The 125974-nt window shown below is 45.5% G+C and overlaps 1 protein-coding gene and 4 long non-coding RNA genes across 11 annotated transcripts; 2 read left to right on the forward strand and 3 right to left on the reverse strand.

The window, feature by feature from the left end:
• The first annotated feature begins 21111 nt into the window (after nucleotides 1-21111).
• On the forward strand, nucleotides 21112-65472 carry LOC104914032 (uncharacterized). 4 transcript variants are annotated; one of them, XR_014887716.1, is made up of 6 exons: nucleotides 21112-21241; nucleotides 21575-21733; nucleotides 55675-55848; nucleotides 56466-59969; nucleotides 62832-62881; nucleotides 64472-65472. It is a non-coding gene; the product is annotated as an uncharacterized LOC104914032 (long non-coding RNA). The 4 variants fall into 4 exon arrangements; XR_795782.4 differs by having other exon boundaries at nucleotides 62832-65472; XR_014887715.1 differs by having other exon boundaries at nucleotides 58803-59969; nucleotides 62832-65472.
• On the reverse strand, nucleotides 57376-64245 carry LOC146542967 (uncharacterized). Of its 2 annotated transcripts, XR_014887718.1 has the most exons (3): nucleotides 64106-64245; nucleotides 61346-61427; nucleotides 57376-61123 (listed from the first exon to the last, which is right to left on the reverse strand). It is a non-coding gene; the product is annotated as an uncharacterized LOC146542967 (long non-coding RNA). The 2 variants fall into 2 exon arrangements; XR_014887717.1 differs by having other exon boundaries at nucleotides 57376-61427.
• Nucleotides 65473-75695: 10223 nt separating the features above from the next.
• Nucleotides 75696-80041, reverse strand: LOC146542968 (uncharacterized). Its single transcript, XR_014887713.1, has 3 exons — nucleotides 79122-80041; nucleotides 75978-76114; nucleotides 75696-75834 (listed from the first exon to the last, which is right to left on the reverse strand). It is a non-coding gene; the product is annotated as an uncharacterized LOC146542968 (long non-coding RNA).
• Nucleotides 80042-80171: 130 nt separating this feature from the next.
• Nucleotides 80172-105729, forward strand: SLCO4A1 (solute carrier organic anion transporter family member 4A1). Of its 3 annotated transcripts, XM_085241614.1 has the most exons (14): nucleotides 80270-80287; nucleotides 88323-88401; nucleotides 88677-88762; nucleotides 92285-93185; nucleotides 93991-94081; nucleotides 94848-94969; nucleotides 95193-95304; nucleotides 99455-99609; nucleotides 100248-100443; nucleotides 100983-101148; nucleotides 101806-101978; nucleotides 102295-102359; nucleotides 102882-103030; nucleotides 103835-105729. In XM_085241614.1, exons 4-14 carry the CDS (start codon nucleotides 92423-92425, stop codon nucleotides 103982-103984), a joined length of 2142 nt encoding a protein of 713 aa, XP_085097740.1. In that variant the 5' UTR covers nucleotides 80270-80287; nucleotides 88323-88401; nucleotides 88677-88762; nucleotides 92285-92422; the 3' UTR covers nucleotides 103985-105729. The 3 variants fall into 3 exon arrangements, with proteins under 3 accessions (XP_010720724.2, XP_010720723.2, XP_085097740.1); XM_010722421.4 differs by lacking the exon at nucleotides 88323-88401 and having other exon boundaries at nucleotides 80195-80287; XM_010722422.4 differs by lacking the exons at nucleotides 88323-88401; nucleotides 88677-88762 and having other exon boundaries at nucleotides 80172-80287.
• Nucleotides 105296-108030, reverse strand: LOC146542969 (uncharacterized). The gene is made up of 2 exons (XR_014887745.1): nucleotides 107615-108030; nucleotides 105296-106299 (listed from the first exon to the last, which is right to left on the reverse strand). It is a non-coding gene; the product is annotated as an uncharacterized LOC146542969 (long non-coding RNA).
• Nucleotides 108031-125974: the final 17944 nt, after the last annotated feature.

Consider the following 125974-nt stretch of genomic DNA (forward strand, 5'->3'; position numbering starts at 1 on the left):
ACGGTTTGACAAGGATTGGCCTCACACTGTGGCTTGGGCTCCTTTCACCCTTTTCTATTTCGAAGATGTGTGCCCCCACGTTTAAAAGAAAGACACAAGAAGCAAGCTCACATACAGGTTGTGCAAAGCACGCCTGTGAGCTGCTGTCGGCATCAGGTGCAGGATGCTGACACTGTGCCAGCAGGGGATTTTCATGGGAAATGTGAACAGATCGATAAGCCCCAGATGGAAAGACAGGCAAGGGCAGACAGCCAGCAGCTGTGATAGCATTGAAACAGTTAAAAAATTATAATTCTGGGTTTGCCTTGAAGGTGAAGGGAGTGCTGTAAGGATTTTTCATGTATTCTCTTGGTGGGAGGGTGAATTTTTTGCAGTAAACTTGGCGACTTCCTGTTCTGTGGCCTGGAGCAAAACCTTTAGCCTCTTCTATGCTTGTGTCCTCCAACATAAAGGGAGAACAGCAGTCTGGCCCTGCCCTGGTACACTGCTACCATGGTGGAAGCACATTAAACAATGTCTCGCAGCCCTGTGAGATGAGCAGGGCAGGACAGAAGGTCTCCTGTGCACCATGGGGAGCTCCTCTGACTTCTGTGGAGCATCATCAGATTGTGTCTTCGGAGATTTTATCCCCCTTGGAAAGGACAGAAAATGGGTCACCTACAGCTGGACTGGGACCAGGACTAGGAATACTCCAGCGGTTCCAATATTAATCCCCTGGGGTCATCATCAGTCCTTAGAAAAGGCACAGAGCAGATACCAGCTTTTTAAGTCATCAAAAGGCAGCAAAACTAACCTGCAGTCCTTTCAAATTCCAAAAAGAAAAAAAAAAAGAGAAAAAAGAGAGAAAATATTTGAAGCCCAGTAAATAAAGAGAAGGCACTGTTGCTGTGACCTGTCCCAGCCCCTCCTGGTCTGAGTTCCCCACTGTGCAGTAAATAAAGAGCTATCTGTTCCACAGCTATTTTTTAAAATAAAAACACCTTGAAGTGTTTTAATTTTCCTTAATTAAAAACACACAAGCCATGGATAAAGCACGGCAGAAGGTCTTGTTGTGGTGTTGCATTTTACAGCTGGCAAGCAGATTTCTAATAAAATGTTTTTGAAAGGAATATTGCTTTCATTCAAATCTCCTATAAAAACTACCCATCCATTAATTCCAATTAATGACACAACACCATTTTCTACTAACACTGGTAGTAATTCTTGGCTAATGGATGATTTTCAACAAAATCAGAATCAATGTAAGTTTGGACAGGACCTTTGCAGAATTAATTTACTATCATGATGCTAGCTGAACCAGGGCACAGTGGTCTTCTCAAGCATATAAATCACAGTGGTTTGGAGTGACTGCTCAGCACCATTGTACGCAGCCTGTGCTGAGTTTCCTGTGGGCTTTGCAAAGTGAACTGCATCCTGCACAGGTGGTTGGTCTTGTGGGTCTGCAGGCACAGGAATAGGGGCTGTTAGTGAGAGGACTCTGTGTGTAGGGAATCAGAGTTAGAACAAAACCTTCCTCGTCCAAGAGCCCCATATCTTCTTCAGTGTCCCTCAGCTTGCCTGCTTTTGTTCCGTCCACCCCCTGAGCTCCTGTGCCCTCTCTTTTGGGCCAAGGATCTCAGGGGGTTCCCAAGCCTCCACTGGTAGATCAAATGAAGAATGGGATCTTCTGTGAGTTGTGTCTGATTTTACAAGAGCCAACCCCATCCATGAACATGCTGGTAAGAAAGGGAATGTAGAAGCTCAGGCTGTTCCTTCTGAGTGAAACCATTTTGCAGCATTCTCAGAAGGACATGCCTGGGTCAGAAAGCAGAGCACTGAGAAAAAGGACAAACTTTAACATCCAGGTGAGTGATGCTGCAACCAATGGAAGTCTATGGCCAAGCTGAAGCTTCCAGCTGAGCCAAATGCAGCTACAGCAGTGAGGATCAGCTACTGAGAGGGCTCTTCTTGTGCTGATGGGGTTTTCTTACTCTACCAAGGTGATAATTCAGTATAACAAGGTGGTGGGCATGGTGATGATGGTTTGATGGTTGGGCTAGATGATCTTAGTGGTCTTTTCCGACCTTTATGATTCCATGATTCCATGATTCCATGATTCCTCGTAGTAGACTCAAGCAACATTTTAGCAGCAAGGTTAAAAAACACAGACCTGCACAGAAAAATCTCATTTGTGGGGACTTTTTTGTAGGTTCCAGGCACCCATCTGTCAGACATCACTAACCATGAAATGACAGAGGTGTAGCTGCTGTGAGAGTTGCAGAAGAACAATGGGAAAGCTGAAGAAACAGGATTGCTGTGCGAAGATTCAGGCTCTTGCACTGATAATTTCATGTCCACCTCTTGGATGTAGAAACCCAAAGTATTGTGCCACACAATAATGACAGAGCCTCCAAAATGTCGAATGCATCTTATGAGGGCTCATCTCTGGATACAAATATCCCCCCATTGGAAGATGACCAGAGAAAGATCAGACAGGGTGACAGCACATCTCCATACTGGGACAGGGCAAGTGCCCAGACCTTCTACTAAGCACACTGACCATCGATAGCCAGTGGAACCTCAAAGTGGTCTCACTGGCAAGAGGCTTGGAATGACTGGGGCTGAAGACTTAAGAATAGTTATTTATTTTTTATTTCATTTATCAGTACTGCCAGAAAAACGCAGAGAGGAGCAACACAAGAGATTCTTAAAGAAAAAAACACACCAGGGCAAGCTGAGAGATCAAAAATGTAATTCTTTTCTTCTTTTCTTTTCCCCCAAAGTATTCATTTTCTAACAATTCAGCTGTGCAGTTCAAGTCAACTTCCCTTTTGTATTGTGAATTTAAGTAGAAAACCCAAAGGACATTCATCCTACAATGTATTACATCAAATGGCACAAGCACAGCCAGGAGTCCTGGGATGGAGAGGACAGAGGTCCCGCAGCAGCATCCTGTAAGGCCAGCTGGGTCCCGGCAGGGTGCAGGGGATCCCCATCAGCATCCCTCTTGCTGCCTACTACACGAGGAGACAGTTTAATGGAAACCTTTTCCAAATCACACAGCCCTGTAACCTGTCATTTTCTGGATGGCTTTATTATAGCTTTCCTTTAGTCTCCACCACTTGAGAAAACAGGTTCATCCTTCGTCAGGTTAGAGGGATTGTGGGGTTTCCCTGCTGACTGCATCATCGTGCTGTGCAAATGCTGGCAGGAGGGGGAAGAGTTATTTCAGCTGACAATAAGGAGCATTTGGCAAAAGGAGCCTCATGTGCTTTGAAGTGCTTCTGCTGTCAGAAATGCTTGTGGTGGCCCTGGGGAGGCTCGGGTACATATTTGAGAGTTGCAGGGTGTGTGCATGGGGCAGAGCAGTGCCCACCATGATTTGGGTGCATGATTTTTCACAAGCCTGGAACTATGCAAGTGCTTAAGTGTTCACCTGGTTAAGTGTTTCCTGAACTGGGAATGAGTTACAGTGTTTTTTAAACTGATTGATATATTTGGAGTAAGTCAGTATTAATGATCACGTAAATTAAAATCTGGAAGACCTCCAACTTTTTAAAAGCTGCTTCTGACACTGCAGCTCCTTGCAAATTGACTTCGTGTTCCAAAGATACCTACATGGAATTATGCTTTCACTCACAAATATTTTTGGGTCCAGGCTGCCTTTTAAAGAAGCTCCAGTAATTACTATGATGAAGTGGCCATGAAGGTCACCTGGTGTTAAGGCTGATTTGGAATGCTTATCATTCAAAATAACCTGAGCATGCCTGCCATTAATAAACTGTGTCCAAAATGGCAATAATAAGGTGTACGCATGTTCTTTGCCATTGGGATGACCCAGACTACACGGCTCTCAAAAAGAGGGGATCTGCCTATGGGTGCGTTGCAGGAAAATACTCCTGATGTAGAAAACATTTAATTCTGTATTATGCATTAATTCTCAGAGTAAAATAAAGCCACTAGGTTTCCCCTCACTGATTTCCATTTATTACTCATCCAGGGAAGCTTGGCATGCCAAAAACAAATCTGTTGCATTAGTCAGGGTTAATTATCAGCCGTACAGAATGACACAGAGCTGCCCTTACATCTCACAGCATATGCAAGAGAATTCACTTTAACAGCATCCAAACAGTGAGAAGATGGGCTGACCCAACCTCAGCATCCTGGTCTCGGGCTCCTGGGTCAGCTGCAGCCATGTTGGTTGGGGTTGCTTTTGCCAGACCCCACAGCATATTTTGTCCTTCGATGTGCCTTGGGAGGGGATGCTGCCAGGGGTTACCCAGCTCCCTCATCCTGCTTGCTAGTGACTGAGTGTGTTCCAGGATTCACCCTTTGTGCAATCAACATGTTGTTTGCATGGCTGGAGGCAGTTAATGGCACAATGCTTGGAATGGGTTTTCTTTTCCTAAAGAGGGAAGGAGAAGTGGCTAATGCAGCTCGGTGGCTTGGATAGACAGACAGACAGACAGATAGACAGATAGATAGCATGCATTGCCTCAGACAAGGGGGTGGGACCTGCTCAGAATGGGAGCATCAAGTTGTGTCAAGGTCAGGTTGGATATTAGAAACAATTTCTTCTCTGAAAGAGCGGTGATGCAGTGGCACAGCTGCCCAGGGAGTGGTGGGGTCATTGTGCCTGGAGTGCTCCAAAGCCATGGACCTGTGGCACTGAGGGATCTGGTCATCAGGCATGGTGGGGTGGGCTGGGGTTGGACTTGAGGATCATAGCGTTCTTTTCCAACCTCAATGATTCCATGATTCTATGATTCTGCCAACTCCTGGAGCTCCGGACTCTCCACTTGACTCCACTTGAATCACAGCAGCAATAGCCAACAGATGTGCAATAGCCAGCAGATGCTTTCCCATCCCTAGGCAGCATCAGACCCACATGCCGGCATCACGCAGAGAGGCGAGGGCAAGCCCCAAACACACACTGTAACTTCTTGCATCATCTCTGTCCTTCAGTGATGTCCCCTTTGCTTCAGGCAGAGCTGTTCCAAGGGACAGATTCCGGGCCACTGCCTATACTAATCTTGTAAACGCTACTCATTTTTGCCCAGGCTATCAAAGTAAAATGTCTCTACAGTGCAGTACATTTATTAAAGTCCTAATGGAATTAGAGTCCTCCCACCAAAAAGCCAGATGGTTGGTGTTTTTATGTTATTAGTTAATGCAATTTAGTATTAAAGTTTTGAGTTAAAAATAGTGTGCGTTGTTTTCTTTATGGCATCTACTTATATTCTGCCAGAAAGATGAATTTATGTTTAAACAGGGCTTTTCCTTTATTAATGAAGTCAATTAAAAGAATGACCCAAATGAAGGCGATTTTGGGTTTGGGAAACAATCACCTATTATTACTGCAGGCAGTTCTAGCTCTGGGAGCTGCAGTGCTGAGCAGGCACTGGAAAAATGCCTTTGTTGTCCATGATGTTCAGCATCCACCGAGAAATGGGGGGGAGGGGAGAATCAAAACAGAATACTGCAAGAAACCTCATATTGTTTTCACTGCATAATGCCTTCTTGGCAGTGAGTGGCAGCTGCCAGCAGCATGTGTGGGAGGCAGCAGGGCTGTGTCCTTGGGCTGCTATGGCCCATGGATTGCTTGGTCCTCATCTTCCCTTTCAGAATCTATCATATGAGGTGCAAAGGTGGCTCTGAGGACTTTCTCAGGTGTGCAAAAAGTTTGAATTTCACACAATGCCACTTCCTCGTTTTATTCCATTCTCTATTTTTCCTTCTCTCTTTTATAGGCGTGTTTTATGATATGACCACAAGGAGAGGTCCCTCTCAGCTTTAGTGCAGTACTGGGAATAGGGAGGCATTTCTGAGCATCCCAATCTCATCAAGGAGCTGCTCCGGGGGAAGCAGGAGCCTCCATCCCATTAGAGTCTGTCTGTCTGTCTGTCTGTCTTACCTTTCTTTCTTCCTTTTATTATTCTTCCTTTGGAAATGCACACATCTCCAATAGCCATCCGAGCACCAGCAATGCAGTCAAGCTTGCGTGTCTGCAAATGCTCTCAGTAGTCATCACAGTTGTCCTGCGATGTGAAATTGTGAAATTCCCACTGCATGACACTGAAAATATTACTATAGTTTTTATAGATAGACACTTCCAAGGGAGCTGGGCCAGATTTTGGCTGGGTTAATTTCTAACCTGACAGAAGCCAGTGCAGAAATGTCAAATTTAACCAGTTCGGATCTCAGTTGTAATTCACCTGCTGTTTCCTGCATATCAGGCTACCACTGCTTATAAGTGATTAAATATCTAACAATTACGGAACTAAGAAAGGGCCTCAGATCTGTCTCAGATAAGTAAAGTGAATCATCAGAATAAAATGAAGTCACTTTTTTCAGTTGCTTAAACATCATCCTTTCTTTGGAACACCCAGAATGGAATTTATTGCTGCAGTTCCTAGAAAAGGAAGAAGGGTGTCTTAGAAATGGACACCTGGAAGATGTATTTTTAAAGCCGTTAACCTGCAAAATACAGGCTGATACATAGCTATATATAATATGTTCTATTCCACCCCATCCCACCCCACCCCACCCCACCCCACCCCATCCCATCCCATCCCACCCCATCCCATCCCATCCCATCCCATCCCATCCCATCCCATCCCATCCCATCCCACCCTATAATTTTACTCATCACTCTTACTCGTCACTAAATGCATCTTAGCAGGTGTGCACCAAACAGTGGTGTGCATGGCAATTTCCTCCCTTATACCCTCTCCCCTGGCCTAGGGCTGGGTTTTTTGCATGGCGCTTTGCATGGCTGATGCTCAGCTTCCCAGGTTGCTGGATGCCTGTGCTACTCTGGGCTTACAGGAGAAAACAATGTAACAGTGGGCTGTGCTGCCAAGCCTTGAGCACTGGGGGTCTCAGAGAGGATCCTTCTTGACCACAGTGCTTGTAGAAGCACAAAATAGTTGGACTATGGAAGGTGGAATGGCTACCTGCAGAGGTCATCCATATACAGAGCTCTCTGCATCTGGGAATCTCACACAGCGTGATGCAATTAAGACAAGATTTGCGCAGAAAAAAAATATTAGAACTCAACTGATCATTTGCATGCCAGCAACCATCTTGGTTTCCATGTCTCTTCCCATCCACTGGCAGTTTGCCGGCCCTCAGCAAGGGCTGCATCGTGCCAAAGCAGAGGCAGATACAGTTCTTTGCATTCCCCAAAATTCCCAGCACAGCGTGTCCCAGGGTTTGCTCCTTGAACCCTCTCTGGTGGGAGACAGCATCTTTCCCCAGGGGAGGGGATGTTTCCTTGCAGTGCTTCTCGGGCAGAGCATGGAGCCCAGCCAGACCCTGGGCTGCAGCTGAAGCTGCCTCCTCCTTTCTGCTCTGCTGCAAGAGAGAAGTGCTCTGCGGAAATCATCCCTTTTTTTCTTCACTTGAGGCAGTTCCTGTAAACCAGAAGACATATGACTGTTTCAAAGAGTTTTAATACTTTTACCAGTAACTCCGTGGTGCAGTTACGAAGATGTGAGGCATTGCGGGTGAAGAAGTGCACGGCAATTTAGAAGATTTAATACAAGTCGATTTTACACTTACACACATTAACATTCACATGGACTTGACGAGCAAAAAAAAAAAAGGCACCACCCGGTGTTCTTGCTGCTACACGATGCTGTTTGCCAGAGCCTTTAGTTATAATTAGTCAGATTAAACTCTGTCCATAGACAGATTCAACTCCATCCAGAAAAGCTACCTCACTTTCTATTTTTACAAACAGTGCTGACAATAAGTACTCTCACATCTGACAGGATATATTGTCTTTGCCCATTGCCTCTTATAACCTGACAGTGAAAAATGTACACTTCAGCATCCAGGGAGTCATTTGTTACCTCTCCACTTCCTTCTAATTAATGAAAACATAAGGGAAGAAACGGTAACCGGGTCTTACCGTTTGGGCAGAAAATGATCACTGCTCTCATGAAATAAAAAAAAAACAACTTTTGGCACCTGATTGCCTCAGCAATGACATAATCAGAGGGGATTTTACTGACTCTGCAATAAAACTACATATAACAATAAATGCAAAATGCTTAAAGGTTTCCCCCCACTCCTTTCTTTGCATGCAGTTACACCTCCCATAAAGGCAATCTTGAAGATGATAAAGAAGAAGTGTGCTTTAACTAAGGCTAATGGTCTTTTTGCAGAAAAGTGGAAGGCTGTACCCAAAAAGCAGGCCAGCTTGGCTTCCCTCACCGAGAGGCACTGTTTGGCATAGAGCACTTTGATTGCTGTATTTGGGCCAGGTAGCATATTTTTGTGCTAGTACATGGAGAAATGATTGATACAGATGAAATTTGGAGCACGGCAGAGCACGTTCCAGGCTTTTCTTTTTTTTTTTTCCCCTGCAAGTATAAAAGGGGCTGCAGGGGCTGGGAAAGTCATACTCACTGATACAAAAAGGGTTCCTTAGCAGCTTTCTGTTGCAAAAGGTAGACCCCAAAGCCTTTTTTTTTTTTTAGTTTTTTTTTGCTTCCCTCAAGCACCACACATAGCCAGGGCATTTCTGCTTGAGAAGTTCTTATCCATCTGTAACACATCTCTAGGGTATCTGAACTCATTTCAGAATTCAGATTTTCCCATTCATCGTCCATTCCTTGGGTCTTTCTATAGAAGTGTCCTGGATATAATGACTTCGCTGACCTCCATAAAAACAGGACAGTATTTTCTCAGTTGATCAAAATTGCTGAAAAAGTGCAGTTCCATTTCTCACAAAGCAAGTTGCAGAGAGCTGTTGGGCTGGGAAAAGATGTCTTCATTAGCTGCCAGAAGTAAATGGAAAACCAGTGTAATCCAGGGGAGAAAAAAAAGGAGAACAGCAGTGATACGTTGATATTCTACTTCATGTTGAGTGGTACTTTATTGCACGGTCTTGAATAAGATTATGTTCTGAGCAAGGTGCTTTAGTACACCCAGATGCTAAAAATCAAGCTTCATGTAATCTGGCTGCGGCTCGTCTTCACTGTAAATCCAATGGTTTGGGAATAAACAACACGTACAGATGGGAAAGCACCATTATTGACCAGACATTGGGGATGGCGAGAGTGAATGCACTCAGAAGCAGTTCAGCATCTTTTATCTTGTTAGAAAAAGGGTGAATACTCAAGTTAATAATTGTGATGCACAGCCAGAAATAATTAGAGACTGCAAGACTGGCAATCATAAATTACTTTTCTTTTAATAACATAACGAAGGCAGAGGCACAGAGGCAATAGAAAAATGCAGCTTAAGCAGAGAAGTTCAAATGAATAAATCAAGGCCAAATCCATTTCTTTAATTTCTTTCTTGCACAAAGAACAATATAATATTCATGGTTTCCGACGGACTAACTTTAACTGTAGGTGATTTTGTCCATGGCTAACTTGTCTAAGGGAGAGAAAGAAATCAAATCTTAAAGGAGTGCTCCACGGACTATTTAAAGCTATGAAATATAATGCTGCAAAAGTTTCCTTCCCATCTGCAGAGGATGCCCTGACCAGGTAATGGTGGCTGCAGACAGGAGTGGCTCTGCTCTAACAAGCTGTTTGCAGCTTGAAATTCCAGGAGAAATTCTGGATATCAGCCAGGCATGCTAATGGGAGCTCCAAAAACACCATGCTCCCATGGGATATTCTTGGGATACATCAAAGTGATAGCTCTTCCTTTGCTGGAGACGTGTTGTTGGACTCCTGCCCAGTTTGCATCCAGAGCTGGTGCAGAGGAAATTAATAGGCTTAACACAGGTGGCTAAGTTGCATGGGACGAATTACCCTACAGTGAGATTCTGAATGATTGACTTAGCGTTTGTCTTCAGAAGCTGAAGTTGGGGGTGCTGAATCCTCCCGAGAGCAGCAGCCTGGAGAGTGGCTTTATTTCAGTTTGCTATACAAGGGGCAGGGGAGTTTGGAGCAGTGGAAGCAAGACTGTGAATGCTGCCGAGTTGATGTTATCCATTGCAAAGATTTTCTTTAATTATGGTAGGAGTTGAAAATCCTTTTTGTCTGTGCAGTATGACAGACTTATTAAAATACAGTGTAAAACCTGAAATGTAACAAAGGGAAGTGAATGGATTCCTAAGTTACTGTGATTCTTTTGGAAAAGAGGAAAGGCTTTTCTCCCATGCCCAGACCTATCTTGCAGAGATAGTATCAGTGTTTCCATTACAGCAGCATCTGAAAGTCCTGAGCTCAAGGCTCAGTTGTCTTGGGTGACGTCTTGCAAAAAAGATGTACAACCTTTTACATGAATATAATTAAATACTGTTTAGTATATTTTCCAATAAGAATGTAAACATGTCAGAGCCAAAAAAGGCCTCTGTTTGAATTGAGTAAGCAGATAATGTGGGCTGGAGGTTCCAGTGTGACTTTTTAGTACTAGCCTACAATTTGTTCTATTTTAATTTGGCCCATCCATTTTGATGGGTACTCTCATTAATACAGCGCAGTTTCACATCAGAAATATCTCCACTGAATGCTATGAAGCCTAATGCATTCCTCCCACACCGAAATAAGCATAATAGGTGGCAAGCATACTGCACCTGGTGATCCTCACTGTAACTGATCGATCATCAGTTTTCAAAAAGGAAAACCATCGTTGGATAGAAAATGGACCAGCTGTTGAGCCAGACAATTATCTTCTCTCCGGAATGAGATGCTGTGTGCCAAACCAGAACGAATCAGCTATTTGGCAGAACAGTAACACATATAACTAATATCTTTAAGACACGTTGGACAAAATTATTTACTAATAATGCTCCAAGGACTAGAAAAAGGCTCTGGGACCAAGGTAGCTGTCCCATTAGCTGCAGAAAACCACTTGACAGTGGTAGGAAGGCTCCTCACCAGCCTGCTGCTGTCCCTGCTTCCTGCTGGAGGTCTCAGCCTTAAGCTAGAGTAAAGTGGTGGAAGTCCTTCAGCAAAATGAGATTACCAGCTGTCGCAATCCGGTTTGCTCTTTTAAAAGATGGATGTCAGCTTGCATCAAGCCCCTGGTTGGCTAATGGAATATATCAAAAGCACACTGTCAAGGGTTTTTGGGCCACAGGTCTACTTATCTTAAAATAGTTGATATAAAACAGAACGGTTATTTGAAACTCAAATGTCTATTTTTTATTTTTTAAAGAGGAAAATGACACCCTGCTCTTGTAAGTTTCATGCCTGCAATCACATACAAATGAAAACAAAGGATCCAGACTGCCAGAAAAAGAACAGTGTTCTTTATTTAGTTGGGGTCTACAGAAACACAGTGATTTCTCCCTTCCTGTCTTCCAAGCCTGGCTGGCTGAGCAGCCTGTTGCTGGAGCTGTGCTGTCACTGCTGCTGAGGCTAATGCACACGCAGAGAGATTCTGGCATGATGCTCCCTGGCATTAGCATATATTTTCTGCGAGTGACACTGTTTGTCCTGCAGAGTGGAAATTCCCTCTGCCTGAAAGAATGGTCTCGAGGGATTAGCTCTAAAGGGAAGAAAGAAATTTATCCTCCAAGGCTCACGCGGTCTTGGTCCCTCTGCTGAGAATGACAACCAGTGTGACTCTATGTGTCAGCAGAGGTCCTGGCTCAGGAACTGGACTGAGAAATATGGGGTAATTTGATGTTGACATTAAAACCTGTCACCATCTGAAACAGCAGGGGAAAAATAACAATATTTGCTAAAAGGCAGAAGATAAAATCACTAGATGAAATTACTGCTTCAGAATGACCTTCTAAAAATACCTGCGGTGATCAGACTGGATGGCTGGAGAGCTCCAGACGGAGATGGCAGAGCCTCTGCTCCAAAGCCAGGTCTTCCCCAGAGAGAGATAATTTGCACCTTGCAAAACACTGTCCCCAAATAAATTATGGTCATAATGAGCCACAAAGACAACAGACAAAAAGAGCCTTTTCCTTGTAAACAAAAGAGCGGGAGGCAAGGCTCCTGCTGCAGCCAAGAGCCTGCTTGTTTATCTCTCATTAACACAAAGGTTAACCCAGGAGGCACACGGGGCTGTGACATGGGCAGCCCCAGCAGCTTGTCCTGGTGCGTGCTGCCAGCACGTCTCACAACCACCGTGCTCTCAAAACAGGCTGTGAGTGCTTTCCTGCTCTTCTTTTCCTCTGTCTGATGACACACGCTTGAGTTTTCCGGGGAACTCGTGCAGTGGGAGCATTTCCCACTTGCCCTGTTGTAGGGCTGCATTTCCCATTCCTTCCCAAATTCCCTTTTGATTCCACAATCTCTTTGCTATAGGCAGGAGCAGAACATGCAGTTGGATACAAACACCCCGTGAGCGAGTGTGCACTCTTAAATTCCAATACATTAGCAGCATGCTCCAAATCTCCATTCCAAGACATAGCCAATAAAAATGAGTTAACTGAATAGTCATTAGGATATAATGTGGTAGCGTTAAGATGAGCCACAATATAATTACCGTTATTTCTAATGGAGTTACCATGCTGTTATTGCAGCACAACACACCTCACCTCTGCCTTCAAATGGGCACACACCTCATTGCACACCCACTTTGGGGCATGCTCGATTCAGGCACAAAAATCAAGAAGTGATCCAGAGAACACTTGGAAAAAATGCAGCTATAAGCCAAATGTGTGAAAAAATGCACAAGTACTGCTTCTTGGCTGGACTGGAACAGGTTGCCCAAAGAGGCTGTAAATGCCCCATCCCTGGAGGAGTCAAGGCCAGGCTGGATGTGGCTCTGGGCAGCCTGGTCTGGTGGCTGGCAACCCTGCACGTAGCAGGGGGATTGAAACTAGGATTTCATTATGATCCTTTTCAATCCAGTCCATTCTATGATTCTATGATTCATTAGAAAATCCAGGTCTGTGTATGTGGCATCAAAAGGAGTTTTCATTGAGCATGGTGGGTTTTGGATCAGGAACCTCAGATTTCTTTACTTGGTTATTAAAGAAAAAGAGATTAAGAATTCCTGATCTATGAGCTTCTCAGTAATTTTGATCCCGAAAGCCAAATTTAGCCATGTTCCTTGGAGGAGGAGCAGGCAGCAGGTTGTTTCTCCTGCTGCAGGTTCAAGACAAACACAAACACAGACACCCAGTGACCCAATGGGGAAGAAGGCTGCAATGTTTGCTCCTCACTTCAACTCCCAAGGAGACCTTTAGCTTGATCAGCATCTCACACAAGTATTAGGTTCACCCCCAGCAGGGCTCCTGCTTTACAGCATGGTCCTTGGACTTCTCACCAGGTTCATTGCACTGCCAGGTTTGAGTATATTGGCTGGTTTCTGAGAGATTCTCCATAAGAAGCCTGCAAAGGAGCAGGAATATGGGATGTGACATAAACGTATTCTGCTAACGCTGTAAATTAGTCATATCAAATATGTATTTAATATAATAAATTTGGAAGACACCTACTGTAGGTTTAGTGGCAACTGACAGCACTTATAATGAGGATTAATATACATATTGGTCCTCCAGATTTGTTAAATTTCAATAAATATTTATTATAATTCACCAGTTCTTAACTTACACTTGAATAAATTGGCTAATGTTAAATAAATAGAGAAGCATGACCGAAAGGAATGGGCAGAAGTCTGTCGGTACTGGGGTGAGCTCCAGGCTCATGAGGGCTGTGCTTCAGCAAGGAGCAGCCTGCTTGGGTTTGGCTCCAATGACTGCTGGTTTCACAAGTTTCATGACAGAGCCTGTATTTCCTGCAGGGCTCCTGATGAGATGATCCTTTTAGGTCAAACATGGCCAACTCAGGTTGAATATTAGGAAAAATTTCTTCTCGGAAGGACTCGTCAGGCACTGGCACAGATGCCCATGGAGGTGGTGGGGTCACAGTCCCTGGAGGTGTTCAGGAAAAAGGCACTGTGACACAGAGGAACATGACTAGTGACATGGTGGGATGGGTTGAAGGTTGGATTTGATGATCTTAGCAATCTTTTCCAACCTCAGTGATTCAATGGTCCTATCATTCTATGATTCTATGAACTTGTGTCCTTCAAGGAGAGCAGCCTTTGCTGCGGCTTCTCTGAAAAAGCTCTGCCAGAACTGGCTTGGTTGCAACTAGCTCAAGGTTCATGGTGCTGAGCTGGAGGCAGCTGTGTGCCTGGAAGGAGCAGGTTTGCAAAGCACAAAGATATTTGGGTGTCTTTAGGTGAAGAAGGAAGTTCTGTCAAATTTCAGAAGCATTTTGCTGTAAGCAAGCGGCTAATTCACTTCTTGCCTTTTTGGAACTGTTGCCAAGCAGCTCTCTGTCTGCATGGGTTGGTGCCTAATTGCTGTTAAAGGTCTGGCAGGGGAGGCCCAAAGGGAAGTTGCAGCAGCAGCAAACGTGCAGCCACAGCCACCAGCATTGGGACCAGTCCTGGGGGGTGAGAAAGCAGGAGCTGCTGTCTGCAGCACACTGTGAGACCGGCCCTCTGGGGATTCCCATGCACAGAGCAACTTCTGCTTGAAGCACAGACCTTATTGCATGGGGACAGCAGCAGTGAGATCAGAATCTCGCTGCAGGAAACCTCAGTGTCTTCAGAAAAAAAAAAAAAAAAAAGCCAAAAAAAAACCAGTCCACATTGCCTGCAGACACAGGGCTGCATTAAAGGATCCTCAGACATTTCAGAGCAGGGTGGAAGGCTTTGCACAAGTCGTAGATGAAGAGGAATAGAATTTTTTTGAACTGATCAGCTGGATGAGTATGGAGTGCGTTTTGAAAATTATTTTTACCCGTTGCTTTAACTTTTTTTTCTTCCTGGCTTATCAAAGGATTCCTGAGTCTTTCAGAAGAACTTTTACCAATATCTGATGATAAATTATCTTCTCTTGTAAATGCAAGATGGTGTACACTCTGCTGACTGCTCATAATCATCTTTCATGGATCATCTTGTTGGCTTCCTCTCCCATCATTATGCTTTTGCCTACGATAACCTCCCTGACATTGTCTTACTGATATTTTTGTAGCCAGCCTGGACCTTTTCCTACCTCTTCCATACACACAGGCTTGCAATGAATAGTTCTGCAATCTCATGTGACAGATAATAATGTTTTTCTTAATTGCTAATCACATGTATTAGTGAGTTACGTGCAGGAGAATTGTTAATTCCAGGCTGCTTAGGAATTCTGCAGAGGGGCTGAGGGGACAAGCCCAGCTGATCTCTTCACCATCAGCATCAAACCTGGAAGTGACATTGCTTTGTTTCCACTGTGGCAAAAAAGAGTGAGAGGTATGGCATGAGGCTGATGGCCACCTGGAAGCACAAGCCCCGTGCAATGCAGTCTGAGAGGGGAAAACAGACTCCAAAAGAAAAGTGGGGCTACAAAAGGAGGGGATCTGGTATTGACCCAACACAGCACTGGGAAGTGGGATGGGGGCTGCAGGTGAGACTTATGCCTGCATTGAGCTGCTGGTTTTTAACACTCTTGACACAGCTCTGCAGGATTTCCTTGGCTCCAACACTGTCAGAAACTCAGAAATTTTATCTAATCCTCAGGGATTAGATAAAGGTGGGGGTGACCCTCAAGCTCAGAGACTCCTGTCTGCTTCAGAGAACGTAAAGCCACACAGCATGGGGAGATAGCACGGGGAGAGGAGAGAAAGGCAGGGGGGGAAATAAGCAGAGAGTGTTGGTAAATGGGAGTCCTGAGGAAGTGAACATCTCCCATTCTTCCTCCAGACAACTGCTAAATAAATAGTACTTCTTGTCCCCCCACTGGTTTCCCTTCCGCAGCCATCACCCCCCAGGGATGCTCTTCTTGCTCCTTGAAATGCAGTAGGAGGCAGCACCCTGCAGCAGGCTGCATTCAGGGTGCAAAGGGCAGAGCTGCACTTTGGGAGGGATTTATTGGAAGCAGCAGCTCCTTGCAGAGGAACGCTGCAGTGCTCCATTAACTCTGGGAGATATTTCTGCAGCGCACCACGCCGCGAGCATCCTTTTTGCTGTTAAGCACCAACAATGTTGAGCTGGGAGAGAGCAGGAGACTTTCTTGCTCGAGGAAGATGTGGAAAACCAATTACAAGTCCTCATACAAATCCAAGTGTGTCTTCCTATACACACCGCCTCGCCAAATGAGCCTGAGATTTAGCTCTCACAATAAGCCTGAACTGTGAACTTTTTAATTTGCGCATGGTTTCAGGAAATCTAACTCATCCTATCAGGAAAAAAAAAAAAAGCAACTTTAAAAAATGTTCTTTTGCCTGTTTCTTTATTCCAGGAGCAGAGTAATTTATGTACTCATTTAATTTTGTTCTGCCACAAAGAAAACCACAGTATATAATGCGATCTCCATTGCTGGAATGCTCATTGTTGGAAGGACATAGGAGAAGACATAAATGTCCCTGACACAAAAGAAGATCCCAGGTTTCAGAAAGATCACACAGATTGGAAAACACGTTTTTCACTTAAATTTATGAGCGGCCCTTTGTTCTTTCCTTTATGGTATGATAGCATAATAATCTTTTAAAACCACAGTAAGAGCGAGGCACCTGAGAGATTGGTGCTTTATAAATACTTAAACAGATAGACTGCTATGAAAATCTTTTGTTCTGCTGCATTTCTGCCCATTGTTAATACTGCTCCAACAATGCAAGGAAAAGCCTCTAATAATTGGAAAACATTTGTGTTGGGAGGTGAGGCGGTTAGTGTCTTCAGAGAAATATCTTCCAAAGCAAAGAGCATTCCATTACGCACACAAACTGCAGAAACTACACGCTGGTTTTGCGTAGATGTGCATACAGAGATGCTGGAAACCACCCAGGCAGCGAGTGAAGCACTCATATTTCATCGTTATGATAGCATCGGACAGCTGCATCTCACAACTTCTGAAAAGTGCTGGAAAAACCCAAAGCAGCCCCTATGATGTGGCTGAACAAAAAGCCTGTGCCATGTGAACGAACCCAAGTCGGCCGTTTGGTAAATGGCTGAGTTATCTGGAATGTCACTGCTTTGACTGCCAACAGTGCAGTGCTGATAAGCCCCAAAGGTTCTGAGCTCCCCAGAGGACACAGCACAGCAGCACTTTCTCCTGCCTCAGTTTCCCAATGGAAAACAAGGAGAGCAACGTGCAGCTGTCCCCTATGCTGTCCCTTTGTGGTTGGGAGCAAAGGTTGTCCACGAACAACCCTTCTGATTATTGTCAGTTTGGAGAACAATTTTGTTTTCTTTGTCTTGCCAGAAATGTGAAATGAATAAAAAAGATTGCATAGTATCTACAAAAATTGTGTGTCGTACAACCTTGTTATATCCATGTGTATTGGGAAAGGTTGGAGAAATCAGGAGAAAGGTGGTTTTGAGCATGGGATATTCTCCAGTGATGTGAAACTTGGAGTCCAGTAAGTGGAGAGATGGGTTCCTATACACATGCACACACAAGAGTACTTTTTATTAAAAAGAAAAAAAGCTTAACTTACTTGTGTTCATTTTGAACACAATTACCTTAAGGAAGTTGAAACTGAAATGAACAGCCTTCTTTTAGGTCAAAGTATACAGCAGGTGCTGCAGCCATGTGATTTAACTTGTGCTGACCGAGCGCTCTTGGTGTGGCTCAGCTGGACCCAGCACCATCTGAAGGAGCTGTACATGCAGACCATGGGCACACAGCTTGGGGTATGCTTTGTGGAGACTTTGCACTCAGTCCCAAAGCCTGGATTTGGTGTTTCTCAGTCACTAATAAAGGGCAAAAAAAAAAGATTTGCTTTTATAAATCATAGAATCATAGAATATCCAAAGTTGGAAGGGACTCATAAGAATCATTTCCCAGTGGTGAGGTTGGTGGCTCGACCCTGGGGACAACCAACCTCAGGCTTGAGAGGTTCTGAGCACCTGATGGAGCTGTAGGTATCTCTGTCCATTGCAGGGGAGTCGGGCCAATTGGCTTTTAAAGATCGCTTCCAGCTCAAATGATTCTATGATTCTGTGATTCTATGCTTCCATGACCATCGAGTCCAATTCTTGGCTCCACCTTTCACCGCTATTTGAAAATACACAGACACCATTTTTCTGTGTCATGTAACTCACCACACCAGTATTTAAAAAAATACCACTGATGTACAGATGTGCCAGTTTGTCAAAACCTGAACTTTTAGTAAGAATTTACCTATGTTGAGACAACTTCTATTATCAAACGCTAATTCCACCTAGTAACAGAATTGTAAACTGCAGCCAGTGATGGAATTTTGGGTCAAAATAAGAAAAAGAGACAGAAAGAGAGAAGGCACAACCCCAGTAACCTTATCAGCCTGGAACAGGGTAGAGCCACAGGACCAATTGGCTTCTGTACCAATAAAAAATAATAACTCTGGGTCAGTTGAAGAAGACCAAACCCTAGGTGGCTTCTGCAGGATGTGGACACTGGAGAAACCTGATTTGATCACAGTACACTGCCCAGTCTTCTGGATCAAGAGAAGATTTTGGGTTATAGAAAACGAGAAATCAATATCAAACAAAATGGTCCAATTGGGTCAATAATCATCAATTTTAGGTTTTTTTTTTTTTTTAATTATTAGAAATATTTATATTTCTTGGTATAGCTTGGTATTTTAGAAGGCGATAAATGCGTTTTTATATAATCAGCATTTTTAAAAGTCTATAAACATCCGCTATGTTTTCCTAATGTACTATAAAAGCCTCCAAAGGAGCTGTTATTATCCAACTTGTCACCTCACACATGCTCCAAGGAGGATTTTTTTCTTGTCTGCTGTTAATAAAATGAAGCAACCCATTAACAGCTTTGGAGCTGCAAGGAGAAGTAAAGGGGCTTGTAATCTTGGACTCCAAAGGAAATGTCTGCAGCTTTGCTCCTCGCCTCTTTGAGATTCCCAACACGCAACAACAATTTCAAAGAGACAAAATCAGTTTAGGTTACATAAATTCAAAAGCCCAAGCCTGCTTCTTTTAAAGTAACATCTTGCATTTTGTTTGTAGTGTTGCAATCTCTCACATAACATTTTGAACTGGTTTAGTTTTCTATTCCGCAGTGCACCTTCCACAGGTTTCACTGGTTACGGGAGCTTTAATGCAGAATTATTACATACACGCACGCATGCATTATTACCACACGCATATCTGTGCATATATGTATGCGTGTATGCAAATATATGCATATATTAAAAGTCTGGCTTGCTGTGGTGGTTGCACACTGAAGACCCATCTCTCCTGGCACCCTCTACACAACAAACTCCCATCTGTATCTTCGCGTGGAGCAATCCAAAATGCCATGCATTTTGGAGAGGAACGTGGATATTTTTGTCCCTGCAAGCTCAGGCTAAGTGTGGTGCAAATCAATTAGTGCAGGGAAGAAATCTGTGTGCAAAAAGCAGAGTCGGCACGAACATGGTGTTTTAAACAATCCCTTAATTCACATCTAGGAGATCAGTTTTCGGTTCATCGCCATTTATAGTTTGCTCCTGTTCCCAACATATCTCGGTGTCGGGATAGATTCTCAGCCCTGGGGAACCTGTCAGGGACGTGATAACAACTCACTCAGCCCAAAGCAGGGCATGATTGCGCCTGCGACAGCGAGCGGTGTTAGCAGCTCCCTGCTGCCGGCGTGGGGTCCTGGCTGGTGCAGGAAAGCACAGGCAGCCCCACTATTTTCTGTTCTCAGATAGGGCTGAAAATAGTGTGAGAACCTCTTGTTTTTCACATGTGGGTTCTTGTGAGCATAGCATGCCCCAAAGTGGGGATCAGGCAATGAGCAACTCTGGTGTTTTAGGTAAAGGATTTTCTGGATGACTGTAGAGTGGCTTTCACCACTTCTGTTATTGAAATGCCATGAGGTGGAAAAACATGAAAAGTCCTCGTTGGTCCCTGAGAGAAGCAGCTTGGGTACCCCAGTGATGATGGAAGAGGATTAAAAAACAGTGGATGTGATTTATGCCACTGCAGGAAATTTCCATCTGTTTTGCAGGACAATGGGCTGAACCTGCTGTATGGGGTGACCACCACAAAGGTGGCTCTGGCACTTCTGGGATGCCAGCATTTGCGTGTTCTGTGGTTTTGTGCCATACACCCAGATGGTGATGACACAGAGCTGCCTCTGCTCAGGACTGGTGGGGATGGGGAAATCCCAAATTTCAGTTTCCAATTTGGGTTCAGAAGAGCTGTGACAAAGAGGACAAGCCACAGGGGATGGAGAGCAGGTGTACCAACTGAGAAAGTGACTCTAAGAATATCCTGACTTGCCTTGGGGTGCCTTGGAATCTCTTAAGAGCCTTTCACAGCTCGTGGCACTGTGTAGTGGTTCCTTCAGGCATTTCCCACCCCTAGATGACATGCTACGAGCTCCCAACAAATTCAACCTCCCTTAAATGTTGCCTGACAGTCCCATGTGGATGCTCTACATGGAAGTATCCATTATGATCGCCTTCCAAACTCAGGAATCAGGGACTTCTAGAATTGCCCCTTCTTGGGGAAGATTTGGAGGGCTCCCATGGCCAAAAGGCCCAAGAGGTGTCTCCATGTTGGCGTCCCCCATCAACATGCTATGGCAGGAGGGTTTCTCTGGCCTGTGGTGGAGCTCTCCAGCCCTCCCTGCTAAAGGTAGGAGGTCAACGCTTCACTGGGCCCTGGCTGCTTTGGAGACATTGGAAGGGAGATGTGGCTGGACGATGGGGTGCCTGGAACAACACAGTGAAGGACTCAGTCCCAGTGTGCAGTGTTTCTGTCTTGAAGGTGAAAATTAGGATCCCTTGACCTTCTTCCCCACTTTCTCTTCCGGTTACCTTTTGACAGTGGAGGAAAAAATACAAAAGAAAGAAGTCAAAAGAGGGGAAAAAGATAAATAGAGAAAGGAGACAAAGGTCTTCCAGCACGGACAAAGTCTCTGCTCTGTGTCTCCCAGCGCTGGTGCTTACCAAACATAGCCAGGGCCCCCGTGAACCCTCAGCCCAGCAGAGTAGTAAGATGAGCTCCCTCTTCATTTGGCCTCGCTAAAAATAGCGGAGGGTAAAAAAAGGCAGAGTCAGGACCCTGCAGGACCAGTAGTCAATGGGCTGAGAGGAGCGACTGAACTCCAAATACTGCTCAGCAGCCTCCAGCTGACAGGCTATTTTTTGCCATGGTTGACTAAATATGGTCAGGGAGGGAAGAGCACGAGCAGGGGCCGCTCGCCCAGCGGTGCATGTTTCGGATGCTTCGCTGGGTATATAAGCACTGGAAAGGTGGACCCACTTCCTGACCAGCGCTTGCCCCCCTCGGTTTCCCCCCCGGGTGCGTGTGTGCGTACCCCTCCCGGTGGCTGACCCCAAGCCAGGGCTGACCCTTGGGAAGGAGGGGATCTAGAGAGGGGACAGCCCCATTTCGCACCCAGGTGTGCTGCAATCCGGGCGGGTTGGGTCCCTTCTCCTTAACCCCCGCCTCGCCCGCCGCCGCCGGCGCTCCCCGGAGCCCCGCTCCCCCCGCTCAGCCTCCGCTGCTCAGCCTCCGCTGTACCGCGCTGCCTGCCGCCTTCCTCCCCCCACCGCCCAGCCGCGATGCAGCAGCGGGGATGGAGTTGTAGTGGTGCTGGGCGGAGGGGGTGAGGTAAGGGTGGGGGGGGGGAGGTTTGCCTGATGATTTTTTTTTTTTTAATTTTTTTTTTTTTTCTCCAAGTGAGGACTAATACCATCACTGGGCCTGCTCTCTTTTTCCCTTCCTGCATTAGAGATTGGCTATAAGGAGAAGGCTGACGGCTGCAGCATGAAGCGCATTATTACCTTGTGATTCCATGACCCTCCTCTATGCATCCCTAACTCTCGAAAGCTGATTCAGCTTTCAGCTAGTGCTCTGGTGAGTCCTCTGCTGCAACAGAAGCTCCTAACTGGTATGTCTCTTTTTTTCCTTCCCCTCTTCTGCTCCCTTTCTTCCCTCTAACTGCACCAGCTCAGCTCGTTTTTAAACACTTTTCTGACCGATGCAGGACTGAGTGCCCATCCAACTTATCCGGGGACTTACATGTCTGATTTTGCATCCGGCAAATGTGTGTGTGCTGCGTGTGTGTGTATCTGTGTGGGGATGTGCCGGCTGCCTCTAATCCATGGATGAGTTGGGAGACCTTCCCCCCACCTTTATTCTTTTTATTTTTGTTGTTGTTGTTGTTGTTCTGCTGTGGCATACTCTGCATTTAAAAGGGGGGGAAAAAAAAAAAAAGCAACAAACTGCAGAGCAAGCAGTGCACTATAATAATCTGAACTGAAATGTTAGAACTTTGACATGCAGCCGTTCTACAAGGTTAAACTGGCCTTTAAATGCCTAATTCAGATCCAGGCTGGCTAATGACACCTAGGGGGATTGGGGCTTCATTTATTTATTTGCACCAAACTAGTGGCTTGGAGCTAATACCAGACAGAGCAAAAGGGTGAAATGTGGTTAAACTTAGCCTAACTTGCAGTGATCTCAATGCTGCGGTGATTAACTGTTCCAATGCCGAAAACTGAGCGTTAATTGCGGACGCATGGCTTGTGGGCAATCAGAAAGGAGATGCAAGGAGAAGTTAGGTTTTCCCTGCAAGGGCTTTGAATTCAGGTTACACTTCATCCATCAATCGGCTGTTATTGCTTTTGCAGCTGAGAGTTAGCTGTGGTCATTATATTTTATATGATAGTGGTGATACCTGATCACATAAATGTATATGCATTGCTATTGTGTGAGGGGTACTGTGTTACATACATGCATGCACACAAATTGGGATATATTTTATAGCATGCATATGTATATTTTACATGGCTGTATACAGGGATATTAAATGCTATATATAAACAGGTGTAGCACATGATCCCAATACAATGCACCTTCAGTCTGTGCTTGGAGTATGGCTATTTGCATATGTCTGTGCTGGAGAGAGTGTGCACTCAGCAGCCGTGTGTAATTGTGGAGGCAGAGCCCTGTGATCTGGCTGGCAGTTTAATTGCTGGTTCCCTGGCGCGGGTGGCCATGCTGCCACCCCAAAGGACCGAGCCTGGTCCATTCACTGCATCTCGGTCCTGCTGGGTTCCTTTGGCCATGCCCAGCCCCAAACCAGGCTGCCTCCAAGTCCCTGAAGTTTTGTGCTGCACAGCCGCAGCCTGACTTTGCCACTGGGACTCAAGGAGCTCCCCCAGAATGGGACAGAGGGAGCAGGTGTGCAGCACCATGCTTCCATCCTTCACACCCCCTCCATCCCTCCAACTCCATCCTTCCTTTTTATTTGCTTCTTGCACTCTGCACTATCCACATTCCCATGCATTTTCCCCCCACAGCAACCACAATTTCAATGTGCAGCTTTTTCTGCTCTGAGTGAGCCAAGGTGGGTGGAGGATGCTGGGCGATGCTCACCCACCACCATTACTCCTGGTGCTCACTGCAGGATGTGGACCACAAAGTGCCTCTGGCGTCACCATTAAATCACCGCCACGCCGCATGTCTGCTTCTCCACCAGCAGGGCCAACCCTACAACTCACAGGCAGTTTGAAACCTAGATCCACCACCTTCCTGGGAGCAACCAACAGATAAACCTGGCTGCCGCTGTTGTTCCATTGTCTCCAACATTTGTAAGGATTTTATGTGCCATCTTCTAGCTCCCTGCAGTGGCTGGCATCCCGTTCTCCTGCACATCTGCAGAAGTTTGGGACAGTTCAGGACAGTCCATGGAAGGGACATTACAGGAAAGCAAATTGGGAATGAGTTGAAATGTGCGATGGTCCAAGATGTCAAGTAGCTGTCCTGTTCCGTTGCATGGCCTCTTGGTGTTTATCTAAGGGGAATTCAGCATGGCCAATTGCCTTGGTCATGCGAAACCCAACTGAACTCAGTTCTTTGTGGGCTTTTGAGGAATTCTTTTTAGAATCTGAGCACCAAGACTTTTCCTCGCACTCCTCACCTCTCCCTTCACTTTAATTTCACTGCAGTCACGCATTACCACGGTGCCACAGCTCCATCTCTCTTCCCCTTACTCCAAACCGACAGTGGAAATTTACCTCAAAATGAGACAAATAATGGCATTTAGTGGGGCCAGAAGCCCTGTGACTGTGGGGAAGGGCACAGTGCCGAGCCAGCACCGGGCTCGCGCCCATTCTGCTGTGTGGTGCACGGCACTGAGGGACTGGGGCGAGCCCATGGGTTTGCATCCCGGCTCTGCGGGGCTTTGCAGCCTGGTGGTGTGGAAGTCAATCAGCGCAGGGAAATATTTACTCCCACTCTCCAGCGATATTTCACAAAGCAGCGGGGGGGGGAAAAAAAAAACAAACAAAAAACATCGATACAATTAAGTATTCCAAAGTGCTTACTTTGCCACTTGCTAAGTTTACTTAAACCCTCTTTAAAGGCTTCATTAGAAACTGGTGAGAAACGGCCAAATTCATTAGCGTCGAGGCAGGCGTTGTGCATTTCGCCTGCAAATTGCAATCGAGCGGCGGCGGGGCGAGGGGCGCAGGTGAGCGCACACCCGCTGTGCTGAGCGAGCGGCAGCGCCCGCCGTGACCTCCGGAATGCCGCCCTGCATTCAACCCAGCCACATTGTTCCAGAGCTTTAAAGCTCAGCGTGGCGGCTGGCGGAGAGCAGAGGCAGCGGGAACTGATGGCTGCGTGTGGGGATGAGCCCCATGGGGAGAACTCCGAAAGACTTTTTTGGCCTAAGCCACCAGCACAGGGCTGGGGCTGCTTTTTAGCTTGCATCGCTGCAGGTGTCTATCCCAGGTGTGGGGCTCCGCTGGATGACTTGTGAAAAGCATATTGTTTTTTATATATATATTTTTAAATACCCCGAACTCCCCCGCCCTCCTCCCAAGGTATATTGGGGATTGTTTGCTGCAAGGTAGTGTCACACTCACGGTGACCAGCAGAGGAAAAATCACTGGATTCTCTAGGTAAGATGCTTTCTTCTTCCTATGTCTTAATCTCTACTTAGTGCTGGAAGTGATGGCATGCCTGTAGCTGGTGAGTTCTCTTGCTCTGCCAGATGGAGCACTTCTTGCTGGTGTTGCTTTGTAAATCAGTGCTATGCTGGATTTTGGCTTTCTAAAAGCAAATTGGCTTCTTGTTTCTAAATTGCAGGATGGAAGCAATTGGGAATTGATATCTACTTAACCTCTACCCACATGGCTTTGTCTAAACCTGTATACACATATATATACGCATATTTGTCTATATATATATATATTTACACAGAAATCAAATTCCTTCTACTAAAGCCTTTTTAATCGCTGAAAGTTTACAATTTCAATGAAAGCATCCTTTTTGTAGGTGGGCTGGGAGTGTGGCTTTTCCTCTGTGCCATTCCATGACAAAGTGCTGCAGGCACTCTGGACATTGCACTCTACTTCTTCCCAACCGTAAACCCCAGCAACCTGCAGGGGCAGAGCTGGAATGACCAGCAAGGGGAGTGAGGGTGTGTGTGTGTGTGTGTTTTGCACATGGGCTGCCTCAAACTGTGCTGCAACTCACTCCTGGGAAGTAAATGGCACACCAGCCCTATTTCCTCCCGTGTACATATAAATGCGCATATTGAACCTACCTGCTTGAGAGACATACTTCTTTATATGCCCATATGAACCTGGCAATCTATGGAATGTAAAGAAGTATGTATTTCAGGTGGGAACTCTTCTCGGAGAAGCAGTGTGTGACCCCGTGTGAAGGGGGGAGAAAGACAGACAGATTTTTGTCTTTTTTTTTTTTTTCTTTTCTTTTTTTTGAGATGCCTGACATGGCAGACTGGCTGGGGAGTCAATTGATGATCTTGTTCCAGTGCGTGTATTGTTCTGTCACTTTGCCTGTGTCAGCAGGTGGAAATGCTCATCAGGACATTAAATATTCAATATGCTGACTGCGGCATGGGCTTTGAAAGGCGATGCCAGAGGAAAGCTGGCTGTCCACTCCTGGTTTTCAGCAGGGATGCAGACCAGTCCCTCCAGATTGCTGCTTCCCCCTTGGCCTTTTTTCCTGAAAATGAGGCTGGTCCTTAATCCTAGGGAAAAGGAAAGGACTTGGAGGCAGGGAGAAGAAGGGAAGGAGTTGTGATTTGGAGATGCAGTGTTTTGGCTTCATGTGAATATGCAAAGGGCTTTGGGGATGTTTCCTGTGTTAAAACTTTTTGTGCTTATTAGTGGAGAGGAAGCGACGTTCAGTGTGTGTGTGCCGGCCCTCGGACACGGCCATTGAGTGCTGAGGTCACAGCCAGAGGCAGCAAGCATCCCTGATGTGTGCTGGTTATTAGAGGGAAATAAGAAAATTAGCTCCTTGAATTTGAGAAGCTTTCCTGGCGTTTCGGTTTTCCTTTATAACCTTTCTCATCATAAAACACCTGGTTATTCTCCCAGCATCCCACAAGAATGAGACGCGGTGATAGAGATGGGTTTAACGTTCCGTGTGAACAAGCAGAACTTTCTGTCTGGGGAGGGGTAGGTGAAGCTTTCAGCCCCCATTTTCCTCAACCTTACAAAATGCACATATCTAGGCAGATAAATGCCTGCCATTTGGCACCTCATTTCTCCATCCCACCTACCTACTCCCAAACTTATCCCCATCACCCCACCGTGCAGCCAAGGGCACAGAGCAATGTTCTGCTCTAAGCAAATTCCCTGTGCTTTCAGCACATCTCTGTGCTTGGCAGGAGTGCTCTGAAGGCCTTTGAGCCTCAGTTTGATGTGATTCATGGCAAGCACTCCTGCCACTTGTTACACGTACACCAAACAGAGTTTAATGGAGAGCAGGCACTTCTCAATTGCAGTTTAGGGAAAGTGGGGTGGGCTCTTAAGGAGATTTCCCATGTACAGTATTCCATAGGTTTTATAAATCTTTCTTTTCTTAAAAAAAAAAAAAAAAAAGAATGATACAAGTGATGGGTACACATGGAGTACTCAACATCTGCCTGGGAGAGGAGGGACCTCTGCTTTGCCAGGTGCTTCGGGAAGAGGCATTGTCCCCTGGACAAGGATGGATCCCAGCCACTGATGGTGTCCTGCCCCAATTTGGGGCCACAATTACGTACAAAGGGTGAGGTGCTGGGAAACAAATAGAGACTGAGCAGCAGAGTTCCCATGGCCAAATGTGGCTGCAGTTTCTCTCTCTTTGTACATCACTGCTGGGAGCTTGAATTACTGGGTGAAAAATGAGGATGATTCTCACCATTCTGGCCACAATAATAATTTCCCTCCTTTCCCAAACAACCTTTTTTACTACCTCTTCTCCCTTCCCTTTTCCTCTCTGCTTTCCTCCCCTTCTTTCTTTCCTTGTCTTCTGCTTATTTGCGTGCTTCTCATTTTCTCATTATTTCTAAGTTGCTTTCTTGCTTTCAACATTTCTCTTATTTTTCTCTTTTTCTTTTCTTTATTTCTTTTTTCTTCCCCTCTTTTCTTTCATTTTCTCATTGTCTTGCTCTTTCTTCCTTTTTTCTCTGCATTCTCAGTGTGGGTGTCACTGAGCCTTCCACACCACTATGCGTATCTCTAGCGAAGGTGCCCGCGGTCTGATTTACAGCAGATACCTGCATCTGTAGCGCAATTTTTATCCCTTTCCCCCCTCTCTGAATTAATATGCTTGTTAATCACATGGAATTGCTAACTTTAGGAAGTCACTAAGTGCTCAGATTTATTTTTATGTAAATATTTTCAAAACCGTAAGTCAACTCTGTCTCACCATGCAGGAGCCACGTGGTGGAGGTGTGTGGGTGCAGGACATGTCCTGAGACCCTATCCAGTCTCTGGTGCAGTGGGGCAATGCCAAAAATTAAATAAGAATGCTGCGTATAGATCACAAAACCATGGCTGCCCTTTAGCCATTAGCATCGTCTACCAGTTTGCGCCATTCTTACTCTTTGCTTCAGCTCCTTCTCGCTTTTCCTCTTCTTTGGATTAAAACTGTGACCGTTCCTCCACACTGAGTCCTCTCTATTTCTCAGCTCGAAGTAAGCCTCTTCTCCTTCGCTCTCCATAGAGCGGAGCCGCAGGTTCTGTGCCGAAGCGAGGTGCAATGCTTGGCTGCGCCCATCCGTCCAGCAAAGCGCGCACCGAGCGGTCCCACCAGCAAAAACGGGAGCTCTGAGGACTGTAAAAGCCATAAATCCAGTGGACCAAATTAGTTACATTTTCCTATTCTATGCCTCACAAAACCCAGCCGTTCTTGAGATGAATTTTCCGCATATAAACGGAACTACGGGCAGATACAGAACGGGAATTTTGCGCACACGCATGGGAGCACAGGGATGAATTTGTGCCGTGAGATTTTCCCCTGGATTTTTTTTTTTTTTTTAACTTTCATATGTTTATGTTGATGAGCTATTATTACTTTTGTTGCTATTACTTAATACTGGAAGACAGGTGGTCCAGTAAATCCCAGCACTCTTTTTTGTAAAAAAATAAAAATAAAAAGGGGGGGCTATATTTGCAATTCAAGTTTAATAGTGCATTCATGAAGAGCAATAAAGCATTCATTTTATTGCACGAGTATTTCAAGGGATGTGCTGGCCCTGGTGAAAGCATTAGTAAAGGGGTGCATCAGCAATCTCATTTAAAACTGTCGACCCAATGTGAAAAATGTTGCGTTGAAGAATAAACTGCTATTAAGCATGATTAGATTGACCTGCAGGACAGATATTTTAGCTGCTGCAGCACAAGTCGATCAAAGTGAGCATCGCTTAGATTGCAAATTTTTTTTTTTTAATGCCCTAAATTAAAAATGAAAGAGCCTCAGAATATTTAGGACCAGAGAGTGACTTTGGGGGTGAGATTTGTGTGTTTGATTTGAGGAGGTTTGGAGAGGTGGAGAACGGGGGAAAACATATTAATTGCTGCCCCTTTAGCATACATTGAAAGTATGTTACTCGGATCAACCAATCAAAAAAGAAATTGTGCTGACTCAGCATTCGGGCTAGTCTGCACGTCCGATTGCAGAAGAGATCAGCACTGCACTGCAGTATCTTTCCCTGCCTTTGACACCAGCCTAGCTGGGCAGGGCTTCCCTTGTGCTTCTCAGGACTGGGTTAGGCCAAGAACAAGAGCGGGCTCTGAAGAAACGAGGAGAGAGCCAAGGTTTCAGGTGCCTTGAACTGCTCCGAGGCTTTTTAGTCTGTAAGCAAGAGCTTCCATGCTAGGTTTGCCTTGCCAGATGCGAGCGGCATGTATTGCTTGGGAATATATCTATTTTTAAAGAGTTTCACCACATCTTGCACTTCACAGTGGCTGTGGGCGAGGGGGTGGTGTGTTCCTTGCAAGAGAAATATCCTCACTCCGGAGCTCACATCCCTCCCCTGAAAGCCGCGCGCTGATTTCAGCTATTCCCTCCCAGTGAAGATGCTCAGTTTAGCGCTTTCTGCTGAAGTTGCTCTTGACCTGAAGCCATCATGCAGCAAGATGCTTCCCTGTTGGGATGCAGGGTCATGGCAAGTGCAGCTCATTGCATCGCCTGCTCGCTGCCTGCTGCAGGCAGACATACTGCTCCCCTGCCTTTCTTTCCCCCAGAGGGAGGGGGGCTGCTCATGCTGAAGCCATTGCAGTGATAAGACTGGAGAAAGTCTTGGTGCAATTACCCAAGGAGAAGCTCATTCTGAGTGCGTAATGGCCAAAATGCAGAGTCTTGTGCAGCCTCTTCAACAGGTAGAGCTCCAAGCTGGCTGCTTCCTCTAACACCCTGTAATGCTCCAAAGGAGGTTCTGCTCAGACTGTGTAAGCACTGTCAGCATGCACCCTTGCTTTGAGCTGGCATAGAGGTCTGTATGAAGGAACAGAGGTCAATAGCTATGTGTACAGGTGGAAGGTTGTTACAGGACAGACAGACTTTGAATAAGAGGCACATTTATAGTGAAGCTTTTAGCAGTTGGAGCAGTTAGTGGTGGTGCTGCTTTAATGGAAGGCAGGTCGCCTGACACCTCAAACAGATGCAGCTTTTCCTTTTTTTCCCCTTTTTTTCTTTCCTCTTTTCTCAAAACACAGCACTCTGTTTGTATGTGCCTTGCCATGCCCAGATATGGCCTGTGCTGGGATGGGAGCTGCTAGCTAAAAAAGCCACAAGCAGCCCAGTGGGGCCGGCAGCAGCTGGTATAAATAGTGCTCATTCTCAGCTGCCCCTCTGCTGGGCCGGATTAGGTGGCATCTGGGCAGCCAGGGGCTCGTGACCACCAGCCGCAGAAGTCCTCAAGCAGCTGTGAGGGCAGGAGCCGTGCCTGCAAAGCCCTTACATAGGCACGTTGACCCTGGCATTTGGGGAGTTGGGTAAAGCTACCGGAGCAGGAATCCGGTGACCTAAGAATGATCAGAAATAAAGTTCATCGCGGCACCCAGGCAGAGCTTCCAATCTGGGATGTGGCCCAAGGTTGGAGGCAGGATCTGGCCTTCTGCTTTTTACCCCGTGGCGTGCATGTGGAATCTGCAGAGATGGTAAAGGGGAGGCAAAGTGTTGCTCAGAGCGGCTGAGATGCGGTTGTGTCCCTCTCTAGGACACAAGGAGTTAATTTACTGTCAGTGAGATTATTAGAATCTGATTTAATACTTGTGTTTACTTCAGGTCAACAAATTAAAAAAAAAAAAAAAAGAAAAGAAAACAACACCACAACAAAGATTAATAATTTAAGGCACCGGCTTGATGGAGGCTAATAGAAAATAACACATCTCATGCAGAGATTTCCATCCCAAGCATGCAGTATGTGCCCCTCCTGCCATGCCTGCAGTCAGTGCATGAGAAGGGACAATGTGGTGCCTGGAGGCAGTTCATGATGTATGGAAGAGAAAAAATTGAGCAGGGAATGGGATTGGTTTGATTCAGTGGAGATGAACATGCAAGTAATAGCTGAAATGTGGTGTGTATAGTGGGGGGTGTGGTATAAAAAACTGTTGGCACCACAGGTCAGAGTGGAGAGGGTCTGCTGATGGGCAGGGGATGCATGGGTGGACACAGGTGATGCTCAACACATGAGTAAAGGTTGTTGCGGAGTGTGTTGGGGTTGGTCCCAAAGTGACCACAGGCTGGGTAGGGGATGCCCGGAGCCTTTGGGTGCACCGGGAGATGAGGAACTACTCACAGGGTGAGATGGCAATTCTTTAGTGGGGAATGGCTTCGCCGCTACATCAGTGCAGGGGCTTTGTCCCTTCCCTTTCTTGCCGTGTCAGGACTCTGAGCCACACCAGGTTGTGTTCTTTAATTTAAGCTTTGTCCTAAAGCCTTGTCTCAGAGATAATAAGATGCACACACATACGTACCCGCTAAAATCCATTGTGCCATTTTTGCAAAGAACAGCAGAAGCTGCCCGTGTGCCTTCCCCTCTCTGTCCTCCACGCTCATTTGGCCTATTTGAAGTGGAATTTATTCCTGGGAAGGTCCCCATCAATTTGCCTTGCTCTTTTGTTGACAAGTTTATTAAAAACCTGGGCAACTCCATATTAAACTTTTATCAGTGTCGAGGAAGAATACGTCCTTTGAGCGGCCACAAAAGTTATGGATTGGATCTGAACATTTCTTGTTCCACTGTCCAGCTGAGTCAGCTTAACAAATAAAAGCTGCCACCTCCATTTTTTTCCCTTCCTCAAGAGACAGTTCCCTTTCCAGTGTAAGTAACAGCAGCAATAACACAAGAAGGTTTCAGGGCGGGCAAACGAGCTTTTCTTTGCACCCATCAGTCCTTACTGTTGATTAGAACAATTATATTAACAGGAAATGGGAATAAAATAAGAGCCCTGAGGGTAGTTATAGTTTCTTATCTCTCAGCTAATTGCTTGTGTAAAGTAACCGATGCTTTATAGGTAAATATATGAAAAAAATACCCCCCAAAGTTAATACTGGTTGTACCAAGAGCGATGTGAGTAGTTTCACATTTCCACACCCTGCAAGGGCACGGAGGGTTGGCAGCGCGGCCGGCGGTGATGCTCGGTTGGGGATGTGCAGAACCGTCGCTTTTTCCTTTAGTTGTAAGATTAAACTGAGAGGAGGCCAACGTGTTGCAGGAGAGATGTTAAAAATAAAGCGCTGGCATCGCATAACCTAGTTCCTGTTTTGCCTTGCAACGGAGTTTTTATGAGTTGAAAGAAACCTGCAAAACAATTGGTGAGACGGGTTTTGAGCTGCCAGAACAGAGACAGGCAGGGAAGAAGTGAACCGAGCGGCGGTTCTTAACCTCTGCCAGATAAATAAATAAATATCTGTCTCCAAACAACATATTTCTTGGCCTGTCACCGTGTCCAAGGATTTTTTAGTTCTTAAACAGGTTTGCTGGCATAATTTGTCAAGTACAACAGGGAGGTTTCCGTGTGACAGAGGATCATTTTTCACCACGCACGCACGGTGGGGCACGGAAGCAGTCCTGCAGACTCAGAGCAGCTCCATAATTAGATAACGGTTAACATACGTGTATTAGAGGGATCATCCTTCATGCTATGGGCTACAGCAGAGCCTACCACTGCCAATACCGTGCTGTGCTGAAAGCAGGCAGGGAGCGGGCCGGACAAATGCATCTTTCTCCAGGAGTTTATCTGCATCACCATTTGCTCCAATTATAACTAATTGGACACATATTGCATTTTCATAGCATCTAATTTTCTATTGATTTGAACGGGACTGATGGTGTTTTGTACTGTTAAGTGGTATCTCGTACCCGTTGTTGTTTAAAAATGCTGAGTACACTCCCCTGTATGGAATTATGCAGTCAGCAGATGTTTTAAAACCTCTTTAATTGTTCGGTCCATAAAATGCACAAAGTGTATTAGGGAACAGCTTTGTTCTCTTTGAGTATGTGAATTTAAAAATCCAAACTCCAAACTATTTCTGCTGCTGGTTCCAGGAGCTGCAGCTCTCAGCAGGCAGCCCAGTCCCAGGGTTGGACTCCCTGCTGCAATGGATGCTCCGCAGTTCTTAGGATGTGTATAAAGCAGGACCTTCAGCTCCAGGGTGAAATTTAGATTAAGACAGAGATGTTCATATTGAGAGCTAAGATTATGATAAGGTCACTTGTGGTCTCCTGTACAACTAAGGAATAAGCTAGCAATTGGTAGGGTTTGGGGTTATGTTCTCTGTTATAGATCTTGCTCTCTGTCTCGACAATACATCCAAATAAAACCTGACTATCAAATTAGCCATTGCATTTCAGCAAATACTCAGTGAAGCAGGATGAAGGCAATAGTCCTCTGTTCAACATCATATAAAGAAGAAAAGATTTAAATGAGATATTTAGTGGAGGAGCAGAGAGGCAGCCGGGAAAAAGCTTTCCTAGCATTGATTATTATAAGCATGGTGGAAATTTGAATGCTTCAGATATTGGCATATAAGGAAGAAGTTTTTTATGCTGAGGGTGGTGAAGCTCTGACACCGTTTGCCTAGAGAGATGGTGGTGCCCCATCACTGGAGACACCCAAGGTCAGGCTGAAGGGGCTCTGAGCAATGATGGAGCTGTGGGTGTCCCTGCTCACTGCAGGGGGTTGGACCAGATGGGCTTTAAGGGTCTCTTCCAACTCAAGCCATTCTATGATCCTATGACTAAAGGTAGGTAGGGCAGGCAATAGGAGATGAGAATTGTTCTGCCTGGGGTGCCTGTTGCCTTCACTGGCCATTAGCAGGAACCGCATCGTGTTGGTGGGAGACAGGTGGGATCATGGAGGTGTATAAACTAAATAGACACTTTATTAAGTTCAGGTAATAGTTTTGAAAGACTGAGTGGCTACTGCACTGTCAGCAGCTCCTTTAGTGCCCATAGGAGCTGAGTGCTTTTTAATTAAGTCAAATAAAATTCAAGCGGAAGACTTCCCAGCCTTGGCTGAAGCATATTTTTTGGGTTGAACACCTATAATTTTAGAAATGTTAATAAAACACAGTCCACTTTTTCCCCTGTAATAATATAAATTAAATTAATATTTTATGTCTGTAAGAAAAAAGGATAAAAGCAGCGAGGTTGTATTTTCTGGCTTACAAATGGCACATTGTGCAGAATACAGCAACTGTGGCATTGATTTAAACATCCTTGCAAAGACACCATGCAATAAAGTTGAATCATCTGCAGTACAAGTATGGTGTTTGGGGGAAAAATAGCCAAATGAGAGAGCAGACGTTTTCCTGTATTATCAAAAGCCACTTCATTTTGGGAAAAATTCCTCAGATTTAGTGACATTTGGATGGAAATCAAATAACACATTAACTTGAGGAAAGGGAAAAAAGCCTTCCAAAGCTAATTACAAAGGGAATGTGCACTTCATTAAGATAAAGCTGTAGGAAATCAATGTTCTGTATTGTTGTTTTTTCCTTTTGATTGGATTTTAGCATGATAAATTGTTAATACATTTGATCTAAAAATGATTTGTTTATTCAGATGAAGAGCAACAGTACTTTGTCTCATTTGGCCTTTTAACTTATAATGATAATGATTTCAAGAGATGTTCATTTCTCAAAAGGGTATTGGACTGGAATAAGCAGGAGATTTCTGGACTCAGAAGGATGGGCCCTACACAAGGGTTCCTTGTAGGCTAATTCTATTGCATGTTGAATCTTCTGCTTCATTAGGAATATCGACAAATGTTGATAAATTCTTCGGCTATTCTGTGCTGTCTACATAAAACGTCTTTATTAGAATGCTGAGGCTAAAGCACAAAGGTCTTCACTGCGCCAGGCTCTCTTATGTTGCCCACTTTTGGCCCCACTTGCCATGACAGTGCTTTGATAAAAGCAGGGATCTGGCTGCTCTCAGAACTGAAATCATGAACAGCAAAGCTGACATTTGGACCAAAAACAAAACCGAGGCACTACACAGTGATCGGCAGAGAGGGGAATGAGATGCACTGTTTTATTTTGCTATTTTGCTATGGATTTGCTTCAGAGATGTGTTCCTATATCTCCCCAATGCCATTCCACTATGTGACCGTTCCTGGCTGGGGCTGTCGGTCCCATGGGCAGAGTCCTAAGGGCAGAGCAACCAGAAAGGACCTTCCCAGTGAGACCCAATTCCAAGCACGGCTGGGAGGAAACAACTGGATGAGGACGACCTTCAGACAGCAAACCTACATTTGGTGGTGCAGGATTGCCCAGTGCTTGAACCTGGGAGGGCAGTAGGAAGTGTAAGTGCCACCAAAGCCTGACCTGGCTGGGTTTCAGCACAGCTCACATCTTTGAACACATCCAGCAAAGCCTCTGTAGCTCCTCTTGCTGCACTGCTGGCCGGGCCCAGGTATGTGAGGCTGTGAACCCTATGTGCTGCAGCCCTGCAGCGGAGATGTGGGGATGCTCTTCCTCAGTTCTGGGAAAGCCTCACCGCCAGAACCATCGTTAGTTGAGATTAATGGCATCTAGAAGAGAAAACCTAATTTTCTAAAAAGGAAAACCTCACTCATAACTCACTGCAGAGAATTCAAACAAAACGTTATGGAATGTCAGTGCGTGCCGGCATTGATTTTGGATGTGCTGTGGGGCACCCCCTGAAGCAAAGCGAGGGGAGCAGAACAGCACTCAGCTCCAGCAGAAGATGCTTGTTTTAACACCCTTGCTGCCAAAACCAATGGGATGGGGACAGAACAAGGGCACCTGAAGCACGCCATGCTGATGTTCAGGTAGTTCACTCTCTTAAAATCCAGGTGCCCGTCAGGGTTCAGCTTGCAGTCTTAGTGCAGCATCGGTCACCTCTGGCACTTCCACCTCCTCCTGATCTCTGGTAAATAATTACTTCCCTCCCTCCTATAACTCACCAAAGGATGAGTTTAATACTTCTAGGTCCTCACTGTCTAAGTTTCCATTTAGCTCCTTGGCTTGATTGTCTCTTGAAAAGGTACCTGGAGATAACTCGATTAAATTAATTGTAGAGCTCTTTTAAAAAAGATGTTCTCTCTCTCTTTCGCTCTCTCTGCATTTATTTATAGGCAGCTTACTGGGGCTGGGCAGTTAAGTGATCTGCACTACTTACTGTTACAATACAAAGCCTAGATTTCTTGGGGAGCAGCGATGCTGGCCCACCTGCAATATCTCTGCATGCAATGCCTTACAGCACAGGTGCTTTTTTCTCAGTGTCATCCTGTGGTGTCTGCGGTGGGCGAGGGAGGGGAGGGAGAGGGGGAAAAAGTCACCTTTGCCTCATGATGCATATAAGTTCTTTAAATAGGTTACACACATGGCGATGTGCAATATCTGCACGTGGCGCTGGGTTAAGAAGGAAAGGTCTGGCTTTATTGGCTCCTGCTGCTGCGATTAAAAATCTGATTTACTGAGTTATTGGGAGCGGTGGGTGCTCACAGTGTGGGGCTCTCCAGGAGCTGCAGGCTGAGCCCTTGCAGAGGATGGGGCTGAGAGAATGAGGGACTCTTCCATTCAGCGCCCTCCCGATGGTGGTAAAATACAATCCTTGCTTGTCTTCAACAGATCTGAAAGGCATGGAAAGCACTGGTTTTAAAGGTAGATGAGAAAACTTGAGTTACCAAAATGCAGGGCACGGATGGGGATAGCAGACAATAGATCTGAAAGGAAGAAAGCAGGAGGTGGCAATTAAATGACCCGGATTAAGACAGTACTCAGTCGCACTGTGGTAGCAACGCAGCTTCAAAACAGAACCAAATACCGGGTTTAAAAACGCTACAGGCAGGCACTGAGTGCTACAGACTGTTCCACTGCTTTTAAAACTGCCTCTTTAATTCAGACTCGCTCTTCAGCCAGAGCTGCTAAGAAGCTTAAATAAATCCTGAATGCCTGAAAGCGAAGCCATGTGAACCAGTGCAACGTCAGGCAGCAAGTTCAGAAGAGGTCCTGGCGACTGTGAAGGAAAAGACCCTGAGGAGTTCCCCTCTGTGCTTTGCAGAGTGTGAGGCCAAATGCTTTGCTAAAGCTGGTAAAATGGAACCAAATCAACTGTTCAATGGATTTGGTCCCCTTCAACCAGCTGTAGCTGTGCATTGATCTCTCAGACGCACCTCGGAGGTTGACCCGGACAGCAGAAGAAATGGGCACGTGAGAGTGGCCAAGGAGGGATGCTGATGGCTGGCGTCTGCAGATCTGTCACCCGGGCTCTAAACTGGTGGGCTGAGCCCGAGCCATTATGTGGCTGCCAGTCAATTCTGTGTAACGGAGACCACTCAAGATTGATAATCTCCATCGTCCTCCTGTATTGATCCCGACTGTGATTCAGGTCTGTGTATTTCAAGTGCAAATGCTGTACGTTTTACGTGTGATTGCTCACGCCCCCACCCCCCGGGAGCCTCGTGCTTGTGTTTCATCTGCTGCAATGAAGAATAAACATTTTGATCTGAAGTTCCCTCCTTGTGTTTTGTTCCATGCGCTGAGCTGCTCCCGAAATGGGAATTCTGAGGCTGCCAAGGCAGGGAATGGAGTGGGAGCACCTGCTGCTTCCCAGCTGCCCCAAACTGGCCAGCAGTGTTGGGTGATTTGAGAGATAATAGCTTTGTTCCAAATAAGGTCTCCATTTGAATGTGTTGGGCTTATGCTCCTAAAGACCTGTGAAGTGTCTGCTGGTCTCATCCTTATAAGCACAAATATTATGCTAATGGTCTTAAAGAAAATCACTGGTTTTCCCCATGTCATAATAATTGGTGGGAAAGGAAGTTGGGCATCATCTCTTCCTAACTACTGTAAATCTATAGGACTATCACATGCTATTGCTGCTGGTATAATGAACCATTTGGATGCAAAAGTCTGATATGAGATTGTCCGTATCTTTTCTTCTTAAAGATACCTGGCCCAGGATAAGCCCTGGCATTAGAGGAGACAGAGATTTCTCTCTTTTCATGTGTAGGAAACTGGGTCGACTGACTCCAGGTCCCTGGTCTTTCAGGTGTGGATTAAAAGTTCTTACTAGTATCAGGAGTGTTCACATGGTTTAAGAGATGGAGCTATTTGCTAGATTTCAGGTTTAACATGCATCTAATTTTTATGTCATTGGGTGTTTTAAAGACAAAGACGTGAGGAGCAGTGGAACTGCAGGAGCATCCCTCCTAGCTAAAACAAAACCCATGCTTTCATCTGTAGCTCATTTTTCTGCATCTTAACAGTGTTAAAACATCTATGCTGAAGTCCTACTGAAATCCTAATAGTGCTTTATGTTTGTTTGTTTTTCTTTTTTTCCATGTATTCCATTAGATCAGGCAAATACCTGTATTTTTTCCCGAGAACAGTTTGGGGTTGAAGAGCACATGCAGGGCTGAGGGCTCAGGTCTCCATCTCTCCCCTTTGGGAAGCAGCGATCATTTCTCACACTGAAAAGAATGCTTGGATGTCAAAAGTTCCCTGAAAGTGAACAGCATCCAGTGAGAATACCTTCCATGCTGAAATCCCCTCTTGCTGCAGCCCGGGCAGTGATGACAGATAAGTTTCTAGGGAGCTTCTGGGAAGATAAGTTGTTTGTTCTGTTATTTTCTTTTTCTGTGGTTCATCAATCTCTTACTGTAAATATGTCGGGGAGGAGAAGCACTCATATCAGAACTGATCAGGTATATTTGCTGTGTTTGTTCTGAAAAATACAAAAGCTGGAAGAAGTGCATGAGCTTTTGGAGAAGGATATTTTCCTTCACACCATCCTGGAAATATATGAAAGAAAGAATTATGCTTAATTTTTTTTTCGCAAACGCAACATCTCTACAAATACCCACCGATGCATCCAAAAGGGCTTTATCCTGGTCTAATAGATGCCCAAGCCCTTGCAACATGAAGTTGCAAATATTTTAGCCTGTAAATAGAGGAAAGTGATGAGCTCCCATAAACCCCTGCAACATCATGGAGCAGGGTGAAATCCTTGCGAAGGAAGGATACTCGTGGATTTACAGCCACAGCACTTTGCAAAATAGCCAGTGGTCACCACCTCTGCAGCTGCAAGCTGCAGGCACACATTTTTGCACACTCTTTTCCCTGCCAATTGTTTGCTTTGCAATCAACAGTGCTAGTTTCTGGGCATTATCCAATCCCACCCCCTAATTTTGCATCAAGTGGAAGCATCAGTGAAGACAGGAATGAGTGTGAGTGCAGAATCACTGTGCAAATGCCACCCTAAAACTTTTGCTGCCAAACTCAAGATTCATAAGCAAAGGAAGGATGGGGATGAAAGCACTAGGGAAAAGGAATCTCCAGCACAAGCTGTCAGTTTGGGCTGTGGGTGATATTGGGACAGGTTGAGTAGAACCAGATGCTTCCAGCAGGCTGTGGCTTGGTTTTCCAAAATAGCATGCTCCCCACTCCTGCAGTCTGGGTTATTCTCCCTCACTCCCCAAGGCTGCCTCCGGTGTAAACAACACCTTTATTAAAATTCTTCCTTCCGAATGTTAATTAAGTTACTAAAAAATGTTGAGTGGGGAAGCTGAAGGCATCACAACCAGAACAAAACCATGGAATGCAAATGAAAAGGTTTCCTCCTGAAGAAGCATGGGTGGACAAGGGCTCACCTGTTGCAGCAGCTCAGGGTGATTTCTGTTAATGGGTCTCCTAAGCTTTGGCTGTCGGCATCTACATAGATCCCAGGTTCCTCTGTAGGCAATACTGAAAGCATGTGTAGTCCAAAAAATCCTCCCAGAAGAGTTCTGGATATATGTGGGAACAGTGGTTCTCACAGTGTCCATACAACATGTTATATGGCAGCACATGGTATTTTATCATCTGATGCAGTTGTTGTGCAATGATATCACACTACCCTGGTCACTCTGCAAACTTGTGTGACAAAACTTCACCTTGGTCCGTGTTTTGGTACTGAATAGTAGGAAGCTTCCAGTTCTCTTGAAGCAAGAAGAGAGATGTGGGGATTTTAAAGTCGGGCCATGTATTTAGGAGCTTAGATATGGATCTCACCTTCAGACACCCGTGTTTGGAAATTTCTGCAGATATATTTATTGCTTAATTATATCTTAATGAGTGGGAAATTCAGTCCACTCAACAAGGAATTTCTAGAATGATACAGGCTAGTATGGACTAAACAAAGAAATGTGAGGGCAGCTGTTAGACTTTGGGGGAACTTTCCAAGGACTGCTAATATCTAGGGACAAACCTAAGACCAGGGCCAAAAAATAATTGCAAATATTCCTCCCAGCAGTTTGTCTCTCAAACCTGTTCACTCTCAAATCCCTTCTGATGCTCTGCTTAGGAGCAAATGGAGCTTCCATTTCAACCAGGACATGGATCTATCCAGGGCCTGAAAACTGGATCCTCTCCAGTTGGTTTTTCATAAAGCACAGCTCTGAGTGGAAGTTTTGCCACTGACTGAATGCCCCGGAATCAGGCCCTGGCTCAGGGACTGCCATCCTTTAGCCAACCACCCTGTAGCTCCATCAAGCCTAATTGTCCTTCATAGCTGCTAAGAGGCTGATCTGATGGCCCTCCAGACCCTGCTGGTTTCCTAGAAACCCTATTAGCTTCTCAAACAAAGCAATGCTGAGGACTCTGTCCTGCAAACCTTTTGTGCAAATATTAAATAGCAGTGGATAATTAGCAGGAATAATCTTTTTTTCTTGACCTCTTCTGTAATAAAGACCTTTGTCAGCAAATGCAAACGTTATTTTGAGCAGTAATTCATAATCTAAATCTGCTAAACACACCAGACTAAATACACCTGCACTCTAATATCCATAGTGTTTGTACAGGACTTTTTGAAGGGATAAAAACAGACACATTATCTGTCCCAAAGACCTGAAAGCATTTACCTGTCAAGTGAGGCAGAGAAGGTGGCAAAAGAGGTGGTACAGAAGGGAAGAAGGAAAATAAAACAGTAAAAAAAAGTGCACAAATTTATCCACTAATTTAGATTACACTTCTTAAGGCTCTACACATGCTTTGTGGGTGTTCTCCATCCGAATGCATAGTCCCATTAACACCAAGCTGGCTAACAAAAAATCAGGTTGGCTCTCTTCCCTAGACATCATCCCCATCCTTTCTTACCAGGAGAGAAAAATCAAATGGTTCCTTCAGCTTGCTGAGCAGGACACAAGCTTTGTACTCTTCCAGCCTGTTTTGGTTTCTCCCTCAAGACAAGCAGAGAGGTCCAATGAACCTTTCCTCTTCTTCCCTGATCTCCTATTTAGCAATATCCTCTCTGGAAATTCCCCCTAAAAAGCGGCTAGAAATTGTGCCTCTCCTTTAGCATAAGACCAACTTTTATCTTTGATTGTCCACCAGTGCATCTCTGGGTGCAGCAATCAGATTAGCTCGATTTTGCCCATGGAGTTATACTGTGCAGGTCCTTTTCCTTTGTATGTTTGTTTTCTGTTGTTTTTTTTTTTTGTTTGTTTGTTTTTTTTTCCTGAGAGGAGAAAAAAGAAAAGACAAGCAAACTAACAGGCAGATAATTGTTCTGTGCTGACAGTTTGTCAAGTGAAGGAAGTGCAATTTTAGTCAAAAGATCTACATTACAGCGGCACTTGAGCAGAAGTCTTTTCTTTTACTCCCAGATGGCATTGACATATAGCCTGGAGGGGCTATCAGGGTACAAAGCTAAAGATGGTTAAAGACATTAAAAACTGTACAATGTGAGCACCATCTACACTGGGACCATCACCTAGGAGGAAGATTCACCCTGACGTATTGGACAGAAAGCAAACTGAGCTGAAGATATTTTCAAGATACATGAAAAAAAATATATATATTCCTGCTCCTAACTGTGTCTTTTCTAGTGGGTCTTTATTGACTTTTTAAAAACTATGACCAAGAAATGTAATGATCTGCCTTCCTCTTTCTTTCTGGGTGAATGATGGCTCCTGCAGGGTGTTTATCACTGAGCGTAATGGCTGGTTGATCTGTTCGTGTCCGACTCCACTTCCCAGCAAGCTATTGAACGCCTCCTCCTCGTTGCGGGGCCTCCAGCATTTCCCCCATCCTGCCAGAGCTTCTGTTAAGCCGTATAATAAATATTGCACTCAGAACAAGATTGTAAATCGTGCCGTAGGACAGATGGAATTTGCTTTTCTGCCTTTCTTGAGTTTTGTGTTGCCTAAGTTGCTGTAATGTACTTAAGCAGAGAATAGACTTAATGCTCTTGTGTTTTTTTAATAAGATGCATGGCTCATTTATCCAGTGGGTGCAGCTGGAGGGGAAGAGAACTGCAAAGAGGGGACTTCACCTGCTGGAAAATATTCTCCACTTCCCCCAAAAGTGATGAAAATGTCAATACTATTGATATAATCAGTAATTAAAAATGACTGCCATAATCATGCATATGACAGCCGTAGGACATCAGTTTGGATTAAATATAAGCAGCAAGTTGTGCCGCACATGGTTTCCAAAAGCAGAAAGGGCTGGGTGATGTCATCTGCTGTACATCCAAGAGAGAGAAGAAGGATTCTGTTGTACATAGCTGCTCTTCTTTGCACAGCCCTGGTGCTTGCGTGGCCTGAGTTCTTTGCAACAACGAGAAAAAAACAAGTCTGTTTTTACTTCCTTGTCCATGGTTACTTATTTGACTGAGGTTTAAGCAGTGCTCTCTGCTCTGTATGTAGTGTGGGCAGCCAGTGTGCACACAGCTATCCCAGCAGCTCAGAGCTCATGCATTGTTACCATTGAGTTGTGGTGACAAACCAGGCTGGGTGTGCACAGCCCTTCCTTTTTCTCTCAAAGAGTAAAATCCTTTTATTTAGAGGTTTTAACAGGTGGAATTACAACAAAAAATATCTTGTCAGTGCCCCACGTGGATTATTTCCTTATGCATCTAACCGGGTGAGAAAGAATTCCCACTTTAGTGCCTATCTGTTCTTGCATTATGCTTGTGATATGAATGCATGCCCTGGCATCTCATTTGCTCTAGGTCGTTGTCTTTAATTGGACAAGACCAAAAATAAACATTGTGACCTTCCACATAGTTCCGGGGGCTGCAGGGTGGGATGGAGCCTGTTGGTTCTTATTTAAGCAGAAATGTGAATCACCAGGAAAGTATAGGTGTCTTTTCATGGTGTGGAGCATGGACCACTAAGCCCTAAACCTCAGGAAGGACAGAAAGAGGGCCAACCCTTTGAGCAGGGAGAGTTGTCAGTCTCAGACGGAAGCAGGACAGCATTGAACAACTGACACTTTCCAAATCTAATCAGCCTGACTGCAAAGCTATAGTCAGTAACTTTGGAAAGGCTTACGATATGTGCCTATCTCCATTGTATAGCATGGGGAGGAGTATAAAGATGTCAATAGAAACTTTAAAAAAGGAAGATTTTAAGGAACAAAAAGAATGTGTTAACTAAGAGTCGGGCAGAGCGCTTCCATCCCAGTGGTGGTGGAAGAGCCAAAGGTTTCCCACTCTCTTCATTTGAAACCTTTGGTTCTTATACTCAGCGTGCAATTTGACATTGGGAATTTTTTATGTGGCATGCTAGGAGGTCCTCAAGCATGAACTAATTGATTCATGACTGGATGAATCCGATGCATCTTTTAAATGGAAAACCGACATCATTCTCCATCAGAGATCCGCTAATAAAGCACATTTACTTGGTTAATCCATTTTTTTTTCCTGCTCTAAGTGCACTGGATAAGGTATAAAAATATCAAATCAATAGGCAAAGAGCATATAAAAACAAGTGAGCAGTGTGATCCACCCTTGGGTGGGCTTCTTGCAGGACCTGAGTTGGATCCCACTCCCAACACTGCACAGAGCAGTGGGGCTGCAGCACACAGCTGTCCCTATGAGCCCCAGGGGACAGCGGGTGCAGAGCCACCTGCTTTGGGGCCTCGTGGCACCACACTGCTCCCTATTTTTAGCAGTAACTGGGTTAAAGGTGTTGGGCTTATCTCGTTCCCTCATTCGTTAGGATTATGATATTTATTATAGCAGAAGGAGCCGAGAAGCAGGAATGCATATGGAAGACAAAGGCATCTTCCAGCTCAGCCCGCACAAATTCCCAATTTTTAATTTTTCCAGGGGAACACAGCAGTATTATTTCAGAGCAAATGCCTGCGCAGCCCCGTCTCTGCAAACACCGCTCGATCAGTGCAACTCTCTGGTGTGAGCTCATTTAACAAGCGGTTGCCTTGCAGGCTGTGGAGAATTGCCTCTTACCTAATAATTCTGCTAATTTGCTTAACTTTCCCAGATTGCAAATGGCCCTGCCCTGAACAAGCAGCTTTCTAAATGAACCCCCAGACAATTTCTTGACAAGAAGGGATCGGAGAGGTGCCTGCTCGGGGAGCTGAAGCTCTCAGCCTTTTTATTTCTGACCTTTGGGCTAGCATTCAGATTTGCTTGTTGGGAAAACTGCATTCCAAGTGTATTTTCTTCAGGGATTTACAATACCCTTCTGCTTGTAATTATTCTCACCTGATGTCTTCCATAAATTAGTTAAAGATGCTTCTATTAGTGAGCTCCTATCCTGTTAATTATCGTGCTGCAGTTCCTTGCTGGTGGCCGCTCTGCAGCACTGGGGCTGTGTCCATGCAAAGCTCCCGGACGAGAAATCAGGAATGTAGTGAGGGTAATACAAACGTCTGAGCAATCCGGGAAAGAAATGAAAACTGCTGTAAAGGTAAATGTCAGACTATTTAAAGACAATGTTGACTATTGATTTTTCGGAGGAGACTACCTCTTCAAAGGATGGCAAGCATTCCTTTGGATCCAGACGAGGTAACTTAGATGGAGGGGAAAGAGAGGGAGGTGAGGGAGTAGGGTGGGCAGAGATTTTCCCTCTCTGCAAAACGAATGCTTTACAAAACCCCTGGGATCAAAGATGTGGGTTGGGCTTTCCACAAAATCCACCTTTCAGCCCATTTAAGCACCATGCCTTTCCCAAGAAGCAAAGGGCAGAGAGGTGCTTGGAAGCACTGATGAATAATAATGAGATGAGTAGCAAAATACTCGTTTCACTGCGGCTTTCCGTTGAAAAATGAAACTTCAGGCACTCTCAGTCACTACTTATGTGGCAAACTCACCAACCTCCCTGATCACATCTACACTTCCTGGCACATCAGCACTGCATGGGACGATGAGCAGAAAGGGGGAAGCAAAGCCACAGTTCTCTCTGTACCTAAAACCCAAAATCTGGGGGAAATTACAGTCAAACTGGCAATTTTGGGTCATCCTTTAGAACTTTGGTTTCATGTGGCTTAAAGGAAATTCAGGCCTGGAATAAAAGCTTAGTCTTTTAAAAAATGAAATGCATATATATATCTATATAAAATACAGGCATAAATATACGAAAACAAATTTATTGGGGATCCTGAGTGACTGTGGGGAAACAGCACGACCATCTCAGGTGACACTGGTGTGACTCTGAGCCTTGGCACATGGAAACCACTCGAATCTGTAGTTAAATCTAAATGAAAAGCCTATTACTCATAAATAAAGGGGGGCTGGGCTGCTGCAGTAGTTTAAAGCGGAATTCTTCATCGGTGTTGGAATTTAAAGATTGTAAAATGCCACTTTGAGGCATTATGCAGTTGTGCAGAAACACTTCTTCTGCAGTGAATTTAGTTCCAAGAACAGATCTGGACCTAAGAGCTATTACCTCTTGGTTTTAAGGTGCAATCTGTCATCCTGCAAGCTTCCTCGCATGAAGAATTTCGGGATTGGGTACTGAAAGGGCATCAGCAAGAGCTGCAAATAGCCTATGGGTGATCCAGGAGCAACTCTGCTCCCAGAAGCAGCTGTTTGGGTGATGCTGGGCAGGCATTGAGGTGGGGACACGGTAGGACAGACCCTCCCTGCACCTTGCCTTCCCCTGTACTGTGTTTTTTTGGGTGCTTGAGTTTAAAGATCATGAGAGAACTTGTTTGGCACTCAACTCAACCTGCAGACAACCCTGAGTCTGTGCAGATCCTAAGAACGGCTGCCTGGGGTAACTTCTGGTTTCGATGCATTATTTCAATGTGGAGGTCTTCAAACAGCTAAATGATAGATGATAGAATTTCCACAAGTGATGTTCATCTGAATTTTATTTTCTGATGTTTTGACTCATTGACTTGATGTCTCTCTATTATGCACACACCTCTGGAGATGTTACTGGCAATGATTATGCGTGGCATTGAGTTAGTGAATAAAACCACTGCAGGAACTGCTTTACAGATCACAGTATCATTTTCTCTATAATTGTCCCACAAACGGTGGAAGTTATATGGAGGGAGCAGCGTTCCCTGACAGACTGCATATTTTTGCAGCACGCATCAGATCTCACTTTGGCTTCTGAGACTTATTTCTGATGGTTCTTGGGGATTTAACTTTAAGACCAATGTTTTTTAGTATCCATATACACTCCACTCTTCATGTCATCCAGCAGCACCAGAGGATGAGCTGTCTCCTTAATATGGATGAGATACCAATTTATCTAAGTTATCACCTCACAATCTCTCATTCATCTCTGCTGTTAACTGCTGCGTTTCTGACATCCATACCTAAACAATCAGCAACTTCTTCTCTTTCAATTGAAACCATAAGTAATTTTTGGCTGGAAGTTCTTGTTGCATGTGTATAACAACTTCTTCATCTCCCAGCTGGAATTCAGTGATCCTGTGACTGAATCAGGCTCTGGACACCTCATTTTAAACCCACAACATCACACAGACCCACTCAGCACACTAAATCAAAAGTCAGGGCATCTTGCCACCATCTGAAGATATATGAACAAATTAACATGTCCCAAGTTCACTGTGAACAGCACTTGCAGATGGCCCAGGCGTTTGGCTGCAAAGTCAGCAAAGCTCTCCCCCTTCCTGATACATTCCCAGAACTGTGAAACTTAGCCCTACTCCTGGTATTCTCTTTATAGAGGGCCCCGGCTGTATTATGTATCAAATAAAGGTCTCATTACTTAGTTCCTGGCTCCTTCGTGCCATTGCTCTCATTAATCATCCTGTTCTTCCAGCCCATGCTGCAAGCCATTGGGACTGCCACAGTGTCCACCCCTGAATTAAAGGCTTCATTCCCTCATCCTCCAAACTGTGGTCTCCACCCTTCTGTGACTCACTGGCATACAGCCCCACATTGCTGGGGGCTCTTGGACGTGATGTCTGGAGTGCAAGTGCAAAGAAGTGGTCTTCCCAGTCTCAGGGTCTTCACCTAGAGGTGAGCAGGGTATTGCAAAGAGCCTTGTGTTGTGCCTGCAGGGAGAGATGCAACATGAGCACAAAATGCCCCAAATCTGTTAATTTCACCCCCAATCTCCTTTCAAAAATTGTTGCCAATTACTGAGGACAACAAACGTACACCACACACTTCTGCCCTGCTTGGTTTCACCCCCTGGACGGGGAGCACCCAAGTGAGCCCCATGCCCTGAATTCCCCCCAGCAGAGCAGCACAGCTGCTTTCCTCTCCTCCTTGCAGCTCTCAGCATAGGTCCCATGGGGTTTGCTACTTTCTGTGGGTAATATTTTTTGCAGAAGCACAAATGACTTGCTTAGAGCCTTGGAATCTAATTCCCTTTGTGCCGAGGCTGAAATGCAAAGAGGCAGAATTGCAGCAGAGAGCAAACTTCTCTCAGCTGCACAATTTTACCAAATCTGTCGGTTTATTCATTTTAATTACCCTTGGAATTCATATTTGTGTATACATATACATGAATTCATGTAATAACATATAATTAATTTAGAGTTTGACATTTCAGAACAGGTAATTAAAAGAGTTTGTTGTTGATTAATCACTTGCAAAATAAATTATTAGCAGTATCACTGTTAGCGTTATGTTTATTACTACAATTTGGAGAAATTAAGGCAGTTCACTTACATTAAATTAAACATGAAGGCACAGATGTAATGTACCCTAGACAATATCTATTTACCCAGAGAACGAATGTGATGTGTGCGTTACAATATATTTGCTAGGTCATACATCTTGGATGGCCTCCGTGTGTCACCACCAGAAACTTAATACCAACACACAGACAATTCCCATTTCTTTCCATAAATAGAAAATTAGGGTATGCCGGACCTCAACCCCTGCTCTGCACTGCAGCTCTGCAGGATCTGTGGATGCTGCAGGATGCTCGGAGCTGCCTGGGGAGGCGGGAGCAGCCTGAGTATAGGAACTAGCAGGGGCATGAGGGACCATGCCAAATGCAAGCCCACAAAGCCTGCATGTGGCAAAGAAAATCAATTTTTTACATCCTCAGCAGACCCCCAGGCCATTGTCATGAACCAGATTATAGCCAAAGTGTGCAGAAACAGAATCAATCTCAGCACTACTCAATGAGGTGCTAAAGGCTTAAGCAGATTGCTTAAGTGTTAAGTTGAATTTGATCTTTAAGCAACTATGCACAATCTCTGCTGGGATGAGGAGAGGTTTTGTCCTGTGATGAAATAAGGAGACCTTGCTTTTGACAACTGTTTTGTCTGGAGGCCGTTCTGATCGAAGTCTGAGAGAGCAAAGGGAGAAGTCAGTGGAGATGAAAAGGATGTTCTCTGGATCTGTCCCTCTGTGGTTTTATAGCTATGGGAAATAATCTATAATTAGGTGTATAAAACAGCTCTCTGATCTCTTCGCTTCTGGCCCAAAAGAGCACAAAATTGATAACTCAATTATCGCTGCTGGAAATACAAATAAATTACAAGCACGTTGTGGGAGGAACTCCAATAAAGGGACACCCACGCAGCACCACGGGCACTGCTCTGCAGCTGTGGGACTGCGATGCTGCTGCTGGGTGAGGCAGTGGGTGCTCTTTGCTTGGGGCTTCTTGGGGCTGAATGTCTCTCTGGATGGTGGCACCCATTGGCAAAAGCATTGGGGCAAAGATGGAACCTTCCCAATTGGACCCAGGAGAAAAGCCAGGGCAAAAGCCTGCTGGAAGAAGGGACGTTGTCCTGACTTCTTGAAAAGGTGATGAGTTCAGCTTGGGAATGGGTGAGAAAAGCAAGGCTGGGTTCAAACAGTTTTCCACAAATGAGAATAATGAGTGACTTATCCTTTTCCTGGCAAATTCCTGGGACTTTCCATTTGGAATTTACAACCAAAGCAGTGTAGAATCTCAGGGATCTTCTTCATGTTCTGCCAAGCCATCCAGCATCTACACCAACCCTTCTCCCCACTGAGGCTTGCTTCTAATGACTCCTGGGCTGAATTAACAGTCTGTGCTTGTGTGACAATGACAATCAGAGCTAATGACCACTCTGTTTGTCTAATCCACATGCTGAGCACTGATTTCAGTCCCTGCCTCACAATCCCTTTGCAAAAGAGTCTTTTTAAGCAATTTAAAATGTGCAGGATGCACTGGGCTGTCCATCCCTGCTCCTTTGATATTCTGCTGCCTGGAAGTGTCCTTGAGCCAACAGGCAGCACCTGTAGCGAGGTGTGCCCTAGGATGATGCAAAGAGCAAGATGAGAAAAGCCTTTGCATTTCATATCCTGTTCGGTTGACCTATTCAGTAATCAGGAAAATTATATTTAAACAATTTGCCCTTTGATGCAATCCAAGCAGCTCTGAAGGGCAAGTGCAGTATCACAGAAAGCTCTGTTTTTATTCTGCAACACACTTTGTGACCCCACGGAGAGTGTGTGACAGTGCAGATCCGTGGTTCACTTAGAAAAGGAAAACAAAAGCACTCAACTGCCCCCAAAACCTTTGTGCCCCTTGCAAAACGTCCCCTAGTTCACACGGAGAGGGAAAACCAGCTGCTGTTCCTCCCATTTGCTCTGCCCATTGGCATGCATTGCTTCACTTCTGGGGAGAAACAAGGCAGCACAATAATATTCACTTTATGGACTTGACTTTTTTATTTAGGCAGCAGCATCACCCGTAAAGAAGCCTGGTGCACGTCATCCTTCCTCCCTGCCCATGGCGTGGGGCAGACAGTAGAGCAATTCTAGCTGAAAGCTTTTAGCTCCTGTAACCGATGATTTATATTTGTGCTATAATAGCCAGATACAGCAATAATAGTAAGGATTTAATTGTTTTAATGAAAGTAGCTTTTTTTTCTGCATTCGAATTGATTTGCTAAGTTTGGATGATGGAATGTAAGAATGGATTTAGCTGCGCTTTCCGTACGCTCTGAACAAAAAGGCACAAGCCATTTCAAAAGAACCAGCCTGACATATTAAAACTCTTAATAAGTAATATCTGCATAACTAAAGGCAATAGGAACAGTCCAACCTGAAGAAAAAAGAGTTTTACAGGAATTAGCGTCTCATTGTCACATTTGTAAAAGGGACACATGCATTTTTCAGATCTTTGCACATTAATGGCTGTATTTGATTCAAAATACAGTCAGTGAACCCTCAGTAAATGGAATTAAATGGTATGTGTCTGATTTGAGGGTGACAATCCGCCAATTGTTTCTTGTTTGAATTACTACCTGCGTGGCTGGGCACAGCAGTAATTGAAACTATAATGTTTCATTCCTCTTTAGCTATAATTTATCTGCAAAGTTCACTCACTGCTATTCTGTTCTCCTTCCTGAAATCTCTCCCTTAACTGTTATCGTGCTGTCGGGGACTGTATCCCTCCTGCACACCCTATGGAGCTTTGGGGAGCACACCCTCACATGGCATCACGGATTTCTCATCAAAATTCAGAGCACACAGTGGCTTTGAGATCATCTTATGGACAAACCAATATATGGCATCACCAAAAATTGAACACTTTGTGTAGCTGGAATTATTGGCTGAATGGAGGAGAAGGCGATGTTGCTCTTTCTTCTATCCATGCCTTGCTTTTCTGTTTTAGTCATCTACTGCATCCTATACAGAAGTGAAGGAGCTGGACTCAGTGATCCTCATGGGTTCCTTCTGACTCAGGATGTTCTGTGATTCTTTGATTCTATGACCTGTGGCTACCACAGTAGGATCAGTGCTCAGCTTCTGCTATAGATAACAGATAGATGGCAAGACGTGTGGAGATGCTCCTGAAAGGCATTCCTGGCACTCACCTTCCAGCCAATCATCAATCCATCCACCAACCTGCACCTGCTGGCACCCTGACAGGGGTCTGTACTTGAAGTGACTGAGCCAAGGAGATGATTGGGGAATAGAGGAGAGCTGGCATCTAAAAGTAGAGGGAGTATGGCAGCCCATGGAGAGAGCCAGGTAGGGATGGAGTGATGTGAAGCACAAGGAGGGCAGTTGCTGAGAGGAACATCACCTGAAGGCATTCCTTCCCTGGGCAATTCCCTGTGTCATGGCTCACCAAGAGGACCCCTGGACCCTGCAGGAATTGGAGAGCAAGAGGAGGAAGCCTTCTCTCCTCCACTCTCCTCCTGTTCCAAACTACATTTCCTCTTTGGAAACTGAGGGTGCCACTTCACTTCCCTCCTGCAACCCTCGATGGGCTCCGAGGCTGCCTCTGATCCAGGTCATGGCACTGTTTTCTCCAAGCAAATCGTTCAGCAATGAAAGTAATCCCTTGGATGGAGATTTCACTCAAACTGAGACCTCTGGGATTGGTCTGTAATGATGCCCCACTCCTCCTGCAAACCTTCTTTACACATAGGCTGTGTGTGAGGGGCTGTGCTTCATGCCTTGGGTCACAGCCATACTGATTTAAGCCAGCCCTTTTCAGACGTACCTATTGAATACTCTTTTTTTGCTCACCTCAAGAGTGCAGGCTGAATAATTGGAGCAAGTGGCTGCATTTCTCATAATAAAAGTGGGATTTGTATGTGGCAGAGGTCAGCGGTGCTGGGAGGGAAAGGTAATGGACATTCCCTTTGGGAAAACTTTAAAAATTTGGACAGTGATTGCTTTGGATTTATTGTCTGATAACAACATGGAAACAAACAAACAGCATGACTAAGTGCAACTAAAGCAGTTCAGTTCTGCTGTGAGACTGATGGCAGAGAGGGGCTGGTCAGAACCTGTCTGTTGTTCTTTCCCACCAACGACGTTAGGGCACTACAACATGAAAAAAAGAATAAAAATAAAGAAGCCAATGGAGTGGCTCCCTTCGATGCTGCAGTGCTGACAGGCTGCAGGTCGCCCTGATGGAATTTGTGTGGCATCCCACACCCCACCGTGGTGAGAGGAGAGCCTGTCTGCTGCCCAGCCCACATGCCTCTGATAAAGAAATACCTGTATATGCGATAGAAATGCATATATATACCCACATTGCTGCAAATCTGGTGTGGATGTGCTAGGTGCACAGCTCGGATTAACCCTTGCCTGGGTCACCCCTGTTCTTGGAACAAAATGTGCGTTAAATTAAAATGTTAAGAGATTAATTTGTAGCAGCTTTTCATCAGCTTCTGCTTAAAGGGCAGCTTTGATATCCTTGCTGTTGGGATATTTCCAAAAGGGAACAAATTGCTGACCCTCATTCCACTCTCCCTCCTCCAGTATTTCTGAGCACGGCACTCGCTGTGTGTATGCAGGAGGGCTGTCAGCACCTGGCAAGACAGCCCTGTGTGCTGGGACACTTTGCTCTGAGCTGGGGTGAAGTAAAGGCTCAGATATTGCTCGTTCATGTTGATTTGTACAAGCAGCCATAAGCCCCCTGCAAAACGATGGAGCATCTCTGCTGCCTCAGTGTCATGTATATCAAATTGATGCGACATTAATAATTAAAAATATATATACTTTTCAAATCTAAAGTACAGGAGAGCATTTCTTCAGCTGCTCCCTTGCCAGAGACAGCATCTCTTCCTTTGCCTGCTCTTGTAGGTGCTGCTGCAGCACTGAGCTGTGCAAGCATTGGGCATCGCCATGCCTTTATCACTCACTTCTGCCCAGACTCTGTCTTTTCCCATTAGGGAAACTTTTCCCATTAGGTGACTGTGCAGTCACCTCCTCTCGCTGTACCTCCATCTCCAAACTGCAATTGGGTTTCTTGGGGTTTAATGGGAGCACAGCGACTCTGGTGCATTTAAATAGCTGATTTCTCCACGCCTGATTCAGGTCTTGCCTCCAGTGATATCAGCCTGGCTGCTGCTGGGGGAGCACGGTATTCAGTGAAGGAGAAAAGCACTCAGGCACATCTGTGGGGCAGGGCTGGCAGGTTTGGATCCCACCATCCCCATGGCGATGTCCCAGGGCCCTGCTGCTGCCCTTCTCATTTTGACACACACCCCAAGCTCTGGGCAGTGCTAGCACTGCCAGTCAACACTCAGGCAGTTGTGGCCAGCCCAACTCACCACTCAACTGAGATTCCAAGGGGCTGCTACCACACTGTGCCTGTGCCTCCTGTGTATTTTGCTTCCCCTGAAGCCCCTGTGCCACCCCACACACAACCCTCCCGACCCAAGGCCATGCCCCGCAGTGGCCGTGCTCTGCCCACCACCCGCACACATCACTCCTGACCCCGCATTGCAGGGATAATTCCTGCTGTCACGTCTGACATTTAGCCATCCAGTGAGTCTTGCCAGGAAATTGCCATCATTTCAGTTCGACTCCCAGTTCCCATTCTGATTTATATTTTTGTTTTTATCCAATTTTTCTGACTTGTTTTGGTAGGGTGGACAAAATGTTCTCTCTCAAGACAGATGACAGTTTGCCGATAAGAGGAGCAACTTATCACGAGCAGCTCCAATTCTTTCTCAAATGCTTAGTCTGTTGGAACAGCTTTAAAGCCTAATGCGATATTGTAGGTTAGCCCCAAATCTGCTTCCCCCCCTGTATTTCATACTTTATGGCTCTGAGCATTGCTCCTTCTAAAACAAAACATTTCAATCTTCTCTACACCATCTACAATTTTCTTTCTTCTTTTCCCTCTCCGTTAATTTCACTTTTTAAAACTTATTTTAGGATGGCAAGTAAAATAAACAGTGTGGATGGGTGACCTCTTGGAAGCTCAGTGTCCTTGAGGCTAACTTTAGAAATCATTTGTCACAGGCACAGAAATGTGCACTGCAATCAGAATTAGCTGCCAGAATTTTTTTTTTTTTCCAGACAATTATATTGTAATTTGAGTGGCATTCTTGACAATAGTTCAGGTTCTCCAGCCATACCCAACAAACTGTGCACTGCAAAAAAAAAAGTTCTGTCCTATTCTGGTTTAAAAATCCTTTTATTTCAGTATTTTTTGGAAATAAATTAAATGAGTTGTAGAAGAGAGGCAAGGAAACCAAAGAGCTTTGAGCTCTGGAGATGAGCCCAGTAGGCTAAGAGATTATTATATGATGGGGTTTAGTCCAGCGAAATGGACACTCTACCAGAACTGGGTGAATACTGTGCAATTAGTCATCTGGGCCAGAAAAACTCAGGTTATTTCATGCCCTCAAATAGTACTCAATTTCTGTGCATACAATTTTGGGGCAAAGCATCAGTATTTATGATATTCGCTAAGAGGAGCAGAAGAAGCCGTGACCTGAAATGAAGGATCTCAAGCTGCAAGTCTCAGTCCCATGGGGGTCAGCCCTCCTGGATTTTTGTTCCAAAATCCTTCAAGGTCTGAAGACAACTGCAGCCAGCACAGTGCCTCTCTTATACACACTTATTACTTGGAAACAGGGATGTGGTGTCTTGCAAGGGCACAATCCGCCCAATTATCATCTTTCCTCTGCCTTATTTCATCTTTAAATTATAATTTAATGCATCCTGTGAATTTAGATCCCAGTTCAACAAGGTGCTCAGTCTTTAAACACTGAGGGCTCTCCTGAAGTGCCTCAACATTAAGCCCCATCCCACGGGACAGATACTAATTACCTCTCACAGCTTCCATGAAAGATGCAGCATTTTACCTCTGATTCAGAGCATGTCCATAAATATCAGCCCGGCTCACAACCAGGTGATGGTTCTGTGATCTAAATCACAGAGCTGGCCGGGGCTCACCCATGGTTCATCTCTATACAGGAGGGAGCTGGACAAAAATCTCAGCAGGGCAGGAGGTCCAGAGAACATTATCACATGGTGCCAACAGGAAGGAAAAATATCCCATCAAGATGCTCAGGATAATCCCATCTCCTCTGGATTCCTAGGGAAGTTCATAGAGAGCTCCTGAGTCCATCGATAAATTTGGAAAACCTAGGAGGATTTCCAACCCTTCAAAGTTTTTCCAGCATTTTGTTTGCCTTTTATTATCCCAAATAGATTTTTTTTTTTTTTAATGGCACTGCTCCCTTAGAGAAAGCCATCCTGTACAACACCCTGAAAAGCCCTTTGTGAACCAGGTGGGCTGTGTGCTGGAAGAAAAGACATCTCCCCACCTTTACAACCCCACAGCAGGTGCTCACCTGAGGGCTCCTTAGTGAAAAGTGGTGAAGTTATCAAACACCAACCAAGTGTGGTGGCTTCAGTGCATGATCCCAAAGGTCCCAGCTCCCAGCCATGCTGCCTTAGTGGTAAGTGTGATGGGCTCTTGGTCAGATCTCGGGGAGATGACACCTGGAGGAAAGGGAAAGGTGCTGGGAGTGGGCATACATGGGAAGTCCCTGAGGAAATGCGGGATGATACGAAGTGACAAAGCTCCAGTGCCTCTTCCAGCACAACAATCCATCTCCAAGGCAGCACCGCCAGCCCCATCCCATAAAGTGCTGGCGGATCGTAGGGGCGAAATGGCGATTTCACCCACTAATTATAAAAATGCCAGCCAAAAAACCTGCACGGGATGATTTCTTGCATTAAACAAATTTTATAGCGGAGAAGACTTTTAGCGGCGCTATTTGCAGCCCTGGCCTTTCGCCAGCTCGCTGTCATTAAATCCGCCGATCTTAAGTATCAGCTGCACTTATTCGAAGGGGCTATAAATAAAATGCTGGAGCCCATTAAAGGAGCCTGCTTCCCCTGGCTGTTTGTCACGCCTGCGGACAGACGGACACTGGGAGTATTTGGGGGAACTTCCCAGTGCTGCAGGGCTGAGCACGGACTTTCCCATGCACATGGTTTTGCAAAACCCAGCTTCATCTGCTGGTGCAGCCCCTGTGAAAAATGCCCAGCAGCACTAATGTGTGCCTAATGACCCATGGCCCAGAAATGACTAAGATACAGGAATTAAATTTACAGTCAACCTCTCTCTTTTTTTTTTCTCTCTTTTTTTTTTTTTCTTTTTTCCTTTTTTTCTTTTTTTTTCCTCCTTGAAACCTTGGAAGCAAAGTTCCTCATCACAGAACTCCATGAAAATGCTTCTCAGCCCCCAGGCAGAGCGGGTGCCTGTGTTCAGCATGGAGGGATGCGGCTGTCACTGTGCCAGGTGTGACGTGGGGCTGCACCAGATCGATGGCACAGACGCGGGAGAACTCACTAGTCATGCCAGGTTTATTTTGGTAAGTGCAAACTAATGAAATTTAGAGGTTTTAATAAAAAGAATAGCAGCTATCCTTTAGAAACAGAACGCAAAAGCGAGACGTGCCAATCACATTTCAGAAATGAGAGGGTTGGGCTGTTTCCCAGAAGACTCCATGAGTTTTTGGCCACGGTTTGCCTCAGTGATGCCTCTTGCTCTTCACCAGGGACCGAGGCTGTGAGCACTGCTCCACTTCTGTGCCCATTTGTCCTGCATGTGCACAGGGAAAAAGCATTGCACGGGGCTGCAGTGATGCTCACCATGCACTGAGCTGCTACCAGGGACCGTTTATCCCTTTCCCATCATCTGAGTGCTGAGCTGAGATGGGAATTCATTTGTCGTGTTCTGAATTATAAAAGGTGGCAAAGAAATGGTTGTAAAGGCAGCGAAAGGGAAGGAGATGTAACTGCAAGCCCAGAGCAGAGGCATCCCAGCAAATGAAGGTGAGGACCCAGGAGGAGTGCTGTTCACAGGAAAAGACAACCTTGAACATCTCCTAACAGGAAGGATGCATAATTTAGAGCAACCTGGAGGCATTTTGTAGCGTGTTTATTTTACAGCCTTATGCTTCCTTCTCTTGTACTTCTTCACTTGCAGATATGCACCTAAATGTTTTGTTGGATGAAAGGAGACGCAGGGGGCTATTTTGAAGAGGGGGTGATGGGCACATCCCACCACTGAGCCCAGTGAGGGCTAGACCTGCAGAACTGCTTTGCTCTGACTTCGCTCTGAAGCAGCTCTTCTCTGCCCATTCTGCATTAAAATGCATCAGATATAAATAAAATCACCCAGACAGGAGAGTTCTTAAAACCATCCAAAGTCTCTGTTCCGCCCTTGGAGGCAAACAGTTCAGGACCTGCAAGAGCAAGGATGGTTGGATTTTCTGAGGGATATTTTTGTGTGTTTTGTTGTTGTTGTTCACAAAAGCAGGAGATGAGCAGGTGAAAGGAAACCTTCAAACCTCAAACCACAGTGAAGCTGTAAGCCTGCAGGCTAGCTTGTGCAGGTGCCCTAAGCACAGGTCTGCCTCTCTGTTGGCTTTGCCCTCAAATCTCTGGGGTTTGCAAAATCCCAGAAAATCCTCCAAAGACGTGAAAGCAAGAAAGCACAATCCAAATGGTTTTTCCTTGTGGCTCTGGGTGCCTGGGGAGCAGTTGCAGTAGGGCAGAGCTAGGGAATTGGCTGCCAGAAGAATTTGGGAGATCAGATACTGTTGCACAATGGGGTTTTGAGTCATTCTACATCCATGATGACCCCAAAATCATAGAATCGTGGAGTTTGGAAGAGGTCACTAAGATCATCTAGTCCAACCATCAGCTCATCACCACCAAAACTTGTCGGTGCTGCGATCAGCAGAGGTTTTCCCTTCTGCTGTGGTGCTCCTGAGGGCTCTTTGGGCTGTAACTTTTCTGTTGGGAGGGATGCTTGGACTGGGTTGGTGAAACAGGCACTGGAAAGCAATGAGGAAACAGAATTCATTCCACACCCGTCCCCGTCTCTGGCTCAAGGAAGAAAATGATGAGGGGAGAGCTAATGAACACACGAAAGGATGCAAGAAGAACTTTAATTGCCTGTACGGCAGCGCAGGAGGGCTGAGCCATAAAAAAGAGTGGGAACGACTAATTTATGAGTACAAATTCTATCTGGAGAGCATGACTTAAACTTGGGGAGAAAATCCATGTGCCTGGAATATTAAAATCAATAGCTGGAACCTATCTGCAAAAAAAAAAAAAAAAAAAAAAAAAACCCAACAAAAACAACAAAAAACTGAGTGGGCAAAGGAGGTGTAGGAGGGACAATCAATACAAGAAGGGACATCGCTGCCATCCAAGTCACTAGGAGCTCAAGAGAAAATGACCTCAAGTACAAGTCAGAGTGAATGGATGACACTGCTCAAATCTCACCAGAAACCAGAAATATTTAAGAAAAATTCCTACATGGTCCTGAAAAACCTGAACTGGAATGACGTGAGTTGGAGGGCTTGTGTTGCCAATTTTGGGAATTTATAAGTGTTGTTGTTAACCAAAATCAGGAGGATTCTCTGCAGGATGGTCTTGACAAATCGCAGCTCTAAAAACCACTTACAGCCAACATAGAGGGGATGCCATTTCCATCTCATGTGCAGGGCTTAGATAGAACAAAGCCTGAGCCGATAGCAGACACTTTTCAACACTGTAAGCCAGGTCACTTGGAGCATTTTGAAGAGAAAATGTGTGTGATATCTGGCAACTCGTTGTTTAAAAGCACTCTGGCTTTTAGGGCATCTAGTGAAATCTCAGAGCTCAGAGAGAGAAGGTTATTCTGGTTAAAGCAGTGACTCGGAGGGGAGGAAAGGGAGGGCTACATTCACACAAAGGGAAAATGTGTTAACCAACAGCAAGCAGAAGGCAGGCAGGTGAGACCTCTGCTAGCAGAGCCGAGAGCAGCAGGGATGTGGTTTTTAGATATCAGTGGCTGAGTGCAGTTGTCTAGACAGAATAGTGGACGATAAAAAGGAAATACATAAAAGGCAGACACTAAATATTTAATTCCTCTAATTTCGGGGGAAAGGCTAAGTAAATTAGCAATGTCATAGAACTATGAGAAATACCTCCAGCCTCCAACTCGTGCCCCAAACTCCAAGAGTGCAGCACACCCGAGTGCTGCTGACTTTGTGCCAGCGCAGGAACGTCGCTCGTAATTATAAATCTGATTATCTGATGTTGATTTTGTGAGAAATAATGGAAGAGCTGATAAGGGACTTGATTAATAACAATTTAAAGAGAATAATTAATTACAATCAACACGAGTTAATGGAAAATATATCTTATTAAATGAAATTGATATAATTTTTCAAGAATGTGATTATAGATTTGATTGATTTAGTACATTTCATCAACACTGTTACGTTTGACTTCTGCAAGGCATTTGACTTAATGTTGTCTCATTTATTAGGAAGCTAAAACAATGTAAAATCAACACGGCACGCACTAAACGGATGAAAGCCCCACTGATATGTTTAAATGTACGGCTGCATGCAGACACTCATCACAAGTGGCTGTGTTTCAGTTCATCACTTTTAGCAAAAGGGTAGAAAATCAAAACTAATTACAATCAAAGTTTGCTGATGAGTTCGATTTGGATCATGATGGGGCTGGGGATCAGTCTCCTCCTGAGCCAGATAGAAGCAAAAACCATCCAGTTCAACACACACGCATACAAATCCACACTTGGGAACTGGAATTTCATGGCATCTGGGGGGAGGAGAGATCCTGTAGCACTGGAAGCTCGAACAAATAGCAGAGTGGAATACTTCTGGTGTAACATCTGCTGGGACCCTGCAGCTATTTCTGGTGCCTGCAACCGAAGAAGGATGTTGATGAATGGGAGAGGGCTCCAAGGAGGCACACAAGAATGGCTGAAGCGTTGCAAGACATGCCTTATAGTGACAGATTCAAGGACCGCAATGCGCTTAGCTTAACAAAGAGGAGGTTAAGGGATGGTTTAATGACAATCCAGATGTGCTCAGACAGACAGAAATGGAAAGCTCTTCAATCGAGCAGACAGAGCGATAAAAAGAGCCAGTGACTGCAAGCTGACACTGCGAAATTCAGTGGACAGGAGCTGGGACAAGTGCACTTCTTAAATGGGCAGAATTAACATCAGGACAACTTCCCAACAAGTAGTTTCACCATCTTTCACCATTTCAAATTCATAGAGGATTTATTTTTGTTTTGTATTTTGTATATCTCAGATCCACCAAAGATCACTCTCTAAATGAACGCTCAGAGACCCACAAGGCATGAGCAGGATTCTCCTTCCTTGATTTCTTAATGGCCTTAATTATGAGTATTTAAGACATCATCCCTGAGCACTAAGTGAGACGGCTCCTTCCTTTTGGATTGTGATGAATCTCAGTGGTGACTCTCACAGACACCTCAGCTTTGCAGAGGAATGGCTCTGTGGTTCAGGAGCTGCTGGAATTTCTCCTTTCATGGAAATTCCTCACAAAAGCCTTTGGTGCAGACACCTCTTGGGCATCTCCAGAACTACCTGTTGGCTTCTCCTGGGGCTGGTTTGCAAGACCTGATGACATCTTACAGTGCAGCTGGGAACAAACAGGTATATTTTATTAATACTATTATTATTAATGTAATATTAATTTGGGCACTAAGACATTATTTCTGGATTTTCAGGCTCTGAAAATAGCATGAGGGCAGAATTTTCCTTCCAAAGAAATGTGATGGGTGAAAGAGGTCAAATAAGAACTGATATCTAAAAGCAAGAAAATAAAAATTGTTTTATAACCAGCTTATATAAAAGGGACTTTATCTTCTCATAATGTCTTTACCTTTAAAAGCAGGAGTTACCTTATATAAAGGATATAAAAGAGATATAATTTGTTATCTTAACCAGTAATGAGATCAGCAAAGATTTTAAGCTCCTCCACAGCCTACTCACTGTTTCACTGTAGTTCATTAATACCTAAACCCATCCCACTGTACGTATCAGGCCTCAACTCTGCAGCTTGGAGGCTCTGCCTCATCCCAATGCTGACATCACGGAGCAAATGTGCAAGAGTCCTCTGCTCCAAGCACCACTGAATCCAGCTCTGTGTTGGCCAGCCAACACAACCGCCACTGATTTCAGGTTTGGGTCCAGAAACTGTGCATATGCTTTTGAACTGGACAACAACTCAGCGTTTATATTTTATCTGAAGAAGCCTGAACCAGCAGAAATGGTTTTAAAGCTAGGGCAACATCATTACCATACAGATAAACATTACTTTAATGTGGTTCACCATAACAACAGACCATTTATTAAAACACTTCACCATTTAATTTATCCAGCGTTTTATATTGAAGAGTATTTTCATTAGGATTCCACTGCAAAACTAGAGGAGGCATTAAATCATTTAATATACTGACAGCTCACTTAATTTATTTAAGCAGGGGACTCTAATTTAAAAAAGCAGACCTTATACAGTGCCCTATCTTTTCAGTCCTGGCATGCAAGGTCCTATTAATTTCAGGGTAGGGTGTTACATTAAATCAACTTGAGATCCCACCGTGTGCTTTCCTTTGGTCAGCAGCCCTCTATATTGCTGCACTGCCAGAGCTGCCTGCAGGAACTTCTCTTGCTGCACACCAGCCTTGCTCCATGCCTCTTGCTGCTGCTAATGCCTGTGAGCATCTCACCTTCTGCATCCCATGGTTGAGGGATCAGCAGGGAAGCAGGAAGCCCTGAGATTCTTGGTGAAGTCTTCCATTTAACTCCTGTTAATTGGGATTTAGAAATGCCTCTTGGCTTTGGAGCACTTGGTGAAGCCTGGGAGAATCACTGCAACTTACTCCTATCTCAGTTTGCACTGAATTACAAGCAACGTGCAATTATCACAGAGTCATGCAATGTTTTGAGTTGGAAGGGATAAGTCCACATGGCAAACTACTGTTGTTCCCACATTTGTCATAAGAAACAGAGGAGAAGAATATTATTACCTGTGCCAAAACTCTGAGTGACTCTGAGGTCTCTGATAGCTGCTGGTTTCACTGCTGTCCAAGACTGGTATTGAAGCAGACCCTTGGAAACAACAGCAGATTGTCAATAGCATGTGGGACGTTATTAATAAACACTAGGGAGCTTGATATGATCTGGCAAAAGCAGCACAATGAAAACAGGTACCAAAAGAAGGATGGAGAGAAAGGGAAGTGATCTGAACAGGGTGTTTAATGACTCACCAGGCTGTGAAGCGCCATGGAGAGCAAGGATGGAATAGAAAACATTTTAATGAATTCAGCATGCACACCCTTTGAAGGCTCAGCTCCCCATTCCCCAGCAATATTTGACCCACCCGAAGATACTGATCACACCGAAAATAATAACCAGTAAGTAATAATAATAGTAATAATAGGAAGAGCAAGACCCTCATCTCCAATTCATATTTATAATCCAGCAAATATCTCACCTAAATCCGGAAGATTTATGGGTTTGCATCTATAATTAATATCCCTCCTTAAACAAGAAAGGGTATATTTTCATAAAAATAAATCTGGTGCTCTAGACTGGATTTGGAAAACTAATATTTAAATCCCCAGCAAGAGATGGTTATTGATCGCATATATGTGTCTACAACAGAGACACGCCATGCACATATAGAGAGCAAGAAAATTGCATATTTATGTTTAGAATAAATAGATAGAGTTTCTATTTAAATGCAATAGATGAAACTTAAGCAGGAAAAAGGAGGAAGATGGGCAGCTCCAAACTGCCCGTTTCCCAAAGATTCAATTTGCATTAGGCCTGCTGCTAACAGCAGGGCTGCAGTGGGCGCCAAGACGCATAAAGGACCTCGAGACAAAGCAATCGATCTTGTTTTAGCTTTATGAGCAAAATAAACAGTTGGGCTGATATAACAGCAGAAGGGTCAAGCAGAGCCAGGACTAATGAAGTGACTCACAGGAGCTCAAAATTAAAACAGCCTTTCTGTTCTCCATCCTCCCTTGTGAGGAACCTGCATCTCCCCTAAACCCACAGGTGAGTAACAGCAGAGTACCTGCTGAACTTGGAGCTTGCTCGATGCCTCAGCATGCCCTGAGCAATGGGAAAGGCCTGGCCAAGGCAAGCTCTGCCTCAGCTCAACAGAACCTTGCAGGCAGCTGTATAAGTTGCACCATGGAAGGGTCAGACTGGATATTATGAAAAATTTCTTCTCAGAAAGATTAGTGATTAGTGGCACAGCTGCCCAGGGAGGTGGTGGGGTCACTGTCCATGGAGGTGTTCTGGTACATGGAGATGTGGCACAGAGGGACGTGGGCAGTGGGCACAGCAGGGTGGGCTGGGGTTGGACTTGGGGATATCAGAGGTCTCATCCAACCTTAATGGTGCTATGACTCATGATTCTAGGACTTAGGGGTCACCTCACTTCCTGCACAGTATTTACATCCAAATTTCATTTTTTTTTTTCCATTCTTTTTACCTCCTCAGGTTTCTTTTCACTTCCCAGGGCTGCAGCTAGCAGAATGGGAATGTGCCAGGTGAGCAGTTGAAGCACAACTAGAAAAGAATAGCTCCTCTGGTGCAAGCATGGATTTAGATGAAAAATACTGAGTTACTGGAAATCTAAATGTAGGCACTGTTTCAAGGTCAGGAGATTGAGCGTCACCTCACTCAGTGGCGCACTTTCCAAGAGGTAAAGCACTTCTGCTGTCCTGGATCCAAAGCAAAGTTAAGAGCAGAGCCCAGACACTTGTATTTATGTTGTTCTAAGCTGTATAATGACCTTATTTCACAGAGATTTTAATTATTCATGGTTAAATACTATGCATCCAAAAAAAATCCCTTATGCAGGCAGTTGTTGAAGGAGTTGGTGAGGGACTCACAGCATGGGAGTGGGCACAGAGGGACCTTCTTTCTTCCAAATGATAGGCTCTGAGAAATGCTATGACACCGCCAGAAGGAAGGAGAAAAATGCCATAGAGGATGTGGGTGCCTTGCCCCTGCTCTAACCTGCAGCCATGAGATGTGGAATATATCCAGGATCACATCTCTGGAAGGTTAAATGCAGACAACACATGGGCTCGGAAAGCTGCAGGCAGCATGGGGTATTAGCCAAGGCACAGCTTTGCTGCAACCTCGTTTTCATGATTTAACATTACGGCTGTAAATAATTGATACTAATGTAAGTGAGATAAGAGACAGACTGTCTGTGGGCCAAGAGGAAGTGGATCCTGGTGACATCCACCCAAAAATGTGCTTGCAGATTTGGCTGAAGTGAAAGCTCTGAAAAGCCAAACGCCCAATCTGAGAGGCAGGGAAGGGAAGAGAGATAGGAAAGGCAAGCTAGATCAGCTCATAGGACTCCCATTTTTCTAACTAATGCTCCCTGTATTAATTCCTTAACAAGAGAACATCAGCATCACCTATCGCTGGTTAGTTTGCCAAAGATTGTTCTTGCGCTTGTCCTTAAGACATGTTCATGCATTGTCGGAGGTTGTGAACCTGCGTGGGTATGGGCATGGTTTAAAGAACCAGCATTTTGTAAGAAGGCACAAGGGCATCCCTCCTCATCAGGGACACGAGAACCCTAGAGTGCTCGATACACTTTATGCCTTTGGCTTTGGTCATTTACAAATCAGCTGAGCACCGGGTAGGAGATATCCAGCATCTCAGTCTTTGGAACTGGAGATGGATAATTACCCATTTGGTTCAGTGAGGACAGATATGAGCCAGGCAATGGATTCAGCACTATGGAAACCCACCTGAGCGTGGGGTGAATGGGCCATGATGGGGCTGAAGTTGGAGATATCCCTGCTGGGAGCCTCCCGGGGACGTTGAACTGCAGTGGGCTCTAAATCCCAGTGTTGATGCTGCTCTTGGCATTTCCCATCCCCTGAGCAGCCAGCATGATGTCACGCTGGCTTTGATCCTGCCTGGAACATAGAAAAAGAGATAACACCATCTAAAAAAAAAAAAAATGGAAAATGGTGTTGAGCCATCCTTAAAGCTCTCTGCTAAACTTTCTGCTGCATCACCACCTTCACACAACCCCTGTGTTTCTCCCTAGCTCAAGGACCTTCCCTTACCCTCAGTGTAAGGTAAGCGTGCCTAATGGCTTTAAATTGCAGGAGGATGCCACATAGGATTGCAAGAAATCTGCAGAGCCGATTCCTTCATTGTGAATGATTTCCTTGTAGAGGCAGCGGGTCACTCTTAGGGCAGGTAGGTTTGTCGTACGCGCGTCCCAAAGGCCATGACTACACATTACTCTGGTGCACAGATATGCAGAGCTCTGACGTTGTGTTTTTTTTTTTTTTCTAAATACCTCTTAGCCAAGTGATTTGAGCCAGAAAGCTGGAGGAAAATTGCCATTTGGAAAATGCATAGAAAGAGCAGCATTCACTCATGAGTGACACAGCTGGAGACAGCTAGCGAGACTTTCTCATCTCTAACATGATTTTATGATTCAGTGAATAATGCATATTAGCATAATACTAACTAAAAAAATCCATACTCATCATTTACTATTAATTAGTTATCAACATTATCCTATTATTAATTATTAACATTTACACTATCTATCAGCCCCCAGCTGACTGATAGCTTAAAATCTTGCATAAAGATTGTTACAACAATGCTACGTTGCATCCCATAACATACTTTGCAGTCAGCTTGTCATATCCCCATCTATAAAGCTTTTTACTAATGCACTTTACAACAGATCTTATAGTACACGGATGAGGAATGTGGCTGCACCCAGCAATAATTCCATTAATTATGAATAAAGCATTTACAAATGACATCCTTATTTAAAAACGGTGATGAACTCATTTTGTTTTAACATGGAAGTGCTGTGTTATTTGTAATTCTGTAAAAAGCAGTGCTGGCAGCATGGGATAGGGAGAGGGGCCCAGAGCTCATCTTTACATCATAAAGGGAAAAAAAAAAAAACAACAAAAAGAACAGAAAGAAATTATTGACAAACAACAAAACTTTAGCATAAAGCTGACCAAACTCCAACCTGATGGTTGGAAGGGATGTTTTAAGGTGCTGTGAAGAGCTAGAAGGCATTATTCAGTGACCTTGCATTGTGATTGTGTCAATAAAACTCTCTCCGCATTACCAGCAAGGCTGTTTCCATGCTTTCTCTCACTTGTGATGTTTTCAGCTGGCTGGCAGCTCCCCAACACTCGTTAGCTGCATAGGGTTTGTCTTTGCAGCATCTCGGTACTGTTTGGTCCTAAAGGCTTCCTGAGATGGCAGAATATTTATTGCATCCCATATTTCAGCGGGGATACTTACGTCAAGAGGCTATAAATACGTTACTCTTCCGAGTTTACATAAGGGATACAAAGTGAGTAGCCAAGTTTACAGTTCGGGCTCTGTTAGCGTGGGGTCTGTTCTTCCTCATATCCATCTCTGTTATTTGAAATCATTTGCCAGATTAATGCTGGGAGAGATTTTTGACTCACTGAGCGCAGCAGTCGGGTTCAGGTTATTCCATGTACTACAGAAGCCAGGTTCATTTAGGCTTGCATCCTTTTTGGTATTAAAGCCATGAATATTGATGCTGGCTGTAGCTTTAAAGTGAGAGCCATGATCCAAGAGCTCCTTATCCCAAGGTTCACACATCTAAATGTGTGCTCAGTAGGGACGCCAAAACCCTGAGAACCCTTTGCACGCTCTCTTTCAGTGCCTCTTTCTGATGCTCACAAGTGACCCTTACACGGTACAACATATCACACCTGCAGAGACCTTTCCCCAGATTCCCAAGCCCAATAAATGATAAAAACAGAATATATGGTGGTTATAGTCAGCAATTCTAAAGGGCCCTTCTGCAGCACCCCTCCCAGCCCAAGGAAGAGCAGGAAACAACAAACACAGGTCTGCTAGTGTCAGATCTGGATGTTGGTGGCCCTGCCTGTGGCAGGGGGTTGGAACTTGATGATCCTTGGCGGTCCCTTCCAACCCAAGCCATTCTATGATTCCTGATGCTTCTTCAAACCACGAGCATGTTGGTGTTCAACCGTAGGAGTTATTTATTGAGGCTTTGGCTGTTTGCAGCAGTGGCTGGGGAGAAGTTCTGCAGTTATCAAAATCCTATTTCCTGCACTACCACAAATAAAACAGCAGCCCCCCTCCGAAAAGCCGAGCGCAACATTTACATTTTAATCTCCCGACACACTTTGGTTTCTGACAAACAGGGTTTTTCAGTGCATGTGTTACAGTGGGGATGCAGGAGAAGGCATCACAGCCCAGGAGGGATTGTGGGTGGCTTTGTGAGCGAAGGATGCGACCCTCCAGGCAGGAAAGCAATATTACCACAAAAACCAGTGGTGCACAGGCATCCGGCACTGCATGATGCCATGCATGTGTAAAACAGGGCTGGGCTGGAAAAGTAGGCAGCCCTGTGCTGCTACCCATCCTGCAGTCACCCCTGGCACTCTCATCTCACTGCCTGCTTGGATCCCTGCCTGTAGGACAATTGGTGCAGAGCGGAGATGCTCTCTGCACCCCAGCTCCTCGGTTTGCTGTCTGGTGATGAGAGCATCTCCTTCCCTGCTTAATGCTGGAGCTGAAATCCTGCGCTGCCTCCATAGAACTGCTGCAGCAGGATATGAATTATGGATGCAATGAAAAATCCCAGCGCAGTGCACAGAGGGAATATGCAAAGTGCAAAGCAATCACCTCTGCGTGATGCACGAGCATTGCCACACGCTGCCATTGGATGCCCAAAAACTGTACCCCAGCACGACCTGCACCTCCCTCATCCCAAAGGCACTGGGATGCCCTCCTCCTGAGCACTCCAGGGCTGAAAATGAGGACATCTATCATGTGAAAAACATCTCTTTACATATTGTGGAGGCACTCAGGGCACTGGATGGGGCCTCACTGCATTCACAGGTATCCAGGGGACAGGTGTCTGCTCTCCATGGGCAAGGGCTTGCCCTTGGGAGCTCTGGCAGAACTTTGCCTGGAGCCAAGGAGCACGCATATGTTGTCTGCATCCTCCTGTCAGAGCCCATTGCTGCTGGAATGGAGAAGTGTGGGACAGTGCTCCACCGACTGACTTTAGGGGCTGTAGTGTGTGGAAGCTCTCCTCATAACTTCTCTTTCAGAAGGCTTTTCCTTTTTATTTCTTTTAATTTTCAAATGCTCCAATTCCTCCCCTTGAAGCACAGCTCGTTGCCTCCGTACACCATCTCATAGAACGCTGCAGAAACGTTGCCACTTTTCAGAGCCATTTCTGAGCATGCAATATCAACATCTGTGCTAAAAGCAAGCCAAAATTTTTCCCTGAAGCGATATTTTGCTTGGCATTATTGTTCCTTTTTCTTTTTAATGGTTTGCTTGTCATGGGGACTCCTCAGCTTCTTGTACTCAGGAAATGCAGAATGCTGCGCCATTCCCTGCTGCAAGCAGGAGCCAGCAGTGAGCACAGCATGCAGCTCCCATCCATCCCACGGTGCCAGAAAGTTGGGGAAATGCCTTGGGTCATTTAGGGCCCCAATTAATTGCAACAACCCTCTATGAATGGCACTGTTAACTCTTGTTCCTCGTGTTAAAAAAGTTACGAGTATTACTTAGCGGCCACTAAAATTATACAGCACTGCAGCACCGCGTTTGCTGCTGTGTGCTCACCCTCTTTAAATGCCACAACCAGGCATGGGGTAGATGGGAGGCACATGAGCATCCCTGAAACCTGGCTGCTGGCTCTGCCCAGGCTGCAGCTGACAGTCACAAAGAAGCAAGTGCAGTGCAGTGCTCTTTCTGTCTGGGGGAGAGCATTGAGGTGCTGCTACCTCTGGCTCAGTGTCAGCTGCAGGGATCACTGTTCCCAGGGCAGGCTGCAGGATGCTATGGAGCTGGAGACTGTTTTCATAGAATCATTAAGGCTAGAAAAGACCTCTAATGCTATCACGTCCAAAACCAATCCATCCCACCATGACCACTAATGCCCCTCTGTGCCACATTTACCCTTTTCTTGAACACCTCCAGGGATGGTGACCCCACCACTTTCCTGGGCAGCTGTGCCAATGCATGACTTCTCCTTCTGAGTAGAAGTTTCTCCTGATATCCAGTCTGACCAGGATCAGATGGAGGATGGTTGAAAAGGAAGAAGAATGACCAGTAATAGGGATCTATAGCACCTCCATCTGTAAAGAGCGTGACCAATTCTCAGCTCTCAGAAGCTAAAACAGGACTGATGTATAAAGTCCACTATAGTTTCTTCCTGGTTTATGTCTCTGACACTTTGCAAAGTCTTCAGGATGTCAGGATGAAGCTCTGCCCTCCTGTACACGTATCCTTGAAGGATTTCACACAGTGTTGGTGTAGGCAGCAGTAGCAATGTCTGACAGCACTCCCCCTGCAGCTGCAGGGCAGCGAGCAGCAACACAGTTTTGCCTTCTCTGCTGGCAATCTGCAGCTTTCTGGGCAATTATCTTCTCCCCCATCATCCTGCCCAGCACACAGCTGGTTGGCAGAGCTAATTGATTGGTGTTTGTACAGGCTTTTGGGTTTCTCCTGTTAAGTAGGTGTTAGATCTCATTATTATTATTATTATCTTCTGTCATAACCACAGTGATGAACGTTCCCCTGTGCACATACTTAAACTACCCAGTGTGGGCTGCCTTGTTCTTAATTTTGATTATTTTAAGAAGTCTTTTAGCACATCAAATAGCCTTGGTGGATAAAGATTTATAGCAAAGCCTTGGGAGCTGTCAGAGTAATGTTTTTCCAGCAGCAAAAACTTAACCTCCTCTTAGATCTCTTTCCTGCTTTGTCCCACACTTCTCCATGTGATGAAGAGATGATGAGGCGTTGCTGGGTGCAGCTCTTGGGATGAAGGAGATATGCTGTCAGTCCTTTTATTTTTGATCCCATTTGAGTGTGTCACTCAGATGTCTTGAATCAAAGAGGGTGAGAAGGTGCCTTAAACTGCTGTGATTGGAAACTTCAAACTCACCGTGTCTTCTAGACGCTAAGTAAATGGCTGGTGGGCTCTTGTAAATCACAGCATTTCTAAATATACCAGAGAGTCTCTCTGCCAAGATGCTGATGAACACTGTGTCTGTTCCTATTGACTTCTTTTCCCCCCTTCAGATTACTTTTGCTTTGAATAATTTCAAATCGTAATGCAAAAAAAAAAAAAAAAAAAAAAAAAAAAAAAAAAAAAAAAACCACAAAAAACCCCGGACTCTTAACGAGACTCACTGATGCTGTGATTAATGAAAACGTAATGAGAGCTACCATGCAGCCATTACAAACCAGTTAGCTAATTAGTCTAATCACAGAGGTGGAAATAATTAAAAGACCATAAAGTAGAGGTAGCCTAATAGCAGCATTTTCCTCTGACCCAGAAGTGAAGAGAGAAGGATGCTCTGTTCTATCTGGTTTACTGGGTCATTGCCAGGAAGAGTGGGGAGCGAAGGGCCTGGAAGAACTGCAGTGCCTGGGCTGGATCAGACAGGGAAAACAGAGCAGCCCTTACACCACTCTAACCCAGACTGCAACAGAGTCCCCAGCTGCTTGACATGGTACTTGTAAGGTAGGATCAGTCTGCACTGGAGAAGCGCACCCTGAAACCCTGCCCTACTTCTGCAAGGGTCTTCCAGCCCGGGCTGCTAATGAGAGGCACAGGGCAATGTGCAGAACTGGATTTCACCCCGTAATTAGCAGTGACCTACCTCTCACTGCTGGATGGAATGGCTCCGTTTGATGGGCTGTAAAAAATCCTAACCGGTAATTTTCCAGTTGGGATGGGTCATGGTTATGGCTATCTTCATTGGCTCTTATCATTTCTGCCACGGGTTTGTGTGCATTCCATTTGACCTGAGTATAATGAGCAAAGAAGAACAAAGGAGCTGCAGACACACAATCAACGATCATGTGCTGAAGTTGATGAATCCGCCAAGACTGCTAAGTGGCTCCTCATCAGCTATTCACGTGCTGGGAGGCATCTTTATTTGCTCTTCGTTTGTAGGTGAATCTACTTTTATAGGTCTGTTTTGGGGGTGGGTGAGTGGATGGAGGCAACCACCACTGTCAGGTAATGACTACATTTTCCTGAAAAATCAAACCGTGACACCAAGTTGGCAGTGAACTGAAAAGAAGAAATGATGCCATGTCATTTAGAGAAGGAAGAAATAATTTTCCCCGGTGACAACTCTGGTGGGAGGCAGAACTTTATCTCCCAGCATCTCAAATGAAGCATCACAGCAGTAGCACTGACTGTGCTTTCGTGTTTCCAGAGTGTCTTTTCATTAACCTTATTTTATTTGCTGTAGCTGCAAACACAATTTCAAGGGTAGGAGCAGGGCCTGTCCCGCTGGGAGGATTTGCAGGATGAAATGCAATCTCAGGACATCCCACTTGGATCCTCTAGCTTGACATTGCTGCAGAAGGAGAGATGTGTCTGGGGGTCCATGCTGCACGCCAGTGACTGCTCAATTTCCTCCCTCCCAGCACCTCTTCTTTTTCAATCTGAACATGTGGATGAGCAGCACACCCATCCCAGGGCTCTGTTCCAGCTGAGGCTGTTTCCTGCTGCAGGCTGTGTGAGTTCAGCAACACGCTGCTCCAGGAAAGCAGTTTTGTACAAACAGCAGCACACAGGCTTGCACTGCGGGCGTTTGCAAACAGCTGATCTAGAGAGATTGCTTATTCTTTTTTCTCCTTGTGCTTTTGACCTTATTTGCTGAAAATGAAACATCATGTAACCTTCCAGGAAATGCCACGAATCTTCAATCTGACATGAGAACATAAATCTCCAGTGTGTGTGCATCAGTTCTGGTCAGGTTTTCAGGTCTCAGCTAGATCAGAGTGCAATGGGAGCATCCTATATTAGGGCTAGCACCCGAGCTCCACACCTCTCCTGTCCTCAGAACAGCAGTCCTTGCTGCCCACGGACCAGGCTGGTTTTCCATCTATTCTTTGTAGAAAGAATGGGATTTCTTGCACTGAATTGTAGTAACAGTGTGCAGTTTTAATAGGATGGATGCAAATCTTCCCTCCAAGCTCTGGCTGAAAGAAAGCACTGCCTCACAGCTTTGAGCAGCCCCCACTCCCACAGCCATCTCAGGGAGCAGAAGGTTCTCCTGCTGCTGGGAACTGGGGCTCTGCAGCCCCAACCACGCAGGGACGTGAGGACGCAGAGGATGCCTGTGGTTTCCCATCCGGTCCATGCAGGCTGTTCAGTGCATGGGGCCTGAGCAGCATTGAGGGTTATTTGAAGGTCAGAAGTTGCTTGTGTGAAAATGCAGCCCTGCACGGCTTTTTTTGGCACCTGCTCAGTGAGAGCACTGTTTTGCTGGAGACGTGCATGCCTCCATCTCAAGCTACCAGCGTTCTGTGGGGACACATCCAGAGATGCGCAGGGCACTACTTTGTGCCTTATCCCCAGAGCAGGGAACCCCTGCACCCTGCCAGACCCAGGGAATGACTCAGAGGTCCCTTTACATTGTGACGCCTTTTCCTCTGCATCAGGTCTGCGACAATCCTACAGATTCACAGAACCCTCAGTGAGAACAGTACCACACACCCACCCCCACACACACCCCTTCCTGCAAAAAGCAACCGACACTGCATTTTTATTTATTTATTTTAATGGGACGACCTTTCCTTGTTTCTCCACTAGATGGGAGAGTGAGACTGGTCTAACAATCTGCCCGTCTTTATCCTGACAGGAATACAGGGGGGAGACGAAGAATGAGGAAGGCACTCAAGTCAGTTCTTGGGTGTGAGGGCACATCCTGCACGTTCTCTGCCCTTGGAAATGGTGTGGATAACCCCAAAAATGCATGTTGAGCCGTGTTACAGTCTAATCCCAAAAGTGCACGGCTGTGGAGGACCAGTGCTTGCTGGGGATCCCCTCAGTGTCAATTCCTCTGCCCTCATCCAAGGAGGAATCAGGTATACAAAGGTTAGATCATAAAATGATAGGGTCATTTTGGTTGGAATAGAGCTCCAAGATTCCCAAGTCCAACCCCAGCCCATCCCACCGTGCCCACTGCCCACATCTCTCAGTGCCACATCTCCACAGTGCTTGAACATCTCCAGGGACAGTGACTCCACCACTCCCTGGGCAGCTGTGCCACTGCATCACTGCTCTTTCAGAGAATATATTTTTCCTAATATCCAACTGAACTCCGCTGGTGCAACTGAAGATGTATTCTTGGGGGTGAAACACTTTGTGGCTATCCACATCCCAGGGAATCAGTTGAGCCCCTACCCCCAACATTACTTTGGGAGAAAAAGAGTCACACCCCATTTTCTCCTCCTTTTCTCCAATGCCTTTCTCCTACAGGATTATTGCATCATAATGCTCACGGCAGTAACACTTCTTTCTGCAAAGATTAAAAACGTGCTGATGCAACAGCTGCACTTGCAGGAGGGGAATTTGTGGCCCCATCTGACACCGGCAGCTGCACACAGAGGATGCCCTGTGGCATTCACGCTTTGCTAAATTTACTTTCACTGCAGCACTTCCCATCTCCTGAGGCATTGCCTGAGCTTCTACCGGAACTGAGTGTGTTTGGGAATTATACAGTAGTAGAAACACTTTCTCAACCAAACCAAAAATTGCCCAATTTGCCTATTTTTTGTTATTAAGTGGTTTGGGGTTTTTAAGACTGAGCATGACTTCTTCCTTTTGGGATTTCATGGATTCTGGAAGAAAACTTATCACAGCCAATTTTTCTTAGAATTTTTTTTTAGAATAGGTAAATACTGCAACTTTGGAGGGTTTTGCTGTCTGCCCAACCTCCTTAATTTGCAATCTTTGTAAAGAAGTGACTCAACCGATTTGTTTAATGCTGGAGACACTTGTGCCCTTGAATAAAATAAACTTGACATCCCCCCATAACTGTGCCCTTGTTGCCTTTGCAGGGGTTTCCCAGCTGCCATTATCCAGCTAGAGAGAGTTAACAGCCTCTTTGGAAGAGGAAGTTAGGTTTCACTGGGTGTAATTTCTTCTGTTTTCCATAAGCGAGTCACCCCATCCCACCACTGCATTGCTCAGCATGGAGTCATGACCCACACAGGCACCATGCTGAGAAGGACCAGCTTTCCCAAGAAGGGAGGAGACCTCTTTCATTTGCTGTAATTACAGATGAAAAAATGTTGCCTAGAAGCAGCACAGTGGTAGAAAATCCAGCTCTGGCAGAGCCAGGGCATGCTCAGTGGGGCAGCTTCTGGCTGCCAGGTAAGGGCAGTGCAGGGACACAGGAATGGGGATGATGTACCATGAGATGTCTCGAAGGGATGGGGATTTGTGTGTTTGCTTCTGCCCTCGGGCAGCAGTCTGTTTCTTCCTATGCCTCTCGTTCACAAAGTTTTGGGTGAGCAAATGGGAAAGCCCACGCACACAGGCCCACTGCCGTGACTCTGTTCTGCTTTTCTGTGCTCCAGCATTGCCATCGCCTTCCTATTGTCTCCCTTTACCACCTTGGAAGGGAATTAAAACTAGAAAAGGCGCTAGCCGGGGAGATAAGCTGTGAAGAGCCTGATGGTGGGGTGCACGCTTGTGGTGGGTACAAGGGACCCGTGGGACAAGGACACTGCTGGGACCCACATCTTCCTCTGCTGACTACAGGAGGTGCTGCAGCTTGCTGCCCTCTGACAGCGTGCCAAATGCAAACGAGCATCTCGTTCTTCAGGGATGAGATGTTGAGCTGATTAAGTTCCTTTTTAATTATAAGGAGGAAATGGCACGTGCAAGGATGGCTTCTGCTGCCAAGTTAGAGACGCTCCTGGGTGAACCCTGCCTTCCTGGTGCATGGGGCTCAGTTGTAGGGTTGTGAGGGGAGAGAAAAAGTTTTGGGGCATGTTCAGAGTTATGGTTGATGGGGCATTCTACGGACTGCTCAGCTACCTGTGAGAAGTAGGATACAGTCCAGGGCAAGGCACTGGCATGCTTGGCATTTACTACACTCATAAAGAACTCCAGCAGCAGCAGAAAGGGTGCAAACTCCAAACTTGCAAAGCACCAGCACTGAGGCCAGGGTGTGGAAGCAGATGAGCAAAGTGCCAGGAAACGTGTTGCTGCAGATTGCAGTCTGAGAGCTTTGGTAGCTGGCTGTTAGCATTGCAGCATCTGCATCATGATGGTGACTAAGGGTAGTTCCGTAGACTGGGAAAAGGGGCAGAAGGGTTTCCATTCCCCAGGGGTGCACACAGCTCCCAGCCAAGTGGTGCCTATGTAGGGATGCATGGAGGATGCAGGATGCTTCATGGATCTGGGACCTCTCCACAGGGGCACTGGGCAAAGGGTGACAAGGAGCACAGGTCACAGATTAACGACAAACACTCCATGGTGAGCACCTCTCCCTGCACAACAGGGTCCCTGTATGGCAGAACTGTACCACTGTTTGATGCTTGCTTGGATCCTGACTCATTTAGCATCACAGGTGCTCTCAGTTACAAGATAAGAGCTAGTCTCGCCTTTGGACCTTGATCCTGCAAGACCTATAAGGATGAAATTTCAAAATCAGACAGCTGGCAGGATTTAGCTTAATCTGAGATGGCAAAATCATCAGCCATGTGATTTCTCCTTGGTGTTTACTGTGGCAATATTCTCCAAAGTTCAAAGTCTTTGCAGAAAACATGGTGACGTGTTTCATACTGTAGTTTTGGTGCAATGAACAACTACAGAAATCAATTTCTAGAACGATATTTTCTATGCTGGTAATCTCTGAACTAATTACAGGATGGGAAAATCGATAGCTATCTGGAAATCTTTCCAGTGCAGCCAACCAAGCATGCTGCATATCACACTGGAATATATTGTTCACATACATGTGAGGCTGATGACTCTTGGATCTTATATGCAGATGATATCACTATCAATAAGAGTCTGTACTGTGTCACACTGTAACATTTAGCAAAACCTGCAGGGGGAATTGAGCAGAGCAAATAGCTCTGAGCAGCATCCAGTGCCAACTCTTTAAGCCAGCAACAAAGAGAGCTGAAAGTCTCGATTAGTTCAACAGGAATCTTTCTTTGAAAAGATTATGAAATGAAGTCATTAAAAGTTCATGCCTGAGGTAGAATGTTTTTTCATCAGACTTTATTTTTTTTTAAATGTAAAACCTTTAGTGACTGAAAATAACCTTTCTCTGGTCTCCCACCTGGAGAGAAGCGGGGTCAATGGGTGGTTCAGTGGGGCAAACTCATTTTAAAAATAAATGAACAAAGAGGAAGGGCGTTGCTCTGATGAGAAGAACTTTCCTGGCTGTACACACTGTGCTGACCATGGCACACCACTTCCAACCAGAGCCCAAACCTCACAAAGGCTGGGATGGGATGGGAGATGCTGCAGCCCCACTCCTAACCTGTGGGGGCTCAACGGGTTCTTCCTTGGCATGGTGGCATTCACGTTGTCACCGCATGGAGAGCAAATATTCCCATCAGACACAGTGCCAAAAGCCCAGCAGGTGGGTAGGAAGCAAAGCAGTTGACTTTCCTATGTTCCTGCTTGCACTGCAGTGCTCTGCAACACAGCAATGAATTCTGAGCTGTCGTTCAACCATGAAATACTGGCTGTCATTTAATATGCTTTTCTTTAATTATTCTCCATAACTTTTTCCCCCAGAGAATGGAGACGTGGAAAAGCAGGACCAGGTGGACACTTGCCTTGTTGGGACATTCCTGCAGCTTCATGCTGCTGCAGTGGGACTCTTGTTTGGACCAGGGCTCCAGATCTAGCATCCGGAGCAGGTAAGGTGCAGTGAGCCTCAGCACACCTCCAGAAACCAGGATTTGTATCCCTTCTAAATAAAAATATAGAGGGTTAATTATGCTTACAAAGCTTGGAGCTCAGATTAACCAACGTGATTATCTGGATTGTAATTCTTGCTCTTAATTAATATTTACATTTCTGTAGGTGTACAGAGCTACACCTATTGCACCAAGAAGGGAGAGCTGTGAGCTGCTGATGACCCCAACTGGGCATCTTTCCTTTCTCATTCCTTTCTCCTCCTCTTTTCCTTTCCTTCTCCTTGTTTTCTCCTTCCTTTCTCCATACCATCTCTTCCCTGACCAGAACATGCATGCACGGGGTCACTGCTGCTCTGGGCTGCAGTTGGAACAACACTGTCCTTGTCATTTCAGAGCCACAATTCCTTCTGAAGTGACCTCAGTGCTCAATCATTGTGGTTAATTGTCAGGTACTTGATGGGATGGCTTCTGCAGTGAGATCCAGGGATTTTTCTCTTCCAGTGATGCAGCTCGGATTTTCCCATGATTCTTTCTTCAGTAATGAATAGCACTTTTCATTCAAATAAAATTCAGTAGGAGTGAAAGAAATCACTTCTCTTTCTTTCCATTCTAGGTGGACAAGGCAGCAGTGTCTGCGCATCACCTGATGGAAGCCACTTGGCAAGAGGGAGCTCAGCTCCTCCAGAAATATTTCAAGAAACAGCTGAAGGAAAAGTCACAGCTTTCCCTCTCTTGCTGTTAACACGTCACACTTTGTGTGTGCTCAGCAGCAGGGCTCCTGTTGCCATTTCCTGGCAGTGCAGAGCTGCAACCAGAACTGCAGGGCTGGCAAGGCCAGCAGAGGCTGTGGCACAACGCGGTGAGAGCACGACATGCAGCACAGCACTCACTCCATCCTCAGTGTTCCCCAGTCCCTGGCAAACCGTGGCTCAGGGCCATTCCCAACAGGAGGTTTGCATTGAGATTATCAGGTTTAACAGCCGCCCAGGCAAATGCCATTCAGGAATTTGTCTAATCCCTCTTTGAACACGGTTATGCTTTCGGGCTCCACAATGTCCTTTGGCAACGGTTGCCGCTATTAATAAGGAGCTGGGAAGAGGTTGCTTCCAGCCTCCTACCTGATCCTTTCATTTAGAGGATCCCTTACTCTCACAAGGATAAACACAGCTGGCAAAGCCCCACGGGATGGAGACTGGTGGAAGCTGCTGCTCTCTGGTGTGACACCAGCAGTGTCTCACAGAAGTACAGCAACACAAAGACCAGGAAAAATCCCAGGGGAGGTTTTCTGAGGTGCATTTTCCACTGCCAGCATTTGAAAAATAAAGCCATCCTTATTGGCTACTTTTTATGCGTTTCCTGTGAATGACTTTCTGGCACAAATTAGAGTTATAATGGAACTCCAAGGAGTATCTTGCAGAAAAAATAAAAATTAAAAAAAATCCAGTTCTGTACTTCCTTCCTGGAGATTCGCTGCCTGTTCTGCAACAATAGATGTGAATCATGGAAGTATTTATAACAGCAATATTAGGAAGTGATCATTAAGGCACCAGAAATCTGTGTTAGGCAGTACATCTTTAAACAAACTGTTCATGGCTGTGTTAACTCAATCTTGTAAGTGCATGCACACTTTACTTTATTAAAAATGAACCTGTTCCCCGAACCAGACTTTCCCTGATGAATGTTCCACAGTTCCCCATCTTCTCCAGTCAGTTTTGTGGGTCTTTGAAATATGAGGATGATTTCATTTGATCAGCATTAGTAAGTTTTATGCCTGCACAGATTTAGGCCAAAGATTGTCGTGATCATCCCAAGTCCCACCTCACTCACAGGACTGAACCTGAAGAAAAATCTCCCAGCAGTTTCAGTCACTGGAGCAATTCCAGCTCAGAGTGCCCCTGGTGAACCAAATTCCCTCCTGCAGCACTGCATTTGCATTCATTAAGGCTAGAGTTTTAATGACTTAAGTAGATTGATCAGGGAGAGCAGCCCAGGAGTATGTGTCTGAACACCTCCCACAGAGGTACGAGGCAGCATAAATCCATCCTGGTGTGAAATGCTAAGTGAGCAGGCAGCTCACACAGTCACTGCACTGATATCTGCACCTGTTAGCATGACCCATATAGTCAGGGTTTCCAATGAACTAAAATGATCAGAGCTTCCCAAACTCAAGGAAGCCATGTAGTAGTAAGGATGCAGTGACCATGGCGTTAGTTAACGATAACACAAATGCAATTACCACCCGGAGGTGAGAGGATCAGCAGGGCTGGCAGATTGGCTTGCTATGCCACTGCTGGGCATCTCCCAAAGATTTCTGTACGACACAGATTTCTTCGAGGTTACCACTGCCCTTCCTTGCCAGACCTTGTTTCTCAGACACATTATCAAAGCCACTATTAGCTCACGTAAATCCACAGCTTTACATCTCAATCACCTGAAAGGTAAAACGTAGGGAGCTGCTGTATGAAAAAACACAGCCTGGAACTGAGCCAAGTATTTCCTCTGCACCTTTGAGGACAGCCCTTGCAGAGGCGGAAGAACAGGGACACAACACCGGCCGAGCACAGCTTGGGCAGAGCAGGAAACTGGGGGGTTGGGGGGGGGGGGGGAGGAGGTTCCCCAGCTCTGGTGCTTTTGACGCACCACTTCACCTTTGCACATCTGTTGTCCTTTCCATCCTGTTTAATTAAAATATTAACGGTTTGCAGCAGGGCCAGGTTCGTCAGTGATGTACAGCACCAGCCAAAGCAGTGCTCTAATTTCAGTGCGCAGCTTATGAAACTATTCATGTTTAATAAACCACCATCAGAGCGTGGCCACGGAGCAAACGCTTCCTGTTTTTCCTGACCACAGCACATCACAAGCAGCAGTTCTCCTACCTTTAGTGTTGCATTAAAAGCTTATTCAGCAGCTCCCAATTTAGCCCATTCAGTGAAGGCAAAAGCTGCCAGAAGCCCCAGCACCTGCAATCCACTGAGCACAGTGAGAGAAGGGTGTAAAGGCAGCAGCTTCCAGCACCATGCAGAGCTGCTGCCTCAGAGGGTGATGGGAGGCAGCTCTTACCTTCTGGCCTTGCCTTTCCCTTGCTCTCCCTGCTGTGTGCAGCATCAGATGAGGATTTCCATTACCCAGCCCATCCTGTGCACTCTGGACGATGGAGAACTGATTGTGCTTTGGAGAGCTAAACACACAGTGCCTGAATTATTTATCTTTAACATGAAGAAACAGGCCAAATTCCCAGGTGATAAGGAATGATCCTGATAATGAACACAGAGATGGTTGTGAAAGCTGCACAGGAGCTGCCCCCTGTGTGTATCTGTTGTGATTGCTGAGATCCTTCCTGCCCTGAGGATTTGTGTCCTGGAGTGCATGGGGAGATCCCTTGTGGGTCTGTGCCCATAACATCGAGCTCTGTCACAGCAGAGTAGGAACAGGCCCAGGAAAATGGGTTTGCCCAGTGTCTCAGCACAGCATTGGCTCTCCCAGCAGATTGGGCTCTGGAGCAGAGCTTCCCTTGCAATCATTAACCCTACCACACCTGTCCCAGTAACAACATTTGGCACTATACTGCACCAATAAAGATAACGCTGCGATAGCTGTGTTTGTGTCCCAAAACAACACTCATGCATCAGTTCCCATTCCATTTTTTCCTCCTTTTACGTCAGATAGGTTTGTTGCAGCAGCAGGAGGACAGGGTTAGGGTTCTGCTCTGCTCTACTCTGCCATCACAGCTGCATCCCCTGGCAGCACAGCTTCCCCTGAGGTCTTCCCTGGCCATTCCCCACAGCTCCACCAGCACACCCAGGAGGCAGGAAGGCTGCAGTGCCCTCCAGCAACAGGACAATAGTTCATTTTTCCTATGAAGCACCTGCTCTCTCTCACACCTGCCCTCTCCCTAGCCAGGGTCTCTTTTCCATCCTTTTCCTTCCTTTTCCATCATTTCGTCGACACTCTCTTTTGCTCCTTCTTTCCCTCCCACCCTTCCTCCTTTCCCCTCTCCTTCTCCGTTTCCCCCCACTGTCCCCAACCATCTCTCCCCTCTCCCCCCGACCCTCTCTCCCACTTTCACTTTGCCCTCCGCGTCCCCTCCCACCATTGGCCGCACAGTCTCCGCGCTCCGCCTCCGATTGGAGGAAGCTCACGTCCATCAGGACTCAATGCCCGCGCCCTCGATGCGGGCAGCGGAGCGCGGGGCGGCGACAAGAGGGCAGAGGCGGCAGTGGCGGCAGGTACCGGCCGGGGGGACCGGGACTGGGACCGAGATCGGGATCGAGTTCGGGATCGGGATCGCAGGGACACGGGAGGGATGGAGGGCTGTAGGAAGGATGGAGGAGCACGGGGTGGGTACCGCGAGCTGCTGGCTGCTCCGTGATACCGGCAGGGTTCTGGTTGCACAGCCGAACCGGGGACAGTGTGGGCTTTGGGAGCGGCGGGATCCCCGATGAGATCCCCTTCCCCACAGCTCTGCACCGCTCGGGGAGCCCCGAGGCGACAGGGATGGGCGCGGGAGGAAAGCCCCGCGATGGGGATGGGGAGCGGAGATGGGGATGGGGACGGGAGAGCGGGGTTGGGGATGAAGGAGCGGAGATGGGGATGGAGGAGCGGGGATGGGGATAGAGGAGCGGGGATGGGATTCTTCGCTCATGGTCCGGGGAGGAGCGGATGGTGCCATGCGGGTGTTGTGTGGTCATCGTGTGCGGAAACGCGTGTCTCGCTTCAAGGGGAAAAAAAAAAATAGCCACACGCGAATGGAGACTTTCCATTTGGGCTTTCAGCACGATGCTTTCAGAACAGTATTTTTTACCACCGTGTAACTGAAATTCGTCAGGACTGAATCATTTCTTCTTTTTTCCCCTTCCCCCACCCCTCCTGTTACCATATCTCTACGGAAAATTAGAAAGGTGCAGAGAAGGAGTGGAAAGTAGGAAGAGCTGGTGAGGAAGCATGGCACAGCGATGCTTACAGCAAGTGAAAAGGATGTGAGCAATACCAGCATCCTTATTTCAAGGGAATAGTAACTAAGTTAGAGAAGGAAGGCACAGGCAGCATGCTGGGCTGAAATCGGAGTGCTCTCATTGTTTGACCTATATTATTTTTGCTAATCTATTTGCTCAGTTGATATGAATCTGGAGTGTTGTTGTAATAAAAACGTGCTTTTCAGCTCTAAGTGCTCAGAAGACTCTTCTGGACATTCATCACATGAGTTTGTTGCATGTGCCTTTTATAACCATAATATAGGCTGTTTGATTTTACCGAGCAACACTACAAATGTGAATATATCCCAGTCTGCCACCTCCATTTCTCCATTCCTCCTCCCCTTCCCCCCTTTTTCTGGGCTCCAGTATGGAGTCGCTTCATTGTAAAAGCACACATTGAAACCGTATCTGATGGAGAACTAAAACAAAGGGGATCTTTAGAGACATATGCCTTGAGCTGTTGTAAACGTGAGAAATAGGATGAAACAGGGTGGGCGAGGAGAAGGGGTTAGTCAAATAAGGAAAAGAAAAAAGAAAAAAAAAGCGAAGTTATTTTTATGCAAAGAGGTCCAGCCTGCAGGCTACCGCAGATGATGTGAAGCGCTGCTCACAGCCCTCTGCCTTGGGGCTGACCGCAAACACCTGCCCTGTGTTTGGCACTGAGCGGTGTGGGTGTGCCCAGGTGTGCCCTGGTGTGCCCAGGTGTGCCAGGAGCCGTGCAGGACAATGCTACACGGATCCTGCCCTGAGTTACCTCCGTGGAGACCCTGCCCTGGGATGGCAAAACACACTTGAAACAGCCATCGATGCACGTTGTAGTTATTCCTGGCTCTGGGAACTTAGGAGGTACCTGAGCAAGTGCTTACTAGAAATCTATACAGGGATTAGAGATTCACAGACAAGAGGGAAGATAGGATCAGCCATTAACAAAAGAAATAACCCCTGTTTTAGGAAGATCAGCATACAGCTGCTCTCCCGCTCATGATTTCCAATTGCAACCCCTCGAGGCTGCCTTAGTCTCTTCTGTGTGCCTGAAGCATGCTGTGGTCCTGCTCCTGGTTTGGGTCTTTGCATCCTGCAGCAGCCTAAAATGACTCATGGCTCTGCTTTGTGCTGATGATTCTGTTCGTTCCCTGCTGAGCCCTTGTTCCGCTCCCCTTTACTTCACAGTGCACCAAGCCCTGCTACCTGCCCTTCTCTGAGGGCTTGGTCACAACCCATGGGCGAAGGTGCCAAATATTCTGTTTTGCCATTTGGGTTTGTGGTTTTGTTCGTTCTGTTCTCTGAGCTGCTGCTCATGCATTGATTACACAGACCCTGGGACGTTTTAAGTCTTGCACAGTCCCATTAATGCAATGATGAGCAGTGGAAATGCTTCGTAAGGTGCATGGTAGCACTTAGCAGAGCTGATAGCCTGCCGTTGGCCTTTCAGGATAGTGACATGCTGGGCATGGTTTCAAGGGGAAGGTTCCCTTCCCCCTTTGGGTTCTGTTCTTGATAAGAGGACGCTGGTGTTACAGCAGGGTGCAGGGGCTGTTACCCACATGCAGGGTGGGTAATGCTCTGAAGTGCATTGATATTCCAGTCTTTATTTCAGTGCCTGATATGAAATGAGTCCTGCTTTCTCAGGACTCAAAAACTGTGTTATCTGGGCCCACTTCTGGTCTGATCTCTGTGCTGATGAGCAGTACTGGGACAACAGCAGCTCTGACCACATCTCTTCCTGCCCCATGCTTGACACACAAGCACAGCACGTTAGCAGCTCCCCCAGCTGCCCTAGGAGCTGCTACTGGAGCTGCTACTCTCTTTTGCCTTTTCAGAATGTATTCAGTGCTAGACCTCCCCATGACAGTTCTGTGCCATCCTGGCCCTGAGCAACATCCCGGTGATGCTAACCTGGGCAATCCAAGAGCAAAGAGACTCTGCAAACACTTCCATGGAAAGTGCTTCGAGGGAGCACTCATCTGTTTGATGAATCCCAGGCAGAACTGCCCATCCCACCCCAGAAGTGATTGTAGATGAGTGCTCAGAGAGGGCCACTAAGCAGTGGATGTTACATCAGACTTTTTGTTTGTACTGACGAGAGCTTGAGATGAGTAAGTGTAGTATTTAATATTGGCAGAACGATGTTATTCTAACTTTAAGTCTCTCTTCAGGCAGAAGTATTTCTAAATCTGGGCAACTACCATATTGCTGGTACCAGAAATAATGTCATTCCAGAATTACCACAATGGGATTATGTCAGTGGTGGGAAATCTCTGTTTTATTCTTGTTATCCCAGTTGGGTGTTCAGCAAGGTGGAAATTCTTGGCATTCTTGATGCAACGAAGACGTTAGGTTGATCTCCCATTCTTTTTATATATATAATATATATTGCTGTGTGATGTCAACTGTCTTCAGCCACTTGAATTCTCAGATCTTGGGCTGGGTCTTCCAAGCATGAAAATGAAATGCTGACAAGTTTTTTTAACCACTGCTCAGTGGTATGAAGGAATTTGGGAGTCTTTTTCATGTGGAGAAAGCAAGGCCAAACACTTTTATTTCCCAAAAGGTACTTTAACTTTGCAGTGCTCCGAAAATAATCCAAGAAAAAGTACTTTTTGGCTTTTTTATAGATACGCTTTCACATTTGTGAACTCGTGTGCTTCAGATACACTGAGATAGGGGTTAATTTTCTAAATGGCACTAAGAGATAGAAAAAAAAAAATACATCTAGATGACGGAGTTCTGCTAAGCCATCCTAACCCACCATACAGAAATAAACAGTTCCTCACAGCATCTGAAGGGCATGGGCACTGCTCGATTTTCTGTTCCCTTGCATCCTCTTCTATGAAACTGCATCAATATTTTTGGCCTACCATCCTCCAAATAAAACAGATTTGAACTTTTAATTCAAGCTTGCTCTCACCTCACAAGCTGCACAGGAAACAAGAAGCCTGGCTCCTTGTGGGACTGACCTGCTCCTACTATGCTGTGGTATAATGGAGGCCAAGGCAGATGCCACAGGGCTTCACGTTAGCATAAGAATTCTCTCAAAAAGGGATTGCCTGTCAGTGCTTTCAAAGCAGCTTTACGCTTTGTATTGCTGGAGTGGAGTCAGTGCGGAGGATTCTGACCCTTCGGGCCAGATGCGGGGCTTTACAGCATTGCCCCTCAGACCTCATGAGCCCTTTAGTGTGTGTTCCTTTTATTTGGCAGAGAACCTCGAAGGGACTACTTTAAGATGCTGAAGAAATTGAATTTTAAATGAGTAAGTAACCAGGCTGTGTTCATGCCACACAGGACTGCAGGGGCTGTGAGAGGCAGGCAGGTCCTCAGCAAGGCAAACCAAAAAGTTCCTAAGTCAGAAACAAGAACCACGCCGTGCTGCTGCATGGGAGCAGGAATCTCTTGAAGGCAGTTTTCAGATTTCTGAGTAAATCTGTCCCCTCACAGCTGCTCTCTGAGGATGCACTTCTCATCCATGAGAGCACAGAGGGTACAAAGCAGAGGCCGTGCCCACAGCACGCAGGGACAGCAAACCCCTCTGAATTCCAGCAGATGTTTTGGGTTGACAATGGGAACATTTATGCCTGTTTATTCCTTTATCTCAGGAAGAAATACCATTTGGCAGCAATTTGTTCCCTGGCAGTGGGAGTGAATTGCTGGCCTGATTGAGCCTTGTGAGAGGAGAGGAGTGCCATCCTGTAAGAGCTTTGCAAAGCCAGCAGTGTTTGTGCTGGCAGAGCACACACCCACACCTGTGCACTCACTGTCCTATGGCCCACCTCACCACATCATCAGTGCTGGTGCTGATCTGTGCTGATGGCTTCAAGTATTTTTCCACCAGCATCTCCCAAAGCAATTTCGTGTCCACTGGTCAGCAGTGATTTTTACTCCTTGCGCTCAGCCACATGGAAGCATCAGGCCATAACACAACTGCCTGTGTGCACCCTGCTGTGCTTTGTGGCCATCCCTGAGACATTCGGTGCTTTCTGCATTAAGTCATAGCTGCAGCCATGATAGGGGATTGCAGCAAAGACATTGGTGAGGACTCCACATTTTGGAGGTTTCTAAGGAAGCAATGACTTCAGGCTGGCTTCTCAAAGCCTCCTGCAATTCTCAGGCCATATTATTCACCACGTAGCTTCTGCCTCTCCCCATTTGCAATGATCAGCAGTCCTGCACACTGCTTGTGTTCTGCCCTCAATCTCTGATCCATTCTCTTTGGGTCTGTGTTCCTGCCCAAATGTCATCACTGCTGTAGTTTGTGGTTACAGTACCAGTTTGGGATTTTGAGTCAGAGGGTTCCTTTGATGGGGATTATCATTTCCTCTTGATTGCATAATGAGGATATGTTTTTCTTAAAGAAATCTCCAAATCATGATGCAAACAAACCCCAATCTGACGTGGTGTTTATTTTAAGAGGATGAAATACGACAGTTTTGTTTAGCTCATCATTAGAGGGCAGATAGTGAGTACTTGGCGCCATGAGACTTCGAGGAAGCACACACTGAGTCAGAAGTCCTACAGCTACATGACCCTGAGCACCTGTCTGGTCTGAATGCCCTTGTGTCACATCAGCTTTGTGCCCAAGGGGTCATTTTGCACCATCTGGCTTTGTGCTAGATCAAATACAGTTTCTGTTGTTGTAGCTAACAGGAGACCAGAGTATATTCAAAATAATATGCTTGGCTAATCCAACAGAAATATGATTATATGCCCATTCCTGCTCCAGATCGTATCTGCACTAATGGGTGATTTAGAAACACAAAAAGTAGTGATGGTGGAGACATGGCTAGAGAGCCATAAACAAGCTGGACCTGATGATCTTTTCACAGTGGGCAGGAGAGACAATAGGAATGTCCAATTCCAATTAGATATTTAACTTCTAAACAAGTGATTAAGAGAGAAATTCCATTCTTAATGCAGAATGACATCTCAGGGAGTCATCTGAGTCAGAGAAATCAGGGTTATTTAACTATGTGTTTTGCATGCTGTAGTGCCTTCCTAGGTGCTCATCTGAGGTTAACCAAAAAAAAGAACAGCTGGAGTTCTATGGTAGTGTGCCAAATGGCCCATTTCAAGCAGCAAGTGCATTTAAGTGCTGTCTGGGAGCTCTGTGCTGTTCCTGTGCTTGGCAGGAATCTCAAGACTAATACCTCGGAGGATTAGAGAGCATCACTGAATGTTAAACAAGATCCAGGCTAAGCGGTGTGCACCAGTGAGCTTGTGCTCTGGAGGATGTTTGGGGAAGCTATTACTTGCTGATCTGGAAAAAAGTGAGCTTGTGTGGGTAATACTCTTCCTGTATTGGCTGTCTTTCCACCCTTCTCTCAGCCTGTATCAGGGACTTATGTGCTCTCTGAGGATGGTAAATGTTGGGGGATGCACCTTGTGGGTTGATTTGTGGGTTTTGTTTTTTTGTGTGTTGTGGTGTGTTTTTTTTTTCTTTTTTTTTCCTCTGTGATGTGTTCATCTCTTCTAATGTGCTCTCTTTATCTAATGTGCTCTCTTTATCCGTGTATTATCTGGGTTAGGACAGGAATTGGGTAGGAATCTAACCCACCAACATGGCATAAAGCTGGAGAATGTGTCTTAGAAGGCTGTGAGCTGCAGACATCCTGCAGCCTGTGCTGTATTGGTAGAGCAAATGGCTCACAGTGCATGGCTGGCCCTAGAAAGCCCACCTGCTGTAGAAAAGAGCTGCTGGAAAGCAGTCTCTTCCCAAGAAGAAGCAAAACATGAGTTAATCTGGATGTTGACATCCTACCCCACAGCCCACAGTATGTAAAAGTGGTGTAGAGGCTTTGTCCCATGGCAGATCTTCTTCCTCTGTGCAAGAATTCATAATGCCTGGGGTTTCATGTAGTTTTCTTCCCATGTTGTAGCAGCAAAGAAAAATGTGGAAATGTACATGTGTCTCCTGATTGCTTTGGGTGGGCTTTTTGCATGGGTGACAGTAGTAAGAAGGGCAGCAGTCTGAGCTAGGGTATGGATAGTTATGGCTGCGAGAACAACAGCATTTCTGCTCCTGCTGCGTTACAGTAAAGCCAAATTCCCAATTCCTGATACTCTGCAAGGGGAGAGCAGCTTGATGTAGTGCATGAATTGATTGTTCAGGGGAAAAAAAGCCAGATGGTGATATCTCAATGAAAAGCCTATTCCAGCAGTGATGCAACAGACAAGCATGTAGAAAACCATGCAGAGGCTTTGCTACTCCAGCAATGACTGTTGCCCTCTATTTATGAAGAGGATGCACTACTGATGTATAATGTTAATACACCATCTACACCTCATCTTACTGATGCCAAATCCACCTGTTTGTGGCAGAGATTCCCCAAAGTTTCATGGTATCATTTCCTCTTTTCATTTTTACCTTTGCACTCATCTAACCAGGAAGATTAAAAAAAAAATGTTCATGTAAATGGTGGTAGTATCAACATAATGATATTATATTTATCCTACACTCAGCATCCTCGTATTGCATTGCATAGGATGTTGGGTTTTTTAATATAATTGCTCTGATCTTTAGATACAGCAAAGAATGGCGTTTCGTTTTCATAATGTGGCTCATTCAGTTTGGTCATCTCATCCAAGATTTGCCTGAATCATCATTTCTTGGAAGCAAGAAGGGATATGTATAGGAACTAAGTGACAGTCATGGAGAAAAGCTGACTCATGGTTCATGCAGAAACATTGTCCTGGATATCGAGCTTCCTTAAACGTCCTTAAGAATCCAAATGCTGGAAAATAATGTGCGTTGATCTAGATCATGGGAAAATACTGGGGCTGCATCCGCGGTGCTGGCATGGAAACTTTCTCATCATTGATCAAACTTAGGGGAAGGAAAAAGACATTAAAGCAAGAGTGACATTAGAGAGAGGGAGTTAGGCATTATGGCATAAAGGAACCTTTTGTCTGGCTAATCTTTGCTGCAGCAGAATATTGTTGCCTGGTTAAATCTGCTCTGTGTATTGGCACGGCAAGTTTTTGAAGATGGGCTGAGGCAGCTGCAGCCAATTGCGTTTGCACAGATAAGCTGGAACAAATAAGTAAGCTCAGAAAATCTGGCTAGATTTATCTTCAAAGCATTTTCAAGCAACTAATTGAAAATTATCCAAGCCACCTTCCTGATTTCTTGCATATTATTGCATTAATTTGCCGGCGAATGGAAGAGTGCTTGGAAAACATACAAAGGATTTTGTGAGTGCTAAGCTTTGCTGGCTGGACGTTATTTAATTATAATTGTGTCCTTGTTCCGGTGATAATTCAAAGCCAGCTTCTGCTGCTGGGTTCTGTGTTTCAGACCCTGGTGGGACTGATCACTTGACAACACACCTCTGGTGCACCTGCAGCGCTGCCACTGGTGGGGAGCACAGCATTAGGTAACCGTGAGCTCTTTGGGTGTTTTCTCATTCCTGAAACGCGTATGTGCAGAATGGTGCTGTTCCTATTGGAATTGCTGATGAAAGGCTGCTCCTGGCAACAGCAGCCTCCCCCGTATTGCTGAGCCGAAGGGAGGCTTTGTAATAATGTGCTGTAAAAGGAGGTCCTCACATCCCCTGAGTAAAGTTCCCCAGCTGCCAGGACAGCAATTTGCAGTGTTGCACATCCAGAGAACAGCCCGGTCACCGCGTGCCTTCTTTTATCTCCCTCTCAGCTGAAGCAGCCCTCGAGCACAGCCGTGTTCTCACGACCACAGTGTGGATTTGTCTCACTTCTGTGAGGCTTTCCCCTGGTAAACCGGTGAGTGGATTACTCTTGATCCATATGGTGTATATCAGCTGCAGCAGAGTAATACCGATAATCCTCCGAGCCAAGTGCAAGACAAATTCACTGTTTGTTACTAAAAAAAATTAAGCGTCCAAACCACGATAAATTTATCCCTGTGTGGAGTGATAGCAGAGCCTCATGTGTGGATGTGAGCTTTTCCAAAGGCAGGTTGGCCATACAGCCAGGGCAGGCTCTCCTGTGGGTCAGGGAGGAGGGCAGTTGTTCCCCACTGGTTTGCAACACATTTTCAGATCACTTGTTTTCTCTCAGCAAGTGTGCTGCCATAGGATTGAAGAACTTATTAAATCTGCCCTGTGCTTGGCTGTGGAAAGCAGAAATGATGAGTAGATGATATTTGCCACAATAATACCTCATGAAATTCAAAAATCATAGAGTGAAAGAAAAGATTTGCTTCAGCAAATAGGATTATTTCGCATGCCAGATAGGAGTTAATTAGTGACATTAACCACAGGCCTCAGCAGAGACAAAGCTTGTTTTTAATGGGTCCTGTGACTTGTTAAGTGATCACCTGATGAAAAGCTTCTAAGTTTTGCCTTTTTGCTATTGATTTAATGCTAAATATTGGGGAGAGGGTAATCTTTACAAATTGCATTACAGAATACATGCTTTCATTGTTTGCTACCGCTGTAGTGTTGATTTGGTATTGTTGGCAGCCTGGAATCAACTGTATGTCTTCAAAAATAATAACAATAACGAGTCCAAGTCTTGCAGGACATCTATAGCTTTGACATAATAGTATTGGGACTGATTCAAAGCAAGCAATAACTCACCAGCTGAATCATTAAAAACAGAGATGAATGAGAAGCAATAAGTGGATGAATAACAACTATTAGGAAGTGCACGAAGTAAAGTTTTATTGTGTATGTGCATTTTTATTTTTATTTTTTTCCCTTAAAGATTATATTTTGTCCTAAAGTGGCACATGGCTCACGTGGAAGCTAATCTTCCCAGTGAATGTGTCAGATCCAGTTTGGAAACACTTGTGTGAGATAGCAGGCAGTGAGGTAGACACAGCATGCAGCATCGGGCTGCCTGCCCAGAGCACTGTACCACCCTTCTGTGCTGGTACAGGGCGGGGGACCAGGACAAGGATTGGAGCAGAGTGTGAGGCTGCTGGGCACGGGGGAGGCATTTGCTGCTCCTGGGAGGGATACACTGAAATGCTTCATTCCGTGTTTACTGATAACTCAATAGGATTAAGGGTAACAAAAGTCGGAAGGGAGGATGCTGCGGTCACTTGGAGCTGGTGGCCAGACGCGTCCTCCTCCAACTTTAAAGATGGGAAAACTTTAATGCTAATCTCTAATCTCTTCCTGGCTCATGAAATATGTACCGATGGAGGCATCCTGCTGCTGATAGAGGCAGTATGAGTGCTTCCCCCTGGGTGCCCCTTTGGGAACTCTTGGCTCTCCATCATACAAGTTAGCAATATGAGATGGGCTTATTTACCTGCTGAAGTTGGTGCTAGCAAAATCAGTTCCCAGCTAAGCAGCCTTCTTCATGGATGTAGTCAAATGTAACAACAACTGTGTGCAGTGTGTGATCTGCATCTGCAGTCTGTTGATTTACACTTTGGTACGTGACCCATTCTGCTCCCTAACGCCTGATCCAACAGCCATTCATCCCTGCTGAGTTTAATAGAGTGCTAAAGCACTCTTATTTATTGTTTGCAATATTGCGAAGATGAGAAAAATAGATTTAGAGCCGCAAGAGTCATAGGGACATTAGAGGAACAAAAAAGTGAAAAATTACAGTCATACATCCAAACTATTATCCTTTTATGCCAACGCATTACAAAAGTCTGTCACTTCAGCTAAACTTTGAACCTGCAGATAGTTTTTGCATTTCCCTGTGTTAGCAGTAGCCTGCAGGTTTCTGTGCTGACAGCACCCACAGACACAGCTCTGGGTGTGGCAGTGGCCCTTTTGCTGTGAAATTCACCCTGCCTCTGTACTATCATCAGATTCCAACAGAAACCTGGACACAGATGTAGTTGGTGCCCTCCGGTCCTCAGAATGGATTGTGAACATTACAGTTATTTGCAAATGAAAGGCCTCGTGCACTGATGAGTGCATCTCATCTGCTAAACCGGTGCTATTGTAGCACTACTGACATGCGTTTATATGGGGTGTATCCTCTGGCCTTCTGGGGTGGAAGCAAAACTTTGATAATCTTCTAAGCATCAAATTCTTCAAGCCTACCTGCCCTGGTGCCTCTAAGAACCAATGATAGAAGTCAAACAATTCTACTGTTTACAGGAATATTCCTGCCAACATTTCCAGGTTACAGCAATCTGAACATGGCTCATTTTACTGGGACAACAACCTCCTCTTTTCTCCCATTCCCTTAGATAAATCCAAAGAGGAATATTTTTATAGGAGGCTCTTGAATAAATATTGTCAGCAAATGTTGGGCAATGCTGAATGCTTTGAAAATATTCTGTAATAAAGCAGTTCTTTATGACAGTATTTGTTGCGTATTTAAGATCTGCACTCAAAAGAGAAGTTTCTTGTTTACATCATTTATAGTTCAGCCAATACATTTAACTAAAAATGCTCTTTTTGTAGAAATTTTCTTTTCTGTTTTTCTGCAATGTTGAGGTGCTGGGATGCTGGGACAGCACAGGGACTGTTTGAAAGAAGACAGTCTGCATTGGTATTCAAGTTAACATCAGCTGCCTGTGCCCTCCAGCTTGCTCTGCAGCAGCACGTAGTCTAATTAGTTATAGAAAGGATTTTACTGAATAGTTGTAAACAGATCTCAGGGCTGGGATAAAATCAATCCAACTGTGGAAACTTATCAGGATAATTATAAACTGCTATTAGAATAGTGTGAAAGAGAAACCAAAGGACTTCTAACAGTGGGAAACTTGTAGCATTCCACAAATTTCTCTGCAGGAAAAAGGGAAGGGAAAGAGGCTGTGCCTAAGAGGTGGAAGGTCCAGCATCAAACTGGGATCACTTTTAGGGAGAAGTGATGAAGGACTTCAGCAGGCAGAGAGCTGGTCTTTAGTATAGCTTTTTAATGCTCATCTTTTAAGATAAGAGGTGGTGGCTGTAAGGGAGGTTCAAGATGGATTTAGGAAACATTTATTCTCCAGAGTGTGGTGATGCACTGATATAGGCTGCCCAGGGAGGTGGGGATGGGTCACTGTCCTGGAAGTATTCAGGAACCATGGAGACGTGGCACTGAGGGAGATGTTAGTGGGATGGTGGGGTGGGCTGGGGTTGGACTTGGTGATCTGGAGATCTTCTCCAACCTTCATGATTCTGTGATTCTATAAATATAATTTTCTTTTCTGTACTATTAATGGAACCCCAATACCTGAGGTACTGGCACACTGTGGTGGAAGGCAAATGCAGCCAAACTGCACAGCGAAACGCTGGTACTTACTGAGAAAAAGCATTCTACAGAAGGAAGAAACATTATAGATTGTAGTATAGTAAAGTATACGTAAAACTTCTCTGTTCACAGATTACAATGATCCTGGCTCAGCCCTCTGCCATCTAATGTGTGTGCCAAAACTCACAGCCCCACACTAGGCACACGCTGACCGCCCCGCAGAGCAGCCCCAGCCGCAGCCAACACTGGACCCGCTCTGCTGTGCCGTTCATGGCAAAGCCCCATCACTTAACGGGAGAGAATGGCTTCCACTTCTCCCAGCCTCTCGTCTTCCCCAGCCCATCCGCTGTGGGTGAGGACAGCTCAGCCTTCAATTCGGCAAGCGGCACGCCACTGAGCAACGGCACTCCCAGCGGCACCGAGTCCTGCGGGCTGCCCCTCTGCGAGGCCAAAGGCATTAAATACATCTCAGCCGAGCAGGAGGAGCTGGCGTGTGGCTGGGGAGGGTTCACCCCTGGCTGCTTGCAGCTCTTCAACACCTCCAAGGGCGTTTTGTTCTTCCTCTGCGTGGCTTCCTTCCTGCAAGGCATGACGGTGAACGGTTTCATCAACACGGTCATCACCTCCATTGAGCGCCGCTTCGACCTGCGCAGCTACCAGAGCGGGCTGATCGCCAGCTCCTACGACATCGCCGCCTGCCTCTGCCTCACCTTCGTCAGCTATTTCGGGGGGAACGGCCACAAGCCACGTTGGCTGGGCTGGGGCGTGCTGGTGATGGGCCTGGGCTCCCTGCTCTTCGCTTTGCCCCACTTCACCACAGGCCGCTACGAGGTGCGCTCCTCGGCTGAGGTGGGCGTCTGTGCCGCCAACCAGAGCCTGCCCTGCGCTGCGGCTGCCTCCGGGCTCTCCAGCTACAGGTTTGTCTTCATGCTGGGGCAGTTCCTGCATGGGATGGGAGCCACGCCGCTCTACACGCTTGGCGTCACCTATTTAGATGAAAACGTCAAGACTAACTACTCCCCTGTGTACATTGGTGAGTGGCTGCCAAAGGGGCTGGGGGGAGGTCTGCTCCATCTGCTTTGGCAGCCCTGGGCGCTTTCACAAGAGGCGCTCCAAGTCTTTTGTTCCTGATGACAGACACGGTGATAAGTAGAGAGAAGCAGCTGTTTGGGAGGTTTTCATTATTTTTTTCCCCCTTCCAGTTATTGGCAGGCAGGCACTGCGAGTGCAGCTGGGCATTTTCGCTCCTGCAGTCCTGCAGAGCAGGAGGTGCTAGTGTTCCTGGCACAGCCGTCAGCTGAGGACAATCTCTTCTGTGTGCATGGCATCACCTTCTCTAGCCATCAATCATGTCCATGCAAGGCATTGCCCCTTCAGTGCCAGAGCACGGGAGGAATGTTTGTTCAGATGCTGCTGGTGCAACATACAGTGCAGCTTCACTGAGAAAGGATGCTCCGCTCATAATTTGTAGAATCATTTGAGTTGGAAGGGACCTTTAAATGCCATCTGGTCCAACCCTCCTGCAATGACCAGGGACATCTACAGTAGGGTGCTCAGAACCTGCTCCAACCTGACATTAAATGTTTCCAGGGACAGAGCAACCACCACTTGTCTGGGCAACCTGTTCCACAACAGACCAGACTGAAAGGTCTGAACAGACCTTCCTTATTACCCCTCTTTAGATACTGAAAGGTCGCTATGAGGTCTTCCCAGAGCCTTCTCTTTTCCAGGCTGTTCATTCCTCAGCACTGCTGTATTGTGGGTGTCAGCACTCCCCAGCAGCAGTGCATCCACTGTAGTTCTGCAGGTTCTCTAACACCATTTGTTTTCCCTTTCAGCTGTTTTCTACACTGCTGCAATCCTTGGCCCTGCAGCGGGTTATCTGGTAGGAGGAATGTTTCTAAATATTTATACTGAAATTGGCAGAGAGTAAGTGGCTAAAAAATAATCTTGTTCCTTTTCCTTTATGCTCTGTGTTTCCTTTGGGGTAAAAAAAAATCCAGGAAAATAAGTCAGTGGCTGGGGGGAAAATACCCGCTGTGTTCAGCAGCATTTCTGTGGGGGCGCTGAGGCTGGAATGGTTGATTGCAGTAATGCTGTCACTGGAAGAGAATTGCTCATGAACCTGTCAGCCTAAATCCTTCCTTATGCTGCACTGCCTGCTGTAATGAGGCTGGGAGCAGCAGGTGAATTTTTTGAATGAGTTCCCCCATCAGGCCAGGCTGCCAGCAGTGCAGCTTTTCCTCCTGGCTATCTGGCCACAATGCCTGGTCTGTCTCTCCTTGCTGTTTATCGCTTCTAATTTATTTTATCACCTCTTAGCCTTTGGCAGATGAATGGGCTACAGTGGTTGAGTGGGTTTTAGGGGAAGGGATGGGTTATTTCCACCAGCTGTCTTGCTGAAAGGGTGTCTCTGGAATGGAACAAGGCTCACTGCAACCCCCAAAGCAGAAATGAAATGAGATGAGGTGAAACATGTAAGCAAGAGATTCAGGCTCACTAAGTGCTGTGCATCTGTCAGGCAGGACAGATGGTGGACATGGCAGAACTCTCCAGGAGAGGCAATTTCCTTCAGTGATGTCCCCATCATTCCCCCAACCTCGGCCAGCTTTAGTGAGGGCAGTGCCCAGCTTTCCCCCTCCGTTTCGAACCACCACCTCTCTCCCTTGTGTCCTTTTGGTTTTGTCTCTTGCAGGATTGACATCTCCCCAGAGAACACGCTGTGGGTGGGGGCATGGTGGATTGGCTTCCTGGGGGCTGGAGCAGCCTCACTCCTCATCTCCATCCCCATCCTGGGCTACCCCCAACGCCTCCCAGGTAGGCAGCCAGCAGGGTTGGGCTATGCCTGCACCCTCCTGTAGCTGGGGAGACAGGAGCGGACATGGAGGATGAGCTTCTAGTGTTCAAATTGTAATTAATACATTAATTTCACCCCTCAGCTCTCCAGCTGCCTGTTTTCCTGCTGGAAATCCACCCCTTTGGTAACACCCATGTCTCATGTCTCACCTATTCCTTGTTCCCATTTGCCTCTCGTTTGCAGGGTCCCAGAGGTATATTGTTATGAGGGTGTCAGAGGCTCATCAGCTGAAGGATGGGAGCCACAAAAAAGCATCAGATCCAGACTTTGGGAAAACAGTTAAAGACCTACCTCGGTGAGAAAGCTGCCCCAGAGGGTGATGCACAGGGAGCTGGCTCATTTTGGTAGAGACAGTCACCTCCTTCACTGCCTCTTACAGGCTTTTTTGTTTGTTTGTTTTGCCTTTGTGTCTTCTGATCCCCTTTATATGTTACTACCTCTTAGCTCTCTTGCAAAGCAACAAGTGAAATCTCAGGGCATGTCGTGTGGGCAAGCACACTTACACAGGTTTGGTGGGAAATGGTTTAAAGGAATCCTGGAACTTTGAGTAAAAACAAGTAAGAGGCCAAAATGAAGTCAAGTCTTGGATCTTTGAAATCATTTATGATTTTCTGTTGCTGCTGTTTTGAGTTTTATTTAAATGGAAATGCTTCTTTGTTTACTTGGGTTGGCTTCAACTGAGCACGGAGTTGTGGGTACTGCAGAGAGATGTGGGTATTGCAGAGAGATCTGGGCATTGCTTCATTTTGGAGGCGAGCTTGCCATCAATAAAGGGGTTTTTCTTTTTTGCATTTCTCCCAGAACCGTTCCTAGGGAGGAGTTTGCATCTGTATGTGATGGCTGACATGTTGCCAGAGGCCGTGCTGCTGTTATTTCAGAACTTTGTGCAGGTAGAGGAGGGCTGAAACAGGTGCTCAGTGCAGGAGCTATCAGCAGCACTCCATCCGTGTTGAGTAATGCAGGTTCTCACACAGTGAGGGGTAGTTAAAAATCCTGGAGACCTCATAGGAAGTTTACCAGGGGTTAAGGCAGTTTCATGAAGAATATTACATGGAATAGATTTCAATACTGTTATTAAATGGCATACTTGACTTGGTGCCATTTTCCAAGGTCATGACTTATTCTCCACACGGAAATTAAATTCAAAACCTGCATTTAAATGATGATAAAGTTATGACTGAAACCAACACAAACTGGGCAGCAGAGAGGGATGAATTCAGGGTTTTATGTTTTGCTTGCTTACCTTGAACAAAGCTGCTACTATTCCCAATGAGGACTGTCCTAGCAGTGGTTAGAGGTGTCCTGGGACCGTCTTCCTTCACGCCTCATGCCCTAAGAATGAGCACTGAAGGCAGCTTGGCTCATCTCACACCATTCAGATCAGTCCAGCTCTTAACGTGCTTTTTTCTTGTTTTTAAACCTCAGAAATTTCTTCTCTTGTGAATGCAAAAACCCAGCAGACATTTGTATGCCCTGGTTTTGATTAACGAAAGGGAAGTGCCTTAAAGGCTTGATGTTCTGGAAACTTCCATTAAGAGGAGACCACATCTGTCTGCAGCTCTTGGGTACGTGTGGCCCTGTGCACAGAGCAAGGCCAAACAAAGCTTTTGTTTAAGTGACGGATTGGCTGCTACAGATTTTATCAGAGCACGGACAGTAAGAGTCTCACAAAGATAAGAAGAAACACAAATGAAATAGAATACTATTCCACACCATCAGGTTTTTTCTAAGTGAGCTTAATGCATTGCTGTATTCACGGTGCTCCCTAAAAGCAGGAGCGTGCAGGAACAAAGCCCAGACATCTTAAGCTTCAGCCCTCCCTTAGTTTTTGGGCTGAAAAGGTGTGATAAAAGAGCACTTTCCTTCTGCTTCCATATGATTGCTTGCATGGAACGTCCCCTGATGTTCAAAGAGAAGACACATAGAGCCATAGCAAGGCAGCACAGAAGGCTTGCTCCTTGCTAGCAAGTAAGGTGGAGCTTGAAGATCACTCATTCCTTTGCCAGTCTTCAGGGCAGAAAGCTACAGCCAGTATTTCACTTGTCTCCCTTGGGCTACTAGGCAGGATGGGGCTTTGGCATTTGTCATGGCCTTACTACAGCATCGGTATGGTAAGGAGAGGATGTTTTTCATTCCTCTGGGACATAAATGCTCCCCTCAATCCACTTGGTGGTGGTGGTGACAGCAGATGTCATTGCTGTGTGCAAATCCCTGTTCACGTGATGTAAGATTGCACAAATACTCATCTATCACTATTAACTGCTATGTGGTGTTACAGTCTGGCAGCTTGCTGTCCTGGGCATGCACTGCTCCTCAGATACATTCCCCATTCACTTAACAGGACATTACAAGAGAAAAGGGTGCCCACGTGTCCGTATGAGTAAATATTTGTAGGATGAGGCTTTTATACGTGGTAGGGTACTTCTGGGAGTGCTGAACTCTCTGAAATCACTTTGGCTGTGAAATCCAAGGGCTGCCGAGACTTCTCGAAAATTATGTGGTTTCTGGGTGTGACTAAAATCCTGCTGCTAACGATAAAAAGATATGTTGACTTTGCTGAGGTTTCATATGCATTATTTCCTAAATACCTCTTCTGTCTGCAAACAAGAAATGACGCAGGTCATTCATCATGCTGAAAGTTGTTCCTCTTAAATTTCCTACCTGCAACCTTTGTCCAACAGGCACAAAGTAATGCTTTTGCCAGGGAACAACTCTCCTCTTTTCTCTTGAACTGTAAATGGTGAAGGCATTGTATGTTTTCTACAGCAGTCACAAGGCCCACAAGCAGTGTTTTCTAGCTAAGAGATTAGGCTTTTTTCTTCTGAAAGAAGCACAGTTGAAAAGACCATTCCTGTTAAATAGTTTAGTAAATTAAGACAATCCCAATGGCTGAAAATGGTTATTATAGAGCCCTCTGAAATCAAGGTGTAAGAATGTGTCATATATATGTATTTCAGCCTCTTTGTTCTATTGACCACTTCATTTGGGTTAAACCAGGTAAATCCCTAAATTCCAACGTATCTGATGCTGAGCACCGCACACACTTAGTAGTTCTGCAGTAGATTTTCTCCCATTTCACATTTCTTCCCAAGCAGTAGCTGTTAATTGACAGTGCCTCTCAGTTCAGTGAGCATCCCCCTGGGTCCCAATGCTGCTGCTGCAGTATGATGAGGCTGTGCCATACCCCAAAACAAGACAATTTGCTGTACTGGTCTGGGCTAAACTTGGGGCAAGTTATGTGGCAGAATTTCAAGCTCGTTACAAAATGCTCCCTCCAAAGCAGCTCTCTTAGTCCAATATCCGAGATAGTGGGAAATAATTGAGGCCATTCCATGTGCCTGAGGGTGTTTCTGTGTCTCAGAGATGGAATTATTGCTGGATCATCTTTCTGCATATAAATGACATATGGCAATTTTTCATGAATATCTCTGGCTCTCTACTAAATCCCAGTCGGTCAAAAACAAAATGTATTGTTTCAACTTAGATGTTAATCTTCACATAAAACTATGCTTAGATTGTGGTAGAAAGATTGCTTTCTGTTTTCCTGTGAGATATAAAGTGTTTTAGAGGTGCTTCCTCCATGCAGAAAGTCTTGCCTGGTATTTCCCACAAGCTGCAAAAAAAACGTTTGTATGAGGACATGTGTGCACTTGAGAAACACATGTACATAGGTATATAACACAACTTTGTTCCCAGCTCATAAATGTTTAACACAGGAGTCCCAGGATGACTGCCATTAGGGACTGCTACAACCTTGGAGTGACTGAGATTTGGTGTCAAATAGAGTCCCTCCACAGTTATCCCATTTAGGAGTGGAAGTTATTACACGCTTTGCATCCTGGACCCAAATGTTGGAAAATTACCACTGAAAAGACCCAAATAGAAGTGGTGGTCACGTGGGCATCCTTAATGCAAATTACATTACACACAGTGCTTTTATTTGCTCATCCACACCCATGTAGACCCATCTGGTGCCTTCATGAAGTCCACAGAGAAAAATCCCATATTGTTCCTCCAGTTTTAGTTATTTGGCTGACGTTGCCCTGATTCCCTTGGATCCATCTGTTGGTGAGGCTATAAAAGCTTGCGAAGGTAAGCTTGTGCCTGAGGGTAGTTAAGACCACAGAGTCTGGCTGCGTTGTAGTAGCAATAGCAGTAGCCACACAAGAGGTGTTCTATAATAAGGCAGAGTTCAAGGGCAAACTTGATTCTCACCGTGCAGTTGAATGGGGAAAAGTCAGGATATCCTCTGCATCCTTCTTTGACTGGTAGAACTCAGTAAGTTGAAGTGGAGAAAGTCACTGCTCTTTTAAAAGCTCCTATCGGGATTCTTCTTTCCATGGGATGCAGTATGGTGTGATGCTTCCCTGTCTTACATGTGGAGGGAACACATCTGAAATAAATGTGCCACAGCGGTTCAGTTCCAGTGTATTTGTCCTTCCCAGATCAGTATTGCTGCTCCTGAAGAATCCCACCTTCATCTTCCTCTGCTTAGCGGGAGCGACGGAAGCCACTCTCATTGCCGGGATGTCCACATTTGGACCCAAGTTCTTGGAGTCTCAGTTTAGTTTAAGTGCCTCTGAAGCTGCTACCCTTTTTGGTAAGGAAATCTGGTTTTGCTGTGTTTTTCAGTTTTCACGTAGAATGAGACAAGCACACTTTGCCATTCATTTACAGAAAGGTAATCGTCTTCCACTGTTAGGCAGGGAAGATCATTTCCTATCAGCATGCCTGTACCAAGTGTGTTTTGAGAGCTCTATCTACTGACATCAGTAAGAAATGCATCACTCCTGTAGCCATCTGTCACTACCTAGAGAAAGGTGAAAAATTGTTTTCAATTTCTTCTTGGACATAACCAGGCAACGTTAACAACCGCCTCTAAGAATAATACTTTAAAAGAAAATGGGAAGATCTTCAATTAAGTCTTGCATTCCAGACCAAGAAAGTTTGATCTGAGTTCCACAGTTTCCAAACAGCTATCAGTATTCACGATGTGCTCATTAAACTGTCTCTTTTAAGATCTAGAGGGAAAAGAATTTGCCTTACCAGGTTCAAACCACATTACCCTAAGAACTGTGGAGGTTCACTTATTGTAGCAAATTTTCCTAAACTCCCACCAAAAAGCAACTCAACAACCAAGGGGTTATCCTCATGCAGACACACCGCATGTATGATAAATGAGAAACTCTTCATTGATATTTATAAATCTGCTTGTTCTTTTTTGTCTCCCTTTTTCAGGCTATCTGGTTGTGCCGGCTGGAGGCGGAGGCACATTCCTGGGAGGATTCCTTGTGAATAAATTTAAACTCCGCTGCTCAGGAATCATCAAATTGTGTTTACTTTGCACAGTGTCAAGTCTGCTAGCTATTTTCATTTTTTTCATTCACTGCCCTAACATGCCAATGGCAGGAGTAACCCAGATGTACAACGGAAGGTAATAACCATGTCTTGTACTGTGTGGCCCTACTTGGAATATAGTGCCAAACACATGGGATTGATGTTGGCCATTGCTTAGGGTTAGAGATGGAAGATAATGTCCAGTCAGTCTTAGAGGCAGATACTGAGGGTGAGAACCATATCCCCAGAATACATATATCCAAACTTTTGCATTTAACTGGGAGTGTAAGCCAGCAAGAAGGGCAGCAGCAGCAACATCTCAGTCTCTCTCCTCTTCTGTTGTCTTCACAAGATCTCCCTCTGTACAAATAATGTGGTATAGACTAAAAGTGGGATCTCCTGTTCAAAAGTAGATATCTCCTTTTGATCTGGTCATTAAAGCATCCTTTGTAGCTACAGAGCACAGTTCTTGTTTCATGGCTACAAGTAGGTGAGATGAAACCCTTCCCAGGCCTGGTGTTACATTCTCCAGAGCTCTTTTGCATCTTCTATTTCTCCTCTTCTCGTTCTTTACCCTTTTTCATCCTGGAGAACCGTTCTGGGTCTCCCCACTGACTGTTCCCATGCTTCCTTCAGCACTTTGCCTGGCGGCCAGCTGAACCTGACAGCAGTGTGCAACGCAGAGTGTGGATGCCTGCAGGAGACCTACAGCCCTGTCTGCGGAAGTGATGATGTTATGTATTACTCTCCTTGTCATGCTGGGTGCAGAAAAGTGTCTGAAAATCTCCGGAATGGCAAGAAGGTATGTCCCACAGCCACTGTGTATTGATAAGGCAACAGCACACTATCTTTGGAATGTTTTGGCTGGTTCTGCAAAAGCATACTCAGGTTTGGGCTTTGTTGCAAGTCAGTGTAAAAGGCAGAGATAGCACGGAGCAGATAGAGGATGCGCTCAGGGACCACCTGGAAGGAAGTTAAAAGGTTCCTGGAGGTCACCCTGCTTCACTTCCCTCAGTGTTCCCAACTTTGATTTTGCCCCACTCTGGGTCAGACTGCACTGAGATCTATGGGATGTCAGCCAGGGAAGGAGGGAAGCTTGCTGAGCACCTAATTCCTGTGCCAGTGCTTATGGGGCTTGTTTTGGGTGTTCAGTGCACACGATGCACCTCCACATACTTTCAGCATACAGCTTATAGACGTAGGAAAATGCTCAAGATAGGTAATGATCACATTCAGTGTTGAAGTGCTGCCTGGCAAAGTTGATTTCTGTTATTTAATAATCTGTTTTGAAGTAGGTATGTCAAGAACACAGCCTGATTTCTTTTTCAAGAGGAGCAAAACGCACCAGGAGCAAAACCAGCTGCTTTCTGCCCTCTCCAAATTCATTTCTTTTTAAAACTCAGTCCTGCCTATCACCATGCTCTCCCCAGCCATCTGCTCACCAGCCTTTCTTTCCCAGGTCTACCGTGAGTGTAGCTGCATTGAGAAGACTCTCCTGCTTGGCCCTGGTGAGGCAGAAGCAGGGAAATGCACTTCCCCTTGTGCAAAAAGGACTCTGCTGCTCTTCTTCATGTTCGTGGTGATCCTCTTCACCTTCCTGAGCAGCATTCCTGCCCTGACCGCAACGCTACGGTAAGCCCAGGATCCTCTGCAAGAAGCCTCAGTTATCCCCCCTCCATTTTACCCCATTGGCACAAGGTCCAGGAAAGGCGTGATGGGAACTACCAGATTGGAAAGAGAAGGGATAAATCCCTTCATTTCCTAGCTGGGAAAGCAATTTTTAGCACTGGCAGCTCTTTCCTCTGACATTGGTCACCCAGTTTGCAGTGGCATAGGGGTTATGCTGCTCTGGGACAGACCTCGGTGTGCAGGGCATGGGAGCTGTGTGCAGGGAAAGTTGGTGCCATGCAGCCTGGCAGAGCTTCTGAACTGCCCTCTTCTTCCCCAGGTGCGTCTCCGACAGGCAAAAGTCATTTGCACTTGGGATCCAGTGGATCGTGGTCCGAACGCTAGGTACAGTACAAAGTGGCACAGCACATCTGTGTGGTCTGTTGGCTTTGAAGAGCGTGCCCCACTCTGTTACATGTTCAAAAGAGATTGGATTGGAAGTGGAGGGGGTAGGACATGAGGTGTTGAATGGAAGATGTTTTCCCTTGTTTGCCATCCTCCAGAAAAGAAACTTAATTCAATTTGCATGGAGTTTGCAAAATGAATGAGGGATTCCATAACGCAGCACAGATGGGGCAGAGGAGAACGTCCTGGCAGTGTGTCATTATTTTAAGAAAAAAGGAGCAGAGGCATTGAAGGCCCTCCTTGGTACCTGTGCAAGCAGTAGGTCAGGGTCAAAAGTCAACTAACTGGCCTCTTAGCTCTTGAAATTCAGCACGCTTTGGGCACAGCTCTGAATGTCTGCAGGAGGAGTTTGCTGCATCATAGTAGACACAGTCCCTGGTGCATTTCTGCTGGCACCTTGTGTCTTGCAAGGCCGGTGCACAGGTTCTGCCCAGTCTGAAGATTTGTTCTGTCTTCCCACAGGAGGTATCCCTGGCCCCATTGCCTTTGGGTCAATGATCGACAAATCCTGCCTGCTCTGGCAGGACCAGTGTGGTGAGCAAGGCTCCTGCTATGTGTACCAGAACTCAGCCATGAGCCGCTACACCCTGGTCACCGGGCTGGTCTACAAGGTGAGGTTGGTGTTTCACACTCTGATCAAGCAGTGTTTAGGAGGCAGCATCTCATGCTGGGGGACACTCTTACAGAACTGTGCTATGCCCATCTGCCCACTTCCAAAGCCAAATTAGACCTTAAGTCAAGAAATATCCTCAGGGAAGGCAAAAACTTCTCTTGCTTCTCTTGCTCAGCAGGTAACGGTGCTCCAGGCACTATTCTTTTAAATTCCCATTACATTCCAAATTACAGCTTCTGTTGCACCGTAAGAAAAATCTCCTCTTTTCCAAACAGTTACTGAATGATTTTTGCTAAAAAATGGAGTAAAGTATATAACTGCAGTGTTAGTGAGTGAATGATGCCATTGTGGGCACACTGTAAATAACCGTTTCCTGATTGCTGCTAGAAAATATGAGAGCATAGCTGTGTGATTCCTATTTATTAGCTGAAAGCCATCGTTTCAACTGCTCCCAAGTAGGCACTTGATGTAGAGATCAGTGTTTAGCAGTTATTGTGACAAAGTGGCTTTCAAAATCCTTTGCACACTAAAGCTCTGCTTTTCTGGTTTGTACCCAATGAGGGCTGGGCATCTGTTTTTGAGGAGAACAGGGAGTAATGAGATATAAGGAAAGATTTCATCTCAGAAAGAGCAATCAAACACTGGCACTGGGAGGTGGAGGTGTCATCATCCCTGGAGATGTGGCACTGAGTGACATGGCTTAGTGGGCACGGTGGGGATGGGCTGATGGTTGGACTTGATGATCTCAGTGATCTTTTCTAACCTTAATGATTCTATGATTCTGTGATCTTGGTGGCTGCAGGTGCTTGGGACAACCTTCTTCACCATTGCCTGTGTGCTGTATAAACCACCGCTGACAGAATCAGCCCCCGGCAGCTCAGACACATCAGAAAATGGCAATGGGGACCTCCAGGAAACCAAACCTTCGCTCCCAGCTGAGGAGGATATATGAAGCTGTGCACATGCCAGTGACTTTCTCAGTCTCAAAAATACGACAAAAAGACATTATGCAGCCCCAAAGTTTTTAATTATTAGTAATATTATATTTTTTTTTTTTACTTCAGGAGAAATAATTTAATTATTCACTGGTGTGCTTGCTATTTTCTTAACAACGGAAGCACGTTCCAAGTTGTGTGCAGTTGCATTATAAAGTTATTTAAATTTATTTAAAGAAAGGGCTACCGTAGCTTTATTCTCTGTCTGTGACAAGCAAGGACCATGATCTCCATGAGTGGAAACAGACACCAGTAACTCCAATGGAGTGAGTGGGGTTGAAGCCACTAGAGGATCCGGTCCCTAATATCTCAGTTGTAAAGCCAACTGTAGCAAAACTTCCCATGAGACTTCTTGCCTGAAAAGACACCTGCTGTCCTGCAATCTGCATTGCAAAGATGACCGGCCCTTAAACTTCTGGATGCAAAGCAGACAGCCCAGCCAGCACTGTCTTCCTGCAACACACAGCTTCACATCAGTTCGTGCTGGCGTCCTCCAACCTTTTTGTTTAGAAGCAGAGCATCTAGTTATGCAAGCTGGTATTCCTGTGCAATGGGAGATAGGTTTGGGAGGAGGTTTGTCCAACAAATCCATCAGTACACTACAGGCAGAGATCCCTGGGAGCTGCTGAGCACTGTACTTCGCTGCCTTGTTTCCTGCAGGGTTTACATCGTGGTGACACTTCATTTTTTTGTTGTGTTGTTGAGAGGTGATGCCTTTTGCAATGTACCGTGCAAAACTTTATTGTGTTTCTTGCTGTTTGTTGGATGCAGGAGGATGTGAGATATGGATCTATGTGATGCTTCTCTTCAGTTGCCCTGTACGATGTTGTTTTTGGGTACATGCAAAAAGTCAGAATGGATTTATTTTTGTCTTGACTGCTAGCTTAAGGGAGAGCTCACCGTAATGCCAGACTGCTTTGTGGAAAGGAGATGCTGACCTATACCCAGTGTGGTGCTTCAGGCAGAGAGGGCAGGGTTCCCAAAATGGCTTTGAGTGTGCACCTGCAATACTGACCAGGAGTAAAGGGGGGGGGGAATTTCAGCATCCAGCAGGAGTTTCCCTGGCTTCCATCACAGCCCCCATTGGGTCAGAGGCTCTGCCTGCCTGCATTTGCACAGCCTCAAGGTTCAGGTACAGCTGTGGAGGATGGGGAGGGCTGTGGGCAGCCCTGGAGGTGCTGCACTGAGTCTTCTGTTGAACAGGACATATGTTACTGAGCTGCATTGCTGGCACTGCTCTGTGCCAGGTGCTGCTTGGAATTGCTCTGTGGTTGTTTTGTATATTTTGTATATTTATGCCTTTGTAAGCAGACACGTAATGAGCATTTTTTTTTTTTTTCCTTTGGCTGCTTAAATGTTGTCAGCTGGTGCAGCATGATGATGAAGGGCACAATGACTACAGAATGCAGGAGGGCCCTGCTGCCCCAGAGGGTCAGGATTGGACACGTGGATGCAGGAATTGACCTCAGCACCACCCAGACACCAAAGGCTTCTTCACAACCTGACCTGGTTTTTGAGGCACCTGCAGACATGAGTTTCTCTCCCCTCTTTGCCCTTCCCAACTTACAGATATTTTGGGTACAAGCAGGGATCTCAAAAGGGGAAAACGCATGAATGTATTTTGGGAACATGTTTTATGTATGATGTATTTATGAAAGGTAGAAATTTTTTTAATATATAAATATATATACAGATATCACAATGCGATCCTTGTACTTATTAAATGAGCCTTATCTTCTGAACCTCTTGTTTCCAGAGCAAAATAAAACACTGGGGTGGGGTGGGGGAGGGGATTATCCTGATGCTGTGGCACTGATGAGGGACGAATCCCCCCTAACAGGGCACTCCTGGTAGGAGTTATGTAGGTGTACAGGTAACTTAGAACGAAATATTTGAGAGTGTGTTTCCTGCTTCCATATGAAGTATTATATTGCTATAAAAGGCTTAGAAATGTGATGGGTATTTCCATGCTGCTTGTGTGTGTGTTTCCATCATCCTAACAGGGTCCATCCAACTGGTGGGACAGCAGGTGACACTGAGACCCTGAGGGTGTGTGTCTTATGGGGATGTACACATCCTTCTAGGGAGGATAATAGCTTTTGAAGGCAAAATAAGCTGATTGGTTGCTGAGGAAGGACCAAGAGGGGAAATTCTCTGCCGCATCCGTACCCGCAGTGACCCTTTACAGCCACACGACGTCTCCCAGACCCACGCTACGTAAATGAGGGCAAAGTCCTGCGTCGGCTGTCGTTTGCTGAAGGGATGATTCACACTGTTCAAGAATGCAAACAAACAGCAGTTGGTATTCAGGAAATGTCACAGGGAGGTAAAACAAATGGGAGCACGCGAGGGGCTCTGAGCAGGAAGAGCCGCACGCTATTTGTTGTCGGCAACAACAACCCGGGCAGTCAATGAGCCTTTCTTCTCCAGCTAAGAGTTTGCAAACTTCCTGGAGGTTTTAAAACAGCAGCAAATAAAGCTGTACGTGTGGTTCAGAGATGAAGTGCTTCCTGCCCTGGTTTGTCCCATCCCGGAGTGCACAGAGGGGCCAGGCAAATCCTATACCTCGTGGTACCTCGCAGGGCTCTGTCAGTGGGAGCAGCAAATAACTAGAATGCACTTTTTAATGGGGTGATGGTGGAGAATCCACCGGATTGACAGATTTTTTTTTATTATTATTATTATTTTTTATTTTTCCCAGCATAAGAAAGCAAGCTCTGGGTGCCGCTAGATGGCAATGGAGACAGCAGCACTGTGGAGTTGGCTTCAGCATCGCCGGTGCTGCCCGCATCCCTGTGCTGTAACAGCAAATATTGGCTGCTCCAGGAAACAGGTCAGTGCACTGGATTCCAGGTTGGCACTACCAAAATTTTAAATATATTTTAAAAGATCCGCATAATGTCCAAATTGAACTTTCTAGTATCTAGAAGAAGAAATCAGAGGTATATCCAGGGAAAGCAAATATCGTTCATAGTCAGGAAGTGATGCAGCACATGGGGGTCCAAACAGAGCAGCTGCATTATCTTTATGGAAGCTGCTTAATTTGTATTCGAAGCCTTTCCTTCCCAGGCAGGGATGGAGAGCGCTGAAGCATCAATCAAAAGGCAGTTTCTTTCTTGATATTTTCCCCACGTGATTTTCTCCTTCCCCCAGATGTGACCGTTATTGGTCCAAGTCTTTCAGCTCGCTTTATGCTGAAGACAGGCAGAAATTGCCTGTAAAAATCCTAAGCCTCAATGTGGGGTCCTGCACTACATCCCAAGTCCGTGGGGATTCAAAGGAGCAAAATGTGCCAATGTTTCCTTCAGCCAAAATAATTTCATTTGGAGCAGAATAAATGCCAAAAAAATAAATTGAAAAAAAAAAAGCAGTCTCTTACTCAACTGTACACCTGGCTTAGGAGTACAAAATCTGTTCTGAGCAGAGCAAAGTTTTGAAAACCTGTGAAAGCACAGATAAAGCCTTCCACCTCAGAAGGAGAATGAAATACCATGAGCTGTCTCAGACCTTGAGGCATTATGGATAAAATCTTCCAGCCATATAAGCAACAGCTATGAAAAACACATTCAGCAGGAAAACTAACCTACCTGCATCACTGCATGCCTCCATTCCTAAGGATGGAAGCAAATCTTTTTGCTGCTGGTGGGTACTGAGTGGATCCTCAGCTGATGTAGATCACTGCAATTGTTCTTCACTGTCTAGAGCAGACAGTATGCAGCACTGGGAATGTGGAGTGTTCCTGTGATCTGACCATGTAAGAGAGATTGGAGTTGGCCAGCTCTGCATGCAAGTAAGAACTCTGCAACACAGCTCATTGTGCTCTGTGCTCAGTGTGATGATCTGCCCAGGAGCATGGGAAGGAAATTCAGGGTAATATTTGTTTTTGCTTGGGGGGGAAAAAAAAAGAAAAAAGAAAAAAAGTCAATAACACAGATCTTGATGCATGCACTGAAGAAAGTGTATTTGTGCTGTCATCTTTGTTATAGAGTCCCTGACCTCCTGTGGTCTCACAGCTAATGGCAATTAACTTAGTTCACTGAGCAACGAGTCTGCGGCAACTGAAGTACGGGCTGTGGGTGCTCTGTGGTTGCACAAGGTGCCGAAAGCAGCAGGCAGGCAGGCCAGCCTCTTTGCATAGCCAACTGATAGCTGTCATTGCCTGGAACAGCAGAGTGTGACACCAAAGCACTCAGACACGTTGCAAAAGATCGCTGGCGCAGTTAAGCTTGAGCCTTTTTACATCGGTTGGGGTCAATTAGGGGTTCCTGGATACCTCCAGCTCCCTCTGCAGCCATTCAGTAAAGAAAGCCAACCTGGGGCTTGATGATGGATGATTAATCTTTATTTAACCGCATATTAAAGCGTTATTTATTTATTTATTTAATGATTATCCACAATTCCCTACCAGCAGTTGTTGAGGCCGTTTGGTTTTGTGCAATCCTTTTAGCACTGTGCTTGGATCTGCTCTGAGACTTCTCCCTCACTAAAACAGTGCAGCAGATTTCCTTCATTTCTTCTCTCCTCTGGGGAGCCAGGCACTGAGCATGTGCTACCTGCCTTTGTGTGAATCAGATAACAGGGAGGAAAGCTGATGAGGTCTCAGAGCAGTTTATCAGTGTTTTTCAGGAATCCCATGCTTTGTAGGTCACTGTTATTCTGGACTTGTGAGTGTTTCTGGCTTCTTATCTGCTTCTTGTCTCACTCTGAATCAAATGATTCTCCTCTGTTAGAGATAAGCCTCCTCTCTTTTTCATAGCCCTTTTATTATCACTGTCTTAGAGTTCTCAGTAGCTCTGCCTGGCTTGCCTCAATGAGCAAGACGTCCTCCTTGAGATTTACCTAACTAATGGAACCCAGCCCCTGGGTGCTGGGGGTGTCCTCCCTGCAGGAAGAACCTCCTCCAGCCCTAGGGATGCCCGGGGAAACATCTCCCCATGGAGCTTCCCGGGGCCAGATGGGTGGTGCTCCTTGGGATGGCTGCAAGGGGAAAAAAGCATCTGTGCTCATGTTTTGCTAATCTAATTAGGCAAGAAAACATCATTAATGCTCTGCGTGTCTAATTGATTAACATTCCCACTAAGCACGAGGTTGTTCTCATTAGCAGGGCTTCGTATCTGTGAATGCTTCTTTGCCTGAAGATACAAATATGCTGTGTTGTCTAGAAGGCACATCTCATCTCTGTCTTTATGAAATGCTTGGCCATTTTTACATGGCAAAGAAATATGAGAACAGCCACGAGCATGGAACAAGTAAAGATTCTTGGAAAGTGAGGGTTTGCTCCTTTTTTTATATCATTAGTATTAAAATGAAGCAAGATTTTCCCCCTTACCCCATAGCAATTGTAAAGATTTTCCCTGTGGCAAAATAATATGAATCTTTGAAGCATGTTTCATGGAAATAAATAGGAGGCGTTACTTTTGGAGCAACCTTGTTGAATTTTGTTTCTGTTTCAATGAAGCGGGGAAAAAATCCTCCAATAACTATTCTCAAGTAATTAACTTTAGGAATTCTTCTGGCATCCGTTGTCTCTAGGAGGAAGTGGTGAGAAAGGCACTGGGCCTCAATGCTCCACTTGACCTCCCCTAACCAAGCAAACCATGAGCTTCACTCAAACACACTGTGTCCCCTTATATCCATTTTGAGGGAGGTGGTTCAGTGGACATGGTAGTGATGGTTGGTTTTAGCCTTGATGATTCTATGCCTCTGCAACAACACACCGACGCCAGACCTGAAAGCCCAATTCCTTTCAAGTGCATCCTATTATTATTTTTTTTCTCCCATATATTTTCAGCCTAAAACGGAGCTTCTGTAGATTTGGGTCCTCCTGGCTGCATCTGTGTCAGCTTCGGTTTCTAAAGCAATACTACCGTAGCTTCTCCAACCCAGGTTCACAGCAGCTCCTCTACTTTTTCAGAGACTGGGTTACCAGGCTTTATGGAATTCATATAAAAACCCCATAGCTCAATTAAAAATGGATCCGAGCAGCTTCCAGCCCCCAGCACCAAGGGCAAGGAGCATTCCCACGCACACCAGGCCAATGAGAGCTCACCTCCACCTCCCCAAACCCCCTTCAGGAAAACAGACAAACAGGAGGTCTGCATCACCCTTGGGTTTGCTCAGAAATAATTGCCATGACGACAATGTGCAGTGTGCTCCATGAAGCCAGCCCTGGGGCCATGGTCCCAAAGGTGTTCTGTCACGTCTTCCAGCCCTTTGGGGGATGTTTCAGATACCATGTGCATCCAAAGCAATGCATGGTGTAGTTCAGGCACATGAATCCTTCCCTCAGCGTCAGCCTCTTCTGGGAATTTCACACTGCAGAAATACTTTTCCTACCTTTGGCACTGGAGTTTTGCTTTTTGTTGTACGTTGCGAGAAACGTGAGCGGGAATGTGCATGCACACACATGGAAGAAGAATGAAAGTTGCAAATGGAAGATCAAGTCATGAATTAAAGCTAATGGAAATGTAATTACTGTGGAAACCAACTGAGAGCATGCAAATGCTAAAATGGATTAAGCAGGAAGTGCTCACGGAGCGTTACCACATTTGCTTCTGTAACATCCTGTTTATATAGACAAATCTGAAGACAATATGTGGTGTGAAATGAGCAAAACTTTGCAGACATCCCCCACACTGAGTGATCTGGGTCAGGGTTCCTTAATGTGCCAGTTGTAATTAAAACTCCTAAACAGCTGTTGAAGAAGTGAAAATACATCCTCTTCTACCTGCAGCCAATCGAACGTTATAATTGAAAGCAAGCGATTAATAAGACACCAGAGAGCAATCACTCACGTTAACCTTTTCTCTGTGCTCTGTTCTGACAGCAATAGCATTATGAGCTTTCCTTGCCTTCATCTGCACTCCAGAACTCCCCATCTCTGAAGGGTGGCTTTTCTCTGCAGAGATAAAGGCCTGAAATTTGGGCGGTGCATTTGCTGGCATCTCTGTGGGTAAATGCATCTCACGACGCTGCCCTTAGCCCCGTTTTAACACAGCCATTGGCAATTGGAAGCCTAAAACCACCCAGTAGCTCTCCCCCTGGGTAAATGCATGCTTAAAAGCCAGGTGATGACAGTGAATGGGCTCAGAGTGGTATCACCCAAACTCTGGAAAAGATTGAAGTGAGATCAAAGCTAAATTTTGTCTTAATATAACATAAGGGCCAAGCATATTAAGTTAAAACTCTCAGTACTCACACCCATTTCTTATGCCACCTATATTGCAGCACCTGCAGAAATATCCCTGGGACTGACAAGTAGTACTTGTCTTCTTAGAAAGGCAGTGTGAAAGAGATGCAGCTAATGCAGGGCATTCCTCAAGGCCAATAACACATGTTTGGAAAATGAGCTTCATTTTAGTGGCTTGGGTTTTTTAAGCACTATCCCAACAAAAAAAGCTGCCAGATAACATGGTGAATCCAGCTGTTGGGATAGGAAAGATGCTGTCATGTTTTTGCTCCTTCACACCCTTAACTTCCTATTGATCATCATTGTTCATCATATGCTCTTCTCCTATATCAGTCCCCTTGGGTGGGTAAAGCTTCCTCCTACTGTGTCCTCCCTATTCACAGAATCACAGAATTGTGGGATGGGTTGGGTTGGAAGGGACCTTAAATATCATCCAGTTCCAACCCTCTGCCGATTATTCATTGGCTCTTCTAGCCATGATCAGACTATGGTCTAAAAAGAATAAAGAAAGGAAGGGGGATCTCTTAGCTGCAGAGAACTGAGCTGATTCCCTGCATCCCATTCCCTTTGTCTTGCTGGTCTCTCTTGCCCCTATGCTGCCATCACACCCTCTCTGCCAAGGCTTCCCTGGAGGACTGTGTGCAGTGTTAGGAGCTGTGTTCTCACCTGCTGATTTGAGTAATATTATCACTGTAATTAGAAGGGGAAAAGAAGACAAGAAAGAAAAGAAATCCCAGAGTGTGCAGGGATCATGATGATGCTTGTTTGTGATTTCTCATTGCTTTCTTTTATCTGATCAGTGGTAAATAGAAACACGTACACAAATTTTCATGGTCTGGTATTTTTCATATTGTACTCTCCACAGAAAGAATACTAAAAGCATCATCATTTGATGCTGTAAGTGGCAGAAAACTATTTGACATTTTTCATTGTGAATATCAAGATTGTTTTCTTGCTGCTGCAAATCCCCCAGGATATATTATGCTTGGTTATCTCTGCTCAACACATTTCACAGGGGAATGTATTATAAGAGAGGCAAGATTGACAAAAATAAAAATTCACTTGAATGCAGAAAGCAAATCCATTTCTTGTTTGGCAGGAGCTGGCAAGTGATACTTAAACAGCTCCTCATGCTTATCACACACACAGCACTTCAATTGAGGAAAGGGCTGCCTTGCAGGCTGGAGGCGGAGCTGCACATCGCCCAACTGATCCCATGGGCTCTGAAGTTACGCTGGGTGAGAGAAGGAAAACCTGAGCCAAGAGGTCCTGCACCCTGCTCACCTTGCATTGCACCGAGTGAACCATGGGAACACAGCGTGCGTCGTTAGGAGGCCTCCTCGTAAGCTATTAATTATTATTTAGACTCAATACCAGACAGCAAAATTTAATCAGATGCCGTTGTGAAATGGCAGTGAGGGAACACTCTAGCAGCAGCAAAACACCGAAGGCATTGTGAAGCTGTCCCCGTGGCTTTAACTCCTCGTTTTGCCACATTTGTTGACACTCTGGTTTTGTTTCTGCTTTATTTCCCGCTCTCCTTGCAGATCACTGTGCCTCAGGCTGGGGAACTGCACTTGGGATCTCGTGAGTGGTGGCACGTGGGGAGGAGAAATGGAGGCATTTTGCTGAAGGACACATGGGCTGTGCTGTGATCACACACAGCCAGCTCTTGGGAGCATGTAAAATGTAAGGACTGCTCCTAGTCTGTACTCTTTCAGATTGTGCCAGTTAACGCTGGCAGCAGAATTTGGCTTCCTGCTAACCTGTTTTCAAGGCTTCTTTTTCTTTTCAATAACTCTGCTGTGTTTGAGATCATCTGTCACAGCTCCTCAGTCGTTTTCCTTTGCCTCGCTCCTGCTGTCATGGGTGAACGAGAGAGTCCTTTAAACTGAAACGCTGATTAATTACCCTCGTTGCTGAGAGATGCTGAATTTCATGCATTCTGAAGGTGACCTTTTGATTAAAGTCTGAGGCACCCAAAGAGGATTACCCCATCCAAGATGTCAGCTCTGATGGGGGAGCACAGCAGATGTATGGGCATGGGATAAGCAGAAGATCACCACTAAGCTGGCAGCAGGGAGCACGGAGGGTGTGCAGGGAGGGAGGCCTGGGACCTGCCCCACAGCAGGAGAAATCACGAGCCGAATGCAGTTTCTGGATCCCCTATGGAGCTCGTGGGGGTTGCTATTTCTTGGGAAAAGTTTGTACTTTCTCTTGTGACCAGCAAAGGTGATGCTCAGAATAACAGCTTCAAACTTTGTTGCTATTAATGCAAATGGAAGCAATCACTTGTGCTGCAGGGACTCGTCTGAATCACCAGCAAGAAGAAAAGAGAAAATTCTAGTTCTAGTAATTGCTTTTACTGGCTTGTGGCTATTTGGCAGTACTCTGAGAGGCAATATGCAGTGTCTGAGAGCTCTGTGATCCTATACCTGAGCCCTCTCTTTTGTTTGGTTAAAATTGGACATACCCCCTTCTCATTACCCTGATCACCTGGTCAGGCAGTAGAGCCATAGACTTTTTAATACCTGTTGGTGACTATTGTAACAGAAGTCCCAAGCCCTTCTGAAGTCTGTTGTTTTCATTCATCTTTTAAAAATGGTTGGACACGTTAATTCCTCCCAGGACTCTGGAGAAGCTCCTTGCAAAAAGGCTGGTTCTCAGAATCCATGCCAAACTGCATCACATCTCTGTGTTATAAGAAAGAGAGGGGAAAATCCCCCCGATTCTGAAGGGAAATGCATTAGTTTGTAGCCTCCCTACTCTCACTAACTCCATAATCTGATGGAATTAGGAGATATGGCCCCAAAACCAGGAAAGCAGAGTGTTTTCCCCAAAAGCCATAGGTCCCCTGAGCTCATGCTGCCAGCTCCAGCTTCGCTGAGGATTGTGTGTGAGAACTGATGCTCCCACAGCCGAGCAGATGCAGAGGAGCTGTGCCATATGTTTTAATGGGTTACAGTTCCCGAGGGTTTACTGCAGTCATTTTCCTGTGGACAACAGCCCTCATTAGGAAAGACAACAAAGAGGCTGAGGCAAAGCGTGTGTCCTGCCAAGGGATGAGTTTGTATTTATAACCAGAGGTGTGTAAGGTCCCTGTGACTGCCTGGAAGAGGTGCCAGGGTTTCCTCAGCACTTCGGCCCCTCTTTCTTTCTCTGATTTGCACTCGGAGGGGCTCCATCCAACAGCTTCATCTGCTTGGCTTCCTTCACTGAGCGCTGTGCTGTGCTCACTCCTTCACACGCAGCCTTCTGCTCTGCTTGCTGCTAATTGGGCACTACAGCTGCACTCCCAGCCACCTGGTGCCTTTGTGAAAAAAATCAGTAAACCTCAAACTACTCTCATTTCATTTCCAGGGATACAAATTGACAAGATCTTCACGTGTAAGATCTTGAATATGCAGGAAATTTAAAGACTCTGTACCAAACACCGACCCTGGAAGAGAGGGAGAGGCATCAGGTGCCTGATCCTAAATTAAATCTGATTCCCAAGGAAATAAATTCCTGCTTAATAATCCCATGTCTTGTGCCATTACTTTCGTGCGCTCTGTGTCCTCTCCCATGATCTGTATCATGTCCTTAAGCTCTCACTTGAGTTTGCACCAAATGGATGAAGTCATACCTACCAGTGCAAGATGGGTTCAGAGATATTTTGTGAAGGGAGATATTTTGTGAATATTTCATCATTTTCTAACTGAGGTCAAATGGAGGAATCATGAAAAGTCACAACACATGTACTTCACCAAGCAGGAGGTGATAGAAAGCATGAGTGCAAAGCTATGCTGGTGGATGGGCTTGTGTTGCAGCTCTGTTACCAAGATGTGCTTAGAAGCCTGCAGGAGCTGCCAACCCCTCTGAATCATAAGAACTGCCATTAACACAAGGAAGCAGTTCCAGCATTGTCATGGTCATCCTCTTCTCCATTTCATGGGCATCTTCACAGTGTAAGATGATACTCACTGAAATCTGAAAACTAATGAATAGTGCATAATAAACCTAAATGATATTAGTTATTAACCACATTACACATGCTCATGATCCCTGTCTAGCCTTGTGCAAGCAATGTGGAGAAAGCTGATGTGTACAGTTTAATTAGACTTGGTCTTCTGGTTGTCAAAGAAATAGAAATTTGCCAAGCCATAAATCATCCAATTCTTTCTTTTTTATCTTGCTTTGTATTTTCATTTGCTATTAACCGAGTTTAAAATTCTGATTCCAATGTAATGTGCTTCCTAAGTAGCATCAGAGCTGAATCTAAACCAAACATTATCTGATTAAATCTTGACCCAAATGAGTTTGCCTACTTTCTGTGCTTCTAAATACATATTTACCATATGTTGCCTCATATGCTGCTTTTCTTTTTTACTGATGCTTTTGTCCAAATGTTATAGTAATCATATGTTGCTTTTAGTCACGAGTAAAACAAAGTTTCACGTTTGTAACCACTTTTGCAGAGCTGAAAATTAAATAGCAATAAACCTCTGAGCATACTGACCAAGAATGATGCTGTCACAGCTCCCTATCTCCAGAAATGGAGGATGAAGCCATGGTGGATGTGCATGTTCCCCTAAGCCACGTTGAATCCATGTGAGCACACAGAACAGAGTGACCCCCTTTTATGGAGCAATGTCACAGATGGGTTAAATTCATCTAAATCTTATTTTGGATGAAAAACTGTCTGTGGCTCCAAACAGCCCCTGCATTCCTGCTCCATCTCCAGCTGATGCACTCCTCCTGCATAGGGTGAGTGTTCAGATGGTTCAAGTCCCTGTGCTGGATGCTGGTGCTGCTACTATGGCACAGAGACTGTTAGCAGTAAGGGCTGTTGGAGACGCAGAAATGCTGAAAACCGAATGAAAATGTACCTCTGCTTTTGTGTAGTTACTGTGCATGCGGTCCCCAGGCTGCCAGCTCCTGTTCCTGGACCTTCATCTCCTTTCAGGACACCCTGGTGGGCAGCTCTCAACACCACAAGCCTTTTAGCAGCTGCTGTGCCTCCAGCCCTGCCTGGGTCACACTTGATTTCCTCAAATAAAACAACACAGAAATGTGTCAGGCTGAAGCCGAGGCTTTGGCTGAATGGAGACTGGCTGGTCCTGGGCTCCTCATCTTGAACAAAGAAGATACAGCTCACCTGCTGGGAAAGGGTGGAGTACTCCCATCACTGCTTCATCGCAGGTTGTACTCCCTGTCTTCTCCATGTAGCTTCTCATCATCACACAGCAAATGCAGCCCCTGCTTCAGAAGCTGTCGTCTTTTCTCTATGCACAGGAGCTGATTCCCAGTCCTGAGGGGCAGTTGAGATGGCAGCAGAGCCAGGAACACCAGGACAGATCCCAGAGCAGAGCTGGACAGGACCCACATGCCAGGCTGTGTTTCCAGCACTGCCTGACCCTATCACTTCCAACCTGTGGGCTAACACATCCCAGAGGCTCCCTCAGCCACCTTAGAAGCAAAACTATGACCCCATATGTTCTGGGCTTTGGATCTGGCTCTACCTGTCTGTCAGGTCCTAGAAAGGGGAGGAATGAGGAATTCTGCAGGTATTTGGCAAGCCATCCCCTCTGCTCCCTCAGTCATTCTCTCTGTTCTCCCATTCAAGGCTGGTTACAAAATCTTCATGTTAGCTTCAAATAAGTGTCAGTAGGCAGCAAAGCAAGAGATTCTGTGAGCCTGGGGGTATTTCTACAGATACACAAATAGAAGAAGAGAGGCACCATCTGCTGTGTAGATTCCTTTTCCTTTCCTACCAATTGTTTCTGTCCTTGTAGCATGGACAGTCCAATGAATCTGCCATGCTATTGTTTATTGACTTTACAAAACAGACCTAATAATATCAGCTGCATCTAAGCAGGGGGGCATTGCATTATCTACATCTCCCTAAGGTGTTTGCAGTAAGTTTCAGTGTCCTGATGATCTGGAGGTGCTATTTTTCTTCCCAACCTTGTGGTTACACACCTGAGACGCGTGAAGGGAGAGTTTATTTCAGTGAATCGATGGTTCAGTCATTATTGGGAAGGCAGTGAGAAGAAACCAACAGGTACAAACCACACCGAATTGGTGATGTTATAGGGCATGTTGTCAAGTTAAAAGGAAGCATTTTGGATTCCCACCTCTGTTTTACTTTACACCAGATCTGTGCATCCATAACTGAAGGTTGTTCTTCTTTATTTCGAGGCTGTAACTCTGAAGACTTTCAGGCTGTTTTCTTTATTCAAAAACAGAGGAATTCTTTACAAATCCATGGATTTGCTCCAGTCACCATTTCCTTCCTTGGATCTGAGGTTCCTCTTTTTTGTTCCAACTTCCAGAACAAATGTGAGAAGATTGTATGGATTCCATTTCCAGTCTGCTGTTTAAGACTGCTTTGCTTTTTTAGATTGGATGCAAAACTTACTAAGCCGTGCCTGTATGCATAATAGCCAATATGTTCACCAATTTCAATCAAATTTGACAGTACATGCTAGAATTCTGAGTGGGAGGGAGGCAGTGGATAAGTCAGACCCCAGCTAACACCTGCAAAGTGCCAAGCTGTGATCTAGGATGGGTTCTGCTCCATAAGCACAGCATTGACCAAAGACTTGAGCAAAATGTTACACCTGTCAATGGCTCTGACATCACAGCCTTTTCCAGCAACTCCTTTTTCATCTTTATTTTAATTCGTTATTCTACCACAGGCACAAAATTTGCTATGGAAACTAAATAGGGCTCATTTTCCTAAGATGCATGCATTTGTGTACCATAGGGGCATCACTAAATCTTCCTTAATGTGTTTAAGTATGAACATAAATTCAAGCTTAATATTTACCCAATAGGATCATAGATTTTATTTTCAGAATTCTCCCATCTGTGAGAGTAACATCAATAAAGGTAAATTATTGATGATAAATATTCACACTAAACCCCTCTCTCCCAGCACTCTCTATGTTCAAACTAGTTGCTCTTCTTTCAGCTCTGTTGGGTTTTTTTTCCCCCCCACTTTCTAGCAAATTATTGTTTTAGGGAAAGTAATTTCTAGTTCAAACCAATTTCTGGAATTATTTAAGCATTTCATTTGTAATTACAGCAAACTTCAGAAAAATTTAATTCCTAAATGATGAAACTGCCTTGGAGATTCTGGGAACGCACAGAGATCACCTCAGCACAGATAGAGCTGGCTCCCCAAAACAAAACCTGTGTGTTACCATGTGTGGGGCTGCAGCTCCATGGTGATGCCTGGTGGACCCAGCATTTCTGTTGGCTGATCTGACCGTGGTTCCACTGAACAGGCCTGCCTGAAGAGCAGACATTGCTGTATTTAATTTAGATGTTTAGCACCATTTAACATCCTGCTCAGAATAGATTATTAATGTATAGCTTCTTTCTGTAGAAAAAAAAAGTCTTCAGTGGGCAGAACTGAGAAGAGAAAGTTTAGGCTATGACTTCTCTCATGGACCAAAACTCATTAATGCTGCCCATATTGTATGATGAATAGCATTTACAGATATTGTGCACATCATATTTTCAGCCTTGAAATCAGGCTAACTTCGTGTACGAGAGCACTTAATTATACCTTCAAAATAACGAGGCAGTGCAGTCCAGGCTGGATGTGCTGCCTGGATCAGCTGCAGTTAGGGAGGCTGTGACCAGAGAATGGGCACAGACACAGGTAATTATGCACCTTATTGCACTGCTGGGGCTGAGCCCAATTCTAACAGCAGCTCTCAGTGGTAATAGCAAGTTACCTGCAGCTTCATTGCAAACTGAGCTGCTACATCTGCTTTATTCCAATGCAAGAGCATTTCTTTGCATTTGATCACATAACATTTGCTTCACTCATCTGTGCCAACGTAGTGATAGCATTCCGGAATGATGGTTGCTGTTTGAGCCTCATGTAAGTAATCACGAAATCACTTTACTCTATTCAAGCCATATTTGATCAAATGCTGCAATGTTGCCAGCAGACCCAGCTGAAACCAGAAGACTGTTAAGGGACGTCATTGATTTTGGCCCTGCTGTTTCTCCCTTCTCCACTTAATTTGATTTAGGTGGTGACATGGAAAGGCTGAAATGTGTTGGTGATGGGATATGAATCCAGCCTGTTGGTTAGCTCCTAGAGTTAGCTGAGAGGTGGCCAAAATCAGAAATTCCTGGTTTCTGGAGTGAGTCAGGGTCATCAGGGAGGCAGGATGGGATTTGCCCAGCCACCAGTCTGGGATACATCAAAGAAAAAATACCCAGTAAAACACAGTTACTATCTACCTTCCACAAAAAATGTCAATAAAGAAACCTAACCCGCTTTGTACTGGGTTTTATGTAACACCTTTCAAGAACAACAGCAAAACTTGTGATTTCACATAGGGAAAATCAAAGATGCTCAAAGGGGAGTTCTGATATTATTGGCTCATTTGGGGCTTTGTCTGTGCCATCCACTGAGAATGATGGTGATTATTGTTGTCATTTGTAGGTCCTCTTCAGTACAATCTAATGATGATCAATACTGTCTTGTTTGGACAATTACAGCTATGCTGGTGAGGCCAGATTGATTCTTCTACCAGGATGGAGGCTCAAGGGGCTGCATCTGGAGGAGGAGGTCTGCATCTGCTCCTGCTTTCTTTCTGTGAAGTCTCTCCCAGACAGGGCAGCCATGGATGCAATGAGGAACCACCTAACCCTGCAGGGAATGTCTCACTCTGGGGGAATGTTCTCCTGAGCTGCTTAAAGCAAGGGGGACTCAAGGGGGAAACTTTGTCTTGCAGGATCCAAAACCATTGCATTCAGATCTTCTCTGTGGGACTCAGAAAGTGGTGCTCCAGGAATCCAGGAGCACATTTCATTGTCTCCAGCTTGTCCTTGTAGCCAGCAGGCACATCCAACATGGCTCTCTGATGTGGGAACAGGTGAAGCCACGTCTGTGAGCACGTCAAGGGCTGGAAGACACATATCCACCAACAGCTGCTGTTTGCCATGGAGCAGAGCAGGGCAGCTCCCTGTCAGATAGGAGAGGAAGAACAGGGTTGGCTCTGCTAAATAAGCAGTCCCTGGAGGAGCTGTAATAGTAGGCTATCACACAGTGAGGCTGGTGGGAGGGTGGGCAGGGCTCAACAGTGAAGAGTGATTCACTGCATAACAGTTTTACAGGAGAATTTGCAGCACTAACCACAACCTCTCAGTCACTAATGCCTTTGAAGAGTTAAATGAAGACTGAAAACAAGTTCTTGATTTTTGAGTCTTCTGCAAGCATAGTGTTTGCAAGGAAGTCAGCAATTAGCAAAAGCAGAATCTATAGAGAAGTTTTCCTTCAATTTCTCCAATAGACTTTTAGTACCAGAAGAAACTCAGCTCTTCAGTAAGTAAGCAAAAGATCATTAGAAGCATCACTTTCTCCCAATCCTCCGTTATTAAATTCAGAAGCCACAGAGCAGGAAAAGGATTCATCCCCGAAGCAAAAAGTGACTGCTTGGATTCTTCATCTTTATCTCTTTTCTTTAAGCAATCCTTGCAGTTGAGAAAGACAAGATAAAGCTGCAAGCTGCCATTGCAGAGGCTAAAGCAGAGTTATGTGCTAAATATCCTCTATTCATTCTCATCATGGGCAGCAGGAGAGGTTCGGTGACAGAACTGCTGCAGTTGGGTTAGTGAGGGTGGGATTCACACATTTGCTGCCTTTATCTACCATAAAAATATCTGGTCCAAACCAGTTTTTGTTAAATATGCAGACATAATCCCTTTTAAACCTTCAAGTGAGAATGCTTTGGAAATCTTTCTTTCTATGCTACTTGGAGATCAGAGACATGTCATGCAGTTAACTCAATATCTGCAAATGCCCTTTTATTCCAGTACCTCCAATATATTGCAATAGGATGTGTATTTTATTTCTCATGTCTGCCCTTTATCAAGCATGTTCTCCAATCGACCCATTTCTTATTCTATCTGCTATATTAGGCTCATCATAAAAAGTGTTTGCATTTGTATCAAAGAAAGCAGATAAGCTGAGGGCACTGATGTATTTCTAAGCTCCTTGGAGGTGATCCTGGAAAGTGAAAATCTCCATCATGGTATGGATAGAGGCAAATGGGCCTGTGTTCTTCTGGATTCTAAAACACATGCAAGAAAACTGGGGACAGATCCTGCCTCACTGAGTTCAGAGTGGCTTTGGTTTTTAATTCTTGATCTGTGCAGATTCTGTTTCTCTTTGTTCCTGGCTGGCAGAGGAGCATTTATCCATGCTCTGAGGTTAAACCATTCCTCTTGTCCATGTAGCTCCAGGAAAAGCAAAGGCTGTGACTGTTTCTCCGCATCATTGCCCTATACAACATCTGTGCTGAGCTGACTGGTGGCTGCAAAATTTGTTGAAGGATTAGCTGAAGAATCAGAGCAAATTCTGAAGAATCAAACCATTTCAAGAAATCCTTCTGTTAATTGAACTCTATTGCACTGTCTGCCAGTTCATCTCACAGCTACTTTAGTGGCAGTTATCTTCATTATTACTTCTATGTTTACCACGTAGTGAAATATGACTTTCTTTCAAGAAATGGTCATTACTGAATGAGAAGGACTCCATCTAATTTTTCTAACCTATTTCTCATCCCCTGTCATTAGTTTGGCTCTGCTGACGTTCAGCAATTTCTTGTATGAATGCACCCTTCCACCCAAATCATTTTCTAGACTCTTTCCTCCAGCATTCAGCCCTGGATTCAAAGCTGGGTGCGCAGCTTTTGCTATTTTGAGCACTGCCAGAGAGTCTTGTACTGCACTGAAAGAGAAGTGATTTTGGTTTCAGCATCTTTAGATGCTGTGAAATCTGAGCTAGAAACAAGCTGTTATTTTAAATGTTCTTTGCACCAGAGAAGGGGTCCTTATTTCGACACGAGAGGCAGATTTTCTTCTTCAAAAGTTATTTGAGAACCTGAGAAAAACCTTGCGCTGCATTTTCTTTGCAGTGTTTCTCAGATCTGCCAGGTGAGAAACCTTCCTTCCCCTCTCAGCTCCAACAGCATTAGAACAATTCTAGGAAAGATACCATAGAATCATCTGTTTGTCTTTGTATTAGGATTTGACAAGATATTGGTAGTGTAGGCAGAGCAAACAACAGAAGAGGGAAGCCTCAAGATACAAAAAGGAGAACGTGGTGCAAAAGCAGACATTGTTTTTTGTATGGTGCAAAAACAGTTTGAAAACGTTTGCCCTTGGAGTCAGAACAGTTTGTTTGTGATTTATGAGAAGGTTTTTAAAAAATAGCCATAGTCCAGAGAGCTCCTGTGCTCTGTAAGCATCCCGCCAAATCAACCAAAGCTGTATTTCATGTATGTTGTTGTCTTTTCTTCCCAAACTTCTCCTGTACCTGCAGTTCCCTCGACAGCTGCGATCAGATTTTCAAAAACTCTCAGGCAGTGAATGCAGCCCCAGTTAAGCCCCAGTATCACATTGAAAGGCACTGAATGGGCTCCCTGTCTAACTCAGGCTGAGCTGATTAGCCTTCCTGGCCATTTGTTTGCTGTTTTTCTCTTTTCAGCTTCCTGCCTGCCTCCTCTGGCTGTTCTCCTTCAGTTTAGTTTAGAGCAGTCACAGGGCTGCTCTGTGTTACGGTTTGGGGTGAAATCCCCCCAGGATGTCTGCAGAAATTTGTTCCCAACAGTCTGCTGGCCTGCAGGTATGGGAATAAACCCTTCCCTTCAGGCTCACACTCACCAGCAGAGCAGCAGGTCCTGCACCTGCAGCAGTGCTACAGGTGGAGCAGCAGGTCAGAAATGGGACTCTTCTGCACCCAGGTACTGCACAATGGCATTGCCTGTAATGGCAGGGACGGAGCTCATGGAGCAATGCTCTCTGCAGCCTCTCATTCCTGGTAACAGCCAGGAGGGACTATTTCATCATTTGTGGAGGGTGCAGACCTCCTCTGCACGTCACATCCCTCTGCATCCTCTTCTTGTTCAGTTAGAAGGGTGCCAGCGCTGGCTCCATCACTCTGCCAAAAAAAAAAATGGGAGGATGTTGGCTCTTAGAGGGAAAAATAGCAGGAACAAGGCAGATTGCACAGTACAAACAAAACAGATTCACAGCAGGTCACAGTGTGCTTTGGAAGGCAAAATCTGCCAGATTTTCATGTCTGCTGAAGTGGCACAGAGTGACTCAAAGCCATTGTAGGGTGTCCCAGGAAAATAGGAATGGCTCTGGGGACAGCCCCTCACAACACACCACTGAGGAAGGGCTGGGAAGGCAGGTGGCATCCCTGCAAGCCATAGGGCTGCCCGCCTGCACTGCTCTAACCTAACCCTAGACCTAACCCTAACTCTAACCATAACCCTAGCCCAACACAGAGCTGGGCTAAAGCCTCAGAGGCTGCAGCAATTGCAAACTCTTCCCTTGGATTCCTCTGTCTCATTTCATTGTATTTCTTCCTGGGTAAAACAGGATTTTCAAAGGGAAACCTCATGGCAATGCATGAGCGCAATTCATCATGTGTTGGACATTTATATTGTATATGAAAAAAAAGAGTGTTTGTTGCCACAAGGAATCTGATTTGGGCTTGTTGCAGTCACAACTCAGGGGATCCAAAATCTGCTTTTATCTCTGAACTGAAGCAGCTGGTATCTTCTGTGTGTCCAGTTAACACATCTGGCTCCGTCTGAGATAAATATTGCAATGCCTATCGGCCAAAAAATCTGCTAACTTTAAAGGAGTTTTGCTAAAGTAAAGGGATGAATCTGAACACCCAGCACAAAGAAGATAAGACTTGTACGAAGAATCTGTACACCTCATTTCCCAGCTGTCCATTCCCAGAGATTGATCCTTCTTCAGGGAAATTCTCTTACCAGCATCATCGTACATATCCCAGTGTGCTCTGTTTTCCACTTTCCTATTTTCTTTTAAATCTGTCCAGGGACACAACGCTGGGGTATGTCATCATTGCTCTGTGCTGGGTATGGTCCCTCTGCTTTGCCAATGCACACAACAACGCGCTCACACTGAGGAGCCTCAGCAGTTTCCTCTGCTATGAAAATCAGAGGCAATAAATAACCCATGTATCAACAGTTTTGATTTAAAATAGTCTCCTGAAATCACTTCAGCCACATACAGTAAATAACGTGCAGCAGTTGGGAATCCTTTATTGCTTATCCCAACTAGCAGTACTTTATTTTGCAATATGTTGAGTAATGCAGTGCCTGTAAGTAATGATGCAGTCAATATTATAATCAAAATAGCTGATATATGCCCACTTTTCTATCACTTCTTTCCTCCTCTCTTTCTTGAACAAATCTTCCTTGTACTTCCCAGGATTATACCTTACTAACCCACCTCAGACACCCCTGGCTTTTAGGGATGTTTGAAGAAGGGAGCACCTGTCCCAGTGATTTCAGTGGGATTTTACTCTATAGGTTCGAACCAGGAATCTGCTCTAACAGATATATAGGGTGGGGAGCTGTGACCTCAGCAAAAGGAAAAGGCTGACACAGTCTTTTAGCATCTGCTTCTTGCAGAACTTTCTCCTTTCTGCTTTCCTTGTCCTTCGGATAAATCCCACCTGGAGAAATCAGACTGCAATAGGGTTAACATGAAAAATTCCTAGTGCTCCCAGCTGCAACGGGAAAAGCAAAGAAGAAAAACACTTGGGTCAACATGAAAGGGAGTGAGGCAATCTGGGGGCCTTGTATCCTGGTCACTGTGGGACCCTCAGCTCTCAGTCCAGGAAGTTTTAATAGGCAAGGACTTTAGGTGATATTTTCCTGCAAGATTTTAAGTAAATGCCTTGCTGTAACATTTGAGAACAGGAGCCCGTTGGTTTCCATGATTCTTTTCTGTTCTAAGCCACAGACACACACATACAAAATATATTAAAACGAGCCCAGCTTAGTTAAAAGGTCGGCTAGTTCAGAAACAAACAGCAGGGATTTAGGCTGGAAGCTTTAGCGCACAAGGAGAGAAGGGTGCACCTCCGGCTCTGCTTTTGCTTGAAGGAGAATATGGATTACATCCCTGCAGGGAGCAGAGGTGAAGGCAAGAAGAGATGGTTTGGCATTCATTTCAGTATCTCACACAAGGAAGGGCACTGCACGCATCCTTCAGGTCATGCACAAGTAATGGGACACTAATGGTGCGTTGGGAGATGTTCTCTGTGGGCTGGTGTCTGCTTGGCACTATAGCTCTGCCCATTCCAAGGGAAGGGTTTTCAGGGCTCAGCTCTGCTCCACAGGTAGGTATCCAGCTCTGTAAAAGTGATGTGAGAGCAGAAGGTAGAACAAGACCTTCCTATAAAGATGAGTGAGGCTGATGCTCGTGGGTCCAGCCGGTGATACACTAAGGCTTTCTTTTATTTTCTTGTTTACAAGGTGACCCATGCTTCTGCATGGGGAATGGCAAGGCTGCATGTCAGCAGGCAGACTTTGGGAAGGCAGCACACTCAGGCTCAGCCAGGATAAATTGGTGGTAAACTTACCAGCACCGGTGTACACTGGAGAGCCACACTATGATTTCATATCTAGTCATGAATTCATGCTCTCCGATGACTCTACAAGAGGTGCAAGCTAGCTAGCTGGGTTGATAGAGGAGCAATAAGTTGACATCCTTACTATTTAGCCTCATCTGCTAGGAAGAGCTGAAAAAGAGGTACCCTTCCAATGGACTTTTATGAAAGCAGAGATTTGGCAGTTGACACAAACTGCACCAGCCTGATGAAGTGCTGATTGTAAATCAACAGCTACATTGATTCCTGGTAGCTGATATTTCAGAGTGTAATTAGAATTCTCTTTTAGCTATATCTCTGGGTATTCTCTGC

Source organism: Meleagris gallopavo, chromosome 22 (assembly GCF_905368555.1).
Source record: "Meleagris gallopavo chromosome 22, MGAL_WU_HG_1.1, whole genome shotgun sequence".
Lineage (NCBI taxonomy): Eukaryota > Metazoa > Chordata > Aves > Galliformes > Phasianidae > Meleagris > Meleagris gallopavo.

What these genes read in the sequence shown, in the direction of transcription:
- SLCO4A1 (XM_010722422.4), top strand. Translation starts at nt 92,423, where the DNA reads ATGGCAAAGCCCCATCACTTAACGGGAGAGAATGGCTTCCACTTCTCC. An exon ending in GATCGTGGTCCGAACGCTAG is followed by an intron (nt 102,360 to 102,881) that starts GTACAGTACAAA and finishes GTCTTCCCACAG; the next exon opens with GAGGTATCCCTGGCCCCATT. An exon ending in TCACCGGGCTGGTCTACAAG is followed by an intron (nt 103,031 to 103,834) that starts GTGAGGTTGGTG and finishes TGGTGGCTGCAG; the next exon opens with GTGCTTGGGACAACCTTCTT.